Source organism: Scardinius erythrophthalmus, assembly GCF_964197995.2.
Source record: "Scardinius erythrophthalmus genome assembly, chromosome: 1".
NCBI classification, from domain to species: Eukaryota; Metazoa; Chordata; class Actinopteri; order Cypriniformes; family Leuciscidae; genus Scardinius; species Scardinius erythrophthalmus.
In genome coordinates, this window is record NC_138221.1 from 40,796,662 (window position 1) to 40,921,503 (window position 124,842).

Genomic DNA, 124,842 nt, shown 5'->3' on the forward strand with positions numbered 1-124,842 from the left:
TAAGCTGGATATGATCAGGGTTTAGACTTGTCAGTGTAAGAGCTAATTATTCCCTTTGAAGTGGACTGCGTATATCTCCTTTTTCTCTTAACTTTCCTAGCTGCAAATGGATACAAACATTTATGTACATTGGACACACATCTTTTCACCCAGACTCATTTCATTTATTCCTTTTTTTCTGCATGCTGTGCCTTTTGATCCACATTTAATTCAGTTTCTACTCTAGCCTTCTCTGAAAAGACTTTATCTTTCAAATGATTGCTGTCCCTGGCTGCTCATATAGATGAAAAGTGAATCAATACATCATTGCCTCGTCTTTATTGGTCTAATTCACCTGCTGTTTCTGACCTTGTCTTTATTAGACTAATTGTGAATTGTGAAAATTAAATATACACTAAAAGTTTAGGCTCAGTAAGATTTTTCAAAAAAGTCTGCATTTAGTTGATCAGCGCTATAGTATTATTGTTCTGTAATACATAAAAGTAATATTGTGTACAATGTATAACATCACCACTGTTTTCTTTTTTAATATATTTTAACATTTTTAGCAGCCATTATACTCTTCGGTATCTTATGATCCTTCATCTTATTATTGCCAATAGTGAAAACAGTTGGGCTGCTTAATATTTTTGTAGAAACTGTAATACATTACAGCAAAATAAAAGGAATTTTCTCAAATTTAGTAAAAAAATCCTTATGTTACACATATTTCTTGAAGGTTTTCTTTTATCTGTATTTTATTCAGATTGCTAATTTTAATCTCCAACCATAGTTGTGTTCTTTGGGGACTTTTTTAGAAGGCTGGGTGAAAAGGAAAAGAGTGAGAGAAATGAAAGAGAGGGAGAAGGTTAAAGGGAGATACAGGCGAGAAAGAGATGGAGAGTCTTTTTTCTGCTCTATCAGGGTGGAATAATTGGCACTTCATGTGGAAAGACCCAGGCTCTCTGGGCTCTCTCTTTACCCCCATCACTCTCCTCTTCACTCCTTTTATCCGTCCTGTCCATCCATCTCCCTCACAGCTGCTTAGAGTTTGAGCAGATCTCAGTCGAACACTTCCAGATTCCTGTCACACAGGAACCGAAAGAGTGTTTGTGAGTGACCGATGGAAATAGAGATGTGTATACGCTCATGTTCAATAAACCCACCAAGATTTTGTGAATGGTCAGTTTCTTCTAACATAGTGCACTGTGAGTGTTTTAAATGTATGTGGATTCGCCCTTATGTGGTGAAATCCACACGTTGAATTGTGTACCAGGCTAGAATCATGCATGAATGATCCTAACCTGAATAACGTTGTCCTGTGTTTGTCTTCCTCCCATCCTCCCCTTCTTCCTGCATTGTCCTCTGTCACCGCTACCTGCCTGCGTGTCACCTGCCATCGTTTCGTCGGCCCTCATGGCAACCATTCACGTTCAATCCCTCGACCCAGTGAGCAGAAGTTAGCGACCCAAACCAAACCAACCCGACCTGACCAAGGCTTGTCCACTTCCTCCTCTGCCGTCTTCACCACCACTTCTTCATCAGCATCTCCTGACTGAAGCCTACAATCCTTTACCCAGTTCCTCCTAGTCGATCCTATATAGGTTTAAATGGCCTAATACATCATGCAGTTGTCAATATTCTCCAGAGCCTCATTCATTCCTTAGTGAAACTGTCTTGTGGGAGAGATTAATGACACATTACAGCTAAACCAAACCTTAAACATCTCGCAAAATGTCTTTATTCTTAGTTTTTACGCTCTGTTTCTTCTCTACCCACTCTTTTGTCCTTTATTCCCTCACTTTGCCTTCACCATCCGTTCCCTCAGGCTCTAAGTCTGAACATCAGCAGAGCCAGAGCAACAGAGTCACTCCTCGCAAGCACCAGAGCCGCTAGCTTCTCTGGCCACCTGCCTTCCAGATTACGGAAGTACCCCCAGGAGGTGGCGCTGTCCTCCTTGACTGCCTCCTCCAACCAGGCCAAAGCACTTCTGGCTGGCCTTTCCGCGTCCAGCCTCTCTGCCGAGGCCCTCCTCCTCTCGTCCACCTTCAGACACCACCGATTACTGAGAGAGAAGAACTTCGACTCCTCAAGCCTTCCTCTTCCCATCTCCAATGGCCGCTCCCCTCCCTCTCCGACCTCACCCACGTCTTCTTCCTCGCCCTCATCACCCTCGGCTCTCACCTCTCTGAGTCTGTCCTCACTAACCCTAAAACCCTCCGTCATCCACAGCCTGGAGTTTGACAAGGAACGGAACAAGACTGACCCCAAGACGGTGACTCGGGATGACACGGAATAAGGAAGGGCAGTACTGGAATTGTTTCATATATAGGATGCAGACGGCACAAGTAGATGAAATGAAATGCAACTGACCTAATAGAAAGTTTTGTGGGGCTTAGATTCTGTAGCTTTTGTTTCTGACTCCCTGTTCCTTGGCTATTCTTACCAAGACAACTTGTGGATAACAGAGATGTGGTGCACTGAGACAGATAACTTACCGTTCTGCCTCGTGGGTTCCCTTTTCTTCAGTTTGTGAGCAGATCCAAACTGTAAGCCCTACCTACCATGCATTTCTGCCAGTTCCCCTGTAGACAACCAACAGATGGGCTTGGACACTCACCACCAGCCTGTTTCCAGCTCCACCGCGCAGCCAGCATCACACCACCCACGGGAGGCCTGGGGAAGGACTCTTTACCCAAACCCTCATTCATTTGCCAAATCTCACATGTTGGAGATCTAGCTGAGTTCGGTAGATGTCCATCAAGTGTAAAATCAAGACTGTAAGACTATGTAAAACCAAGTAGAGTTGCAATAATCGAAAGTGAGTACTGTAGTAGTTGGTGTTTGTTGAGACGTTTTATTGCTCATATCTATATCAACAAAAGGAATGTTAAAAAAAATACAGCAAAAACTTAATGTGAAGGCAACCTCACTCGTTCTAATTGTAGATTTTGGCTATCAGTCGTACTGCTAAAGGAAAATAACTAAAATTGGTGCTATGATTAACATTTTGCTGATTATACACTCCCTTAAAGGGATAGCTCACCCAATAATGAACATTCTGTCATGGTTTACTCTTACATTGTTCCGAACTTTCTTTCCGAATTTCTATTTTTATTTTTTGTCCTACAGTGGAAATCAGTGGGTGTTGTTTTGGACCCCATTGACTTTCATTGTGTGGTCAAAAAACATTCTTCAAAATATCTTCTTTTGTGTTCCACAGAAGAAAGACATACAGGTTTAGAAAGACATGGTGGTGAGTAAATGACAGAATTTTCATTTTTGTGTAAAATATCCTTTTAATACACATGCACTGCCTAAGAGTCAAATTTTATTCTCAAATAGGTCTGCATAAAGCAATTTTACATGTTTGCTTTAACAAGTTGTCATGGCAAAAGAGGAATTGTTGGAAAATGGAAGCCTGCTTACTTTCTATCGTATATTATGGGATGGTTTTGGTGCTGTATTTTCAAGTTCTTAACAGTCACAGTTTCCCTATGTAAGGATATATTTAGGATACATCCCTAGTTGTCATTAAAGAAGCACAACAGGTTTTAGTGGCTAAAGTACAATGATCTGACAATCATCAAACGTTCGGCACAAGCTGTCTTAACCTTTTGGCCTCCCAGATTGCGAAATTTAATTCCAATATAAAATGAACAAACAGATGGTTAGGTTCACCGTGTAGGGGTTGCACAAGCAAGAAGAGTGAACCATCGAGTGGAAGACATCTGTGTGCTAGAGCATTCCAACAGAGCAATCCTTTTTCCAACCCTTGATTTCTTTTCTATCAAAACCACAGACACAGACAAAGATCATTTTAGGAAGGTAATTGTGTGCCAGTTTATGATTAGCTATGGGGATACAAAAATTTCACATACGTTATGTATCTGGTTATGTTGCATACTGAGTGGTTGTTGGTTTTTTTTCCATTGAGGCTCTGGTTATGCCCACTCATCTTTTCTTATTATTCCAGTTCTCGTGACAGACACACACACACACACACACAATGTTAAAGCTTTTTTTCCTTCTCATAAGGGTATTCCTATGTTGTGAATTTGTCAGTGCCACAACCTGCAGGTTTCCTCATGAGCTCAGAGAATTTAAATGTGAAAAGGTGAGTGAGAGCGGAATAGAATGAGTTTGAATAGAGGAAAATGGGAGATTTTTCCAGCTTTCTGACAAAATGAATGTGTGAAATTGATTGCTCGTGGTTCAGGGTTTAAAATAATGGCTTAGTAAAGAGTAAATGGCCAGAGAGAGAGAGAGATTAGTGGTGTTACTCCGTGTCTCGCAGCCAAAAAGGCCAGTAATTCATGTCCGAAGTTCACAATGAATCACATGGGAGGTGCTGTGAGAGGCAAAAAGGTCAAGCGTAGACTGTTACATGCATGGAAACGTCTTCATTTAAGGCATGGCTTGTCCACAGTGTTGTTTGAATTCAACATCTGTGAATGAAAGAAAAAAGCAATGCTATATTTGTAATTCATGTCTGGATTTGCTAGTTACATTACAAGTTGAACAACCAGGTTTGCTAACTCCTTAAAATCACACTTTTCTTGATTTTTGCTCCAGATCTTTCAGACTCTAGATCTTTTTAAGTCCTGTCTGGAAAGTTCCTATATAAAGATATTCACAGCTCTTCTGCTAAGGGCCTATTTAAAGACCCAGACCAAACTACTAGTACAAAATAGCAAAAGAAACGAATTTAGCAATTCAAGCTGCAGAGAGCACACTCAAATGATCAAAACGTTACCCTTGTGGCTATGATTTCTCAGAAACGAGAAGTGGGTTTCATGCTTGAATGGAGAGGCTAAGAATCTATAGTACTTCCTCTTAGTATGTGAGCTAAGAAAATACTTTCTTGACCCCCTCAGAGACTGCGATGAACACATGTAGGAAGGTGGTGAAATCTCCCTTTTTTTAAATAGGATCTTTCTCTCTCAAAAGACATCAGCTCACACATGATATGTACATCTTAAAAGTTAGTCATTTATTTTTCACTCAACACAGTTAGTAAAAATGTATGATGCGAGATTTGCGTTTGTATATTTTTTGTTCATTGGTTTTATATTAACTGAGATTTATTTGTACATAATTTTGTTTTTGTAATCCTGAGGAAATATATAGCACACTAGAAAATTATTTATTCACAAGAGAAGTGTTTTGTATATTGAGTTGAAAATATGACTCTGTACAGCCCAGTTCATGTACAATGTATAGCTGCATTTTAACCACAGGTTTATAGTTTTGTTAATTATAATTTTACGAGTTGTTTTAAGTGTTGGGTGAATCTGAAAAAAAAAAAAATAATAATAATAATAATAATCCAGCCAGCCAGTCAAAATAATTAAAGTAATGTGATCTGGGTGGAATCTGATTTATTGCTGATACTTATATGATTCTGTATTGTGACCTGAGAATGTTATTTTCTAACCGTTGCTTTGGGTGATATTAACAATATAATAAATAATGGCACATGTAAATGAAATGGCACAGCACTCGTCTGCCCTCTAGTGGAAGGGAGTAAGTCTGCAAATTGCTTATAGTGTAATTCCTCAGTGAGACACTACTGACAAACAGAGGTTTAAATTGAGTCAATGTTCAAATCTCTTGGTCAGTGAAACTTCAGTGCTTAAGTGTTTCTGACACAATATGCAAATTTTGACGCGCAGGTTGGAGTTTTCCCCCTTTGGAAAGACAGCAGGAATTAGGAGATGGATGCTTCTTCTAGTTATAGTATGTATATCTGGTTTACTTGGCCAAAAACAACACAGAGTAATTTGGAGAAAGCACATTCTTTGTTAAATGCTCTATGATGGAACGACTTTATGTAGAATATTTTACCAGAGCTCTTTAGTCCCTTAAGTGAGATTTTTCTACATGGATGTGTGGATGTTACAAAATTCTGACATCAAGAATAATAATAAAACACTACAAAACAGTAAAAGAAAAAAAAAGAAAGATAATAAGACTATAACATGTAAATAAAATCGTAATTATTAGAGTCCTACAAAATTATGTCCAGAAAAAAAAGTTTTATTTAAAAGATGGAGTTATAAGCTATATATTAAAAGTTAAAAAATACTAAAAACAATAATTATAGCAATGCATGTACATACTAAAAGCAATCGCACGGTGCAGATGATTTTAAAAAACAAAGTTATTTACATGTTTTTTTTTTTTTTTTTTTTTTTTTTTAAGAGTCAACGGAGAGAATAGTGAGATTAAGTGCACTGATATGAGGTTCACAGCTCTAGAGTCGAAGTAGGAAAAAAATGACTTTTTATATGTCTGATATCTTTGTGGCTCAGGCATGTCCAGTCTTACTGTAACCTGTGGTGATGTGGTAACCAGACTTGATTGGCAAGCTCTGAGTGTGTTTTACTGAATGACTGAGCTCAGTGACCATCAACGCTCCAGTAATGGTGCGAGCCCTTTACCCACGCTGTGACCCTCCCATATAGACTAGAGTAATGTACCAACTGAGAATCGCTCTATATACAAATAAGATATATAAACACCTATAGATACAGAAGAAAATGAAATTAATTTGTCAGTGTGGATGCCATGATAACTTTGTGAGAAATGTGACTTTATTTTATTTTTTTTCCTGTGAGAAAATGTTGAGAGCTGAGACCTTTTGTACATACTTGCTGTGGTTGTGTGTCTAATAAAGTACAGCTCTCTTCTACAACAACATTTACACGGAGTCTTTTTTTCTTTAAGAGCACACAATATACTGTATATAAAACATGTTATACTACTGTACAATTTTTTAACCTTTGACTTTAAGAATTGTTTAAAAAAATTATTTGTATTTCACATATAGGCTGTATAAAAGTATTGTTGTCATCTTCGAGCACAATTTCATTAGGAAAATTTAAGCTTAAGTAATTGCTCACATTCACAAACAAATGTGATGGTACAAAATTATTTTTACGCCTTATGTACAATTATATTGTGATGGCTTTTAACAGATTCTCATTTTAAGAGCATGTAATGTGTTTGTTAGTGTGTTTGTTTGTGTTTGTGTGCATTTTCTGCGAATGTGTGTTTGTATGTATGTGTTAGCCAGATTTATTTTCTCACTGCACAGATTGAAAATATTTTAATATATAAAGAATAAGACCAGGTTTTTATGTACAGAAGTGTCCAGCGGGAAGGAGAGAATTATTTTAAGGTAACCCTCAGTTGTCTTGTCGTGGAGCTGCTCTCCGACCATCACCTCTTCTGTAGGGTGAATTTCTTAAATCTAATAACACACAGAAACATGGGGAAAAAATAGATTCTTACCATTCAGGTTATTACACATTAAATATTAGATATTCAATCTACCTGACCTAAAATATAGAATAGTTGAAGTAGGTGGCAAATCACCCTTGACAGTTTACACCATAAAAAAAGTATATCTAAAGGAAAGTGCTTATGGTTTGTAACACACAACTTTTGCTCCAACACTTTTTTACCTGTGATAATGCCCTCAATGGCTCCATCTGTGACTTGGGGCTTCACCTGTCTTTTCTTTAGCTCTGCAATCAGGTCCATCTGAGGCATTTTGGGCATCATGGGACCCTGATCAGAGTAGGAGAAAGTTTTTCAGGGGAATAACTTCAGTTGTGCAGTTCTAGTCATTGCTTTATTTAAATTAAATTAAATTAAATAAAATGCTATAGTTTATATATATCTAGGGCATTTCCGCAGAGGAGGCAGTGCCTCAGAAAATTGGATGAGAACCCATATTATACAAATAAAATAACGCAAATATTACAAATTGTCAAAGAAGTGTATAAATCAAGAGATTATATAAATTAGTTTTTCTAAAGTAGGGTAAAGTTACAGCGGGAGTCCACGCCTATCTTGCTATCTTGCTATATATATATAGCAAGATAGGCGTGGACTCCCGCTGTAACTATATATATATATACACACACACATACACAGTTGTAATCTACGCTATTCAACCCTTGTTGCAAATCAGGTTTATTTGCAAAATATACAGACTTTCAGCTGTTTGCAATTACATCAAACAAGAGTAATTGAAACAAATTTTTCAAGTGGTTTTCCCAAATTCAACTGAGAATGCAACTTTTAATGACACAGTCTCAAAATTATTCAACCCCCCTGAATAGAATCCCTCAAAACAGCACAGATCTGCAAAACAGGTGTTGTCTCAAGCACACCTGATGCAATAATCAAGGGCTTCATTAGTCGCACCAGGTGTGCTTGAGCTAAAGCACATGAAATACCTGAACTGGTTAGGTTTGTTGAGTTTCACGTTCGACTACATTCTAGAAATATGGGGCAGTCAAAAGAATGGTCCAAAAAGTTAAGAGAAGATATCGTCGCCCTTTACAAACAAGGAAGAGGATACAAAAATATAGCGAAGGCACTAAATACTCCTAGAGACCCTGTTAGAAGCACAGTTCACAAGTTCAAAGTTAAAGGAACAGTGGTTACGCTACCTGGACAGGGCAGAAAAAGAAAGCTATCAACGGCTGCAACCAGATTTCTGAGAAGCAGGTTCAGAAAAACCCTCGAGTGACTGCAAAAGACCTGCAGCAAGACTTGGTGGCAACAGGTTTCAGCTTGCACAGTAAGACACGTACTAAACGTATCCGGTTTCCATGACAGAACTCCAAGATGTACACCACTACTGACCCACAAGCACAAGAAAAGGGCTCAAAATCATCTAAATAAGCCACAGAAGTTTTGGGATTGTGTTCTGTGGAGCGATGAAACAAAACTGGAACTTTTCGGCCCTGTGGATCAGATGTATGTCTGGAGGAAGAAGAGTCTACAGTTCAGCATGGTGGTGCTCGGTGATGCTCTGGGGCTGCTCTGCATCTTCTGGCACTGGAAACTTGCAGCGTGTGGAAGGCAAAATGGATTAATTGAAATATCAGGAAATCCTAAGAGAAAACGTCACGCCGTCGGTGAGGAAGCTGAAGCTTGGGCGTCATTGGACCTTCCAACAGGATGATCCCAAGAATACCTTAAATTCCACTAAGGCTTGGTTGCAGAAGAAGTCCTGGAAGATTCTACAGTGGCAATCACAGTCACCTGACTTGAATCCCATAGAAAATCTCTGGTGGGATTTGAAGAAGGCGGTCTCAGCACGCAAACCAGAGAATATTACTAAACTGGAGGCCATTGCTCACGAGGAATGGGCTAAGATTCCTCAGAAACACTGCCAGAAGCTGGTGTCTGGTTATTCATCTAGTTTGCAGCAGGTCATAACTAGCCTGATGTCGTCATACTCAGATTCTAGTCAGAATGTGAGTCTGATACTGCTCCATTGGGCTGTGATTATGGGGCCTGTTTCAACCGAACCAGGAAAGAAAATGCCTCTGCACTCAATTGGATAGACCTACAACCAATCAGAGCAACGGAGTAAGCGACGTATGTTTTTCATACATGTTTCCGATCGACAAATGCCTTGATCGCGGTCGATATCTTCTATGACAGACGCGATGGCGGAATCTACACATGATGTTTTATAAACAAAGTTCGGGACTCAAAGTTCAACTCACCTAACATTCCTTGACAGTTTTCAGCATCCCTCCACTCACTCTCGGCTTGTTCTTCCACAGCCTGGAATACGGGGGGAGTACTTTGGGTTCGGGCCGAATACCGAGCCCGGAGCCTCTCCTCGGACAGCACGCCAAATATGCATTTATTCTATCTGACTTATTTGTAAGTGTGAACTCGTGAAATCTCAGTTCTCCAGCGGCAGTCATCTTTGTTGTAAACGAATTCAACCCAAGCGCTCTTTGGTGACGTGGATGATTACGTTACCGTTGCTCATCTGTCCATCATCGTATAAAGCCCGCCCTGACAATTTGATTGGTCCGAACAACTTTTGTTCGGGCATAATAGCTCTTCAACGGATCAAGTCCAGACCGAACTTCCCGACCTAAACTTTTTGTGGGCGGGGCTAAGTTCGGCTGGCATCCAGGCTAGGTCATAACAGCAAAAGGGTGTTCTACTAAGTACTAAATATGCTTGCCATGAAGGGGTTGAATAATTTTGAGACTGTGGAAGTCATTAAAAGTTGCATTTTTGAATTTGGGGAAACCATTTGAAACATTTGTTGTGTTGAGCTATTTCAATTGCTTTTGTTATACTTGTTTATTGCAAACAGCTGAAAGTCTGTAAATTTTGCCAATAAACCTGATTTGCAATGGGGGTTTAAAAAAATAATAATAATAATAAAAAAATACAAAAAAATTCTTTTGTAAATAAACCTTTTGAGGGGTGCCATCTTTTTTCTTTGGGGAAGGGGCTGCTGCCTGTTCTTCTGCTGCAATCTCCTGTTTTTTCTTCTGTTCATTGTCATGTTCTGCTTGCTGTTGTGTGAAACAATAATACACCATTATGGTAATTAATAATCAAATGGTGCAGATCTTTGTATAGTGCTCAGGTCATTTAACAAGTTTGTTTAACTTTTTATTCCTTTACGTACTTCAAAGAATTCTTCCAAGTATGTAAACGATCAAACGGCTTTAAATAAGGGTATGTTTTGACATGAACATGTTCAAAAGCTGTGGGTAAATGTTACTGTATCTCACCTTATAAGCTTTGATGAACCTGACAAAGAGTGGGAAGAACATGGAAGGCTGCGTCGTCTTTGGGTTCTCTCCGTAGTACTCCACTACAGACATGTATGCCTCCTTGTTGGCAGAAAAGAAAAAAAAGTCAGCAAGAATTACTTTATCAAATAATTTGTGTTCATGTGCATGTGTGCATGCATGGTCCTGTGGTCTCACCTGTGCGGTCTTGCCATCTTTAACAAGTGAGTCTAATTTGTCACTGTTGGCCTTGACAAACTCTTTCAGCGCTGGGATGTCATCCTGCACTAGGAACTCCTTCTTGGTCCCTTCCATCCCTCTCTCCAGAGATCTCACATCCTGTAGCACACTGTCCAAAGACACTGAGAGAGCAAAGTTGAAAAGAGACCGTATATTAATTATTGATAAGCAGTGATTGTACATTTTGTATGTAAAGTATATAATGCGATGTAACTATGTTGTACCATTCATTTCTCTATGTCTTACCCAGTGCAGCCTTGTCTACAAAGCGGAGTTCAGTGTGGAAGGAGGCGAGCTCAGGGTATTTCTCATGCACCATATTCGCAATGAAGTGTAACAAAGTCTGTGTGCGGTCTGTGGACTTAGTATCCAACAGCTGAAAGACACAAGAGAGAGACAGTGAGGACACTGTGAGTTTTACTGTCGCCACTAAAGACAGATGCAGAGATAGATTAAGTCTTTAGAATCCATTAGCCTCTTTGTTTCTGCTTCAGATGCCTCTACATCAAAGGTCTCTATGTGCAAGTTCAGCCATCTCTCATAACTAATACAAAAAGAGCTTCCCAAAACTCTCACCTAGGCCTTTAACTTTCTGTATACATAATACTGAAGCAAGCATACAAGCTCACTCACCAGGTCAAGGCTCTGCAGACGGAACCCACACGCTGCTCCTCTTTTACTGCTGTTCATGTAGTTCCCAAAGGCCAAGATGATCTGAAGCAGGAGATTGACAAGTGAGTCACACTGAAGGGGGCGCCCCATTAAATCATCTGAGCACAAATGAGGTCTACTCACCTCTAACATCTTTTTTAGCTTTGATGAAGACTTGAGGGACACCGAAGCTGCAATGATGGCATCCAATTGCTACAGAAACAAAAGGATGATTTTTTTAATAAAACATATGCATTATGTCAGGTACAATTAGCCAAATTGTGATGTGAACTGACCGGCTGCAGACGTTTCAAGCTCTCAGGGAAGTTGCCCATGAAGGTGAGGGTATTGATTCGCTGAGCAAGGCGTGGGATTTTACCAAAGCTGCTGATGAAACGGTCCTCAACGCTCAGGTCCTCTAGTGGCCGCCCTTCCTTCTCGTAGTTCTGGAGTAACTTCATCTCATACTCTGATGGGATGAAACGTTCCAGAAGCTCCAGAAAGTCTAGACTCAGAGATTGTTGATCATATCTGAGAAAAAGACAAAGAGAATTGAGTTTCCATGCTAGTCCAGCTTTTTTGGTGTAAAACCTGAGCTAATACATACCTTTCAATGGCTGTGCAGATGTCATTGGGGCTCATGCCTCCCTTGCGGAGGGTGATGGCAAGGTTCTTGGATTTGTTAGGCTCCAGCAGGGACACCTTACTGGGGGCCTTCTCAGCCACCTTAACCTTGAGCTTAGAAAGATCTGGTGCAGGACCTTGAGCCTTGGTCTTAAACTGCTCCGCAAACAGATCCATATTTATCTCCTTAGAAAGCGAAAGTGGAATAGATTAATTGATAGTCGTTCAAAAACCTGTATGACATTCTTTCTTCTGGGCAAAGATATTTTGAAATAATATTTTATCAAACAATGAAAGTGAATGGGATCCAGTGCCATTTTGTATCATTGACTTTCACAGCATGAACAAAAACTATAATTGTTACAAAATAATAATTGTCTGTCCCGCTGAAGAAAGTGATACAGGAATGACATGAGGGTGAATAAATGATGACAGAATGTTAATTTTTGTGCGCAGGATTTTTTTGCTGTTACCTCTAACACTTGCTCGTCATTTAGCTCGTTAAACACCGTTCCCGTCACTTGATTGGACTTCAAAGCCTGCCAGTTCAACAGAGGCATCCTGAACTTTGTTTGAATTGGTTTGCGTGCCTTGGTTCCTGTGTAAAACAATTGAAAAGATGGATATTGTATACGGTCACCCAGCTCAAGCTGCCTGCCTGTATGTTTATTTCTGTAATTGTAAAAAGTTTTGTCCCTTCACCTGTCTCAGCCCCAGGGGCAGGAGGAGCTCCTGGAGGGGGTGGCGGCCCACAGCCAGGTGGGGGCGGGGGTGGTGGGGGACCTCCGCCAGGAGGGGGAGGAGGAGGAGGAGGAGGAGGAATACCTCCACTTCCAGGAGGAGGTGGTGGTGGCGGAGGCGGAGGCGGAGGAGGAGGCGCTGCAGTGCCAGGTAGTGGAGGAGGTGGAGGTGGTGCTCCAGCTGGAGGGGGCGTGGCTTGAGAAGCAGGATCTGAAACAGTCACTGTGAACATTAAACAGATGTTATGTTATCATCAATGTAGCCAGCTAAAGGTAAACATTTTCGGTTCACTAGATGCCAACCACTAGGAGAACTTTTGCAGAAGTGCTCCTACCTGTTTGAGTGACAATTTTCTCTATGGTGACTGGAATGACTTCAATATCCAGGCTTCCAGAGGCTGTGCGCTCCAGTCGGACTAAGCCTTTCTCCTGCAGTTCCCTCAGCTTCACCTCCAGTTTGGACTCCTTTTCACTCACCTTCACTCTCTCAACTTGTGAGGGCTGCGACAGATGCTCCTTCTCTCTTTCTCTCTCCCTTTGAATCTCTCGTTCTCGTTCTCTCTGCTGCAAAGTGCTCACCTGGGTACAGGACTCTCGCAAGCTCTCCTGTTACACACACACACACAGGTAAAGGTTTAGAGTTAGTCAGTGACTGTATCCCAATTTTTATATTTTTTAAGTACATTACATGTATGTACTGCACTTGGCATGCTAAATATCTACACTACAAAGCATAGAAATGCAGTTTAATACCTTCAGCAGTGCTGATTCTTTAGTGGCCTGCATTAGTTGTTTCTCCAGTTCTGACATTTTTTCCAGAGCTCCATTCTCATATTCCTGCAATCTGGCATTCAGCTACAGCACAAGAATATACACACACTCATGAGTAAAAGTACAGCCTACCTACATTATGAGGCATGTGCTTCATGCGGTAGATGATTTTGTGCTAATGTGTTTGTGTGGATAGTGTATATTTAACCTGTGTATTGGTCTCCTGCAGTTCTGTTACATGCTCCATTATGTCCCCTTTACTTTCAGCATCCTCCAGAAGAGCTCCAACATCAAACACATTATCCAAGTACGCCTGAATCTGCACCTGCAACTTCTCACTTTCCATGTCCTTTAGGGACTGCTGACACACACCCATACAAACAAACAAACAGTTGTGCGTTACGTCAGACGGATCATGTACAGCTTCATGAATACACACTGCATAGAAAACATCTGAAAGTATGTGTAAGATTTATGTAACATTAGACTGACCTCTAAGTACTGGTCAAGACCCAGCTGGGTGAACTCATATTGAAGATGCACACGGAAGTTCATGTTCTCCACTGAGTGGACCACAATGTTTATGAACTGCATGCAAGCCACCTGTGAAGAAAAAGATCAAATAGATATATCATCAATTGTTGTCATCTTCTTAACTAAAAATGAATGTGATTCACGCCAAAGCTTACCATGAAGTCTATGTTGCTGTCGTCATTCATGAAGTATTCCATTAGCTTCTCAAAGCGGTTCTTCTCTCCACTCACCTGTGAGAAGGTGGGCCACACATAGAGGTAAGTGTTGAGCAAGACACCCACATTATCCTATGCTACAAAATGTATAGACTTGTTTGTGTGTGGGAGGCATTTGTGTAGTATTGATAGCATAATTTGTGATATTTATGTAACTGTGCAAAAGTTTTGGGGTTAGTAAGAGTTTTGTTTTTAAATCAATTTATACTTTTATTCAGCAAGGTCCGTTTAAAATGATCAAGTTACAGTAAATATATTAACCCCGGATTTCACAGACAAGGCTTAAGCTAGTCCCAGACTAAAATGCAGTCCTATCTTAAAATATGTCAGTGCCATTGTTTTGTCTCAAGATGCACAGCAGTAAAGTTTTTTTTCTAAGACATGTTTATAAAAACTACGGTAACACTTTATTTTACAGTGTCCTTGTTACATATGTTACATGTACTTACCATAGTAATAACATTTAATTATGCATAATTACATGCAACTAACCCTCGACCAAACCCTAACCCTATAGTAAATACATGTAGTTGCTTAATATTACTCAGTCCTTAAATATATAATTACACTGTAACAATGACACCTTAAAATAAAGTGTAACCAAACTACTTAAATGTCCTTATTGAACTAGGGCTTAATTATGGCTTAATCTAAGCCCTGTCTGTGAAACCAGGCCTCATAATGTTACAAAATATTTCTGTCAAATAAATGCTGTTCTTTTGAATTTTCCATTCATCAAAGAATGCATCACGGTTTTCACAAAATATCAAGCAGCATAACTTTTTTTATTGATAATAAAAAGAAATGCTTATTGTGAAATTAGCACAAAATATAGTGTTCACTGTATTTCTGATAAAAAAATGCAGCCTTTGTGAACATTACAAAATCTTATAGTCCAACCCAAACTTTTGAATGATAGTGTATTGATATTTTGCAGTCACGTGATATCTGGCGGGCAACAAACGCGGTTAGTGCATCCAATCGCACAACAACTATCTGGCATGTTGTGTACACCTCAAAACACCACCTTTTGTATATTAAAACTGGCAACGTCCTGGCAAGATCCTTGATTAGTTTACTGGTTTTCGTTGCTAGAGAATGACGTTCTTGCCCGCCAGCCAGTACAACTGACGTCACGTGCAAAGTATCAATAGCATATTAAGTAAATATATTAAGTAGAAGTAAAAGATTAGAGTTATTTCTTAAAATAACTTAAAATGTATCTTGAACAACTACAAAATCCCACTATAAAAAAAAATTGTGTATGTAAATGTGTGAAAGGATAGTCATCTTACTTCTTTAAAGTTGTCAAAGGCTGAGATAATGATGTCATGTCCTCCTCTAACCAGACACACTGCCGCCAACAGCTCTAGCACAAGAGCTTTAGTCCTATGGACAGTGTATTGAAGTTTATTACCAACTCAGACAACAAACACACACAAACCACATACACTATAAATACACCCTTACCTGGGGTTTTTGTTGTTGAGACTAAGTGTGATTTCATTGACACATCTGGGGTGCGTCATCACTAAATTGAACCCAGACTGTTAAAAAAAAACAGACGAGTCCCGTTAGGTTCTTCTAAAATGATCTTTTGAGTAGCTGTGTCTTGTGTTTCTGTGCTCCTCACTTCTACGTACCTGATAATTCATGATCGCACGCAGACACATAATACAGAGGTGAACATCGTCTCTTTGACTGGCCAATCGGGCATTTCGCATAGTTTTTCTGCTATGGGCCAAAGAAGATATTCTGACGTGGAAAAGCACAGAATGAATAAAAGATGAGCACATGAACAAATACACTTGATCTACATGAGAAGAACATGTAATTCCTGTAATTTAAGGTGTGTTCTGACTCACCGGACAGTGAGTGCACGTGCTGCTCTGGTCATCCCGTGTGTGGGAGAATGGCTGACATTTTTGGCTAGATCCTCCACGGATCTTTCTGACAACCTCCTGTTGTCTAATACAGAGCTGCCATTTTCCATAGATTCCACCTCAAACCTGAGAAACACGCCAGCACAGGATCTGAGGTCATTTTGAGGTCAGGACTATGCGATTAATGTGGCGAGTGAATTACATATTTTTTCAGAATCTAAGATTTAGTCATAAAATCTTCTTGGACAATTACTGCAAACTCATTAGATGACAATAATGGTGTTTATGGGAAATGTTAGTAATGACAGAATAAACATACGGTGCATCACTTTGAGCATATGCCAAAAAGTCCACCAGGACATCTAAGCCTTGGTTTTCCTCATTCAGAAATTCCTGAGCCCACCTATGAAGAATAAAAGGAATATCGTGAGAAAAGTGCTACAATACAACGTCTTTTTTGTTTTTAATAGAAAAACAGGCAACACTTTAGGGTCCAATTCTCACTATTAAGTTGCTTTTTAGCATGCATATTACTAGGATATTGGCTATTTATTAGTACTTATAAACCATATTAATGCCTTTTTCTGCATGACCATATTCTTCATCCCTTAATCCTACCCAATACCTACACTTAACAACTACCTCACTAACTATTAATAAGCAGTAATTAGGAGTTTACTGAGGAAAAAGACAGTTAATAGTTAGTTAATAGTGAGAATTGGACCCTCATCTAAAGTGTGACCGAAAAACATTAACATAATTTGGAATCATTCTAATTCTTAATAGGAATTTCACAGTTCTAGCTTTTAAGAGCAGGGATAGTTCACCAAACTTTGTCGTCGAAAATTATGTCGTCATTTATTCCCCCTCAAGTTGTTCTAAACCTGTATGAGATTCATTCTTCTGCTAAACACAAAAGAAGATATTTTGATGAATGTCGGTCATCGAACAGTTGATGGTCCCCATGGTTGATTTTTTTTTTTCAATACTATGAAAATCAATCACTACGTCAACTGTTTGGTTACCGACATTCTTCAAAATATCTTCTTTTTAGTTCTACAGAAGAAAGAAACTCATACAAGGTTTGGAACAACTTGAGGGTGAGTAAATGATGACAGAATTTTCATTTTTGGGTGAACTATCTCTAAGGTTTTACCAAATAATAAAACCAAAATAATCATGATTAATAATTTAACCATTATCATGATGTAGCACAATGTCGAAATGTCCCTATGCAAGTATTCAATTATTCAGGTTCAAAAGTATCTTTCATTTTTTTTTATTCAGGAGTAGCAGTGAAGTCTATCATTGCACTGTACTAGAAAATAAAGCTGCCACTAACCCAATGTGATTGGTTCTGAGAGAGATCTCCAGCTCTCTCAGGACTTGAGTTGACTCCTGCACACGCTTCTTAAACTGTGGAGAAGGAATCACAGAGAGACAGACAATCATTCACCTCAAAGCAAAACTCTGAACTGAGTTTTCATCTGGACTTTTTGACAGGTGGGTGTCAGCACTGACATGGGGTAAAGGAGAAATGAGAGTGTACGGAGGTGCTGAGGGAAAGAACAGTACTGACCCTGCGCACCACTCCACCTTGGTCCTGGTAGAAGCTCTTGATTTTAGTCAGGTAAGCTGATGGAGGGTTTTTCACCTGAAAACGCTCCTAATAGACATTGGGAGAAAGACAAATGTTGATGGGGACTAGAAGATATTTAAATGCTCTTTAGTACCATCAAATAATAGCAAGGTTTTATTTATTCCAGCTATATACACGACAATTTAAAATTTTGGGGTCTGTAAGATTTTTTTTTATTGTCCTCGAAAGAAGTCTCTTCTGCTCATCAAGGCTGCATTTATTTGATCAAAATACAGTAAAACAGTAATATTTTAATTAATTCCTGTGATGTCAAAGCTGAATTTTCAGCATCATTAAGCCAGTCTTCAGTGTCACATGATCCGTCATAAATCATTCATGTTGAAAACAGTTGTGCTGCTTAAATTTTTGTGAAAAACATGATCCATTTTTTGGGATTCTTAGATAAAATGAAAGTTCAAAAGCATATAATCAAACAGAATTTATTTGAGTTGGAAATCTTTTGTAAGATTATAACTGTCTTTACTGTCCCTTTTGATTAATCCATTCTTGCTAAATAAAAGTATTAATTTCTTTTAAAAAAAAAAAATCTTAGTGACCCCAGACTTGAACGGTAGTGTATATCAATCTAAGATACTGTCTAAGTATGACAGATGTATTTTTTTTTTTTTTCTGAAGGTGGAATATAGCCTACATAATGCCCACAGTAAGAAATACATTAGCTGTGTGCACCTGTTGCCATAACAACTCTGCACACATAGCTAAAGCTTGCATCCCACAGTTGTCATAGAGACACAAATATTAAGACAGGAAGTGCGTAGACATGGTTTCACCACCTTCAGAGTCTTACCTCATACCGCTGCTCGAATTTTTCCCTCTAATTCTTTCTCTCCTGTTGAGGTGTCTTGATCAGTATAAACCTTTACATCATCCGCTTTAACCACACACTAGCATCATGTTTTACCGTCATTGAAAGGTTAAACAAAAAATACACTGTCTGGGTCTTTAACATTTTCTCAGATATATGATTGGAGTAATAAATTAAGGGGACAGTTCACCCAAAAATGAAAATTCTGTCATCATTTACTCGCCCTCAACTTGTTCCAAAATTGTATGAGTTTCGTTCTTATGTTGAACACAAAAGATATTTTGAAGAATGTCGGTAACCAAACAGTTGGTGGACCCCATCGACTTCCTTTTTATTAAATTCTTTTCATACTATGAAAGTCAATGGGGCCCTGGGCCTTTTTACCCATATTCATCAAAATATCTTCTTTTGTGTTCAACTGAAGGAAGAAATTCATACAGGCTTGAAACAACTTGAGGGAGAGTAAATGATGACCGAAATTTCATTTTTGGGATGAACTATCCCTTTAAATGCTGTTTTACTCATTGCATTTCAGGCGCTTGTATAAACTGGTCATAGCTAAATATCATGCGATATACCCCCAAAAATAAAATATAAAAATGACAACAACAACAATTAAAAATTGTTTTAACGATCCCTAGTTACAGTCCTCATATACTGTAACTTGATATTTGTATCACAGTGTACAGCTCTCATATAGGCTTATGGTATGTATCTCAATATAGTCTACCAGACAACTTCCTCTAAAGGTCACATCTACACTGCAGACATGAGGTATTATAGAAATGCAGCGAGAATAACCGCTCAAAAATAAAGTGACTTACATTATTTCAATATGAGTCATTCATTACGTATTTCAGAATGAATAATGTCTCACTCCGTAAATGAGAAGTAAATGGGAGAAACGATCAAGATGTAGGCATCTCACTTCTACTTTTCAGTCATTATTAAAAATAAAATGAAAAACAAAGTTGATCGACAGATGACAATGGTATCTCACCTGATCACAAACCAGCTCCCATTTCTTTTCATTGTCATACTGACTCAGAAGCTTCATCTTATCAGGAGGCAGATTCATGGAGCTCTGAGAAGAGAAATGAGAGGTTCACCACAGTAACCTGAACACAAGGTCAAACTGTACAAACATGCCAGCAGACGCATTCAAATGACTGCAGTATGAATGTTTGAAGCTTACACGTAAAAAATAAAAAACACACACACATCACAAAACGGCAGATTGCAATAGACAGATTGCATCCATAATTTTGGATATCAAAATCGTTTAATAACTGCCGCCAGTGATACGTAATCCAGAATCAGGTTTAAGCTGTGCAAGAAAAAGAACAGAAGTTGTTGTCAATGTTATAATACTAATTGGTTTGTGATGTTGATGACAACTTCTGAATTCTGGAGTAATAGCATGGCAAAGTCTGAGGATGAGTTATGAAGGAGACTGACATTAACAAGTATATTGCAGCTGATGAACCCTTTACACAGTTTCAAATACCATCTGATTTGCCATTTACGTCATGAATATGTAACAGTGATGATTGCTGTTTATGTCTGATGCATGTGAAGGAAATGTGACCGTCTACATTACAACATGTGTTATGATGCAATTATTGTTCCTTCTTTAGTCTACTTCGGATATTAAAGGGATAGTTCGACCAAAAATGAAAATCCTGTCATCATTTAGGTTACTATTTACCCTCATTTTATTTCAAACCTGTATGACTTTTGTGGAAATTTGAAAAACTTCTCAATGTAAGTCAATAGTCTTCTGTGTTGTTTCACAGAAGAGATAAATAAATGTCAAACAGGTTTGGAACAACATGACGGTAAGTAAATAATACCATTTTTTTTATTTTAGTGAATTATCATGTTATGTACATGTATCTTTTTTAAATAATTTACCCTTAAGTTTATGTTTTTCTCTTTAGAATCATATGCTGTCAGTCTTCAGTCTGACGCAATGTGACTTCCTGAAAAGATGGCACAGTTGCTTCATGTCTTTCACTTAAACACATTAACAACAAACATCCATCATTAAATCTACGTTTTATTTTACAGGTTTTACACCTGATTTTTTTTGCACCTGAAAATTGCATCTGTCAACTAAATTAAGAGGGTGTGATTTGTCAGAAAAGAAAGGGTGTTTAATGTAGAAACACTGTTCTTGGGTGTTTCCTCCTAAAGCAGTAAGACGTTTCCGCTCTGAGTAGGGTTATTTTTTTTTAAAGTCGTGTGCACAAAGAGCGAATTACATTGAGCGGTTACTGGAGGAACAGAGAGAGAAGGGTGGGGTGGGGTAGGGTGGGGGACTAACTGTGGTCTACTGGTACTTAACAAGAGAGTGAATAAAGTGGAGACTAGATTAAGTTGATAATTATGTACCAAATGTAAAGTTCAGGGCTTATGGAAGCGTAGCCTGTGATGAGGAAATGACTGCAAAGTGTGATATCCATTGGCATGCAATGGTTTTACATTCTCATATTCTAACCAAAGCTGTCGCTTGAATTTAAAAGGTCCAGGACAAAACTGTAGGGTGTCCCTTACTCTCCCCATTCCTTCAGCAGTCTAATGCCAGGTTTAGTGTGAGCGTATCCCCCTCATCACCTGACCTGGATTGTGTCTTTTCAGAAGGATCGAATGGTCATTTATTAGCCCATTTCTATCTCAGGGAAACTTTGAGATGAAGTTCAAAACAAGAAATGTTGTGACATAGTTATATTTATGATAAGCCACTATTATTTACTCTGAGATGGAAACAGGCTTACATTTTTTGTAGTTGAAGTGAGTGGGACCACATGGACGATAACTGAGCTTCCATTCAGCATCAATTAATTGAGAAAACAAATTGCCCAACAAACGCGATGACATATCTAAGAGGATAGCCAACTGACACTGGTGTCTTAAACTGAAATGAAAGTCGAATAAAAGGTCAGTCATCACCAAGAATAAAGGGCCTCTTTTTGTCTTATGACTTCTCTTAAGAAGTTACCTAATTTGTCATCCCACCATTAGCAGTTCCTGTACCAAAATCCCACGTGGAACTAATGTGACTAATCGGATTGCATTATGTTTGAAGTGTTTAGCCAAATTTGACTTAATTGTGCATTTCAGGTGGAAGATAGGGCAACACTTTATTTTAGTGTCCTTGTTACACGTTACATGTAATTACTATAGTAATTACTATAAATTGTGCATAATTACATGCAACTAACCCTTACCCTAAGTTAATTATTTTTACACTTTAACAAAGACACCTTAAAGTGTAACCAAAGATTGCATTTGCTTTGAATTGCTCATATTATATCTGCATGATCTTTTTGATTGTCTGTTGTGTCCAATAGTCTTCACAACAAGAACACTCTTTTTTTTTTTTGCTACAGCTACGATATATGTTTACAAAATGCAAAGACAGAGAATTTAACACTGAAAAACAAAATGTTAACGTCCTAACATAGTGGCTGACAGGAAGTGACAAGATTAGCTGCTTTAGTTGTGTTGCTATATATTGTTTACATGTCTGTGTATAAAGAGCTCACCAAAACCACACTGAAGCGTTCTTCTAGCTCTTCCTCGGGGGGCATGGGTAGTTTAGGAGGGGCACATTTCTTTTTAGGCGTGGAGGGTATAGGGTTTGACCCTCCTGTTGAGCCTTTGGCCTCCTGCCCCTCCATCTGCTCCAACCCGCCAGCTGCGTTACCCATCACAACCTTCCTTAGAAATTCCAGGATACTGAACTGCTTCTGGATCAACCACGGACAATTCCAATAGGCCAAACTCTGGAGAAACCCAGACGAATCTCTCCGCAATCCACAGGTCAAAATCCACTGAAGTGTTTAAAGTTTTCTAGTCAGTTAGATCCAGTGTAGGTGGAAGCACATAGACTCCTTTAGGACATAGTGTCAGAAAATATAGACACCTTTTAAACAAAAACTGATCCCAGGATGATGCAAATGATTGTGAAGAAGCTTTCGAAAAAGCCGAAAACTGTGATATTCTCAGTCTTGTTTAGTCAAAAAAGGAACAAGAAAGGCCTCTGCTAATACTTTCACAATAAAGACAATCCAGTCCTTTCAAAGCTCAGCTCCTTTAGCCTCTCAGTACGGCTGAGTGTGTTGATTACCGGTGTAACAGGCCTTTTCTCCACGAGTCTGCCTCTCTATTAAATGCTTCAGATGTTGGAGCATCTTTCTCACAACTCCACTCCCTCGGATCAAGTCTACAGAAGTTTCTTTCAAAAGAAAATACAGATGTTGGTAAATTTACACGAAGGCACCTGTCCGAGCACACTGGTGTGTGTTACAGAAATGAGAGAGAAGCCGTCTGAGAGCAGGAGGAAACCACAGAAAAAAGCAGAAGCATCAAGCTTCCTGAACACCTCGCACTGAGAGAGAGAGACCAAGAGAGAGAGACAGAGCACTGCATGGGTGTGTCAGTTTCAGTCAGTGGCGCACTGTTGCGGGTGCTGCATTTCACACCTAGGCCTTCAGTGGTGTCATACCTTAATGAATCCACCTCTTAATATGCTTTTAATAGCGCACAGACTCTTTATAATTGTTGTGGATTTGCTGTTTTATTTTGCACCAGCAGTTATAGGGTTAATGCAGTGAGTTCGAAAAGGCCGGGTAGAGAGAAACGTGCAAGTTGTTTTGCGTTTCGATTAGAAAGTTCAGACACGGAGCCTCCCTTGTCTGTCGTTCTTCAGACGTTACAAAAGTATGAATGTTTGAAGAAAAAAGTTTGGATCATAAATTGACAAGAAAAATGAAGAAGAAAATCATATTCAGCAGCACAGAAAAAACAGGGACAAAAATAAGAATTATACTCATCAAAACTACTGATTATTTTTTACACAAAATCCATCCTTATTTCTTTCTTCAAGAAGACTTTGATTGTAGTACTCTGTTGTACAGGTTATCTGTGCGTTTCAGTTCCAACAATGAGTCTTTTCTATCAATGCTAATGCTGAATGCAGAAATGCTGAAAGTCGAGTCTGTACCGTCGTATTTCAGGTTTAAATTTAAATTTGATTTAGTTGGTCTGAGGGACAGTCACTGCAAAACATGACGATGTCTACAGCTGCCCCATGCTCTCACAGATTTTTGAAGGAAAGCAATGAGATCAGCAGGACTTTTGGCATACATTACAGTCAGTTAAATCTGTTTTTACCCGGACAGATCGAATAGAGTTCCGTGACTCAGCGATAAACTGGATAAGGCTGAATAAGGGATTTTTTCCATGTAGGTTTGAAACTGCTGGAGGTCGAGGAGGGAGAGAAACATTAATGTGTGGGTTGAAAAACTATTAAATCTACAGGGATATATTTTAGTTTATGCAGTAACCTACACAACAGATACGGTTAGCTAGCTCTGCCTTCTTGTAGTAGACTACGAGCTCTGACCATTCAATTTAAGCTACAGGCGCCCGCACTATCAATTCTGAAGGCCTCAAGGCACTTTATCCATTTTCTAAAATTCCAAGGGTCACAAAAGATATTTTTCACTGTTACATCACAGAAACATTTTTTTTTCTCCGTTTTTGAAGAAAGAGACAAAATCGTAGTTTACATGAAAATATATTTATTAACACCATTTGTGAATTATGATGACTCCAGTATGGCTTGCCACTCTTCTTTAAAGTCCCTGTAAAGTCAAAATTAAGTATGTGTTCTGAGTTTGTCACACCACAGAAAATGTGTTATTAGCCACCCAGCCAAATTTGAATGATAAAAAAGCCGGCAAGTACATAAAATAAGCTATCAAAATCTTGAAAAAATGAGCAGTGGTCTCTGCTCTCAAACGCTGGGGGCGTGTCCGCTGGCTGCGCTGAAACCACGCCCACTCGCGGGAAAGCTGCAGTCGCCACACTCAACTGTCACTCAAGATTTTTTTCTTCCTTTTATGCAAGTTAGCTATATCGTTAGCCTCATAGCATAATTGCCTAAGTTATATTTTAAAAAAAATGACTTAGGCAATTATGCTATGAGGCTAACGAAACTAGCATAACCTAACTTAGCCAAATAACGTTAGGCTAGCAATAAATAGCATAGAATAAAACATATTTTTACGCTTTATAGTTACAGATCAAACTAACAGCCATCATGTTTGTTATATTAAGTATGAAAATGATGTGCATAAATCCATGAGATAATGGACTGCTGAATATTATTATTGCAACACACAAGCTGAGAAACAGAATATGCTCTAAATTGTTTAGATAACTTTTGTTGATTGTTCATAACATAGAATTGACAACTCAAATGTATGACAATATCTTAAAGGCAAATATGTAACTTGTTTGCTTTAAAAATAGCAAAAATCACTATATTTATGTTATATATTTTTTTAGTTGTGTACTTACATTATCCTGACTGTTTCCAAAAACTTTCAAACCAGGAGAAATTTGTAATTTAATTCGAAGACACGGCGCGTTTCTTTATTACCATTTTGTCGCAGTCAATGGCGTCATATCCACGTTGTCTCTGGTTTCCGCTCGTGCTGCCATAGCAACCAGAGCTATGAACCAGAGCCGTCTGATAGTAACCAAAGCGACAGACGTGGACAAATGTGTAGTTCGCAATGTCTATTTGCACGCTGTTGTTGTTGTTTCGTTCGAACATTATGGACCATGCCAAGCAGACTTTGGATAAAAAGGAGAACTAAAACGAGAATCAATATCAGCGCAGTGTTTTCGAGATGCCGAGAGCTCCCATAGACAGTATATAAACGAGAGCTCCACGTCCGAGACTTTGACCGCTTCTACATGTACTTTATTAAACAGGTGAGCACATTTACATAAAACTAATCAATGTTATATAGTTCAACAATGATAAAATGTCAGAATATGATCTGTATGTTATTCTAATGTTGATCTAGTTTACTGCTAGTCTCAAACAGACAAACTAACACATACATTTCAACACATTCAAATGCAGTTTAGTGTGATAGTGTAATGTTAGACCAAGTGAAATAGCGCTGCATTACCTCACAAGTTTAATTTGTCTAATAAACTGACCTGTGAGGAGTAATTCTGCGTGTAGTTCGGTAGAATGAAATGTCCATATTCCTTTTATATCCGCGGGACTCGCGTCGCGTGTGGAGCTGATAGCTGTCTCTTAGCAATCCCGAACTGCTTCATATCACAGTCATGATAAAAGCATCGATGTATTCAGTCATCCATAAACATTATTAGATCGGTCGGCTTGATGTTGACGACAAGATCCATAATTCTTAGCAAATGTTGCGTCATCAATCTACGCCTTTGTTATTGTAAATAGGTTAGCGACCCCTAGTGGCGAAAAATGCCATACTGTCCGTTTAAGTCACACTGTGAATTAAACTATTGGAAGGGATTGCTTTGTGAACAGATAATAGTTGAAATTACTTGTCTAAGGAATCCTATTGATGCATATAAACAAAAAAATATATATCACGTTAGAGGGTTGCAGAATTTAGAGTAGAGTTAACTACTAACTACTGCGCGATGCGGCGCTGCGCTTCTCGTCCGGTGAGCAACCCCCTTTACACTCATTGGTGGGCACGCACTGCCGATGATGGCACCAGTTGTGGGCGCGACGGGAGGATAAAGGCCGAGGCGGGAGATAGGCGGTTCGGCCGCATTCACAATGGGTGGTTAACCAGTAGCGTGGTTATGACACAATCGTTAGCCTATTTTTACAAAAACTGCTTCTACGGGGCCATAACGTAAGATACAAGGTAATGGAGCCTTTTATACATGTTCATGTTTCTTTAGAAATAAATAATGGACAAATGGAGTCTTTAAACGCCTCAGATGTAAAGTTATTCGCTGTCAAAGTGACGCCAAAATGAATGGGAGTCAATGGAATGGTAACAGCAGGTGAGGGTCTGCTAATCAATAGCGGGCCCCGGGTAAGCTTCAGTTTCCGGCTGAAAGATTACCCCCTTGGGTCTAACTCCACAATTCAGTACTTCACAGTTCACAGTCTTTGTAATATGTTTTAGCAATACATTTCTAACATTTATAATGTTTAGATTTTTTTTTTAGAATTGCCTTTACAGGGACTTTAGCTGTTTTTCTATCCTCCTGTCAAAGTGCTCCTGCTCACTGATAAAAAAAACATTAAACATTAAAAAAATTAAGTGTGTGGGTGTGCTGCCCAGAATTGATGTCAGGTGAGTGTGGATTGCCTCAATATGCTCCTGATCTTCAAAGTACAACGGCACAGGCACTTGTTGGTGGAACACTTTTGGAAAAAGTGTCAAGCCACTTTGATTTCTTTTGGCCACTGATTATGGACTGTGTAGAGAAAATTGAAAATTACATTAAAAACATATCCATGTCTCTGTAAGTTGTTTATTTACTAGACAAGCTATTGGTTTGGAATGCAGTTAAAAAACAAGTTTATACAAGTTTAAACAGAGAGAGATTTCCATTTCCTTAAGTAGCTACAGCAAACACACACCTTTATGAGATGCAAGTTAAAGAGAACTTGGTAAAGACAGAGTATGATAAAACCCACACTGAGTGCACATACATTTTAGTCAAGATCAGTAAGCTATTTTAAGATAAATGTATATTAAGATATAAATTAGATAATTAGATCATCTCATTTATAAGAAACAACTCAAACCAGAATCTACATTCAAACCATATGGGGAAAGTTTTTAATGTGGGTTTTATCATGTATGACGTTGGAAATAATCAAAATATTTGAGTGAGTGTGCAGTTAAACTCTTTACTTAGAGAGAGAGAGATTTACATACATATATGCCCATTACTGCAAAAGAAAATTCATTTTGAAAGTGAGTAGAGAAGACTAGGGGCAGCTAATTCTACATGTGTTTAGCTAAGTTTGAGCCAGACAGAACATCAACTTGACCATCAAGAACTTTTTGTCTCATGAAAGAAATTATAGACCCATCCATTGATATATAGAAATGAATTGATACATCTACCTACCCTAGCTTTATCTAGCTAATCGTTTATAAATAATAAATGTTGCATCATTGCTAACAACAATAACTTTAGCAGATTATTTGACATACCTCAATTCGTGTCGCGTACAGCCTCCCCCTACTGGACGCATCAGGAACAACAGGGGCGTTGAACTACCTGGGACCCGGCTCCAGGTCTGCAGCCTCCATAGACAGTAAAAGGGCAGCCTCCCCCTGGCATATATATTTTTTAACACTGAGTTCGATCAATTCTCTTATAGCACCACCATGTGGAATGATTAAACACATACCTTGTGTTCATCTTTACTCGTGTAGGAGATGGATCAATGTAAGTCATGGGCAATAGCTACATAGACATACGATATGTAAAAAATAAATGACCGAATAGATTAATAATCATTTTCGTTGAAGTAACAATTAACTTATCAAGTTTATCAAAAGTCCCAAGGAAAAGTGTGTTTAAAGAGAGATGGACAGAGTGAAAGATGAGTCTTGACTGAGGATCAGGTAATGGCCACTAGGGGGCACAGTTCGTAATATCCCGTCATTGTTTATTCCAAAATGACGGAAAACAGCGCGTCGCCGGAGGATCCCTGGCTAAAAGTAAGAAAAACTATTCAGATAAAGACCGTCTGTTGATTTTAAACAGTCGTTTTCTTCAAAATCGACTTCGTAACGTGTGTTTCTGTTCATCTGTGTAACGTTAGGTCTGCAACGGTTGGTTTCACTTTCTAGCTCAGCTTGCTAGCCTTAAAGTTCAGCAAGTCAAAAGAAGAATTACAGCTTCCCACATGTCCGTGGTCTTTAAATGTAGTATATTTAGCGGTGATTTAGACTAAAAAGTCACAGCAGAAACGCGGCCAAAAAACGGTTCTGTGTTTAAAATATCCATTTATGTTGTAAATAATCGAGTGGAGGCTGTGTAACAGATGTTTAAGAGTTGAATCCGCTAAGCTAACTTGCTTATTGGATACATTGGCTGTTATTCTGACTATTTCAAAACGCATACACTAGACAGATCATTTTGGGGCATCGAACGACCGAATCGACTCTCCAGAGGGACACGGTTCGATTCAGTTCTCTTTTGTTCCTCACTATACAGACCCTTTCCAAAAAAATTAGAATATCATGGAAAAGTTTATTTATTTCCATAATTCCATTCAAAACGTTAAACTTCCATAGATACATAATTTGGGCTTCCAGCTCATAAAACCCACGAAAACAGGATTTAAAAATGAAATCACACAGTAATTACACAGTGATACCATGGTCATTGAACCAGATTTTGGTTCTTTTGGCAGTGTGGGTAGGTGCAAATCTGCTCAAATAAACAACTAAATACTTGAAATCGTTTAAGTTGTGGGCCCTGAATCTATAATCTATGGAAGTTTAACGTTTTGAATGGAATTATGGAAATAAAATAAACTTTTCCATGATATTCTAATTTTTCGGAAAGTGTCTGTATTTATTCTCTTGAGTTCCTGCCGCATATTCATAAGCAACGAATAAAATATGCCCTCTTTTCCACAAGCTGTAATGACAGCTTGACAATATGACAATGATTGCTCAATCAGAGAGTTTGGAGAGAGATTAAATATTACCTTTCAAAAGGGTTTATTTGGGACACCTCACAGTGGGGAGTTAGAGGTGTCCTAGTAAAAGGCGAAAGGGACAGCTCAGACTCAGTTTGCATATGTGATCATTAGTTGGCTGGTCTCTGAATGTTTAGTCTGGCTGGTTTTGACTGTTCTTCTGTTTGTCTTTCTGTCACCATGTCTCAGCAGACAGATGGCACCTTCAGCGACAACGGCTTCGATCACAGTGAGTACTCAACTACACAGTTACAGACTACATTGTGTTTTTCAAGATGAAGGTTAGACTTCAGGTTATAACACTAGGTTATATATCTACTCATATTTAAATTTCCATATCTTTAAGGTTTCTTTGCCGAAAATGCTTGCAAAGGAAGTTTGGTGTCAAGAGCCAACAGCATCGGATCCACAAGTGCCTCTTCAGTACCAAACACAGGTGATGATACTACAAATCTCAATCATCTAATGTCAAACATGGCCATTTTTGTTTACGTTGATAAATAACCTTTGCTCTAAAATTGCTCCCCTTTTCTGGATGGTTTTCCACTGTTACATTTGACAAGAAATCGAAATTCAACTTTTTCTAAATGCATGTCAATCGTTATTGTGAAGGATTCATCTATACATTTCATTCTTCTTGTTTTTGACCTTGTAATTTTTAATAAATGTTGTAACTGTATCTCCTCTCCGACATATGCGGGACTTCTCTAATCATTTAGCATTTGTTTGCCTCCGTTTTTTAATTCAACGCCGACATCTCAAAATCCAATCAGCCAAGTCTCCGTCCTATATATTATAATTTTTTTCGATAATCTGTTACACTTGGATGTACGTCATAATTAGAAAGAAAAAAAAGATGTGTTGATACTTTAAAGACAGATAATAAATCATGACCACTGGTTGCTAACAGATGGTTGTTCTCCCCTTTGGTTTAGATGATGAAGACAGTGACAACAGACATGAGACGCCCTATAAGGAGTCGTATAAAGACCGGAGGAGACAGGCACACACACAGGCAGAGCAGAAACGCAGGGATGCCATCAAGGTAAGACGACTGGGAAGAGCAGATTGTTTTCAGGCTAACAGACAAGACATGGGAGATAGTAGCACAGTCTTTTCTGATTTCATATTACGGACGCCACGGGAACCCAAGTACTTGGAAGTGATGGCAATGATCAACCATAAAAGCACAATAATTTCAAAACACTTCATTTTTAATATTGCGATGGTGGTCTTGTTTTGATTTGCTTGTCTGACAGCAGCTGTACACGGTGACTCTCAGTTCAGGGCAGCAACGGTGCTCATAAATCTGTTTAGAGAGGGCAAACATGGGACACGTTATGTTTAAATAATGGGAGAAAGCGAGCCTGATGCAATGAAAAGGAACAGTGCCTTGAGATGCAGTTTAAAAAGTTTATTTAAGAAATATTGTAAAATTACAATACTAATTTTTATGGTCTTCATTTTCTAACATTAAATAGCCAAGATAATATATATTGACGAAAAACCACAGGGAGCCCTTCTATTTTGTTTTCAACAGCCAGTTCATAAGCGCTTCTTGGTAGGCACACGTTGTTTTCCCAAATGCCCGTTATAAGCGACCCAAACTGCAGAGATACTGTGAACCGAGTGATCACTCAAAGGTGTCTGTATGGATCTCTGTCCCACAGAAAGGCTATGATGACCTGCAGTCTATTGTGCCTACGTGCCAGCAGCAGTCTGACTTCTCCATGGCCACACAGAAGATCAGCAAAGCTACAGTTCTGCAGAAGAGTGAGGGGACCTTCATTGTTGCCTATTAATATTTCCTTGTAACATGTCTTTTAGTCCGGAATGGAAAAGCTCAGCAACTCTGTGTATGTGTGTGTGTGTCTTCACAGCAATTGACTACATTCAGTTTCTCCACAAAGAAAAGAAGAAGCAGGAAGAGGATGTTTCCACACTTAGGAAGGAGGTGATGGCGCTGAAAATTATGAAAACGTGAGTGGTTGGTTATTCAGCCGGAAACATATTAAGCTGCTTAAGTTGACAAATATAGTTCCACTTATTCTCCTGCAGGGCTGTTTTTGGGTGACATAGGGCTTTAACTGACACTGTCACTCTTCTGCCAAAAAAGATAACACCCTTTAAGACCTTTGAGAGAGGGAGAAGTCTTCACATACTAATGTGGATGTTTTTTTTAACAACTAGCTTAAATCTTTTAAAAGTGATTCATTTCCGATATTTGCATTTACACTACACACTTGGCCAAGAAAAGCTTAGGTTGAAAAGGAAATTGAAATGGCGTGATTTGATGGATGCAGTCGAAATGATAATGCAAGCTTTTGCTTTCTGCACCATCTTTAAAAGTTGCTCCAAAGGCTCAAAAGACACAAACTTCAGCATGACTCCTCTGGGTTGAGCCTTCTTCGCCCATTGCGCTATTGAAAAGAGTCATGTGATCACAGTTGGTGTCCACCAAGGTTATTATAGTTTTGCATTTTTAAATTAGTTTTTATTTTAATGTAATTTTCGAATTTCCTATAAATTTCAGTTTTAGTTAGTTTCATTAATGGTTTTGTTAGTTTTAGTTTAGTTTTTATTTCGTGAGCACATTTCTGTTTAGTTTTTATATATTTAGTTTTAGTAATTTTAGTTTAGCAGAGTAAACAGAACACTTCCAGTTAAAGACATTTAATTTCAGCATAGTTTAATGTTTGCAGTTTACAGTTAACTCTTGTGGAAAACCTCTTATTAATAAAAATAAAATAATTGTTTTGAGGATGAACAAAGAACCAAACAAATGCAACTAAAAAGTAAAAATTATTCATTCATACTCATTCAAATTAAAAATGAAATATTGTTAAATGTGATGTATAAGAAAAAGATATGTGTATGATTATTCTTTAAGGTTATTTCTTTGATTAATCCTTTCAAACATTATTCTTGTATTGATCCACTTATGCTTTTTTGTCTATTGCATTGTTTAAAATCATATACTCATATTCAGATGTTCTATTCAGACCAGACATTTAGTAGGCCTATACTTCTACTCTGAAAAATGTATGTCTATTTCTGGGCTATAGACATGCAATTCGTTTTCTTCCGTTTTCTGCTCAGTGTGGTATCTTGTCTAATATGTGTGGTAGGCCTATCTTGTTTAGGCTAGTTTCACATGAGATGGTCATCTTACCTGGAATTAAGGTACAGCTGCATTTGCATAAGGTCTAGACATGATGGAAATACTTAGCCAATTTGGCCATTTCTGCTTCTTAGGGCTGGTTCACAAAGAAAGCGGTTTTGCTCTGAAAAATGGAAAAATGACACGGGCACAGTGGAGTGGGGAAAAAGCGCAAGGTCTCGATACGCGTCTTTTAAAAGTTGAACTTATTTTAACTTGAGTTCCACGTTTTTAGAGCGTCGTGTCATGCACATGATGCTGCAGAAGACGCGAGACTCAAGCGCAACGGTCATACATTGAAAAATAAAGTAGCGCAGTGGAATGGAAAAAAAGTGATTTTCCGGTAAGCTAAAGGATGAAAGCTTATTAATAAAAACTTATTATTATTTTGTTTCAGTTAGTTTTTCAGTAACTGTTGTTAGTTTCGTTTCATAAATGATTTTTGACCAATAGTTTTAGTCTTAGTTTCAGTTTTCGTTTACGAAAATAACCTTGGTGTCCACCTTGGTGAGTTGACGTCATTCGCCACCAACGCTTTTTCAATGACATATAACCCGCATTGACGGGAATATCTGATCAGATGTATTTCCACATATGAATGAGGCCTGAAATCGATCTGAGAATATCAGAATCCCATGTGCTTTTTTCCTGCTTACACGTTCGAATATCCGATCTGTGCCACATGCGAGGGAAAAAAATCAGAATTGGGTCACTTGAACCATGTAAAATGTGGCCTAATTGACGCTCTGTGGTGTTTGTTTCAGGAACTATGAGCACATTGTGAAGGCCCATCAGAATAACCCTCAGCAGGGCAGCGAGCAGGTTTCAGATCAGGTGAAGTTCAGCGTGTTTCAGAGCATCATGGACTCTCTATTCCAGTCCTTCAATGCTGCAGTGTCAGTCAGCAACTTTCAGGATCTCTCTGCCTGCGTCTTCAGCTGGATCGAGGAACACTGCAAGCCACAGGTAGCACACATTTAAGGCCTATTCACAGCTGAATTATGACATGCACAACACCATTTTGTCTTGAATGTGTCTTAGAGCAGGGGCTCTCGACATTTTTGGATCCAAGGCCCGCTGTTGTCCACAACAATATTCAAAGTCCCCGTGACTTTTCCAGTGATTTGATTTACTGATAAGGATTAAGAATAAAAAAAAAAAATAGTTTTTACAATTTCTACTTGATAAAATATTTTAGAGCTTGGTACAACTAGAAAAAAGTATATTCATAAAATATAATTTATACCATGATCTGTCTGAATACTCGATTCTGATTGGCTGGAAGGTGTGCAATAAGACAGTTTAATGCCAAGTCAGTTGAATCACCGTTCTATATTAATTTGCTGTTTTCATTGAAGCGCACACACACACAGAAACTGGTCAACGCTGCCCCGTGACTTTTAGTAATAAAAAAGCTTCGCTACTGAATTGCTACATTATATTCTCAGCAACATGTAGGTTACTTCGCCATTTTGAAGTAATTAAACTCACAGCTTCGTTGTTAATAGAGAGAGAGAGAGATGCTGTACAGATGCAGGTACGCATCTCTCTCTCTCTCAATAATTAATTCAAATAAATGCTATAATTCATTCAAATAAATGTGATCTTACACACTATTTATCTCTGTGTCGGATTCAATGCGGGAAGAATGCTAGATCTAAAGAGCCGTAATGTATGAAAATAATCATAGATTTTACCCTTCCGGTCAAATATTGCGCTGCAAACATCAATAACAGATTTATGTTGTCAATGATGGCAATTGTCCATGGTATGAGTGTTATTACATATTATATAATTTTGTTAATATGTAATGATATAGAATTTTATTATATTACATGACTTTTCCAGGTCTTGAAATCACACTTTTAAAATAAGGCTTCCTCATATATCCAGGTTTTTTTAGACAGTGGGAACCTTGATGAAGAAAAAAAAGTTGTTGATGTGCTAAATTAAATAAGAAATATCATGTTTGGGTGTTTTAGCTCGTTTTAAGTCTTGTTCGGTCTCATTTTAAATCAGTCATCTAGAGGTTCCCATAGAGGTTTGCTGAGGCCCCCTAATTGAAGAACCACTGTCTTAAAGGACATTTACACTTGCTATTTTTATGATCAGATAGCTTTGGTTTTTCTGTCATTCACTGGCACAGGCTTAGATAAACATCGAAAACTCCCTGACTGACCATGTTTTTCTGTATGGTTGACAGACGCTGAGAGAGTATGTGGTGACTGTGCTGCAGCAGGTGAATAGTCAGCTGTACTGAAGCTGGCAATTCGTGTGTCCCTCAGGCTATCCTCTCACTCAAGAACACGGTCTCTCTTTCACACACACACTACTGGACTGGGGTGTGTTCAAGAACTCTGAAGAGATGAAGTAGCGCTTGCTCAAGTATTGACTGATTTTGTGAAGTGTTTATAGCAGTGATTCCAATCAATAAGTGTGGAAATGCAATAATTTAATAAGAGGAGTAAGAGGCTTTCCTCTAATAAGAGGGGAAAACATGTTTGTTATTGCATACTGCATCTTCGGTTTCCTCATTCATCTACCATGCAAGTTCTGTTTAGTTGTTGACAAACACACCTCAGTCCTAAAGTTTAATCATATGTATTTGTTTAATCTAAAGTTTCATCAGTATTCATATTTTCACAAGTCTGCAGGTGTGATGCTGAGAACTAGCATTTTAACAACCACAAATATGAGGAATACCCAGCTGTCCGACATCATCACACCCCAAGTACCGAGGTGTGAGATACGTCTCAGTTTGCTGCATTGTAAACCATACAGCTGTCTTTGAATGATTATGGTTGGCGTGTTGCATTCAGTTATCATCTTTACCTCATGTTTAAGTCGTTTTCCAAAGCACAACTACATATTCACCACTGCGAATAGCTTAGTGCTGGAAATGGGAGCTGAGAGGTCTAGTTACATTGTGATGCATCACTGTCAGTTCATTTTTACATAAAAAAACAGCTGTCCCGCATGCTTTGATATATTTAAAGTTAGGCAAGGCTGAGCCAACTTTGTTCATCTTTTAAGCCACTGTCTTTAGGGATGCTGTGACCAAAGATTGCAGGGTCGAAGCACAAATAATGGAAGATAAACCTCTTATTATCATTTTATGTAAATTTCTATTCAGCTGTGTGTAGCGCAATAATGTCCAGTGTTTTATTCTACATTTATGTTAATGGTTTGAGCTCTTGTGATCAGTATGTTTTGTGCTGCATAAGCTATCATTGAAGACACAGTCACTTCCGTGCGAGGTAGCAACTTCACATGGTGTGACCGCCCAATTCTATTTGTGTTTTAATGAATGTTAATTTAGGCATGATAAAAATTTGAGTCTACTCAGGACACAGAATATTTTTATGTATCGAGATCTTTTTTAAATAACAGACGATTGTACAAATCAACTGTTGTGACCTGTGCTGGAATAAGGGACATCTTTACAAGTTAAGCCATACAGTGAAGCGAAATGCTAGCTCACAGAAATGAGGCGAAGTCATGCTAAACTAGACTCAGTGCTTCTGCATTTCTGAAAATCTGGTTGAAATATTTTTGTATCAGTATACTTTTAATTGAAAAATAAACAATATTCAAACTTATGTACCACTTTTGTTCTTTCTTTTTCAACATAACTTTAATAAATAGAATTGTTTCTTAACAAAACAGTTATCTTGGTGTCACAGAATTCTCTGCATTACTTTCCAACCTTTCCAAAAGTCTGGCGTCCCAGCAACGGCATCTGAATTTAAACAGTGAGTCCTCCTTCAGATGTTGGGCATTGTCACTTTATGGTCCTCGTCTGTTTCAACCCCAGCCTCCTCCTGATTTCAAACACATACACAAGATGAAAAGGGAAGACTCAGATAGGCAACATCAATAATAAAAAAAAATAACATGCTGAGAGAGGTCCAATGTTTTTCATTTGCCAGTAAAACAATACTCAAAGGGAATTACTCACCAGAAACTGTTTCTTGCTTTTTGGATACCCCTCCAAAATAGCTCCAACCATATCAGAAACCTGGTAGGTAAAAAGGAAAAAAAAAATACTTTTCTTTTCAGGGTACAAGAGCCTTTCAAGCTAAATGGCTGTTTAGTGTAGGAGGTTATATAGCACTATAGTATCAGGTATTGTTTGCTAGGACAGTTCAGTCGAAACCAGTGTGCAGTTTCCATTCGTACATTAATGAACTATGGTGTTGATTAAAATAAGATGGAAATTATTGCACTTTCATTAAGGCACAGTAGTAAAGATTTTCAGGCATTTTGTCTCCTGGGCAGAATTTGAAGTTGTAAATAGATGTTTTTATGGATCATTACCATTCTCTTTCTCTTCCTCCACTCTTTCACATAAATCTCTCTCTCCTTGGAAACCTGGGGGCCAAGAAATACATTTGTCAGCAACATAAGCATAATATATTGTTGACTGCCTCAAGACAGCAACATTATCTTCATAAACTTCAACTAATGAATCAAACATATTCCAGATATGCTAGAAGGCTCTAGTTTGCTCTTTTTGAATTACTATTTAATGGGCAATCCTCAATAATAAGGTTGGCTTGGGGCCGGTGTGGGAGAGATTCAGGTTGGTGGATGGAACAGTCATTTGCACTGATTGGGCACTACATTATGAGTTCATTAATCATGTATAAGGCTGCCAAATGTTAACACTTGGTTTTCTGTCATGTATTGAATATTGTTGTAGAATCAGCTAATTCAAATGTCACTAAGGTAATGACATGTAACTGCTTAAAGATGTCGAAACTGAGACTTTGGATGCGGTCAGACTGTCAGTCCAAATCCGATTTTTGTGCTTATCCGATTGAAATCCGATCAGATTTAGCAAATAAATAAAAAAAAAGCATGAAATGCGATTTTCACAAATCCGTTTCGAGTTACATTCACATGTGGTCTGAAATCCAATTTAGATAGCATTTATGGAAATCCGTTTCAGTCTGACGGCTCTGATCGGATTTCTCATGCTTTACGCTAATTTCTCACACCATGAAAAACATTGTTTTAGGAAACATGCTGAAAGTCGCTGAAACAAAGCTATGTTGTTGCAAAGTGCCGGACGAGCAGAAAATGACAAAATAATGGAGATGTTTTGAAACCGGCAGAGACGACAGCACAGAATAAAGTCATGCATACCATCATCCTACATTTCAAAATCCATTTCAGGGGATACACGTTGTCATGTTGTAAATAAGACGGCATCTGTATCACTTTTTTTTTGTGGTGTATACCCTACAGTACCAACGCGACTCCATTGTCATAGAAACCAATGCAGATATTCCGGGAACCGAAAGAGCGGCATGGGACAAACAAATCGGTTGCGATACAAAATGTGGACAGTCAATAATTTAGATCAGATTCCAATCGGATACAGATTTGGACTGACGCATTCGTGAACGTAGCATTTGAGAATGTTTTCCACCACAGTTTTTCCTGCAAAGGTGCATGTACGAATTTGTAGCCGTCATGGAGTTACACTAACGTTAGGGTTTTTTATTGTAAAGCAAAGTTAAGGTTAAAATATATACACTACCATTCAAAAGTTTGGGGATTGCATGATTTATGTTTTTGAAAGAATTATCTATTGCTTAACAAGGCTGCATTTATTTGATCAATAATGCAGTAAAACAGTAAAATTGTAAAATATTACAATTTAAAATTACTATTTTAATGCATTTTAAAATGCAATTTATTAATGTAATGGCAAAGCTAAAGAAACATTTATTATCAAGGTTAAAAACGTGTATATTTATCTACAGTACACATACATAAACTGATCAACTCCAACTCTTTCAGATTGTTTGATGAATAGGAAGTTTTCTTTGATTATTTTATTTTATTATTTGAAATATAAAGCTTTTGTCACATTATAAATGTCTTTACTGTCACTTTTGATCAATTTATTGAATCCTTGCTGAATAAAAACTTAATTCATTTTAAAAATACATTATATTTTGACCCCAAACTTATGAATGATAGTTATATATTTAAAAAAAAAGCATGTTGCTAAAAATAAAATGTATCCATTTTTGGTGGGTCTAAGAGCAAAAATGCTGGCAGGGTAAGTAAAAATATGAACTACTAGTCTGACTTGGCAAGCAGACAAAATCCTTACTGTTACGATTACGATTAATCGAAATGAAACCGCACACGATTTGGCAAAGCCTGCCGTTATTTTATGTGCAGCTTGTCAGTGAAGTACAGCTCTGTAATCAGTAGTAAATGCTGCTCCATCTGAACGCCAGAGGGCACTCTCACGCAGAAACTCCAAATGTGCCCAGCCGGAGAAGTAGACAACACACTTTATTCCAGGAAATCCCTATGGGCATCATACTATTGCTGTAGCTGCTTTTTTAAATGTTGTCTTTTGTTGGACAAAAGGTTCATAAATGCTTCTCATGTTTGGAAAGATGTTTGGCGTGTGTTGCTTTTTCAAATTCATATTATAAGCGGCTCAAACTCGCAGTGATTCCAGATGGAGCAGCATTTACTACTGATCACAGAGTTGTCCGTCACTGACAAGCTGCACATAACAAATAATCGCAATAAACCAATTCGGTTTGAGTGCGATTTCATGTTAATTGCGACCAGACTAGATCCTGCATCGTTCATTTGACAAGCCAAGGCCAAAAGATCAGCAGACATTGAAGAACACAGTGATTTCGAACCTTCTGCCTCTCCTCAGGGGTCACATGGTTTGTAGCGGACTTGATTTTATCCAGCCTCTCTCTGTACCCAGAACACTCTGCCTGCAGCTCCTGGATCTGTGCCTTCATCTCTACTGTGGTTAATGAGCTGTTCAACTCCTTCAGCTCTGTGGGCAAAAATATGAACGTTTTATCAAACACTGGCAGTCTGTGCACAAGTTCAAACCATTCATCTTTCCCAACAGCACAATTTAAGGGCACACCTGAATCAAGCTGCCTGCAGCTCTGTGAGATGGTCTGTACTTCAGTGCTGATCTCCGCAATACGGCTGTCCATCTTCTTAAGTTCAGCATCACTCACATCTGCAAACTGAGACTGAAGGGACAGAAGGGACATCTGTCAGGCTGATTCACAAACACTGGTTCTTTTATAACACGGTAAAACCTCCATCCAATTATATTATATGTGGAATCACACTGACCTGATCTGCAAAGTAGATCTTCTGCTTTCCATAGACTTTCTCTTTAATCTTTCCCTCCTGGGCAAGCTGATCCATCGCTTTGACCACAGCCTGTGTAAGTGCAAAAAAATAGTGACTAATAGTGATCACGCAGTACACTCAATCAAACAACTGCACTAATGACCACATTTAAGGCATACAGTGAATACCACAAAGAGCTCTTGAGAGATCACAGACTCTTAACTGCTGGACAGATGTCATCAAAACAAAAGAGTTTAATCCGAAATGTTGCTTTTTACCGTTTTACCCAGACCACACTGCTTCTGTAGGTTGGTAAAAACATCCTGAGCACTATAGGGTCTGTTTTTCTCATTGAGGTAAGCGAGGATCTGTGCGACACCTGTGTGTGTCAGAGAGAGAAAGATGCAAATCGGATGCATTATAGATGATTATTTTCTAGCTGCGTAACGTTAGTGCTATATCATTAATACAATTACAACCAAATAAAGACATAACACGTTCACTCGTGTAAGTTAAAGAAACATCGCGTACCTGAACTGTCTTTTTTGCTCATTGTTTATTCAGTTTAGATCTGTCGACGATCTGCTGCACTCTTGTGTTGTTTACTTCAGTCAGCTTTCGCGCGCCGAGTTGAATTGTGGGTCTACGTCATCTCGAAGACGCCATTTGTCCAGTAAAACAAATTGTGGGAGTGCTCCCTATGCCCTACTCCCTTCGATGGCAGAGCCCTTGAAGTGGGGGAAAATGAGTAGGGGGGGCTCTTGCGTCCAGTGTTACCAACTTAGCAATTTTGTTGCTAGATTTAGCAACTTTTCAGACTACCCTAGCAACTTTTTTTTTCAAAAAGCACCTAGCAACAAATTTAGCAATTTTTAAAGTTTATTTGGCAACTTTTAGCAACTTTTGGAAAGTGACTCTAATCCAAACAACACTCGCAAGGGCGTGGTGAGCTGGTAAGGGCACCACAACTTCCAATAGGAAATTTGAACTGCAATAGTCACCGTTCTACCTGAAGAGGTTGAACAGCCTTTTTACAGCATATATTGTAGAATTAAAACACTTTAAAAAAAAAGTATATATATATATATATATATATATATATATATATATATATATATATATATATATATATATATAAAATTTCTTTAACAAACAATAATATCTACGTATTTCATAATGGCGTAGTTTTGCTTTGCGATTACGTAATGACGTCATAACGCTATGACGTCACAACGTCATTTAGCAACTTTTAGCAACAAATCGATCTGCCTTTAGCAACTTCCCCTGAAAATTAGTTGGCAACACTGCTTGCGTCAGTTGTAGCCGTTTGGATTGGAACCTATGTTCTATGATGACTAATGTGTGTGTGTGTATTTCTCTGCTCTCAACTTTAAAACTTGCCGTCTCATCTTTGGACCCAGCCTGCATAACGTAATACATTTCTTACCTATTAAACTTATTTAAACAACATGACGAAAATGTGACAAAACAACTTTTGCTCGGGTTGTAAGTTAACTCGAACTCTCCCGCCATCTGGCTTTAAAAATGAATCACGAGCTGGGTCACGTGACCATAAATAATAGAATTACTTCCTTGAAGTGAGTGAGCATCGCATGTACACTCTACACTACCCATCAACAAACGCCGGCCTTGTGGAAGGGCCCTTCGTGAAGGGATCCAGTTGTTCCCCAAGTGCCCTTCCAAGGCGCAAAAATCCGTTTGGAATTTGCCCACACATGTAACGTGTTGGATTTTCTTTCTATAAATATGTGTAATAGGTGCATTTGTGAGCTTAAATATGATTTAAATAAAAAAAATACATCAAAATTTAGCTTATCTAAGAAATCACTTAAGAAAACAATGTCATTACTATGAAATATAACCTTCTAATGTGCATAGAGTGATCTTTGCCACTGTAACTCCTATACATCTTTAATTTTTGTTAGTTGATTTTTAGACAACATAATTCGCTCCGTGCACAAAATGGCGACCGTTGACGTTTCGAACTTGAGTGTGTGGGCCAGTACTTCCGGTGATCTGACAGCCAGAGCGGGAGACAGCAAGAGCGAGAGACAACAGCGACCGAGGTCCATTACCACAGCGATGTTTTTCACATTGAGTGTTTTTAGGATTCATGAGAGGTGACTTGCCTTTCAGAGGGTGACAGCCTCAGCACTTGATTGTTGTGTGCCGTTATGTACCATGTCGTCACGTTACTTATAACAGAGAAGTCAGCTTTCATGCATTCCCCGTTGACGCTGCAGAACGGGCATGAGTGGATACAGAAGATCCGGAGGGATGACTTCAACCCGACCAAATTTTTAAATGCATATCATTTTCAGTGCGTTTCTATGCTTTCTATTACTGCATTTATTTTGTGCAAGTGAGATGAGTAAAGACCATCTGTTTAATAAATCATTATCTGTCTGGTGTTTATATGCAGCACATACAGTATTTTACTATGAGTAAAATATACACAAACTTACCCATATTAAATTGTTTGTCGTACCATACAGTTAAAAATGTTAAATATGTGATAATAATATTGATCGAGCAATAGATGTAAGTAAAAACAGTAGTCAGATTAATGAATGAAATACAACTGTTCACGAACAGAAGATTGTATTTGACTCATGCTGCATACGCAATAACAATTATGCCTACTGTAAATGGGTCAATGACGTGACGGGTCTTTTTTTTTTGTCCAAAGGCCTTAATAATAATAAAAAACAAATATATAACATCCAAAGTATGTAAGGTAGTACAACTTGATCTCTTTTACTGAATCCAAAAGGTTTTAATTATATTATACTACATATAAAGGTATTTTAAAGATTTTGAAGTGTCAAAAAGTCATTCGGTAAAACCGATATAGTAAATATTTAAATGGAATAATATTGCTTTTAATAACTAAAGGAACTACAATAATACAAATACAAGGCTCTTTTTTTTTTTTACATTTCCCCTTTTCTCCTTTCCCTGTGCAATGTTTTACTTGAATATGTTGGAGTGTTTAGAGTAGTCCAATAAATGATTACATTTATGAGATCAGTGATAATTTGTTTTAATTTCTTCTGTGGTACACACTATATACTATCTCAACATCAATGTCAAATCCGTTTTTAACTTTCAAATCAGTGGTTAAACCAATGACTTTTTGGTGAGATTTTTTCCATCTTGTAAAAAATGACAAAAAACAGTGTTAATTGATTGTACAAACCACAAAATCTTAAACTAAAAAAAACTAAGTAAACTAAAAAATGGTTTCAAATATAGTTAAATCTCCATTCTATTTTTTTTTTACACTTTTAAAAACCTTATTCGTCAATGACCCAATAGAGTTATAACTACGATTAGAGTTGTTTGCATAAAATGCACCGTGAACATTCACATGTTTGCCCTGTGATAGGCTGCCTACAATTTATCTCCATAAATACTATTTTCTCAATTCTGCGCATATATTTTTACTTACATCAATCGCTCGATCAATATTATTATCACATATTTTGCATTTTTAACTGTAGGTACCACAAAAAAAATGTATGGGTAAGTTTGTGTATATTTTACACACGTAGAAAAATACTGTATGTGCTGCATATAAACACCAGACAGATAATGATTTATTAAACAGATGGTCTTTACTCATCTCACTTGCACAAAATAAATGCAGTAATAGAAAGCATAGAAACGCACAGGTGAAATACACTGAAAATTCTGCATTTAAAAATTTGGTCGGGTTGAAGTCACCCCTCCGGATCTTCTGTATCCACTCATGCCCGTTCCGCAGCGTCAACGGGGAATGCATGAAAGCTGACTTCTCTGTTATAACGTGACGACATGGTACATAACGGCACACAACAATCAAGTGCTGAGGCTGTCACCCTCTGAAAGGCAAGTCACCTCTCTTGAATCCTAAAAACACTCAATGTGAAAAATATCGCTGTGGTAATGGACCTCGGTCGCTGTTGTCTCCCGCTCTGGCTGTCAGATCACCGGAAGTTTTCACCGGAAGTACTGGCCCACACACTCAAGTTCGAAACGTCAACGGTCGCCATTTTGTGCACAGAGCGAATTGGATAGAAGAAAAATTATTAAACATTTTTTTTACTAATCAGGCTATAAGAATGCTTATAATATTACCATATTGGTAAAACATTGGATCACCAATATGTTTTACCAATATCATCTATTAATGCAAGTTTTTCAAATTAAGTCTGCTGTTTATATTTAGAAATGAATTATAACAAAACATTTGGTCAGAATGACATTAAAAAGTTGCAACAAATAGAAGTTATTTGATTATAATTTGTACAAAAAATAATTTACTACTTTATAATTTACTCCTTTATTTTAATTATTTATTTAATTGTATTGCCTTTCACTACAGATTGGTTGTATATTATCCTGTAATATTGTATAATGAAAATATATATATATTTTATCAAAAAAGTGTTCTATTACAATAATAGTCCTTATTATTATACCAGGACAAATTATAGACTAGAATCATAATTTTGATTAGCTCAGTAGGTCACAAAATATCTGTTATAAGTCATCAATAACTACACATTTTACTTATAATATATTCATTCGTTTATTGTCTTGCACATCAAAAGTTATCAAAATCAATTACAGAGAATGGAAGAGGGAAATACTACTGAAATAAAAGTCACTGACATTGCAGAATCCAGCTACAGAAAGACTCCTGTAAAAACGCTCACACAAAGAAAGAAAAGATGAGTGATTCTGTATTTTACATTTTCCTCAACATGGCAGACTGCTAACTGATGTATTTTTAAATCACTAACATCAATACAACATCAATAGATGACACTGGGCATAATTTTGTTTTTATGTATAAACCACCACTTCATTATCCCATTTGAATTGCTGGTGACGTTTGTTTAAATTGACCGAACAGATTTTTCCCACTAAATGGTGGTCATGCTGTCTGACACACTTACAAAAAAATAAAATAAAAATATTTTGATGCTTTTTCAAAAGAAATATGGAGAATTTATCAAATCAATAAAAAAATCAACAGAAAAGTGTGTCCATATAAATAGTAAATCATTAATTATAATGATAAATAAACATAAAAGTTACCATTCTCCAAAAATAAGTATCCCACAAATTACACATGAATTACCTAAAAAAAAAAAAAGTGGAAATCAAACCTTTCAGAATCAAACCTTTTAACACAGCAATCAAAAAATATCAGCAATTCAAAATCTTAGGGCTCACAACCAAGAAAAACCAAGACAGGAAAAAAAGAACAGTTGCAAAAGATGAAACATTCCAACAAACAGCACTAACTCCTCTAACCCAACTCAAGTTGGCTGGATTAAGACTTGTTTGAATGTAATAAACAAACTGGAATAGCAGAAAGTGACAGACCGTGAGAAAGATAAAAGCTTATTCATTATATTTCTTCAACGCTCCACTACTTTAAATTAAAATGAGAAAAGAAAAAAGAAATGGTACGCTTGGAAAATAGAAAACACTTCACTGATCCCTGGTAACTTTATGCCTTTTTATTGGTACAGCAGTTTCCCAGTGTGTTTCCTACTTTCCAGCGTACACAATGATCAAAGCCAGCAATGACGAGTCTTTATTAGGATTGGGTCAAAAACAGAAACTGAACTTGGGAAAAGGGTCAGCATCTACTAAACAAAACAGCAAATTCAACCCATTTATTTCCACCAGCTCCATCATAACACAAGAAAGGAAGTAAGAAAGGTGGTTTCTCAAATCCTTTTGTGCTTCAGTAATGTACTGAATGTTAAATCTCATGTCAGACCAGCCCAGATGAGAGGGTGCAGAGGAGATCTAGCTTTCCTGCTGCTACCTGTAGAAAAGTTCCTGTATAAAGTCAGAACTGTTAAAGGTGTTTTTGAAGAGAGGAGGCTGTGTACGAACAGGTGGCAGTGTCTTGTTTGAGGTAGAGTCATTACAAACAAAATCAATGTACTGCCGTACTATCCAGATGGACAGCAATGCTGGGCTGTTAGTTGTTTTTTCTTCTTTTTTGACAGATGAACAGACGAAAAACAGCAATTTGAAAGACAATGTACTGTAAATTTGCCATAGTTTTACAACAAAGATCTTCATGAGGAAAGAGTTACTGTCATTTATTAACCCCATTCCTTGGTTTTCAAGAAATGCTGAAAGAAAATCCAGCCCACATGAACTTAGACGTAAATGTCACTGTGGTGAGCCAAATGACAGAGAAAAATGTATGTTATGTAAAAAGCATGTTAAGGTTAAAATTACCAGGCAATGAATGACTATATAATTTTTTTTTTCTCATGCTATTCCTGCTTTAAGAAATATGCATTTTCATTGGCATCAGACTGACCTGATGAAAAGAATATGCAGTTAGTATGTAAAAAAAAAAATTAAATGAAGGGTGGAAAAAACCTCAGGAGCAAACACATGGCAAAGTGAGACGACCTGACTGCTGTTTATTACTCATGTCTCAGAGTCTTAAAGGGATAGTCCACCCAAAAATGAACAGTGTCATCATTTACTTTTTCTCATGCCATTCCAAACCTGTATGACTTACTTTTTTCTGTGAATAAAAAATAAATAAAAAAAATCTTCTTTTATGTCCGAACATGTTTAGAACAACATGAGGATGAGTAAATGGAAGTTCATTTTTGGGTGAACTATCCCCTATAATAACATCATGAGATCATACGTCACTGCTACTTCTTTAGACTCCTCTACTCAACGACGTCTTGACTGTAGATTTCACAATCTTCCTTACAGGCAACTTAATATTTTGTATACATTAATCGTCTTGACTCAGCATTGATGGTGGAATGTCTGATTTGGTCCCATGTGTTATTATTGAAGACAACAATAATACAGTCTGTGTGAAAAAGAAACATGTGAAAGATCTATAAGACTTGCAGTTTGCTGGTTTATAAGAACTTAAAGAAATTTCGGATCATTTTAAATGTTTCTGATTGTTGTCCTATTGCTTAGCCTACCAAGTAAATCAGAGTCTTTTACACACAAGTCTCGCACACACACTCACATAAATGAGAGGACAGGGAAAGAAGCTCACGGAGCATAAAAGGAGAAGATTCAGACTAGATTACTTCACAGTGATATCAACTGCAGCCAGTGGAGGAAACCTGGCAAGAGAATCTAATATTACATTAACAGTGCAAAACAAACACACACACTCTCTCTCTCTCTCTCTCTCTCTCTGTCTCACTCACTCAGAAAAACTGAAAGCATCTCAGTAGACATTCAAACCAACACTGCAAACAACTTCTACTTGGATCAAGGTGCAAGGACATGAGGAGCAGACAGACGGAGGTAGCATCTGTAAGACGGGCTCACTGTGGCTTCCCCAGCAAGTTGGACAGGAAACTCGACCCCTGGTTTCTGTTCTGACCTCCCTGCCCACCTCCTAAAGGATCCAACTGGTTCAGCTCGGACTGATCCAACATCTCAAAGTCCTCTCCATCAAAGTCCAGGTCTGTGTCCAGCTCCGAGCTCGACTGCTTCCTGAAACTCCTCGGGGGTGCTCCTGGCCGTGGGCCGCTCTCTCTCCGAGGACCTTGCGGTGGCCGGGGCTGCATGGCTCCTGCGATGGCTGCCTGGATCATGTTGCTGGCGATGACCCCTGCCAGGTTACTAGCGAGGTCAGAGGTAGTATTTAGGGAGCCTAGGGAGATCTCGGGGTCGAGGTCTTCCTGATCAGAGTCCATCTGGGTGTCCAGATCCAGCAGGGCGGAGGTAGTAGAGCCGCGAGGGCCGGAGAACGCGGCTGAGTTGAGACTGGGCAATCCGAAGCTGGCGTCATCATCGTCCTCCATCAGGGTGGCATCTGGGTTGATGGAGGGAAAGTCTGGAAGCCCACAAGCAAATGATTCCTCTGGATCACTGTGCCTGTCCAAATCTATTCAGTGAATAAATAAAGAGGATACACGTGTCAATGACGAGACACAAATTTGTATCCCCATTTACTAATTAACTCCAAAATATACACTACCATTTAAAAGTTTGGTGCTGGTAAGATATTTAAATGTTTTTGAAAGAAGTCTCTTCTGCTCTCACCAAGGAGACATTTAATTGATCAGAAATACAGTAAAACAGTAATATTGTGAAATATTATTACAATTCAAAATAACTGTTTTCTATTTGATTGTCAAATGTAATTTATTCATGATGCAAAACTGAATTTTTTCAAATTAATACTGAATATTATATTACAAATGGAATTCATACAATAACTTTAATATTAGATTAAAGATCTAGAAAGATTAAACGTACAAATATATTTACACTTCAAAAATAATGATTATGATTAGATGTGTAAACTCACGTGTTCTTTTTACTTGATGGTTGCACCACAAGAATCATTTAACTAAAACATTTCTTTAAAATGGTAAAAGGTTTTTCAAAACCATCATGAATACAAAGAATTTCTAAGAACTTTCTTTATTCTAGATACCCTTATATGTCATTGACCCATATAGAGAGAAGGACAAGAGAGTGTCTTACCCTCCGAGCCCTCTGTGAGGGGCGTTTGACCCCTGGAGAGGTTAAAGGTGCCGTTATCCATGTACGACATCTCTGCATCCGAGTGCTCAGAGTCAGTCATTGCCAGTTCCTTAGCAACCAATGCTTCATCAAACTACAGGTGCGGAATATTTCGAGAAATGTGAGCTTATTAAAAAAACAATGAGATCTTCCAACTTGCTGTTTACTATCATGATTTAAATCCCTATGATGTAATAAATAACCCCTGTATCTGGCCTCACCGTTGGGCAGAACGCAGCCAGTTCCTCTTCGCTGTCACTAGCGTCATCTGAGGTCCCCCTCCTGATGGGCTTACGAAGAACTGCAAACACAGAAGGGTTTATCAAAACTTCTGAAAGCTGTAATATGCGGTTAACGACGGATCACAAATTCTTCATGTCAACAAAAAAAATATCATTAAAAAAAGGAAAGTTTTTGCATTGATTTGTAGAAAAAGAGCATCAGCTAAACAGCATTTCGATTTGCTCTTGCATCCTACAGCAAGACATTTCCCAGGCGAAATCCAGTCATTTTAATAGGAATCCACACGATCTGGAAGATTTTCCTAGATTGTAAAAATGTTCATGCAAATTTGGCAAAATTCCAACATTTTTGGAAGGGCTTGTTTACACCTGGTCACTCAATGGTTTTTCTCTGACCGGATATCTATCGGATCGTATTTTTTTTTTTTTTATGGTGTAAATGCATCTGGTTGTTGAAGCCACATATGTAAATTTTACTCCCAAAATGTTAAAAAACTAAATGTGTGAGAGGGCATATAGGCTACTAGCTCCTGGTAGACAGATATGAGAGCGCTACTGCAACACGCATCACTGCAGATACGGCCAGCTGCAGATGTCTTCAGCAAGCCGACGCGCAAAACTGCAGCAAATTAAACTGGAAGTTTGGTATTGCATTCTGAAACTCAACACACATCTAGTTGTGTGTCTCCTGTTGCAGTCTTTGTCCTTGAAATCAGCTGATGACAAATAAATTGCAGCTCACATCTGTTGCTTTCATTGACGTGAACTTGAATTTGCATATAGCACGGGAATTGAAGATAGGATTTATATTGCATAGACACATTTATGTGGCCATGGAAGAGTTTGAACAAAACCGATAGCTATCCGATCAGTAAAAACGCATTAAAGGGTTAGTTCACCCAAAAATTAAAATTATGTCATTAATGACTCACCCTCATGTCGTTCCAAGCCCGTAAGACCTCCGTTCATCTTTGGAACACAGTTTAAGATATTTTTGATTTTGTTCGAGAGCTTTCTGTTCCTCCATTGAAAGTCAATGGACGGCATACTGTTCACGTCCAGAAAGGCAATACAGACATCATCAAAGTAGTCCATGTGACATCAGTGGCTCAATCTTAATTTTATCAAGCGACGAGAATACTTTTTGTAAACAAAAATAACGACTTTATTCCACTATTCATTTCCTTCTCTCTGGGCCTCGAGTGAGTTCACGTAGTGTTTTTGCGTAGCGCGTCTGTGTTGTACGTCACAAGCATCACACATGACCAGCGTCGGCCAATAGTGAGCCTACGTGTGACGTACAACACAGACACGCTACGCTGAAACACTACGCGAACTCACTTGAGGCACAGAGAGAAGGAAATGGATAGTGGCATAAAGTCGTTTTGCGCACAAAAAGTATTCTCGTCGCTTGATAAATTTAAGATTGAGCCACTGATGTCACATGGACTACTTTGATGATGTCTGTATTGCCTTTCTGGACGTGAACAGTATGCCGTCCATTGACTTTCAATGGAGGAACAGAAAGCTCTCGAACAAAATCTAAAATATCTTAAACTGTGTTCCGAAGATGAACGGAGGTCTTACGGGCTTGGAACGACATGAGGGTGAGTCATTAATGACATAATTTTCATTTTTGGGTGAACTAACCCTTTAAGTGACCAGGTGTAAACAGGCCCTATGACACAAGAACAATCCAGTCCTTAAAATACAACTCTAAAATGGCAGGAACTGTTCTCAGCATGACCATCAGTTCACACCTAGTTAGATCTGCCATGTACTTACACGGGTTTTCTATGGGCTTTAACATCATGTATCCTTTGGCGCTGAAGTCCAGCCACTGCAGGGCTGGCTCCAGCTTCACACATCCACGCTGCCATAGCCGATAATACAATGCCAGTGGGCACACCAACACACCCAGCACTGAGAGAGACAGAGAGAGAGAAAATATTAAAGTAAATATTTAAGTAAATATTTTGCAGTTGTTAAGGCACTGGAGAAGATCATTAGTAAGCCCTGAAGGATTTCTGCTACTCACAAGCCACATATGAGAGCACCAGTCCAGGGATGTAGCGCCCCACTGTGGCCACTAAGGTGAACAGGCCACAAAACATCATACAAAACTGCAAGAGAATGGAGTTTTAGGATTTGATAAACAAGTATATGAATACAATACAAGTCATAAAAGCAATAAAAATAATTATAGGCCTTAAATGGCATGTAAAAACAAAATCCATTGTGGTTGGTCACTTTACATGTTTACATGCTCAGAAAGTTTCTTCCTGTCTAAGCGGGCAATTCTTGTCCAGAGTAAGCTGCAAACTGGACCAAACGTCCAATGTCTGGCTACACAAGACTATAGACTTGATAATATGACTATACAATATTAGTAGTAGTAGTAGTAGTAGTAGTAGTAGTAGTAGATAACTTTATTGTCCCCATGGGGCAATTGGGTTTGCGGCGCAGTCGCAAGGCACTTCATGACAAAACATCAGACATATGACACAAACAAATACAATACAAAACAATACACTATACACCCCTGCATCTAACCAGGCCAACTGGACATCTAGCTTATTTTGACTGATTTAAGGCTTTTATGGCTTGTGGTACAAAAGAAAATTTGGATCTGTTCTTGGTCATAAGGGGTGGGCAGAAACGACGCCTAGATGGCAATAATTTAAAATGAAATGCCAACGGGTGTGTGTAATCACATACAATGTTATTGGCCTTTCTCACCATTCTATCTTTGTAAATGTGTTCAATGCTCGGTAATGTTATCCCCAGTAACTTGCTGGCAGTAGTAACTGTTTTTCTGATTATCTTTTTCTGAGATTCAGTGGCATTTCCGAACCAACAGATAATACAGCAAGTTAAAACACTATACAATATTAACACTGTTAATACAATATTAACAGTTGATCTTAACAGTAGGGGTGTAACAATTTATTGTGTCACAATATAACATGCATCAATAGATCATGGGTAGTGATAATCTGTATTGTGTATAGTATATTGTAATTTCTATGTGAGAAAAAAATTCAGTTTACTACTATATATAATGTTGAATATTATGTATAATAATGCAATGGGTCCTGATAATGCCAAATGTCTTATGTTACCAGTAAAAAGTGGCCTACATTATTCTAAATACCGTATATATCTAGCCAGTGACAGAGTTCAAGCATATTCGTCTAAAATAATTCTGTATTTTCAGCTTCAGAATCCTGAATATTCTAAATCTGGTGTCACCGTTGTCCTGTGCATTGGGTTACCTGCACTAAATCCAAACCCATTCATTTCCACCCCCAATGTAATACCTAATTTAGCAACAGTACACTTTTTGTTGACCTTTTACCATATGTCTTGGATTATTACAATAATATTGTATCGTTAATTCAGTATCGTGATATGCATCGAATCGTGACATTAGGGTATCGTTACACCCCTACTTAACAGTGTTGCTAGTTTGGGAGTAATCTCACCTTCCCTGGATTTTGCCGTTTGAACTGCACAATATCTGTTGCACAGGAAGACCCTGTAACCCAAATCTCAGCCAGGTGGTGGCATAATTCAGGCACACTTAAAGTCCCAGGCTGCACCAGACCCCAGCTGTGAGACATTCAGAAAAGAGCAAAGAGAATTAACAATTACACAATTATGTATCAAACACCACAGAAAAACCTCAAAGAGTAACCAAATACACCAGACATTACCTTTCATTCTCACTCTCATCTTGTCTTTTAACTGCAAGAGATCAAAAACAATTTCAGACACATTTGTGTGTAAGAAGACTCAGTTATTAGTTTTTAAACATTTGCTTAATTACATTTTCACTTCCTTTAAAAAGATGAGTGTATTAGCAAGTTCTCAGAGAATAACACTGACTTGTGATTTAGGATTTATTTTTAGTTCTATTAAAGTTGTCCCAGAGTGTAGATCAAATGCTAATAAGCCACTGGCTTCGGCTGCATGCAAAATATTGATTCAGGTCGATACTGTGCACCTCCTGGAAAATGCACTGCTAGGAAATGTCACAAGTTTCATAACTCTCTAGGAGCTGAGCGAATGGGAAGGGAGAAAATGAAACTTGAGTGGGTCACAGCACAGGGAATAGAGAGGTTTTAATTACAGCCAGTATTAATATTAAGATGAGACTACAAAGTCTTATATACGTGGGTAATAGTTGTACACAAGCAAGAGAGGAAGGTCAATTTTACCTCTGATCTTAGGCCAGATCTTATTCCTCCATGTGTCGACGCAAACTACCAGGGCCAGACCTGATGCCAGCAGAAAGAGCGACCTCAAAGAGCTCAGAGCAAAAAACCTAAGAAAGAAAACAATTACAAAAAGGTACACTTTACTCTGAAACACTGCCTCTGTTGTGGACTCTCTGACCAAAACCTTGTGATGACATCTGTCATGCATTTATCATACTGAATGTATGAGGAAACCTTTGTTCCACAGGTGTTTCCGGCCCCAGTGTCTTTCCTGTGCAAATCTCAGAGACGGCATGTGCTGCGTGATTTCTGACAGTTTCACAGCGGCATGGCTAATTACGGCTATGTATGTGCAACATTACTTGACCAAAAGGTGAGCCGGCGCTGAGACCAGGCTGAACCCTGCTGATCTCTCGGTGTGAAATAAGACAGCTAATGCTGTTTGATGACTCGATCAAACAACAAAACCACATGACCAGTCAAAAGCATTACAACCAAGGGTGGTTGAAATGTTCTGAGACAGTGACGATACTTTATTTCTGAATGGACTGAATTCTGGGTGTAATCTGATTTTTAAATGGCAAGATCTTACCAAGGCCTAATATTAAAAGAGAAATAAGGCATATATATAATATGTCTTTCATCATAAAAAAAAGCATAGAGTACACCATTTATCCCCAGATAATAATCAGTCAGTGCATTCAGTATCCATTCTCCAAGATAAATAAATGCCTCTACAGGCACAGAAATACCACAAGCAGCGTTCCTCTGCTGCTCACTGAGGCAAATAAAAGGAGATAATAAGATCGGGGGAATATTTCTCTGATGGAGAGGGTGACTGCACTAAGTGAATGAAGACTGCATGCCTGAACAGTGAAGAAAAAAGAGGGACATCCAACCTATAACAATTGTGTCTTCCCTGCACAGCTTTCCTTTTCCTTTCCTCACATATTTATTGGGCGTTCTTTATAGCATTTAGTCAACACGAAATCTTGTTCACAGCCACTGATCTATATAGAATGTCATTATATAGATCAGTGTTCACAGCCCATTTTACTTCTTTACTGTCACATATTTCCAAAAAAAGGAAATATAATCAAGACTTTATCCATCAAGAGACTGATCTGGATCTGTGAAAACTGGAGTTCAATATCAGAATGGAGACTGAATGCAAGTTTGCATAACAAATCCTATTTGGCTATTGATTAACATTATTATTAGGGTAGTAACGGTAAAGTAGTAAAGGGTAGTACTAATTTAAAGGGATATTTCACTGCTGGAAAGATGAATGTGTATTTAAATTTGGTCATTTATGTAGTAGAAATGTGAAATTATTTTTGAAGTTGGTGCCTTCTATACTGAGAAAAGACAGAAAATGTATTTTTGGCTCATGTGAATGAAAGACAACAACTCCCAGAATGCACTTGCTTCGCTGCCCTACAAGGCTACTCCCAAGCCACACCTACCGGTTACAGAGGGCAGTATCTGAAGAAATGATACAACTAGGCTACTAGTCGACTCGAAACTGAAAAGACGCCGTTTTATCGTGAGATCCCCCTATGGGCGGGTTGAAAACATGCGGAACGAGCTCCTACTACTGGCTGTAGTCTCTAGCCTCTGGACAAAAAAGCCTCAGATGACGCAAAATTAAGATTTTTTTCCAGACACACAATACAGAAATCTCTCATCTCAGGGGGACATGAGGGAGGGAAACACGGTCATTCGAAAATACTACCGTGTTTCTACTGATACAAAGCTTAATGCTAATCAGTGAAGTATCCCTTTAAGAGGAAAAGCATGTTTTTACATTTTGATTAAAGACTACAGTACAAAGACAAACTTTTCCCTGTAATAAAATGCACAGATGAATCACTCATAATAAGACCAGGATATGTATTAAGAAAGTAAATAGGATCCATTTTGAATTGTTATTGATTTTAGAAGCAGATGTCATAGTGTGTACACACAGCACATGGCTTCCTCTGTTAGGCTGGCCTATGAAAAGACTTAGGGCATGAACAGTGATTTCACAAAGTACAACATGTTCCTAGATCAACATCTTTGTTGATCCATCATCCTGGTGGAACAACATTACAATCAAACCAATCAGATTTGATGGACAAGTTTACAGTTTATGATAAGTTTAGGATTACAACCAGGGTTAGATGCTTCTATATCAGGGTTATTCACTTATCATTTCCTTCTGATTTTAGGGTAGAGTTAAGTTTAGGGGTAATGATAAGACCACATTTTTGGACAGGAATTTTGTTCCAGGATCAACAAAACATGTTGATCCAGGAACGACTTTCTTGGCAAAATCCCATGACCAACAAGATCACACCACTTTAAGACCAGGCCCAACCAATCGGTTTGCAAACATAGTGCTTTAATATATATAAATATATATATAAATATATGTAGTGTCTCTGTCATGGTGCTATGTAGTTATCTACTATCTACAATAATAACTGACAGTGGGAGGTGGAACACAAGCTATTCAACAGGTAACATTTATAAGACACACAGTACTACTTTTTAATATATATATATAAATATACATTTTAAACAGTGCAAACATATCTCTGCTCAACATGCATTAGTAAAAGCAGTCAAAAATGGTACCCAATACAACTCAGTAATTCACAAATGTACAAAGTGTTGCACACACAGCATTGTGTTTACAGTAACACCACTAACTTACAGCCACGGTCTAAATTTAGGCATCCAGAGAGAGAATGACACCCAGTCTGACCATCTGTTACTTATCTTAAATAAAGGGGAAAACGTCTGGAACAAGCAAGACACGTATGCATCCAGATAAAAAACAAGAAAGGCTTATACAAGATTCTCAAAATGTTCATGAATAATGTAAACGTTTCAACTGAAAGCACCGGGTTGTAAACAGAGCCCGAGTAGAGATAAAACCATGGAGATAAAGCTCATCCACTCACCAGAACATGACATTGGCGGCCGAGTACAATAGGACGCTGTGAAAGGGTCTCTCCCACAGCAATACAGACTGCAGATAGGTGAGCAGGCGCTCGTGCGGTCCCAGCCGCTCAAGCAGCGTTGATTTCACCGCGCGGATCTGCTCGAGCCTCTCGCCGGAGCACGAGCCGCCCCCGAGGCCGCCGCCGCCGCCGCCGCCGCTCCTGCTACTGGCGGAGCGCAGCTTCATCGAGCAGCCGCTGCCTTCAGCCGCGTCTTCCGCTGCTCCACCCGGATGAGCCATTCTCGCGTGTTTTAAACACGTGACGGCAAGAACAACAACAAAATCTACTTTAAGTTAATGCTAAGAAATAAACCCCGAGCTTTAGCAATGATTTGGAGATCGCGAGCTAGCTTAGCCTGAAGCCGCTCAGGACTGAGCAAGTGTAGGCAGACCTCGTGTTTCCAAGAGGCTGGCGCCGTTCATACGGAACAAACGTGAAATAAAACCCATTATTGGGTCTAATTTGCTATATTAATACTTGAATGGGTCAGCACGGGTCTTCTTTAATGCTGTCACCGTGCAGCTGTCATGTCCAGTCGTTGTTTTTGTCGCGGGAGCAACAGAGAGAGAGAGAGAGAGAGAGAGAGAGAGAGAGAGAGAGAGAGAGAGAGAGAGCTATGGAGGACGGGCTTGATCTGGCCAATGGCATTAGGATTATTACAGTCAGAGCTGGTGAATAACAAACAACACCTAGCATCAGCGAAATCTCTCTTCAAATGCCTTCACAGAGCATTCATAATGAATTACTTCCCAAATGTCCCAGCTCCATAGCTTATTATGTTATAAAAGGGTGTCATAAGGGCAGTTTGATGGCGCAATTTCTATTAATAAATCAAATAGTTGTTCATAGTGTATAGCTTGTAGGCAAAGTTTGTGGTCATACAAAGTAGGGTTTTTCAGAATGGGGAAGATTTGACAGTATAAATTATGAAACACTAACAGTAATAAAAAATAAAACCCAATATATATTTTATAATTATTTATTTATTTTGAAGATGTATACATCTTATATTAGAGAAAAGTTATCATCCCCCAAAAATAATAAATAATATTGAACAATTTGTATTGGTTTGAGAACAATGATAATATACAGCAAAAGCAAATTATTTAGTTTTTAGAAACAACACTTTATATTGTACATTATTTTATAGTATGGTTTAACACAGTAAGACACAAAACCCAAAATAACTTTTATAATTATTATTTGTTTGTTATTTAGATGTTTATTCAAATATAGTCTACTATAGATGGTCAAAAGTGTCATTCTCCGTTCTCCAGACAATATTTTAATAATTTATTTTGGTTTTAGTACAATGATCATATAAAAGCCAATTATTTAATATTGAAACAACATTTAAGAAAATTTCTCACACAGTATAAATGGGTCTCTTAATACCTATTTATTATAAATGTGTGTGTGTGTGTGTGTGTGAGTGTGTGTGTGTGTGTGTGTGTGTGTGTGTGTGTGTGTGTGTGTGTGTGTGCGTGCGTGCGTGCGTGCGTGCGTGCGTGTGTGTGTGTGTGTGTGTGTGTGTGTGTGTGTGTGTGTGTGTGTGTGTGTGTGTGTTTTAATAAATAAATAAATAATAGAAAGCGTTTCACTAGTGAGATCGTCATATTTAGGAGTCCTTGTCATCAAAAAGTATTGCACAATAATTTTGCAAGTAAATTAGAGAAATAAATTAATTAGTTTTTCTTTGTGAATATTTGTTACTAGGCAAGAGGAAAATTCAAATGTAAACCATAGATGTAAACCTGGCCTGGACAGGCACATTTCCATCTGTTTGCGCAACTGAGGCGCAGCCTTGATGTTGTTTAATGTAAACGCGTACTACGTCATGCGTTACGCTAGTTACGCTCTCTGCGTCTGTTCTTTCTGTTTCCTGTGTATATATCTCATATCTATTTTTCGCTCTTTTCGATAAAGAGTTCTTTTGGTACATTTTAACAAATATTGATCCGTTCACGTTTGCTGGCCTTCACAGAGTGAAAGTGTAGCGTGGCCGGAGTCTGCGCATGCGCACTGCTCCTTCGTTAGGCCGTTGCTGTTGGAGCGGGAACACGCACAGGGATTGTGATTGACTGACAGCAGCACATCTCTATCCTTTAGTGATTATACAGCTGAAATAGCAGGATAGCATGCCTCGAGAAATCATCACCCTGCAGCTCGGGCAGTGCGGGAATCAGAGTGAGACATTCGCTTTATTACGTTCTGTTTGCTAATAAGATTGCCATCTTCTCTACATAAACAGTTAGGCTAGCTAGCTAAGTTAGCTATCAGTCTGGGCAGCTTTAAAATGATACAATTAATAACATACATTTAATATGACCAGGGGCTTTATAGTATATATCCATTTGCAAGAAACCAAGAACTCTTTAATTAATGACCTCTCTTTGTTTTTGTTTGCTAATCAATAATGATAAATATTTCATGCTGTCAGTTGGAGATAACATACAATGTTAGTGTAACGTTAACTAACCTGGCCAGCTACTGTGTTTTCGTGTGCACATAATTCGAAACGTTGCTTTTTATTATTGATTACCGTCACGTTTGATAGTTTTAGCTAGAGATATTTACATTGTGTTTATCCTTTTACTCTGAGAAAGATGGGGTTCATGCAATCAGAGGAGTCAGACTTGGTCAGCAAATCATCATTGATTTTGATCATTTGATTTTGCAAGTTTTGCTGTAACTTCTAACAAAGATGTGATACAATAGCCATTACATTATTAATATTCAGTCAGCAATATATAATGGCATATGACGAAGCTTGCATCCTGTTTTACAAGTGCTCTTAAGCATCCTCTGCATTAATGGGCTGAATTGAATGGTGTGTTTATTGTCCCTGTGCAGTTGGCTTTGAGTTTTGGAAGCAGCTTTGTGCTGAGCATGGCATCAGCCCAGAGGGCATCGTAGAGGAGTTCGCCACTGAGGGCACTGACCGGAAAGATGTGTTTTTCTATCAGGTAAGTTACACAAATACAGACTGATGATGCATTCAGAGCATGCCAATCATCAGCCACAACCACATCGTATCAAGAATGCTGCTTTAAAGTCTACATTTAATTTATCATTATATATAAATCATGGAGTTGCTATTTAGACACTTGCAGTATCATCATGGCATCAACCAACATACTGATTGTGACCTTAACATTGGCTTCTGGCTGGGCCATTATTGCCAGTGTGGACGATTTTTATTTTTATTGGCATGATTGTGTTTTACATTGCAGAAGCATTGTACACAAAACAAGTAACATTTAAAAACAAATATACAATATTAAATAATAAATAAAAATAAAAGAGTGTTTAAATGACTAAAATAATATAAAAAATTATAAAATATATGAATGTAAATAACTTAAAGGTCCCATGACATGAAATTTTCACTTTCTGAGGTTTTTTAACATTAATATGAGTTCCCCTAGCCTGTATATGGTCCCCAAGTTTCTAGAAATTTCAATCGGTGTAAATCGAGCTTTTGCTATCTTTCTCTGCCTTTGAGAAAATGGAAGCTCAATCGCGCTGATCTTGAATCTCCTCCTTGTGACGTCATAAGGAGGAATGTTACCTCCCCTGTCTCTGCTTTGCCCGCCCAGAGAATATTTCTCGCCCATGAGAAAATGAGCTAGGAAGGAAGTAGGAACACGCGCGCGCGATTTTAGTTTGTCCACGAGAGATATCATGGCTTTTGAGCGAGCGAAGCATAACAATTGCTCAATAATTGGATGTACAAATGAACACGAAAGGGTCAATACAGAGCTGGGCTTGCTGAACGTCTGAAACTAAAGTCTGGATCACTCTCTTTGGCTCAGCTACACACCTCGGAACAGTAAGTCAACTAATGATATATAAGTGTGTTGCTTTACTGTTTATGGTTGCCTAGACTGTTACAAGTAGAATGTGGCTGTCACATTAGCTATGCAGCTATGCAGTTTATGTGTGTGAATACACACACTGTAACGCGAGTGTTGTACACTTCTTTGTTATTTGGATAACCGTTTTCCTGTTGGTTATACGGCGCGCGCGATATCCGCATTTCAAGATCGCAGAGGTTGATGATGTAATTGTAATAAGATAAATTACAGATGTTACAGATCTCTCATGAAAAGGCAACAGTAGGTTCGCGTTAGCTACATGATAATAACTGTAAACCATCCAAATAAAGTACCGTATCCAGACATAATATTTTAAACTAACCATTCGGAAATGTCCTGCTGGAACCGCTGAGTTGTTGCTTCTCCATCCGTTGCTTCTCCATCCGGATCAGATTCTGGGTCAAACTGAAATGCTTGAACGACTGCGTGTCTCCGTGCCATTGCAATATATCCAATGTAAACATGCATGGTCTACCGTTGCGCAAGATGGTCAAGGCCACACCCACCCTCCACCTTGCGCCGCCTTTCTCCTCCTTTCTCCTCCTTATTAGTATTTAAAGCTACAGACACCGAAACGGCCTGTCTGAAGGAAGCTCATTCTGGGACTGGCTTATAGTGGCTATAATTCTGCACTGAGGCTGAATTTTTGAAAAGAGATTTCAGATACAGTACTAGGGACCACTAAGGCCTATATTAAAGCCTACAAAAAATAGCATGTCATGGGACCTTTAAAGCCGGGATAGGCTATTTCACCCAAAAATGAAAATTCTGTCATTATTTACTCCCCCTCAAGTTGTTCCAAACCTGTATGAGTTTCTTTCTTCTGCTGAACACAAAAGAAGATATTTTGAAGAATGTCGGTAACCAGACGGTTGATGTGCCCCAATGACTTCAATAGAATTTTATAGCAACTGTTCGACTACCGGCAATCTTCAACATATCTTATTTTGTGTTCAGCAGGAAAAAAAAAAACTCATACAGGTTTGGAACAACTTGAGGGTGAGTAAATTATGACAGAATTTTCATTTTTGGGTGAAATATCCCTTCAACATTGTTCATATAATTTACCACCAGATGGAGCCATGTTTCTACGTTTTCAGTTGTCATAAGTCAACATTGTTTCTTTCCAGTCATTATGTGGAGGCCTTTTCACCATCTGATGGACAACGAATTTGAAATAAACCGCACAGCTCCTAGTTCCATTCGTCAGATTAAGAGATTATTCTAATTAAAGACCTAAATGAGGTATTTCAGTGAAACTGCGGTGAAATCTTAATAAAAGGCTTTTGATGTTACAGCTCTTCTGATGTGAATCGTCACTGATTCACAGATTGTGTGAGTCACAGTACTATAGGAATTTCCTCTGTATTATTGCCATTTTTATGGTGGATGCTGAAGATCTTTAGAAAGTAACACAAGCTGCAATTAAATTAATATTTATTTTTACATATTATTTATTCAATTAGAAACAAATAACTTGAAAATGAATCAATATGAAAAAAAATTGAACGTAATGTAAAAGTAACCTGTAAAATAAACAGATTTATACTTTAGAATAGATAGCATCTTGGTTTTGGAGTCCTATTATAGTGATAAAGAAACTGTAAAAAACATCAGCTGTAGTCTGGCCACACATTTTTATGCAGGGTAAAAAATGTACACTTTGAGCTGAATTCACTAAAGTTTGTGAGGCTGGTGGAATTAGATATTTATTACATATTCAAAGAGTTGTTTAAAAAATATAAATGTGAATTTGCTGAATGATGACATTATATGAGAAAGTATTATTGCATTTGCCTTTCTATTATTATTATTATTTATTTATTTTATTCAAGTAACATCCATTTTGTACAAATGCAAGTATTAAACATTATGCATACAACACAAAAAAGTAAAGAGAAAAGGAATTATATAAAGAAGAAAAGAATAGTGTGACAAAGGGAGATAATAACATAAATATCAGAATAAAGGTACATTCGGGTATAAAGATATCAAATAAATATTTTGTAAAGCTCACAGATTTTTTGACAGCTTTCTTATTCAAAGAGTCTCTAATACTGTGAGAGGTTCAACCAGGCGCTCAGGTAGAGTCAGAGGAGTTTAAGATAGGTGCTCTTGGGGTAGGGAAAAAAATCCAAAGGAAAACAAAAGCAGGTCCCAGGCACTCAGTCAAAATAACAGGAGAAGGATCAGGTTAAAAAGCCTTTAATGAATGTGGCTTAAGTCATATTATTCATCAGGGCAGTCTCTAATACTGTTTACATACATTACTGTAGTCATCAAAATAATAAAATTGGGTTTCTGATTAGTAAACTTATCTTTCCCCAAAAGTATAAAATAATTAAATAAAAGCATTTTTCTTCATCTTCAGGATAATCTGTGAAACCAAAGAGAAATTTTTCCTGTAAGAGAGAGACAGGTCTTGAACACTGAATATTTCTGTACCTTACACCACAATATAATAGAACAAGTATAATGCCAAAATAAACGTACAGTTTAAATTTATGTTTTTTTTTTATTATTTAAATTGTAAATAATGATAATCTGGATAAAATCGGTGAATGAGTTTAAAAGATTTGACCTTTACCTTATTTGTAATGTAAAACTCTGGAGTAACAACCACGCTTTCTGCCAGCAAATCACTTTACCATTTAATAAAGTGTTCCAATAAGAAAGAGTTCACCGTTCCTTTGAATAATAACCTCACTTTCTCGGCGCGGTCAAAATAAAAGTTCCTCTTCTGACATTTATCTGCTAGATAAATTATTGGTTGATGCTGATAATAAAAAGATGCCAATATGTCAGCATCAATATATCCACTCGTGTAAAGCAGCAGCAACAAGCATCTTGAGCAGACCTGAGCTGCTTCTCATTTCTTAAATTGTGCATCGTCTTTTCCTTGTAATGAGTATTGAGAAGCACTTATGGAAAATGCAATTTCCATTGATCCTTTTTCTATTGTTTCACCCCCTTCAGGCGGATGATGAGCACTACATTCCTCGTGCTGTGCTGTTGGACCTGGAGCCCCGTGTCATCCACACCATCCTGAACTCCCCCTACGCCAACCTGTACAACCCGGAGAACATCTACCTGTCGGAGCATGGCGGTGGAGCTGGTAACAACTGGGCCAGTGGCTTCTCACAGGTACAGTCATGTTAGGCATCCGATTATTTTTTTTTCTTTATCAAGATTTTAGATTAAACTTATGTTATATTTTAGGTTCTATAATCGGTTATCATTTCTTTTTCACTATGTTTAACCACTTTATTTGCTGTTCACATTGTGTAGGGGTGTCTAGTCCTGCTCCTGGTGGGCCACTGTCCTGCAAAGTTCAGCTCCAACCCCAATTAAACACGCCTGAACCAGCTAATCAAGGTCTCACTAGGCATACTACAAGACAAGTTGGAGCTAAACTCTGCAGGACAGAGGCCTTCCAGGACCGAGTTTGGGCACATTTTCAAACGGATACTAACTGTACAATAATGATAAAAAAATGTTTTTTGAAGAACATGATTGCACAGCTGTCACTGTTTGGCAAAATTATATCAACTACCCATAAATACTGGACAAGCTAAAACAGTAAAACTCGTGTCATGTTTGACAACTTTTTTTAGGTTTTGTCTTATAATTAAAATGTTGTCAACATATTTGTTCATTTCAGGGAGAAAAAATCCACGAGGACATCTTTGACATCATTGACAGAGAGGCAGATGGCAGTGACAGTCTCGAGGTATGACTCTCATTTACTGTACACTTCGCTATCTGGAGGTTTTTTTTTCAGTGATTGGGTGATTTAACATACAGTTTCAAATGTAGTTAATGTAGAAATAAATGCTGAAAAAGTAGCTTAAAGTAAATGTTGAAAGTAATGATGTATTATGAATGGGTTGGTTTTTACCCTTTTATTCTGTCATTCATTAATTCTGTTTTCTCTGACTTTGGGAATATTTGGGCTTTTAAACAGATTATATTTTTAAACAAAGTAAAACGCTTTCTAATGATCTCCAGATGGTAAAGTGACGTACCATTTGACGTACTTTTTTTTTATCTCTTTTTTCTCTCCTCTATCCTTTTTACAGTGCTCTGTCTACTCTTGTTTATATTGCTATATTACATAGAACTATGTATAAATAAATCTACATACATATATATATATATATGTATGTGAAAGTCATAGAGGGTTAAACAAAAGTGCTATTGTTATGCCTTATTTTGCACTCTTAATATACAAGATACAGATGTTCCTCCCATTAAAACAACAGACTCGGGCCTCCCTGCGTAATCTCTGTCGTTCACTTTATTACCCACAATTACTGGTGTGTGCGTGTGTGTAACTTGAATGTAAGTGGAGGTTAGGGAGTGGTTTGGAGAATGATGTTAAAAGTCAGTTAGTTGCATGCACGTGTGTGCAGCATAGCTCAATTAATTTAAATTAATTAAACGTTCTGTTAAATTATTTGACTTACTACTGTTCAAAAGTTTGTGGTCAGGTTTTTAATTTTCTTTTTTTTAAGAAGCTCACCATGTTCATCTTTTTAAATGCAATAATTTGAAAACAGTAATAGTGTGTAATATTATTGCAATTTAAAATATGTTTAAAAACTTTTTATATATATATATATAATTTATTCCAGAGATGTTAAAGCTGCATTTTCAGCATCATTACTCCAGTCTTCTGTGTCACATGATCCTTCAGAAGTCATTATAATACGATGATTTGCTGCTCAAGAAACATTTCTTGTTATTATCAATGTAAAAAAAAAAAGGTTATGCTGCTTAATATTTTGGTGGTAACCATGATTCTCTTTTAGGATTATTTAATGAATAGAAAGGTCAAATGAACAGTATTTATTGAAATCTTTTGTAACATTATAAAATGTCTTTACTTTCACCATTTATGAATTTAATGCTTCTTTAAAAAAAATGACTGGCCCAAACTTTTGAACAGTACTGTAAATGCTATGTTTTTTAATATGTTGTAAAAGAAAATGTCCTCGTAAAGGCTAAAATGCCCCTAGTATGGTTCTAATTCTAGTATGGTAAAAAGTTCTTGTAGGGTAAATATTCCTGCTTGATAAACTGACACTAGATAGTGGGCAGCACAACTTGAACTATTCTTTCTGGGTTTAGATGGCACCTAAAGCACCATAGTCATATACATGTATTTTGTGTATATTTTTAGCATTCTGTTTTTGTGTTATTTTAAAAAATATATATATTTTTAGGGGTTTGTGCTTTGCCACTCTATTGCCGGGGGAACAGGATCTGGTCTGGGATCTTACCTACTGGAGCGACTGAATGACAGGTGAGAAAACACAATTCATTGATATAGGTCTCAAGAGGACTTTGTGTCCCCCTGCTCTGACTGATTTTTGCAGTCTACACTCCCTCTCCTGAAGTGTAAATCCACACCCTTCGCATTGTTCGTCTAGACTTGCAGTCCTGAAGCGTTTGGGTGGCAGTCAGTGTAATTAGAGGGAGATGCAGGCAGCAGCCATCACCGGGTGTAATTACCTCTCTTTAGGGATGTGTTTAATACCATTGCGTGTGCAACCTCAAGGGCACGTGTTCTTGTGCCTTAAACTTTCAGCTATTTTCTGTTTTTTTAGGTATCCTAAAAAACTAGTTCAGACCTACTCGGTCTTTCCTAACCAGGATGAGATGAGTGATGTTGTCGTACAGCCGTATAATTCTCTTCTGACACTAAAGAGACTGACCCAGAATGCAGATTGTGTGGTGAGTGAACGAACGCATGCGCACACACACACACACACACACACACACACACACACACACACACACACACACACACACACACACTGTCTGCTAACCTTTTCAGCTGGCCTAGAATTTGTGAGGAGGTGTTTTACACACACACACACACACACACACACACACACACACACTCCTAGGTTGTAGATCTTAAATTAATCTTTCTGTTTGAAACAGAGCCCTTCTCATATACAGCCTGCTACTCTAACTGCACATTTCCTCACAGTTACACAATCCACCTCCCCAAACAGACCTTCTTTCTTTCTCTCCTGCTTTCATTCCCCTAACACCAGCAGGTGGAGAAAAGGAGGATAGTCTTATGTGACTATCCACATCTCTCCTTCCATTTCCTCCTTATTAACATGGACCAAGCTATGTCATATCTGTACATGTGGAATGGAAGTGTATAGATGTGTCAACAATTCCTGGTTTCTGACTGATAACCATCAGGACATGATTAAGCAGATATTTATTTGACAAACAACACATCCTGTTGACTCTCTGAGGGGCCAATATTTACGTATATCCTTATTTGATTTTTAAAGGAATTGATAGGTTTGATCACCCCATCAAAATACATCATTATTCATATCACCAGCAAATATTCATGTGTAAGGGCTGCGATTCAGAATAGATTGAGTTTTAGTGGAGCAAATGTCATTAGTACAGGGTAAGTTCTGCTTAATGCATATTGTATTTCTTGCAGCTGTCTGCTAGCTTCATGCTCTTCTCTGGCTTATATAATAATGTCAAATCAGAGAGTCAGCACAAAAGATGAGAAGGTTAATAGAGGTAGATGATTTTCTGTCTTTCTTTGATGAGAATACAGATCTAGACTTAACTCCAAGTCTGATATGTTAATAATGTCAGCTTCACTTTTAATTAAAAGGATAGTTCACCCCAAAATGAAATTATTTTGATGACAAAAATGTCATTTATTCACTGCTAAACCCATAAGACTTTTGGTCACCTTTAAAATGCAATTTAAGACATTTTTACTCACCTGGTGAGATTTCTGTCCCTTTTTTGGAAGTCCATTTCACTAAAACATTCAGGCCTCAAAAAGTTTGTAAAGGTCATAAAGGGAACCATCCCTTTTACTCCTAAGAGGAAAACATTCTCTAGTCGAACTACAAAATATGCAGTGATCCTTTCTGTTCAAAAAAGATTGCGTATGTATTGTGTAAATGGAATACAAACTAGGGACATTTTATTTTGAGAACCGATTTGCTCTGTTCATTAGCTGAAATTTGAACTACTGTAAGTTGAATTGCAGTAGTACTCAACAAGTTTTGCAAAAAAAAAACACTTAAAGCGTCAGTTCACCCAAAAATGTAAATATTAATCTCTGATCTGCATTCACGCCACAACGTCTGCTCTTGCGCCAACACAACACGCATGCGTCATGGTGCTCTACTGAACGTGTGTTGGAGATTTATATTTTGTACATAAAGTGGGATAATAAAAAAAAAACATTTGCACAAACAAAACACTCGCGTCGCTTCATAAAATTGAGGTTAAACCACTGGAGTCACATGGATTACTTTTTTTGATGTCTTGAAAGTGGTAGTTGTGTATTTGTCAAAGGAGAAAGCTCTCAAATTTTTTTTTTTTTTTTTTTAAGATTTGTTTTTATTAACATAATTACTTACAAGATGTAAATAGAGTGTACAAAGGATCTACAGTTTGATACATTACTTACATCCTAAGTACAAAGAATGAACATTTTCAAATTTTGATCATCAGAAAAATTAAAATAAATAGATAAATAAACAAAATCAATACTAAACAAAAACAAATATTACACAAACATTTCCCATCCCACCCCCCACCCTCTTCCCTTGTATGGTTGTCAGTTTCTTTTCATTTACATATCTAAGTAGTCTATACAGTTTATACATATATCCATCTGTATACTCACATACTTAAATCTACACATTATGCACAATAAATGCATCAATGAGGAAGTTATACAAGATAGATCTGCAGAGGGCTAATTTGAAGCCGATCCAGGAGGGCTCATACTAACATGGACAGTCAAGTCTAGAGAAGGCAAAATGTCCATGAAAGGGCCCCAGATTTCTCTAAAGGCTGCATGCTTCCCTCTCACATTATACAATATTTTTTCGGGTGTGCAGTAAGACACAAGCTCATTAATCCAATGTTTTACTAGCGGTGAATTTTCAGATTTCCAGTTGATCAGAATACATTTTTTTACTGCTGTGCTCGCAAGTAAGATAAAGTATTTTTTGTAGTAGTTGACATTAATAGAGCTTGTGTCCCCCAGGATCCGTAGTTTTGGGTCCTGTTCAATTTGACTTCCTATTACCCTTGATGTTAAGTCAATGACACGTTTCCATAATTCTTCTATCACTGGGCAACTCCATAGCATGTGTATAAGATCACCATCAATCATTTTACATCTCTGACATTTGGAAGAAATGTTGCTGTCAATTTTATGTAACCTGTAAGGAGTGTAGTATGTCCTATGGAATATATTAAATTGAATTTGCCTGTGTTTTGTGGAGGTTAGTACGGTCTGTGCTTGTTCCAATAGATGACACCAATCTGCCTCCTCATAAGTACAGTCTAGTTCTTTCTCCCATTTCCCTTTTGTAGATGTTTTATCATAAATCGGTAACTTTCCATTGATGATACCATATATAGAAGATATTATTCCTTTTGTTGATCTGTGTAAATTATTACATAGGTGGAATTCAAGAGGAGTTTCTTTCGGGATATATGGGAATGTTTCTTTGGATTTCTCCTTAACCCAGTCTCTAATTTGTAGGAATTTGAAGAAACTTTCTTTGGGAAGGTTGAATTTTTCATTTAGTTGTTGGAAGTTAGCAAGAGTATCATCAATGTATAAGTCAGCCACTGTGTGGATTTCTCTTTCCTTCCAACCCCGCAACATTGAGTCAGCTATGTGGTGTGAGAGGTTGGGATTAAAAGCTCTCAAATTTCATTAAAAAGATCAACATTTGTGTTCTGAAGATCAACGAAAGTCTTACAGGTTTTGATCATACAGCATAATATATTCACCACATTGTTTTCAGATGACTTTATATAAAAAATATTGATATTAAATACTATGGTAAAAATAATATTGACATTGTTCTACACTGACTGCAAGTGAACTGGCAATTTTAGATTAAACTCTTACAGCAGTTATATGAATTTCCTTAATTTAAAGAGACTTGCAGTGTTTTTAAGGTATACCTTATGTTTGTTTGTGTGTTTTCTGGCAATACACCATTGTTAGTGTCATGCTCTTCCAGTTGAGTGTTGAGTTGTCTCTCTTTTCTAGTTTGAATTACAATTTTGCATCCCGTTTGCTACTTCGATACAAATCCAGTAATAGCACAATAGTAGGTCCTCCCAGCTCCACTTGGTTCTCGGGTCATTTCAAATAAATGTTTTTACCCAAGAAGACCTGAATTGTTTTTAACAAATGCCAACTTAGTTTCCATTATTTGTTTTTAGCATTTAACAATATTTTATTGTTTAAAACGAATACATACTAAATAATTCCATAACAACGTTATAGACCCAAGAACACCTCTAACACACAGTCCTGACATAGTTATCTCTTTCCTTTTCATTCTCTCCATGTCTCTTTCAGGTAGTGCTGGACAACACGGCTTTGAACAGAATCGCCACAGACCGGCTGCACATTCAGAACCCCTCGTTCTCTCAGATCAACCAACTGGTGAGTTTTAAAAGAAATCCTGTATCTGATCTCTCTTTTAGGAGGACACAACCACCGATAAACTTGTACAGTAAATCTCGGAACAGGTTTGCTTTCTGAAGTTGGCAATTATGGATGTTTATCGCATGGACCTGAGAAGATGTGAATGTTTTAAACATGCCACTTTCCGTTATTCGTTTCGAGCATTCAACAATATTTTATTTAAAACAAATACATATTAAATCATTTCATGACAACACTATTATCCTCCTCCTCTGTTCTCTGTCAAACCCTCTTAGAATATAACGTTAGGGGAAAACTAGAGGATAACTTGTATCTTCCCAGATTGGATGAGCTTTGTAAATTTCCAGATCGTATGCATGCACAAACAGATACGTTACACACTAAGGGAAAAGGAAAACATTAAAAAGCACCCCTTTAAGCATCATTAATGAACTCACTCACTGACATCGATCCTAAACATTTTTAAACCTTCCCCAACATGAACCCATTCTGTCAATCAAATAAACCGTCCCCAACATGATGCCATTCTGTCAATTAAATATTAGTGTCCTTTTCATTTTAAAGCCCTTCCCTGCAGCATAGAGGGACTGGCCTGGTGTGGTTCAATTTGGGACAGTAGAGTCACTCCTCATATATTAATCACAGTTGGGCGCTGGCAGCTCTCCTACGATTCAAATTTCAGACAACAGAAACATCAGAACATCAGAAAAACAACCTAACTGTGAAACCACCAAGAGTTTATTAGGTAATGAGACAAATGTAAGCACGAGTTTGGGAAATATATATACGCAGCTGTCAAGAAAGTGAATAAGCTAAACCACAAAATTTGAAACGGCACAGTTTCAGGAGGAAGCTACATGGGGAGTTGCCGTTCTGAAAGTTGTAATCAGCAGCCTGACATGCTGTCATGTAACATTCTAATGAGGTAATAAATAACCAGTGACATCCCGTTCAGAGCTCATCTACGCTTTGCTCTTATACGCCCATTCTTACAGCACCCTGCTCCATGGTGAATAGTTCATTTTGTCGACTCATCCATCACTGTCTTTATCGCCTCTAATTGAAATGTGGCATATGGTGAACTTCAACTTTCACAGTACGTTGCATAGATTTCTGTAAAGGGTGCTATAAGAAAACCTGTTTCACCAGTCCAGGCTATTGTGTTCTTAAACACCGGCTGCGTTTACATACACTACAGGTTTCAAATGTACCATTAGCACACCCAAATAATTAAGACGACACAATATAAAATTAAAACGTGACTGATTTTTTTTCACATTCTTGTTGTCACCCATCCACCTAGACTGTCAAAAGACAAGTGTTCCTCTTCTTAACAGGTGTCCACCATTATGTCAGCAAGCACAACAACCCTCCGTTACCCTGGATATATGAACAATGATCTGATTGGTCTCATTGCGTCACTCATCCCCACTCCCCGCCTCCACTTCCTCATGACTGGATACACACCACTGACCACCGATCAATCCGTAAGTTGTTCAAACATGTGACTATGCATAATAATCCTTTTCAGAAAATGCAAATAAGCTTTGTAGCTAAAGTCTAGTCCTGTAGGCTTCTGTCTATATATGCAACTAGCTCCTTAGGCAACATCCAAACCAAAATGGAGCCTCATAAGTGACTGATAAGTGTCTGTCTGTCATTCTATACATCTATTGTTCTGTCTGTCGTTCTTTTCATCTATCTATCCATTTATCTATGTCCATCTGTCTGTCTGTCTATCTGTCGTTTGTCTATCTATATCTGTTGTTCTTTCTATTTGTCCATCTGTCCTTTTCATTATTAATAAAGGATGAAATATCTCATTCTTTTTACTTTGTGTCCAGTCCACTGTCTTGGTTTTAATATTTTTTCTTAAAAATGAATGCTCTTTAAATCATACTGTAATTTTTTCTCTCTTATTTTTAGGTGGCAAGTGTGAGGAAGACTACAGTTCTTGATGTGATGAGGAGACTCCTGCAGCCTAAGAATGTCATGGTGTCCACAGGCAGAGACCGCCAGACCACTCATTGCTACATTGCCATTCTCAACATCATCCAGGGAGAGGTGGACCCCACACAGGTGTGAGCTTGCTAAATAAACACAGCACATTCTGAGCCTTAGGTGTGCATGTCCTCATGTTTATGTGTCCTTGCAGGTCCATAAGAGTCTGCAGAGAATCAGGGAGAGGAAGTTAGCTAATTTCATCCCATGGGGTCCAGCTAGTATCCAGGTGGCACTGTCCCGCAGATCTCCCTACCTGCCCTCAGCTCACCGTGTCAGTGGACTTATGATGGCTAATCACACCAGCATCTCTTCGGTAAGCCCTGACCTTCATTTATGTACTGCTCAAAAAATAGTTTATCAGGATGAATCTGTATTAGATGTTTGAAGGTTTGGGATCAGTAAGATTTTTCAGTTTTTCATTTTGGTCGATCGGATCACAAGTGGACGACACTAAATAGAGGTGTAAATGGGGTCTAAATAGACCTATAGACCTATAGCTTGTCCACTTTCAACCACTTCCAGAGGTAGTTGAAAATGCTTTCGAACAGCCACAAACGACCGCCTGCTCTCCGCCTACTGTCCTAATGCGTAAACATAATGGGGAACGCGCTAGCCAGACGGGATTTAAACTTTTTGGCTGAAGACCCAAGTTTGGTTTGAAGACAAAAAAAAAATACCAAGCACAATGTTCTGATGTTCTTTCACTATTTCTGTTTTCTAAAACGCATTCACTTCGTTCACTGTGGTCTTGTGGCTATCAAAGCAGAAACAAAGCAGAAGGATCTGAAAAAGCCCATAAATTTACCCGCCCATAGACCCTTCCCTCAAAGAAATCAGGACAGAAGTGGTTGAAACTGGACAAAAGAGACGGATTAAAACACCAGGTGTAAACGGGAATGTGTTTGCCTCGTCTACTTGTGATCCGATCAACCAAAATGCATCTTAATACCAGGTGTAAACAGGGCCTTACTTTCACAGTTATCTAACACAGTTTAAAAACACTTAAATCTTTAGCAATTCTCAAAATATTACATTTTGTAAACTTTATATTTTGAGATTTGCTAAAGCTTTAATAATGTACATTATGTAAATTACATTTTGTGTTGCCTATATTCACTTGTAGCGATTTTATTTATAATGTATTCATATTTTATTATTATTTTATTATAATCAATCAACCCATAGTTCCTCTCTCAGAATCACAAAACACCACTGAACAGGGTTTCCATGTGTATGGAAAACTAGGAAATATCAGGGAATTTTTAAACTTATGATATCCAGGGCTGGAAAATTCTCTAGCAAATATAAGCATTTCTGATTATGCTCAACTCTCAAGTAATTCATCAGCTAGACTGTTCATGAGTGCTGTTGCTATAAAATGTTTGAAAATATCCATGTCCAGCAGAGCCAGCGCCAGCTAATCACCGAAGAGTCTGAAGTAGAGAAAGGGGGTGATGACATAACACAAACTATCCCCAGCTAGAAAAACATATGTGGCCCATTCACATATTGGTTGGACCATATACAAACCTGTCGCTCCTACGAGAATCTACAAGCTGCTGAGCAAATACAGATGGCAAAGCATAGTAAAATATTACTCCCAAAAACAAAAAGGAAAATTGCCAAGGCCAACATATAAAAAAAAAAAAAAAATTGACTCATCGATATCCATGAAACATGAAATGTTTTAGATTTTAGATACACAATTTCAGCTGTTTTACCTTGAATACAGACAAGTACCACCACCACCAAAAGTTATTGTCTGCTTTACTATAAAACGCACTCATCATTGGGTTTAACAGATGCAGAATTTTATAGTAATTTAGAACAGCCTGAACTTTTAGCCTACTCAGTAGAGCTGCGTCCTGCGTGACGCGGGAAGTTTGTTGGTTAATGTGGCTAAAGTACGGTGGCATCAAAATGCGATTTTGTGAAACAGACAGAACCTTAACCAAAATGTTGCTATAGTAGCCTAATATTAATGCGAGAAAGCCTATCCACTTGCCAATTGTGAATTACTATTTTTTTTTTTGTCTATTCTATTTCAACATTAAAATCCATTTTCACATGGGCTACAAAACTGGAAAAGTCATGGAAATTCATTGCTCAAAATGTGGGCAGACTTTCTAATCTCTGTTCTCCTCTCCCTCACTCCTAGTTGTTTGAGCGAACCTGTCGTCAATATGATAAGCTGAGGAAGAGGGAGGCCTTCCTCGAGCAGTTCAGAAAGGAGGACATATTCAAGGACAACTTTGACGAGCTGGATAACTCTCGCGAGGTGGTTCAACAGCTTGTGGATGAGTACAGCGCCGCCACGCGTCCCGACTACATCTCCTGGGGCACGCAAGAGCAGTGAAAACCCCTCCGCCCACTCCCTAAAGAGCAGAGAAAGAATCATCCTATAAAATACGCAATGACTCCAGGAGCAAATAACAGAATTTCAGTAGTGAATGCACTTCTTAAGACTCGTGTCAATAAATCTTTCATGGCTCGTCATACTGTTCCTCCAGAGCCCTACCATCATTTGGTGCCTCTATCCTGAGCTGTAACTTTTCTCTTTCTCCCCAATTTCCTTTCTTTGATCAGAGAATTTATGGCTCCGTCTTAATCTATTTTTGTACTGCACTCGGCACTCTTCTGCACACAATCTACATCAATCTATGTCAAGGTGGCCTGCACACAAACTTCCCTGACCACACACATGTTGGACGTCTACACCGATAAGACTGGGTGGTCTCAGATGAATGTAACCGTAGGAGGGAGTGTGAAAGATTAAGCCTCTTAGAAAAGATCAGACTAGAAGCAGCTTATGAATACACCATCTAACTCCCTCACGTTCACGCATGCATGCTTTTAGACAAAAGGCGCTTGCTTTCAGGGGATAGACTATGATTGTGTGATTGAATCAATTTTCCTCTCAGTCTTATTGTCATGGATTACTCTAGGCGATTATCTCAGAGTTTTGAGAGATGATCAGTAAGTCAAGTGTTGTGCTGTACCTCAATCCCATCCAATCAGTGAACCCTCATCGGGTTCTTTTTCTAGTCAATTCAATCAGTGATGTTACCTCAAAGTCTGGCAGACTCAATCATACACCAAAATCCCAACAAATATCACATTTCTTTTTTGAATAATTTATTCTTCTGCTCCCGTCTCTCTTTATTTTTTGTATTGTGTTGGGAAGTGATGGAAACTTCACATGAAACTCTCATGCCAGATTCATTTCTCAGTGCTTTCTTTTCCTCAGTTACCACATGTTCTTTTTATTAATATTATACTGTGTATATAGTTTGCTGTCAGACTTGATGCATTTACTTGAAGTTCGTGAGATTGAATAAATGTTTTTGTACAAGAACATTTCCATTTGTATTGATTACTCTCACAGACCATCTGCAATCAGGTCAGAATCACTCACAACAGATGGCATGGGTCATTTGGCCTTAAAACACATGAAATAGCTCAGAAATGGAAGCTATTACTTCTGATAACTGGTCTTCATCTCTTTACCAAACCAGCTGATGGATACTGAAACTGAATCAAGGACATACTGAATCCTTAAAGGGATATTTCACCCAAAAATAAAAATTGTCATTGTTTACTCACCCTCAGATTGTTCCAAACCTGTACGAATTTCTTTCTTCTGCTGAACACAAAAGAAGTTATTTTGAAGAACGCCGTTAACCAGTTGATGGGCCCCATGGACTTCCATTGTATGGAGAGAAGGAAAAAAAAAGTCAATGGAGCCCATTAACAGTTTGGTTTCTGACATTCTTCAAAATATCTTCTTTTGTGTTTAGCATAAGAAAGAAATTCTTACAGGTTTGGAACAATTTGAGTAAATTATAACATAATTTTCATTTTTAGGTGAACTATCCCTTAGTTTAAGTTTGGCTCCAACGTGCCCTGACACAATTAAAAGCTGCTAGTAATCCTGAAGAACTTGATTAGCCTGTTCAGGTGTGTTTAATTAGGACTGGAGCTAAACACGGCAGGACAGGTGTATATATGCTTTTTTTATTCCCACCAATATTATAACAGACACTCAAGTGATGTAATGGTGCTGCTTTTTATTACATACAGTATTCATCATTTTGCATTATTGCACATTTAAGTTAGCTGTACAAACAATAGTGCAATTGACAATTACACGTGTAACATAATAAAGGTACCATGCAGCATACAAACCAAAGCATCAGAGTTTGTCAAGTTTTGTTACATGTATGACATTGGGTCAGAGCTGCCTGCAGCTAAAGAGTGACATGAAAAGAAGACAAGCATATGTGACAACCACTACTGCCGTCAAATGGGCTGTAGGAGGAACATGGTTTGGGCAAAATAAACTTCTTTAAACAATATAAACAACATTGAAGACGTGATTGCCCTCCACCTCTGAACTTCGAGTAGCTGGCAACCTTTTTTTCAAATTTGTATTCAGGCAGACAAACCACTGTAGAGCAAAGATAGTGCAGAACCAAAATACTCTGAATACAGAAACACTGAGCCTGATTATGGAGTATGAGTGAATTAAAGATTGTACAGACTGTTTGACAGGCACTAGTGGCTCCTCCAAAGGCAACCTGAAGCCTCATACTGAAAATGGGCTCATGCTCAGGACAACTGGGCAGGTTTTATTGCTACAGTGATAGTTTGGCAGTCATTCGAAGGGGAAAAAAGACCCCGACCCCAAGAAATTTGGTCCATGTGACTTTAAAAGGGCGAATGACTCTTCATTTGTTGGTTATGACAAAATCTCAAAAATCCTTAGATCTAAAAAATAAACGGATTATTACCAAGTTATTTGTCATTCGTAGACCTCACGTGACAGGGGGAAAAATAAACAACAAACAAGTAAATAAAAATGATGACGTCATAACTTACCCATGACGTCATCAGCTCTTTTGTAATTATTTCAATGCAAGCACTAAAATACAAATACAGGTCTTTATGAAAGATATATAAAACAAAAGTAAAAAGGACAATAAAAAAACTCACTTTCACACAATGTATTCAACAGACAGCCATAAATAAAACTAGTAGAAACTAACACACATTAAAGGAGACAATGAGCCGTCATAAAGCCGGCATAAGGCTTCATAACATAGCACAACAGACAGAGGCTACAGGTTAGGCTTAAAGGGATAGTCCACCCAAAAATGACAAATTTGGTTATCATTTACTTACTTTTGTGACATTTCAAACCTGTCTTGTATGACTTTCTTCTGTGAAACACAAATGAAGATATTCTGAAAAATGTCTGTTTTTTGTGTCCATACAATGAAGTTCAATGGGGTCCAAACAATGTCGTTTGGGACCCCGTTGACTTTCATTAAATGAAAAAAACAAAAACAAAACTAATATCTTCTTTTGTGCTCAGCAAGATAAAAGGATGAACATTTTTGGATGAACTATCCCTTTTAATGGAAATGTAATTTCTTTAGAATATGGGGTGATAATGTTACATATCAATAGTGTTGATTTTTTGTCTATCTTCAGTGTTCGAGAGGTCTGGGAAGCTTGGTTTGAACCAAAATTGTCTTTTATTTAAAATGTCAAAATGTCATTTACCCTCACAGGTACGAGGGTGCAATGGGGTGTCTAAGGTAGTTGGTTTTAACCGGATCTAAAGATCTGAGGCTGTTGTGGCTACAGGACGAACAGTGCAGAGTTATCGTAAGCTAACAGCACAGTCAAGCAGCACCAGGTCGGGCTCAAAGCTTTTCACAAATACACTTGCATCATTCAGATGAGCTAAGGATCCTTTGGTTTCTACAGCTTAAATTATTCAAATCTGTCTATCACGCACACATGCACCACCATCAGTTCGGTAATGGACAGTTATAAAGGTCGGTGTGAAAGTGACTTCCACCTGATTTCATTTCAAGGTCATGTACGGTTTGATGAATGAGCTTAACAGCGAGCCAGGCAGGAGTCTCGAAAGGAACGTTTAAAGCGCAGCAAATGCGTATATGTGTGAGTGCAACGGCAGCATGTTTGTGTAGTCTTCCTGTAGTGCAATACAAAGACATTGCTGCAAAAAAATACAATAAAATAAAAATATTTTTTGTCTTGTTTCCAAAAAAAAAAAAATATATGACCATCCTTAAAAACAAGTTAAACTATCATGGGAAGCAAGATAAGAAATGGAACTTAATTCGAGGTAAATTCCTTGAAAAGATGGTCTAAAAATGAGTCTTAATATTTAATGAGTTGAAGTAAAACTAAATTGATTTAATTTTTCAAATTAAGTAAAAGTATATTCATGTTGTTTTAAGGATGTTTAAACATTCAAATACTCAAAAGCAAGACTAAATCTATCCGTAAGAAATTTTTTTTTTGCACAGTTGATCTCTAAAGTCACATTATTTTCCTCTCGGTGATATTTGGCGGGCTCCCAGGTGGCAGGGGCCGTTGAGGGTCCCGTGTCCTTTCTGGATTTGGCTGGCGGTGTAGCAAGTGAGTTACTGAACCTGCTCTCCTGTTTGTGGCTCCCTGGACACCTTCCACTCCTCTTCCATTTCCACAGCATCTGCTCCTTTCAGTCTCATCGGAGTTCGTCCTCTTTGCAAAGCTCCTCACAGGGAAGCAATCAGCCAGGACTGCATATGCACGTGTACATCAGTCAGAGTCAGTGTCAGTGTGTGCGTGTGTGTGCGCAAGCAAGCGAGTCGTTCTCTCTTCACACCGGGTGAGAGGGGAGCTCAAGTAGGGAGGGGTGGAGCTTAGGGTTTGTTTCTATGGAGATGCAGTCATCTTTGCCTAGCTGGCGACGGGTGGCACTGAAGTAAGCATTCATCAGTTGCATGATCTCAGTCAGCTGAGAGAGAGAGAGAGAGAGAGAGAGAGAGAGAGAGAGAGAGAAATGTCTTTAGTAAATTTCCACTGTAAAATCTGTTACAGACATTTTTGTCAGTGCTATGCACTTTACACTAGTATAATGACTCTGTTGTGCTCTAGAAGGCTTTGTACACTACACTTAACCCTTGGTTAACATGGTTTTTAGGTTAGTATGACTTTTTTGAAAAAAGTTTCTTATGCTCACAAAGCTGCATTTATTTTACTATTTATTAGTTTAAAAAAACGCACATATTATTGCACTTTAAGATAGATGTTTTCTGTTTTAATATATTTAAAAATATAATTTATTCCTATGATGCAAATTTGAATTTTCAGCATCATTATTCTAGTCTTCAGTGTCACATGACCCTTCAGAAATCAGTCTTATATGATGATTTGCTGCTCAAGAAACACTTCTGAGTATTGTCAGTGTTGAAATCAGTTGTGCTCCTTAATATTTTTGTGAAAACCACAATGCATCATTGATGAATAAAAGTATTCATTTCTAATTAAATTCGGCATTGTATTTAGTGTGAAACAATGCGGTAGAATGTTTTAGCTATTTTTTAGCAAGAGGCAACCAATCATAAACTAAATGCTTTACTCATTTAACATAATTATATATAAATATTAAGTTAAATTGCTACATTAAATAAAACAAAATAAAAATAAATCTTAAAAATTATATATATATATATATATATATATATATATATATATATATATATATATATATATATATATATATATATATATATATATATATATATACATATATATATATATATATATATATACATATATATGTATAATTAATAAAGTTTATAAGGGGCAATGTTTTTGGCTATAAAATTAATTTAAATGAAATCAAACAGCAACTGACAGATGTCCTCACTTTTAATTGGTCACATTGATTTCTATAAGAGTTATTCGGGTTCAGAACAACTCTGGGCGACGGTTGATGACTGTCAATGACTAGATGTTATTAATGGTTTATGTGTGAGCTAGCAGAGACATTCATGCATCACTCAGGAGTTTCTTCAGGTTAAACCGTATAGGACTGAGGACACAGGATGGGTGTGAGCCTGCAGCTGATATCAGGAGAAGATAAACTGGTTGTCTCAGTGTTTCCACATGTGTGTGCACTGAAAGTCACAGCTGGTCTGACCTGTATTGTGCGAGTACTGGGAAGTATACATGATAAAAACCCTTTGACATCAACGTCAATGTATTTTCGGTCTAAAAGCATCACGATTCATGTGAACACTGCCTCGGCTAGGGGTGTATGCCTTCCCTATAATATCTTGTATTTTTGGCCTAACAGTCTCATGCATGGTGATAACATGAAGGCCAAGCTGCATCTGCACATTATTGCTAGAGTAAACCTATGGCAGGAAGATCTGGCTTGTATGGCTCATAATTCCTGGCTCATAGATATGTTGTGTTTTAATTGCTTAACAGACTAATTGTAACTCCAGCCACTTCAAAAAAATGTATTTTCAACAAGTTGCATGGTTCGAAGAATATTTAATGTCCATAGCACAAACATTGCGATACCAGGTAGAGCCCGCTTACCTTTGTGGTCTCAAAGAGCAGGTCTCGATCTCCTGCAGTGATCCTGAATGTGTTGCTATCAGAGACGCCATAGGAGCAGATCTGACCTATCGGTAGAGACTCCAACGCTTCAGCTTCACCCTGACGATACAGAGACACGCAGGAAGCCGCCACACCCAGCCACAACTTCTGAGAGAAGCTTCCTGTCGAGCTCTACAAGGAACACAAGGATGTTAGGCACAGCTGTGATTCTCTGGAAAAATGATCCAGTGGTACACTACCAGTCAAAATGTCACATGATCCTTCAGAAATCATTCTATCATGCTGATTTGGTGCTCAAGAAACATTTCTGATTATTATCAGTGTTGAAAACAGATGTGCTGCTAAATATTTTTGTGGATTTTGAAAATATGAACTGTTTTTTATTGTATTTTTAATGCAGACCGGGTGAGCATAAGAGACTGCTTTTACAAAACATAAAATAACTCTTTCCCCGCCATTGACGGAAATTTCCGGCTTTCTGTGTTTTTACAGTAATACGGTAGGGGGCGCTATTACACATCTTCTGAAAGAGTACTGAATCTCCTGAATGATCAAAACAGGCGAAGAAGAAGCAGAAACAAGCAATATCATATGTAAGCATATGCATATGTAAAATCAAAACGTGTTGATGGACTCGATCTACTCCATACGTGTTTTGATCATCTTTCTGAATCCAACCCAGTCTTTGACAAAAATGTTATTTTCTCAGCTTTTTGCTCAAAATGTTGCTTTTTTATGTAACTTAATTCCCACATTCAAGTGTAGATAGAAAAAGAACGTATTAAACTAGAATAAAACATTTTGTTGTTGTTGTTGTTTAAAGCTACACTGTGTAAGATTTTCTCCCATCTAGCGTTGAAATCGTATATGACTACCAACAGAATATTACTTTCTAGCCCCTCCCATTCTGAGGGCGTTTTTACTCCTACGGTGGCTCCTACAGAGTAATCTCCCCCTCGCATTCGTCACGGTGCCACTGAGTGTAAAAGCGCGAAAAGGCTAAGCTTGAATTTCCAGGTATGTCCCTCTTTGGCTAATGTATTTTCAAGATGGAAGCGCAACATGGCTGCCGGCATTCGAGCGACTCGCGCATATGTATACTGAATAGCAGATTCTACGCTTACGAGAATACTTGATTAGTTGGTGGAAGTAATTACACATTAATGAGCACATATCATTTTGAAAGAACAAAGTGTTTTTTGCTAAGAATCAACTTAAAATGTTACACAGTGTAGCTTTAAAGAAGAGGGTCTGTTCTTTCTTTTGATATATTGCATTTTCAGATTTTCATACAACAAAATATTCTGGGGGCCATGCAAATTTTGTGAAATTATCAGAAATGCTGACGGTGGCTGAGAACTTTTTGTTGTTGTTGTTGAAACGATGGTGGGGAAAGAGTTAATGATTCCAAACTTTTCACCAATAACAATCATCCACTCACAATGTAGAAGTCCACTTCATAGAGCGTGCAGCCAAACCCGGACCACTGCCGGGCGATGGTGAGATAGGCGGCCATGCTGTCTCTGCGACTGTATCCCACCAGGGCTTTCCAGTGCTCTAAAATGGTCGACATCACCACGGCTCCCTCCTCTCTCAGCCTGGCTCGCAGTCTTTGGTCCTCTTCCTGACGCCGCTTGTGCCCCCACAATGTCCCAGCCAGCAGACCCCCGGGGAAGGAAGGGCAGCCAGGGGGATCGACGGGGGCCAGCAGGGCCCGGGCCTCCACCACTTCAACCGGAAAGAGCTGCTCCAACGGCGGGTACGGAGAGAGGGCGCTGAAATCTCCCAGCAGACACTGCAGTCTCAGTGCCGCCAGAGAAAGAAGGTCATCCTCACAGGCTGGCAGCTGCCCACGCACTACCATCTCATGACACTGATACAGAAAGAGAGAGGGAGGGAGGAAGTCAAGCATGGGAAAGTTTACCGAGTTCACTAGCGTGTTGTGTTGCATGTTTGCTTTTCATCCGACTGATAAAGACGAAATGCATACATCTGTCCACACAACTGTGAAACTAGTCCACATTAAACACAAACAGAGAGGAAGAACTGGGAAATCCCTCTTTCGCTCTATGCCCCTAAGCTGCTCTCTGCTGTTTCATGCACATATAAAATGTCTTAAATGGATGTTAGCAGACAGATCCAAACTAAGTTGGCAGCAGTCGTGTTACACTAACCCTGTTTATATTATTCAGCAGGAATTAATGGCTTGTAATATAAATGTTCTGAGGAAGACATCCATTATTAGTCTTTATAAAACACATTCCACAGAAGGCCACTTTTCTTTTAGTGTTCTATCAGACTATTTCGGCCTATAGCTTTACTTAATAATCTACATTTAACTTTCTCATTTTTGCTCGTCCTTGCTTGTCTCGTGTTGTTTTACCTGCTCATAGAAGAAGAGGTACTCAATGCTGTCGGTACTGATGTTATCGGTGTCCAACAGACAATAGAGTTTGAAGCAGAGTCGGCACTGGCAGTCAGAGTCTGGATCTTTAGCTGACAAACTGGAAGACAGAGAGACAGAGATTTGTTAATGGAACATGCATATTAATCAGATATACATGAGAAACATAAAGCAAATACACTTTGCACTATAGGTACAACTTTGTACGCTACAAAAAATGCACACCACACTATAGGGGTCCAACATACATCACAAAGAATGGCTTAATTTAACAAATAAGAAAAATGACCAAACAGTTGATGGAACCCACTGACTTCTACAGTATTTTTTTCCATACTATGTAAGTTCCATCAACTGTTTGGTTACTGACATTCTTCAAAATATGGAGTGAGTAAATGGGTGAACTAACCCTTCTCACGCACCCTAAAACTGTTTCAACTGTTGACATAAGTCCACAAGTCTTAGGAGACTTGTAAGGCATGGCATGACGATAACAAATGAAATCCGCCAATGCTCCCTAAACACACAACTAAAATCACCCAAACAGAGCAAAGTCATCATTCTGAATCACATGACACCCTGACTCACTCAGCTTTTCCTGCTGCATGTGCAGTTTTGCACGCGCGGGTTTGTGTTTGTGTCTGCACACATGTATGAGTGTGAGAGAAAGACTAGGCGTGTGTCCATGAACCCACTTCTGGGAAGAGTTGGCACGGAGACGTGCAAAAACACACACAGACAAATACAAACACACTTCCCAGAATAAAGCGGATGCCTTGAATTCTGGCTGGCTGAGCTTATCTCGCCTTCAGTTTGCTTTCCACATCAGTTAACGCGATGACATCAGTCTCACCTTGAGATCCCTACTGGCTTACTGAATACTAATAAAGACCTGCTTGTCCATTCTCACAGTGTGTGTGTGTGTGTGTGTGTGTGTGTGTGTGTGTGTGTGTGTGTGTGTGTGTGTGTGTGTATCAGGTGGGTTGGTTAAAGTGTGATAAAGTGTTGGGAAAGTGAATAAATCTATCTAACTTTAAAAGATAAATAAAAAACAGACCTGCACTGTACTGTACTGTGGCGCAATCGTGGATGGTAATATCATGGTACCTTGATGTATATTATGGTACTGAATGATTAACATATTCATGTAACATGGTCTTTACACAGTACTTAAAAAATACCATAGTATTACCATGGTACATGTTAAAAAAATGTCCAACAAACTATGGTATTGACGTGGTACTTTAGGTTTGGTACATTCAGCTATTTGTTGTATTCCACATAATACAACTGATTGAAGAAATTTAGACTGAGTTACTTTTCAAATCTGGTGATGACATCAGCAATTATGGTGCTGCCTCCGATAGCTTTCTCCCAGCATGTGTTCTGCTCAAAAAGAGCAAATGTGTTTCGGCTGTCCTGCAGTCCGAGGCGCTCCGCCATCTTCCTCACAACCTAGACAAAGGAAATGAGAGTTGTTTTAGTTTACATTAGAACATTTTTGACAAAAAAACAATTTAAGACCATAAAAAACAATTGAAGAAAAATTCTTGAATATTTTCTTAAATGAATATGCGCAACAAAAAATGCATTTACTTCTATTAATGAATAAATCAATACATTTTTGTGGAAGGATAACTGCTTAAAGAGAAATCAAAATTACAAAAAATGACTTCTTTGTGTGCCAATAGTGACACATGAACGGCACAAGGTTCCCAAGCCCTGCTGTAGAGGAAACGATGGATGCAATACCTCATTAGCTGTAGTGTGCGAGGTGATCGGTATCTGGCAGCAGCCCGGTCCAGGGTAGTGCACAGTACACAGTATCTCCTGCCTTCCCATCAGCCCCTGGATCTCCTCCCAAGAGGGCACACACTCACGACCGCGCGTCTTCTCTAGAGCCTGGGCTATGAAGGACGCGTAGCTCTCCACCTCCGAGTCCGCACTCAAACTTTGAACCCTGATACATGGGGGAAGATAATAAAAGAAAGAGATTTTAAACTTTATAGGGACCATTTACAGAATTTCACATACAAACCACACAATTTCCCTCCAAAAAAATCAGGGGGAAGTTGTGTGGCCTCTCTGTTTAGTTTGTCTATTTGCGATATGAAGTGTCAGCCACTTGGTAATCACATGCATGGCGTAGGCCCTAATTGTGTTAAGTAAACACATGCGGGAAGCGTCCGGAGGCCTCAGGAGAACAGAGACTCCTCCGTCTCCATTACACCAGCCGCCTCTGTAATCAAAGCACTGCACTGTGGTCAACGCACCATTTCCTCAAGGCACACTCGTTTATTTAGGCATTCTCTTATTTTCTGCCATTCTCCCCTGTCTATCCTCTGGCCTGGCAGTACTTTAAGAGTCAATTAGCCATGGGATGCAGAAAGCATTGTGCCGTTTCCCAACCCCTCGAGGAGAGGAAAAGAATGAGTGAACAGGAAGTGAACTTTCAAATCCAGTCAACCTCAGGCAGCCCATATTTCCTACACACTCAACCGCAGTTGTGCATCTTTATACTCAAGGCCTTCAAGGGAATGTTTATATGTGTATGTTGAGATCCAGCTGCATTGAAAAAAAAATTGGCGTAGAAGCAATTTTCATTCAGAAATTGCCAGAAAATGTCACGGCAAGAAACACATTGAATTAAAAGTGAAATTTTAAAGTAGAAAAACTTGTAAGAAATTGTATTTACTTATAAAACTTGAATTATCTTTTATGTATTCACAACTTCAAAAAGTCATTTTGACATTATGGTGGGTGTGTGAGCATACACATCCAGAGGAGTGTATATATTCATGATGTAACTCTTCAGAATAGCCCTGCTGTCTGAGAGATCTGTGTTATTCGTGTGTAACTGACCTCTTCAGGTGAAAGCGCAGGTATTTGAGAATGCTGCAGCTGGGCAGGAAGGTGCAGCTCATGCAGGTGAGCAGCTGCCAGTATCTGAGCTGCGGGTTTGGCTGCGTCTGCACACATGATTTGGTGACGCTGGTCTGTTTAATGAGCTGGCAGTAGAGTTCATCTCGGAGTGGCCGGAGGTCTAGGCAGGTCTGGAGGATTCCCTGTATGAGAGGAATGGGCTCGCGGGCCGACTCTAACTGCTGGAGGCAGTTAAACAGCCTCACCGCCTCCTCGCGGACGGATGTGTAGCCTTTACCAGCCATATCTAAGAAGAAGAGAGACAGAAGGTGTGTTAACTGGCACAATGGAAAGAAATCGAGTAGGACAATGTAAACCAGCTTTTTAAAAGAAGCTTTAAGGACTCCCTACGTCAAAAAAAAATGTTTGGTGTTTCAACTTTCAAAACTTTCTATAGATTTAAAATCAGATGCGATTCAATTTATTTAAAAAAGTTCTAAATAAAAAAATTATGGAAGAGAATGTAGAAAATGATACTACTTCCTCAAGACTGTCCTGGAATGTCAAACCTTAGTCTCTGTAAACAGGTCACAGTCAGATTCTTTTTTTACCCAATCAGAACGCCTTGATTTCTGCCAGCCAATCATTTTGCACATTCAGAGCGGCAGTCTATATATGTTAAGCCAGACGCTGAAAGCGTGATAGATAAACTTCATGAGTTTGAAGGATACAAAATGTGTCAAGAATAGCTTACACAGCCAAACGTCCTTAAACTTGCCATGAAACTGACATTGTGATTGTCTTCTCTATTGTGACATACACTGAAGAACCAAAATATTATGACCAGTCACAGGTGAAGCGAATATCGTTGATCATCTCCTAACAGGGCCACAGATTAAGGTCTGGGTAGATTAGATGATAAGCCGACAATCAGTTCTCAGAGTATTTCTGAAGCGGCAAGGCTTGTGGGTTGCTCCTGGTCAGCAGTGGTGAGAATTTACAGTGTTCTGAAGAGGGACAAACCACAAACTGGACTTTGGAGCGGTGGAAGAAGGTCGTCTGCTCCGACGAGTCCTGCTTTCTTTTACATCAGGATGGACAGCCATGTACATATGTTTACCTGGGGAAGTGATGCACCAGGATGCATTGTGGGACGACGACTAGCCAATGGAGTGTGATGCTCTAGGAAATGTCCTGCTGGGAACCCTGGGTCTGGCCATTCATGTGGACATCAATTTGACAGATACCTACATAAACATTGTTGTAGACCAGGTACACCCCTTCATGACAGGTTGTTGTTCCCTGGTGGAAGTGGCAAATGCACCTGCCATATGGCACTCATTGTTTAGGAATGTTTTGAGGAACATGATGAAGAGTTCAAGGTGTTGCCCCAGCCTCCAAATTTCCCAGATCTCAATCCAGTTGAGCATTTGTGGGATGTGCTGGACCGACAAGTTTGATCCACAGAGGCTCCACCTGGCAACCTACAGGATTTGAAGGATCTGACTGCTGCTAATGTCTTGTTGCCAGATGCAACAGGACATCTTCAGGGTCTTGTAGAGTTTATGCCTCGGCGGGTCGGCACTGTTTTGGCAGCACGAAGAGGACCAACAAATTAGCCAGGTGGTCATTAATGTTTTGGCTCATCAGTGTATAGCTGAGTGAAATGGCTTCTCTAAGAAGAAAAAATGCAGGGCTGGACTTGAGTTCTTCCATCAGGAAACTATTTGATCAGTAGATCTTTGTTGTTCGCTAATCGCAGCAATCTTATGTGATTGACAGGTTGCTGGAGATTCCCTTGCGAGGGGAAGAGGACGTTTATGTTTTTCCATAAAAAAACAAGAATTGTCCATTTTTAATTTATGATGAATTGAAAGAAATAGGAAGACAGAGTAAAATAAAGAGAGCCAACGTTTGACTCACGTGTGTGGTGGAGACTGCCGTAGGAAAAAGGCAGCAGTGGGGCGTAGAGGGGGCTCTGCGTGTACCTCAGGATGGGATTATGCTGATAGATGTGCTCCACAACCTCTGGATTGAATTTATTCTCCTACACAAAAACATTGCACATTAACACACATACAGTAAACCAAGGACAATTAAACACCTTGAAATAAATAAACTCAAGACAGATATATCTTCTGTGTACCATTATGTCCCCATAAACAGATGACCTCTTTGTTATGGGGTCGATCATGAAATGATGAAATGATGTTTCAAATGTAAATGCTGTGTTTGGGGAAACGGATGAGAGAAATGAAGGAAAGGGAAATTAATTTCAGCTTACAGACCCTGGCCAAGGTCTGCTCTGTGTATGTGTGTATAATGAAAGCTGCTGTGTACATTCCTAGGGTGAATAAGGCCTGTTTATGTTGGTTGTGGGATGTTTGCTTATAACAGACCTGAAAAACCAACCCAAGAGCAGTTAAACATGACAAGATATCCTGCCATTACCACTATGTACTTTGTGTTTGAGTTTGTGAGAGGTCAAATGAATAGTATACGTAAATGGTATCATGAAATAGTATAAATAGTATAGTAAACTTAAGTTTATTGTATCCATGTCAGGAACTATATCTTCATCAAAACAAAATGTTCTAATACATGGTAACAATTAAAAAATTAAAATGAGGCAAGAATATAGTGTCTTTTAGTCATAACTATAATGAGAATATAGCACAGCCTCCCGTGTCTTGTTGTTTCAATATTTAATATCCATTCATAACTTATCTTTAAGAGTAATATAGCAATCAGCAAGATCATTTTTGGGGTCTGGCCACTTAACATTTCAACCATTGCGGTTTTCACGCCTGTCTGTCTGCCCGCCTGTCTGTTTAAGTGCAACCTCAATGGGATTCCAGGGAGTTCTGTGGGCTAGCAACTAACATCCTATTAATACAGATCTCTCCGAGAGTGCCGGCATTACATCATAACAACAGGGTTATTCTGAAGAGCTACTCTCTGCCTTCAAAACTATTTCCAGGGACACGAGATACCGAGCAGCACATCTATAAGTGTAAAATCACTAGCCAACAAACTAATAATAATATACTGGGGCAGAGAGATGACAGTGGGTGTGGTCTAGACCGTTTACACACCGTGTCTGTGTATGTGTGCCATTCTGACAATGGACTGTTTAGGAGCTAAGCTGCCATTTTTATGCGTGTACATACAGGTGAAACTCGAAAAAATTTAATATCGTGCAAAAGTTAATTTATTTCAGTAATTCAACTTAAAAGGTGAAACTAACATATTATATAGACTCATTACATGCAAAGTGAGATATTTCAAGCCTTTATTTTTTATAATTTTGATGATTATGGCTTACAGCTATGAAAACCTTTTCACAATATTCTAATTTTGAATTTTGGGTTTTTATAAGCTGTAAGCCATAATCATCAAAATTATAACAAATAAAGGCTTGAAATATCTCACTTTGCATGTAATGAGACTATATAATATATTTCACCTTTTAAGTTGAATTACTGAAATAAATGAACTTTTGCACAATATTCAAATTTTGAGTTTCACCTGTATACATTGTTTATTTATATATATAAATATATATATACACACCAAGTTGACATTTATAATCCCTCCATTTATAATCGCTTCATGTAGGTGTGTTCTCTTACCTCGATGTCTTGTATGAGGAGCTGTGTTGGCGTCTCCACCGGCGCTTTGCTGTCGATGACTTTCTGCACGGCACATGCCCAGTGCACCGCCTCATTGTAGTGCTTTGTGAATAGTCTGTAGCAATGCTTACGGCCATACACTGTCAGACTCCAGTAACCTGTCACACACATTTCCAAAAAATTCAAAAAGAAAATTCACCAAAGCTGTGCAGTACAAAAATAGCATCTCCAAACAAATAACGAGAGTATGTACATCAAGAAAAGTCAAAAAATGCAATGTGCTTATACTATTTCAGATTAAAGACAAATGTACTAGAGCTCCAGTATTCTGACAACCTCATATTTCACGTGCCTGGCCTGCAGTAAATGTGTTCAGATGTTCCTAAAGCCGGATCTGGATCTTTTATGAGGATCTTACTAATATATAATTTCTCCCTTGTTGTTAACTTTGGCAGTCAAAAGAATGAAACTTTGGTTCAAAACTGAGACTTATAAAGACACACCAATTCTTTACAATCTCCATAAAGCCCACCAATCTCTCTCATTTTGGGTAAATTCCTTGGGTAAATTTCAAGGTTTTTCAGGACCAATGTGTCTATAAGATTTGCAGACTGTAAACAACTATTTCTTGGCCACAAAATTGTACCTAATAAACTTTTTCATTAAAAGATCTGTTTTACTCTGTGGACGAGCCATTAGACATGATATTATATGACGAATTGTTTGTTAAAAGAAGAAACTGTTTCCATCATGTCCGCTGTGCTGGATAATGAATGACTCCTGACCAACTGCTGCCCTTGGCTTGTACACACAATTTCAGATATATACACACACACTTTTATCTAGGAAAGTCCCTAAAGTTAATCTGGGAAAAGTTTAGAGTTTTGTGGACTGTGCTGGTTGAAAGTTTGTGTGTGTGTGTGTGTGTGTGTGTGTTTCAGAAATCCAGCTGAACATGTGCCAAGTGAATATGCACACACGCACGCACGCACATATACTGTACAGTATGACTAAGTCTTTGAGTCTGTCTGGTCATTGCCTACCAACTCCCCAGACAACAATGCATGCCATTTGTCTGCCTTCATTTTGCTTTTGGTCTCAAACAATCCTGCATTTAGTTTCTGCGATCAAAGTCTTCCCACAAGAACGATTTCACGTCAAAGTCTTCCCACAAGAACGATTTCACGTCAATGTCGAAAAGAGATCAGCAGTCTTACGGCTGCTCTGTGCCTGTGATCTGACCAAAAGATCTTCTCTCTCTGAAAAAAGAGATCATCGTGAGGGCAAATCCAAAAATAGTGAGTGAAATACTGTTTATCTTCCACTGGACTTTAAAAGGCAAGTTCACACCATTTACTAACCGTGATACAAAAAAGTGACAAGCGATTTTGCAAATATATTTCTGCAATGTCAAACATGGATGAGGAGAGATGGACAAATGTTGAATATTGTACAGTAAATCACAAGGGCAACCTTAAAGGGATTAAACGGAGAGATTACCCAAAAATTAAAATTCTGTCATTATTTTAGGCTTTGTTTACATATGAACATATGCTTTAATTCACATATGAACATGCATACATAGAGCACATCACATATGATAACCATGGAAACTCGTATGTGCGTCACATGCTCGAACAAACCTCATTGGTTCTCACACAACCAATGGGCTTCCATGTTTACCATACCATGCTCTATGTGTGCGTGTCATGATTGTTTAGATGTAAATAAAACGTAAATGTCATCATAAAGTGATTATATCTCTTCACAAGACTGAAAGGGAATGAAACCGCTCAATTCATATAGATTAGTTTTACTACGCTTTTGGATCTTCTATGAATCTGTTACCTTGACTTAAAATATTTTCATTTGTGTTTTGAAGATGAACAAAGGTATTTTGGGTTTCGAACAACATGATAAATGTTGTTCCAAATGATGACAGAATTTCAGAAGATGTGAATACAGGGAATGTATTTTTAGTTTTACACTCCTTCAGTGCAAACAGAAAGAACTGCTCTGATTGGTTGTTTTTAAACTTCTTTTAAAGACATACTCAAAGGTAAAAATTATGCATAAATTAAGAAAGAAAAAAAAAATCCGGTATATAAAACAGAAAACGCAAAATAGTTTAAATAGTTTTTCCATATGCTCTCAGAAAGGAAATATGCAAAAAGTACCATTTATCACTTATCACTAGGGCAAAACACTTAAAAAGACAATATTGTACCTTATCTATTCATCCAAAGACTCACCCTCAAGCCATCCTATGTGTATATGACTTTCTTCTTCCAGCCAAACACAATCGAAGTTATATTAAAAAATATCCTGGCTCTTCCAAACTTTTTAATGGGAGTGAATGGTACATCGGATTTTGAATACCAAAAAAGCACAACCATCCATCATAAAAGTAATCTCCGGCTCCAGTGTGTTAATAAAGGCCTTCTGAAGCAAAGTGGTGTGTTTTTGTAAGAAAAATATCCATATTTATAACTTCATAAACTATAATCACTGACTTCTGGTAATGGCCGTATGCGAGTCTAGTTCCGGCTGAAGAGTAACCCCTGACGCGATGTATGACGTAGGATGTAGGATCCTATGGAAGCTCAGGTGAGAGTAGACGCCTCTCGCGGTTTAAACAAATTGGGCTGTGCAACAAATTCAAGCTCGTCTTCGCTTATATCAAAATCTTCTGACATTTCTCTTTAAAAATTCACGTTTTAGACTTCTAATTCGTTATCTGTGTTTTGTTCTGCTCTATCCTCCATGCTTCCACACTCGTCAACGTCATGTGTCGCCAGGTCAGAGGTCTTTTTATGATGGATGGATGTGCTTTTTTGGGCTTCAAAATCTAAGGTAACATTCACTCTCATTATAAAGCTTGGAAGAGCCAGGATATTTTGTAATATTACTCCGATTGTGTTTGGCTGAAAGAAGAAAGTCGTATACACCTAGGATGGCTTGAGGGTGAGTAAATTAAGGGATAATTTTCATTTTTGGGTGAACCCTTTAAAAGTGCCTTTTAGTACCTTAGAAAAGTAATTTGTACCCTTAAGGTACGACTATGAATAATTTAGGGAAAGGCACACAGTTGTCCCTTCAAGGGCACTGCTCCAGTGACAAGTTATTATGCCACTCATTTTTAGAGAGTGTACACAATGAAAGGGAATGGTGACTGACTGTCCCAGTTTATTTGCAGGTGCGCTACCTGTCTGTTTGTAGGTGTGTTTATCGGGCCACAGCACTGAGCAGAGGGACGTGAGCACAAGCGTGCCGAGTCTGCGAGCATCTCTGTCCGAGCCGCTGTAGTAATCGAGAGAGTCGGTTGTTAACACGAACCAGAACCTCCTCTGCCGGAGCCAGCCTCCCTGCACCTCTCGCAGGAGCCAGCCTGAAAAGGAAAGAGAAAAATACCCATATTATACATGATAAATATTGCAACAGATCAATCAAACAGAATATGAAGGCTCCATTTCAAAACCTGAAATAAATTGTAAAACAATAAATTGTTTAATTTGAAATATCATTTTTTGAGATCCAGAGCATCACAGAGCTCATGCAGAGTCAGACTGAGTGCTCATGGAAAAAGGCGTGACAGCACAAACCAGCCCGTCCACATCCAGTCGAGAGCAGCGTACCAAACCATCGCTCACTCATCTTAATAGAGGGTTGTGTTAAGGTCACACTGAGGATAAAATCTCCCTCCAGACCTTCAAACCAAGTTTGTCGGCTATGCACAAATGTGTATCAGAGCCAATAATCAAGACACATTTCATGGGAAAACTAATTTTTTTTGGAGAAACCCTCATGACACCCGGACCATGTTACCTTTTTCCGCTGCTGCTTGCAGATGTACTGCACCTGCTACCTTTCCCATTGTGTGTGTGTGTGTGTGTGTGTGTGTGTGTGTGTGTGTGTGTGTGTGTGTGTGTGTGTGTGTGTGTGTGTGTGTGTGTGTGTGTGTGTGTGTGTGTGTGTGTGTGTGTGTGTGTGTGTGTGTGTGTGTGTGTGTGTGTGTGTGTGTGTGTGTGTGAGTCAGCCAGCCAGACAGACAGACAGACTGGGGGAAGACTGTCTTATTTAGCAGCTCCACGGGCCAGCATGAGACAGGCTGGCGGAGTATTTGGACCCCTCTACACTAATATTACTCTGCCCTGCTTATTATTACTCATTACATGTGATTGAGTATTATTACCACTCCAGTGCAGCAAATACTGCACAGTGCTCACATTTACACACCCTGAGATCACAGACAACTCTGAATAACACACACACACACACACACACACACACACACACACACACACACACACACACACTTAAACCTGTGGACAGCAACTTAGGTGTTGGTTAACAATGTCTAACTGTCTCAATTGGTGTGCAGTGTGTCTGCCAATCTGTGTGTCACTGATAATACTGCAAGCTATAACTGATGTATGTGTGTGTGGACTTACCTATAGATTGGGGACAAAACTGTACACAAAAGTGAGCTAAAGATGACAAAAACATCATTTGGGTACTCTTACTTTGAAAAATGATTTAAAAATATGCATTTTTTTAATGTAAATATCTTTTAATTGTTTTGATGGTAGGGTTTGTGTCAGATTGATCAATATTTTTTCCACAACAAAAAACAATAATGATTATTAGTGTTCAATAACCGATTATATTTCAAAATTGATGATAATAATAAGAAATGTTTCTTGAGCAGCAAATCATCATATCAGAATGATTTCTGAAGGATCATGTGACACTGAAAATTCAGATTACCATCACATGTATATATTATATTTACACAGAAAGCAGTTATTTTAAATTGTAATAATATTTCTTTAAAACAATGATATTTAATATAATGATATTTTTATAAAATTGCTGTTTTACTGTATTTTTGGTTAAATAAATGCAGCCTTAATGAGCATAAGAGACTTCTTTCAAAAACATTACAAAATCTTACCGACCCAGACTTTCGGATGGTAATATCTGTAAACCTGATAATTACCAATAATGATTATGTTTAAAATACTTAAAAATTTGTTCTTCTTTCAATTAAAATCTATGGTATGTCCCCAATTAGATTGATAAGTGTGTGTGTGTGTGTGTGTGTGTGTGTGTGTGTGTGTGTGTGTGTGTGTGTGTGTGTGTGTGTGTGTGTGTGTGTGTGTGTGTGTGTGTGTGTGTGTGTGTGTGTGTGTGTGTGTGTGTGTGTGTGTGTGTTTGTTTAGCCTGCTACACTCTGGTTTATAGGGAGATAGTTGTGAGACAGATATGAGATTAACTCACTGCAGATAAAGTTACCAGAATGTCATAAAGTTAAAACCAATTCAATCTTAGAAATTTTAATCTTCACGCTATCTTCAAATCTTCGATTTTCTCGCTATCTTCGAAATTGCAATCTTCACAATCTTATTGTTGTTAATAATGGATATTGTTAATACCCACGAACGCACCAATGCATGCAAAAAATACATTTGCTCTTATAGCCATAATGACAACTATGGTGCAAGAGAATTATTAATTAGCAGAATTTCTCTCACCCTTTACGAGCACCTCTGGGTCTTCGTCCATCGTCATCTTACCCTTCTGCATGATGAGACTTCTCTTCTCCTCGGGAACTCCTGACAGACTGAACAACATGGAACACAACATAGACGTCAGCAATGTGCCTACTGTAACCCAGTAAGTACTGTACGACCCCCTCCCCTGGCCCCCAAAACACACACACACACACACACACACACATACATATATATATATATATATATATATATATATAATGTATGCACACTATCCCTTGAGGGAAGTTGGGGTCAACATCATAATTCTGCTGCTAAAACAGACCCCAACATAGCATGAAACCACTTCGCATATGCAGACATTTCACATCTCACACACAAACACAACACACACGCACATCCCTCCACCCTCCACCACCATGGCCAGGCAAGCAGAGCTTTATCGGTCTGGCAGCCAGGGAAAAGACTGAAAATAAACGTGACTAAGAGACGCCAAGGACACTCGCACGCTAAGAGAAAACTAGGAAGAGACGAGGAGAACAAGAGAGGTCTAGGGGCAAGAAAATAGTTGTCATTAAAATTCACAGGGCTTAGGACAAAAAATATTATTGGTGGTGGTTCCAATATAAAGGACCTTAGTGGGACATTCCTCATCATTGGGCCATGGACAGTGTTTTTGGATTTATTTTTTTGGATGTGGTACCATGTTTAATGAATAATCTTTCAGTATCATGGTATGGTTTAAAGTACCATGGTACTGCCATGTAAAATGTTTTGTGGTGTAGTGGTTAAAGGATAGAAATCACTATGGATAAAAATCAAGGCCACAAGCGTCTACTGTACTTTTGGACTAAAAGACTCTTGTTAAGTGCAGAATAACAACTTGTAATGAGCAGGTAAAAGATTAGTCAGAGGACGTCAGTAGCTAACAACTGATAGATTATTTGAGGAATCCTGGGAGCACAAGCACCTTGAAGCAGACAGTGACGGATAGATAATCACTCTGATAACACTGGCACTCAAACAGACTAAAACACACACACACACACACACACACACACACACACACACACACATTGGGCTGTATTGGAGGAATTGAATGTGGCAGTGAGTCGGCTATTCAAACGAGACATTCCTGAAACTCCTGTTATCTGGAGAGAGAGCTTCACTTGACACTTATTATTTGGACTTGCTAGTTTCTCACCCAAATTAGCCATTTGTTAAGTCAATGAAATTGAGAGTCCTGAAAACTCATTTCCTCTTGCTGATGCCCTGGAAAAATATGGTTTGTAACCAGAGATCATATAATCACTGATCGGATGGACGGATACTGGCCCGGTGCACATATAGGATCTGATAGGAGAGCAAATGATCTGATCGATCTCACACACAATCATACTTTATGCACACACATCACCAAGTTAAACACTCTCATTCTGTCTTCTTTAATAACATACTGATATCAAAATATTGATTATATCAATAAGCCGATACTAACAAGCTGATGAAATTGTTTGATATGACAGATAATATCATGATATGACAGATAACAGACGATAGCTGTGCTTTGGAGTATTTTTGTGTTCTTTGAATATCTTGAACCATGTCGATGTTCTGTACATTTATTTACAGGTCTGTTTACAAGTGTATGTGTGTAATGGAGATGCAGTGGTAGATCCCTGCGGATTTGCATCACTCTCTAATTTAAGTTAAAGCTCAGACAGAGTCAAGAGTTTACAGACATCCATCCGAAAGAGGGAGAGAGTGAGTGAGAGAGAGAGAGAGAGAGAGGCAGGCAGCACAAAAAGAGGAAGCCTCCATTCGCAGGAGCTGTGAGGGCTGGAATCAGCCGGTCAGAACCTGCCAGAACCGGTTTATGGATCAGAGCAGAATCAAGATCAACAATCCGGTTTTAACAAAAAACATTCTCTGTCCCTCAGGCATGAGAATAACCCTCATCCTAATCTAGACAGCATTAATACACACATACACACACAGATAAAATGAGCCGAGCTCTGGAATGAGACTAGCACGCAGATACAGATAAACATGCTCTGCTATATAGAGACTTTAGAGGGCAGTAAGATATCTTATGGATATGAGGTGTAAAAGTGGAAATGAGCTTTATGACTCATGTCTCAGGGGCTAGATCTGTTTTACTATCTGTCTAGACTAACAGTAAAACTAAAAAAGTTTTTATGAATATGGGGTTCAGAGAAGTTTGTGATGGTGACCTAAAAGGATAGATATTTTGGTGCTAAACTGAAAAACCAGATCGGAGTCGGAGCACGCAGCATTTCACTTAAAAGTTATAGAGAGATATGAAACACTGACTCATCGGATTATCTCTTAGCTCTGTACAGGACATGACAGTACAGGAGACCGTAATACCCAACATACAGCGTGCATTACAAAATAGGAACTCATAATCTAAGGCCTGTTTCCAACAGCATGCACATGTGGCACAGTGGCGTATCTGATTATACTGAGTACTTTGTTCAATAATGATGGATGGATGGATGGATGGATGGATGGATGGATGGATGGATGGATGGATGGATGGATGGATGGATGGATGGATGGATGGATGGATGGATGGATGGATGGATGGATGGATGGATGGATGGATGGATGGATGGATGGATGGATGGATGGATGGATGGATGGATGGATGGATGGATGGATGGATGGATGGATGGATGGATGGATGGATGGATGGATGGATGGATGGATGGACGCACCTAGACACCTCTATAGTGAAGAATGGCTCTAGATAACAGAATGGTTTCTAAGTGGCTGAAGAACCGTTTTTGTTTAAAGTGCAGGCATGATTATTTGAACCATGTTAGCCTATCTGCCCTTTTCTCTGGGAAAATATAGTTAGCGAGTAAAGAAAGCAAGAAAGGCAGGAAGTAAGGGTTACGGTTGGGTTTTGGCTGTCTAAACAGTGATGCCCTTTTGAGTGAATGAGCCACTCTAGATCAATCTGAGCACCTTGGACCCTCGGAGCCAGATGACACAACACAATTACATGTCGTTGATTACCTAACAATACCAGCTCCCGATCGACACGAGGCGGGTCACGTCTCGTTCAAACCTCTCAAAGTATAGCTATATAGCAGTAGTGCGCGCGCACACACACACACACACACACACACACACGTCTCTCTGCAGTTACTGTGTCTAAACTTGAAATGCCACACCTACACGCGAAGGCACTGATAAAGCACAGGGTTTGGCGTGGTTTGACTGTGTGCATATCTTATCCTATATAATGGATCAAACAGTGACATCAGCATGGCACTAGACCAAACCCATGCGCTCTGACTCGGCCATCCTTTCAGCTGAATGAGGAAGAAGAAAGTAATATTTCCTCTATAGAAAAAGGAATGAGACGCTGCCATTCTGACTGAACAGATGTTTTTAAATGACGACGACGTGATCATTTTTAAACGATTAATATGTATCATGATGTATCTGTTGTGTGGATATGTTTGCCCAAATTAATATTTTATTGTTTAGACACTGATCTTTGATTGCTCAAGAGACTTATGGAGTTTCATATTAACTTTATCCCAGATATTTCTCCTTAAATTCATTTGGAGAAATAAAAATGTAATTTTACAGAAGTATAAAATTAACGTGAATTAGCACATGAATAAAATACATAATGCACAGGGGAGAAAAGGATATGCTCACTAGAGGTGGATACATTTTTAATTTTATATTCAGTCTCAAAGTCAAGTGACTGTCTCAAAGTCTTACATTTTCCTATCAAAATTATTGGCCCCTAGCTCCCTAACGTAAAGTATTTACCAATGATCACAGATAAAACTTGGCAAAGCGTAAAAGCACTTGTCGCACTGTAAATTGTAATTAATTTATTACACGTAATAAAAGAGCCACAGAGGCTTTTCCAGTGAATGCCACCACAATATTTTTTTTTACTGAGCCAATTTCCTCAGAACTTTATCACAATTTTTTATTAAATGTAACTCTCAACTTCAAAGATGAAAATATAGCTATTCCTGAGATCTATTATTTGGAGGAGGAAAAAAAATCTCTCTTTTCCATTTTCTCTCTATTTAATCTTGTTGCTGTGAAGAAAAATTCATTTGTCATTTTCTTTCCTATGGAAGACTGAAATTCATAGTCAGATTTGTGCTGTGATTGTGTGAGTGAGTATGTGTTAGATGTTGGAGGCGTTTGAAGTTTAAGTCTGGAAACTGTAAAGTAGAGGTTTATTCAATAGTCACAGCTGGAACGCAGGTTTGGACTGCTGTAGAGGATCTGTAGGGGGGTGAGGGGTGTGTGTGTGTGTGTGTGTGTGTGTGTGTGTGTGTGTGTGTGTGTGTGTGTGTGTGTGTGTGTGTGTGTGTGTGTGTGTGTGTGTGTGTGTGTGTGTGTGTGTGTGTGTGTGTGTGTGTGTGTGTGTGTGTGTGTGTGTGTGTGTGTGTGTGTGTGTTGGAGGGGCTGGGGGTCTCCAAGGTTTCCACAGCAGCTGTCCAATCAAACCCATCCCAAACCTACCCACCACAGCCCACTCTTTTCCCAGAGTCCACAACAGTGGCCCCCAAGAGGGGCCTACGAGTCGACTTCCTGTAAGAGGGAGAGCAGAACAGGAAACAATTTGTCACACGGGATTAAACGGCAGGAATAATAGAAGGAGGAGAGGAAAATGAATATGCCTTTCTCCAAATCTAGGCATGGAAGACTTGAGGGAGAAAAAGCAAGAGAGAAATACAAATAAATGAAAATATAAGATAAAGGGGCCTAGACAAAATATCAAACCGAACTGTCAATCAAGTGGGATGTTGACTTTACTAACACATGGATAAGGGTGTCATAGAGTCATAGACCTCAATTCAACTCATTATAAAATGGATTAAAGAAATTGAGAGAGAGCAAGAGAGAACAGGATGGATTATTTGGAAATGAAAGTGGAAAGTGCTGTTAAGAATGTAGCTGTTTTTTGCTGAAAGATTGACTGATTTGATGAGGGGAGAAAGGAAAATAAGCAAATACTGTAGTGCTCGTCTATGGAAGTGACAGCAAAATCACCCCAAAAAAACCTCTGCAGTCCAGCATGTTATAAAAAAAAAAACACTCTCGACTCATGCCACGAATACAAACTTGAACTCAAATGACCTGGGGGCCAGTTCTACTTTTATAAGCACAATTAAAATTATTATTTATTAATTATTTTAATAGTTTGGGGTCAGTAAGAAGTTTATAATGTTATTCAACAAGAATGCATTAAAAAATGATCAAAAGTGAAAGTAAAGACATTTGTAATGTTACAAAAGATTTCTATTTCAAATAAATGCTGTACTTTTGACCTTTCTATTCTTTAATCAATGTTCCAATTAACAACAAAAAGGGTTTTCAACATTGATAATAATGATAAATGTTTCTTGAGCAAATCAGCATATTAAAATGATTTCTGTAGGATCATGTGACACTGAAGACTGGTGTAATGATGCTGAAAATTCAGCTTTGATATGACAGGAATAAATGACATTTTAAAATATATTAAAACAGAAAACACTTATTTTAAAGCAAAATAATATTTCATAATATTACTGTTTTTACTGTATCCACTTTTACTTTTTTTTTTTATCAAATAAATGCAGCCTTGTGGGCAGAAGAGACAGAAGAGATAAAATAAATTAAATATTACCAACCCCAAACTGTACTGTCTAAAGACTAAAAATAAATGATTAATGCTGATTTAATATTTTTTTAAATAATTTTATGTCAGAAACATGCTTTGTGCTTCAGACAATCAGAGTTAAAGATTGAGTTTTTTTTTCCCATCCTGTTTCCCTCTCCTGTATGACCTCTGCTTCAACTGTCCGATCATAATAAAAAGGCAAAAAAAAAAAAAAAAGTTGTGGAGCATGTGAATAATCTAAAAAAAAAAGAAAAAAGAAAAAAAGAAATAATATTGAAAGACAAAATATAAAAGAGGAAAATGTGATTTGCGGATTTAAGGATAACATGTTTTTTTTTTATGCGTGAGGGGGGCCGTATGAAAATATCTTATGGTTTAAGACTTGTACTCAAATGTTTTGTACGTTTTCAGTGGAATAGCGTCATGGAACTGGAAACTCTGGGGTTGGTAATACTGCCAGGCAAAACGGTTAATATGAAGGCAATGTAGCACTGTGTGTGTATCCCTCCCTCTCTGAAGCTCTCTGTGGCCTAGGCTTACTAACCTAAACCATCTGTGTGGCCCACACTGACAGGAAACTGATAAAAGAAATGGAGGGATGGAGGAAAGGTAGAAAAGAAGGGAAACATATTTTATGCTCCCCTCCATAAACGTCCACTGAATCAAGGGGATTTTTTTGAGTGTGTGTGTGTGTGTGTGTGTGTGTGTGTGTGTGTGTGTGTGTGTGTGTGTGTGTGTGTGTGTGTGTGTAAAACTTATACTGCCAACTCCAAATGACTTACAGTAACAGACATCAATAGCTTGATTAATCAATGGTTAACACAATAATGATAAAAGCTAATATAACCCAGTTACCCATTGTACTCACACGTACACACTAAGTTTAAATAAATCATTGGTTTGTCACTGTTATAACTGCTATCTCCCCACTGTCACAAAGAACTCAGTAGGTTCTTCACTCCTTGTTTACAATTTTATTTAATTAAAGTTTGTTTAGTGTGTAACAATCTCTATAACACACTATTCTCTATAGTGCATTTATGTGGCGTGTTGAACTGTGGTCAATAGGTGATTGATTTTAATCCAATTAAAATGCAGTGTTGCTTAGTTAGTAACTAAATAAGCTATGCCCTTGCTGGAAGGCTTGCACACACATTGACCACATTTATATACTGTACGGGTGTATACTGCCATTTTTGAAGGCAAAATTATCCCTAAAAGTAAAGAAAATGGAGGACATTCAGGAATGTCCTCATTTGGAAAAATAATTCATAAAAAACTAAAAAATATATTTTTTTGTTCATTCTAAAAAGCATTCTTTCAGAGTTCCTACTAATTGCATATTTATATATTTGGGTTAGTTTCATTATAATTAGCTTTACAAAAACAATAAAAGTCTATGATATGCTACCATTTAGACAGCAAATTAAGTGTGTGTGTGTGTGTGTGTGTGTGTGTGTGTGTGTGTGTGTGTGTGTGTGTGTGTGTGTGTGTGTGTGTGTGTGTGTGTGTGTGTGTGTGTGTGTGTGTAATGTTTTTCTATACCGGTGGGGACTTCAACCTGAATGCACACTGACTCATGGGGACTTGTGTCACTGTAGGGACCTAAATTGAGGTCCCCATGAGGAAACATCAATCATACATAATTACATTTTTTTTTAAAATTTTAATGTAAAAATGCAGACAGTTTTCTGTGATGGGTAGGTTTATGGGTAGGGTTAGTGTAAGGGGATAGAATATAAGTTTGTACAGTATGAAAACCATTACGTCTATGGAGAGTCCCCCAAAAAAATAGCGAACCAGAGTGCGTGCGTGCCTGTTTGTGTGTGTGTGTGTGTGTGTGTGTGTGTGTGTGTGTGTGTGTGTGTGTGTGTGTGTGTGTGTGTGTGTGTGTGTGTGTGTGTGTGTGTGTGTGTGTGTGTGTGTGTGAGAGAGAGTGTGAGAGAGAGAGAGAATAGTCAAAAACAACAACAAAAACAACACAGATTTCAATATAGAAACCATGAAAGTCCAGGCACTCAGCTTTTGAAGCGTGGGAAACACATTAACACCAAGCTGTGACCTGTCAGGTTGACCCCTTAAATGGACTGACAGTACAGAACAGCTGGCCAAGAGGAGAAAGACCTGAAACCTACAACCAAACATGAACAAAATGTTCTTTAGTTGAGATTTAAAAAAGGCAGGGAGAGGAAATAAACCAAGAGAGAGATACAAAGACAATACATTCTTTCAGATCTGGTGATTGAGGACAGTATGATGGAGTAAGTCTTTCTGACCTCTGCTAAAAATAATACGGTTTTCTCAAGAATACTGCCAAGACATCCAGACACCCAAGACATTCCACATCCAGCCAACTGAGCGAGACTGAAAGCACTCAGGATGACAGGACGTATGTGTCTAATCTGTGATGGGACTGAGCGACCTCTCCACGCGATAAAAAAGACTGAGTCACCGTCTGGCTGAAGGTTTCATGCAAATCTCAACCTGCTAACACACACACACGCACACAATCTTGGCAATACAATAAAATAACTGCTCATTTGTAGTGATTAAATGCACAGTAAAAACATTTTCTGTGTGTTTGATTCTTTGTGCTGACACACCCAAAATGACACAGTCAGGCTGGCCCACATACCATTACCTTACAAGTGGCTGTATAACCTGCTGTGTATATATATAAAAAAAAATGCTCTTCTTTTCAACCTTCTCTTCATCAAAAAAAAAAAAAAACTACACAACACTGATAATAATAAGAAATGTTTCTTGAGCAGCAAATCATCACATCAGACTGATTTCTGAAGGATCATGTGACACTGAAGACTGGAGTAATGATGCTGAAAATTCAGCTTTGACATGACAGAAATAAATTACACTTTAAAATATATTCAAAAATATTTCTTTGAAATTCTAATATTATTTCACAATATACTGTTTTGCTTTATTTTTGATCAAATAAATGTAGCCATGGTGAGCATAAGAGACACTTTCTATACGCTTTTATATCAAAATACCATGGTATTACAATCTGATTCCACTGTCACTGCAACGTCACAATAGGTTTTTGTAAGGGTATGTGCTGTACGGACTGACAAATCTATGTGTATTCAAACCTCTCTCAGTCCAGATTCGTGAAGGAGATGTAAGACAGACACACATGTGCGCACGCACACGCACGCACACACACACACACACACACACTCACACTCCTATTAAACATCATTAATGTCTGAACTCACCAGGGTGTGCCGTTGGCTGTGCGAGTGGGCTGAGACAGAGTGACCTCTAGTTGCCCCTGTAAAGGAGAAAGGACAGAACACATGGGCATCTGGCAGGTATTGATCTCATGCTTTCTTTCCAGTAAACTCTGCTACATATTCTCGAAGAATGTGCAGTACGTAGAGAACATTGTGTCTCTTTCACTTCCTCTGTTTCGATATGTTCAACAAACATCATATGGTTTAATTTGCTACTTAAGTTTTGAGTTGCCATGGTACCAAAATTTCAGAGTGTTTAGTATTATACCAAAATATTCATTGTTATCCACTGGTTGCACAAACCATTCACAATGTGCTAAAAAATGCAGTGGACTCAAAATCTGTTGACACCTGCGCAGATGATTGATAGGCTAGGGTTCGACGGGACGTCCGGATTCTTTTGTGCATTCCTCAGGTCTGGCTTCCCCTTCTCAGTCTCAAGGCTCATATTAAAGAGGGGAAGACGGAACCAGAAAAGAGCTCTGGACTGCGGCAGGGGTCCAGGAAAGGTCAACCTGAATGACCTGGAAACCCTCTGATGTGGCTCAACGCAGCTAACCAAAAGAAAATGTATCAATTGGTCATACTGGAAGACGGCTGGCTGTATAGTGTTTCATCAGTCTGAAACTAAATGATGAATTAATGATATATTTAGTCATGCAATTAGTTGGTAATTGTCAAACAACTGTATAAATGCCTAATCTAGTGCTGTGAGTCATAAGGTCATTTCCTGGACTCAAAATCTCCCTTGGTTGGAGAAAATCTCCAGGGATCTGTTGATCTAAAGCTGAGTGGTGCAAAACTGACCACACTTCCTCTTTGCTACATGATATACTGTAGTGTAACGTTCTGAAACTACCACACATACACACACAATTATCTAGCAGTCTAAATTTGGACTTCCCATTGACCTCTATTGTTCTTGAATTAAGCTAGACAAGGCAAGCATCCCTATTACTGCTCACGCTTAAGGTTAGGTATTTGAACAAACCCTTAGGTACACAAGCATATGATATGTCAAATTATGCAGCTTTTCGAGGAGACGTATGCTATTTCCATTCCAAGTAGACTTACAACTTTCACCTGGTAAAATTGCCATTAGAAGAGTCAGAGCACCCTAGCAACTGCAAAGACACATACTGAAACTACCCAAAACACTCTAGTGACTGCACAACAATGCACTAAAAACACACTCATAACACCCTAGCAACTGCATACGAAACATGCTACGAAAAAACACACCCAGAACTGTAACTGCACACAATTTTGCTACAAACACACTCTAGCAACTGTATTGCAATGTGCCATAATTGCCTAGAACTCCTTAAAATGTAGAGTTAAAATCTAGTTACTTTCTCTAACCAGTTCCTGAACCCTGACATAAAACTTTTAAATAAAAGGCAAAGTCGCCATGAAATGAAAACCCGCGACCACACTGAGGATAAGCGGTTTGCAGAATGGATGAATGGATGAAATTAAACTTCACTTTAACTATTTTCTAAATGTATGTTATTGATCTTATTGTGAACAATTCATCTAAGCATGTTTCATTTTTTTATTTACTTTTGAGCTCTTCAACAAAAGTTTATAACTGGATCTTCCGGTAAAATGAATGAATGATGTGCAGATGTTCATTCATTCCGGTAAAATGTAACATTGTTAGTTTCTTTACAAACCTTTTTGCGTTTGAGCTTTTCCAATTTATTTGGCTAACATTCTTTAGTAATTTAGTCACTAGGTCATGAGCGTGCACACACACGCACACACATACATACCTCTTTGAACAAGTGCATTAGAAACAGCACCTCTTCTGTAGTAATTGGCAGTGGATTCAAACACACACACACACACACAACTGTTGCAGGCAGATCATAACATTCAAAACGAGGGCCGTTCTCAGAACTGACAAAGACACAGAGTGCTTTTGTGCACAATTCGTCTACACGAAATACCAACCCAGTTCTGCTCCACCCAGCCCCTCTGGACCAACTCTGTCCCGCAGCCAGCCCTCAGACCCTTCACACCCAGCGGACAGTAAATACACACTGTCCTTCCATGCAAACGGATCTGATGTCAGCTTTAGTTTCCTCTCTGTGCTACTTGACAAGCTTGTAAACCTGAATAAAGGGAGAGTTCACCCTAAAATGAAAACTTTGTTGTTCCAAAACTGTTGACTTTCTTTCTTCTGTGGAACACAGAGAAGATATTTTAAAGAAAGACTGAATTTCCACTGATTTTTAATTGTATATTGACAAAAATCTTTTTTCAAAATATATTTTGTGTTCCACAGACGAAAAAATGTCATACAGGTTTGGGAGCGACGTGAGGATGAATAAATAATGACAGAATTTACATTTTTGAGTGAACTATCCCTTTAATGGCATACGAGAGGAAGGGACGAATAGAAAAATACATAGAGGGAAACATTTCCTACTTTGAACTATGTTGCCTCTGTCAATACTATTAACCTAAAACACACACAGAGCGAAGCCTCCGATACCTTCTGGGAGGTGATGGCTACAAATAAATGTACAAAAGTGTCCTGAAGGATTAGTTTGCTCCTACCATTTTGCCAGCAATTTTCTTGTGAATGGTGCTGTAGTCAATAACTGCAGTGTTTCGACATACAGGCAGCGAGCAGCCCGCAATTTGCAATAAATACTGTTTATGAGCGGATTCTAGTTAAAGTTGATTTCCAGGAAAATTACAAGGAGACTCATTTATACAACCATGTATTTCTACCCACTGAGATGACCATCTGACCCCTGTCAACCACCCACCGGCAGCCCCGGGCTGCGGTGCCACGCTCGGCTAGGCTGCGGGTTCCCGTTAACGACTGGTATGCTTTGGCTCTGATTCTGCCCTTTGGTCCAGTGACTCAGTGAGGTTTATCAAAATCGATCCTAGCTGTAAACTGACTCAGTCTGACACTTCACATCAGCTGTAACTCTAGCTCCCCCTCACCTTGACCTATTTCACAGAAACGCACCTCTGTCTGTGTGTGTGTGTGTGTGTGTGTGTGTGTGTGTGTGTGAGAGAGAGAGAGAGAGAGAGCGTGTGTCGTGCCGCACTGTGGTATCATGTTTCTGGGCTTTGGCACAGCCTCGGAGGAACGTTCAGTGCCGAACCAGGGGCTCTGAGGGTCATGAAGCTAAACAGGGAAAACATCAACAATCTTTTCTTACACAAATACTTTCAAAGAAACGCCAAACATTTCAATGAAAAGCAAATACAATTTTTTAGGGTTTTTTTCTATTTCAGGTTTAAATTAGATTTCACATTGTTTCTTATACTCACCAAGGCTGCATTTATTGGAACAAAACTTAAGTTAATATTATGAAATGTTATTGCAATTTAAAATAACTGTTTTCTATTTGAATATATTTAAAAATGTAATTTATTCCTGTAATGGCAAAGCTGAATTTTCAGCAGCAAGAATAGGGTAAACTGAAAAATGGTTAAAAGATCACCAAATGCAGCCAAATCTATCACTGAAAACTATCTGAATGTAACAATCACTGCTGCAAGAAAAACATTTGAAATATTATCACATTCTGACAGGTTTGGAGCTAAATCTATGAAACGTCACCCAGGTCAGCGGCAAGATGCTTCACAATTAGCATGCCACAATTTACAACTAGAGCTGCTAAGTTTAGTACACACATGCATTCACAGTGATGGCCAAATAAGATGGACGGCTGAGGTCTCTGCCAGAGGAAGAGTGGAAATAAAAGAGCAGGAGGATAGAGGTGAGAAAGAAGGGTGAAAAACGTGTGTTACAGACCAAAAGGGGTGTGTATAATGAGATTTGCTTAATGTTTAATCAGGGTGGAGAGGCACCATAAATGTTGGACAGGCTCAGCATGCAAGATAGAGAGCTGTCATTAAACCTCTCTTTCTCTCTCACACACTTTCTCTTCCTCTGAGTGCTGCATGCTTCTTCTTTTAACCCGTGGGGCTTTAGGCACAAAAGCACAGACCAGAATTCAAATTCAGATGAATTTCAGAAAATGACACATCTAAATTCTTCTTTGGTGGCATGCCATTCACAGCAAGCCACTTCACAAGACATATGTTAAGAGTTTACAATGCTTAAAGTTAGTTATTTTTCACACAATGGGGTGATGCCATAATTTTGTTGGCCAAACCGGCTCCCTGGTTCACACGACAAAAACCCTAATCGAATTACTTACATTGGCTTTTGGATTATTATTTGGATTTTGGATCTCTGTGACCATTTGGTTCAATCTTCACAAATGAACACAACATTGATGAATTTTGAAGCCTAATTATAATCACCAGATGTATATAGCTATACATAGGCTACAAAAAGACCATACTTCAGTGTCACAATCACTAAGCTCTTTCAGTCTTTTTTTAAAAACATTTTCCCTGCAAGTTTGAAAGAGAGCAATTATAAACACGAGTGAGATTAGGTTTCCTGTTCGGTGACGACATTTAATGTCCCTGATAACCTCTGTAGTCCCATTTAGCCACTTGTTAGCAACCCCCTTTTTCAAGACAAGAAAAAGCATTTTAAAAAAATCACTAGAAATATATTGTGTTAAAAACCACAGACTCCATTTCAGGCATTTAACCAATTACCCATTCAAAAAACCATTGACTTCAGGACGATAGAACCGGAAGTGCTAAAAATACAAACTGGTTACTGGGTTTTGGCCAACAAAAATATGTCATCCCTGCAGCACTCTATATCCAAGTGGGGCTTGATCAGGGTTTAAGTCATATAGGAAAGCTGAGAAAGGTATGGCGTGTGAGCGGGACCTCTGGCAAGAGCATTCTGGGATGAGGAGCGGGATGAATCATCCAGGCAGGAGATGCCGTGATGGGTTTGTTCCGTGGCTCACTTCCGTTCCTGTGTCCCAAGAGACAGGGTTGAGTAAGAGGGCGGAAATGCCACTGCTCTGCCAACCATAGGCTTCTGGAGCAGATGTTCGCCTGTGTGCGTTTTTGTTTTTTTCTTTGGTTCTACCCTATATGGACTTTTAGGGACAGGCAGGACTACCCAAACAAAACAAAATATTAATTTACCTTTTTTTTCCTCTCTCTCTCTCGAGTGGTTTGTTATGTGAAACACTTCCACTTCAACTATTTATATTGAATTTCAAGGTATCAGTCGAACCCGTTTTTATGTTTATACAGTTTGTCTGTAAGTTATTATGTGTTGCTGGCAAACTTTAAGACTAAAAAGTGAAAACATAAGGGGAAAACAAATTTAGCATTATGTAAAATCAGTTTATTTTGCCCATATCTCTCCAACAAAAACAACAACAAAACATTAAACCTCAATTTTAACCTGCATAGCGCAAGATTTTGGCTCGTTGTAGAGGGTGTGGGGGAAATAACATCTCAAAGCTCTGTGGTTCTACAGTTATACATTAACAGCACCAGGTCTGTGCCAGAAACTCCTGCCAGTTTGTGTTTCTTTCCCAGGATGCCCTGCTCCTCAACTCAACAGCTGCAGTGGGCGGGTGTCCTCGTGTCATAACATCTTCAAGGCACAGCGTGAATGTCAAAAACAAAAAGAAAGAAAGTTTTGCGTCTCCAAAGAGAAACACAGAAGAGTGAAGCGAGGGTAGTTCGTCACTCTAAAATAGGAAAGAGGGGGGAGCACAGAGCATGCAGGACAAACAGAGGCGCTCTTTCAGTTAGCCCGCTGTCTGTTTGGCCAGCTTGATTAGGGGACGGCTGCTGACGTCAGAGTCTCACACATGGAGGAGCAGATCCCTGAACCAGCACTACACCTCCAACAGACTATAATGGCCTTAAAGAGAAAGATTGTCACCTTAATGTCATCCCAAACCTGCATTCTTCTGTGGAAGAAATATATTTTGAAGAATGTTTCAACTGTTTCTTGCACACCAGAGACTTTCATTGTATGGACAAAAAAACGTTGAAAGTTTAAATTGGTTCTTTTATGTTCCACAGAAGAAAGAAAGTAATTTGACGATTTTGTTGTCATTTTTGGTTAAACTATTACCCTTTAATGTAGCATTATAAGTTATGAGCCAAAGTATTAACTTTACATTGTAGGATGAAATGTAGGGTTTGTTTCAGGATAAATATAGTACAGAAGTACATTTGAGTTAAAGGTGGATCTGTCGAGATGATACATTCAGCTGCGGTCTCCTGTGGCACAAAAAAAGGACCGTTAACAGTCACTGCAGAGAGGAAGTATCCAAACACACACGTCTGTGGGGTCTGACCACCTGCTTGAGTGTGTGGCCTACAGAGGGTTGGGTGCAGTGGAGGAGGTCTTTGTGTAAACACGTCAATGGATGTTTCCGGAGCGGGCTTTCCTAGACCAAACCAGTCCTCTCCGTACCATCCATGTCTTCCAAGCATGCATTTCCTCTTTGGCAATAAAGTTTAGTGGGCAAAAAGGTCCATTGTGTATTGTCAGTAGTATAGCGATGTATGAAACACAGCTTACACAAAGGTCACTTTCAAACCAAGCAGCTTTCTGTTGGTCAACATGGTGAATTCGCATGACCAACTTGAACTCTATGCGAAATCTGCATCGGGAAATTCCCATTTGTGTGGATTCTTATTGAAATGACTGGAATTCTCACACAGAAATTTGCCCAACAACAGTAAAAGCCAGTCATTAGCTGGTCCAAACTGATCATGGGCTGGTAGGTCACGATTTTAAGATGTCAACCTGTTTTTTTTGGTAGCACATGGTGGCTGGTCAAGCCGTGAATGTCTAGCTTGAACAAGTTTAGTAATCAGATTAGTCCAGTTATAAACCAGCTACCATGTGGCAAAACACAGTTAGTTTAGCTTGATTTTCCAACATCTTACAAAGTCCTTAAAGAATCAGTTGTGTTAGTCCAAACCCCCAAAGGGCAGAGTGCTAATTATAAACATCAGAGAAATAGATGTCATCCACCAAGACCTGAGCAGCATCCATACCAGTTTCTCCTAGGAAGGACAACTGAAGGTTGTTGCTCAGTCTATTGATCCTGCCTGGCATGAAGAGGAAGCCAGGCCTTGCAGATGCACTCTAGATATCAATATCTTTTAGCAATAATCAATAATGGCACTGTGGCAACAATGAAAATAGCAAGAGTATTGTGAATTGTGGTGGTGCAACAGCCAGAAAAGGCTGATAAATCATAATAAAAGTTCAGGCTCTGTGCACCCTTAAACAATGACTCAGCAAATGGTCACTCGTATTACAATAGCCATTCAAACAGTTAGAGCTGATTATCAAGTCTTTAAAGCTGATTCATTACTGTATATTTGATACCCAAAGATGTGGCAGCCACTCAGTTGACTATGTAACATTATCGACTGTTTTACATCACACACCAGAGTCTGGATGTGTTCAATGGATCAAATTCATCAAATTTAATCATGCAATCAAATTCAAAATGAGTTGAGTCAAAAAATCCAGAAATCACCCAATCAGATGTCTAAATTTGGTCTTTATCTTATTTCCCATCACACTTTCTAAAGTTTTTTGTTTCCTTTGGCCATGCCTTTTCTCTTTTTTCCCTTTGGCCATATCTTTTCTATAGACCCCAAGGACTGCCAATGGTGCCTCCTTAGAAAAAATAAAATAAAATAGGTGCATGAAGACCCTGGGGAAAAGGGAGGATGCACTGACCTATTAACCTCCTATATTCTACCCCCATTACCCTGACACATGCACACACACGCAGAAATCTTTCACAGAGCCATAAATGGGTTAATGGCATAAGACTTCACCAAGGAAATATGGAGATTATTGATTTTAGGGGGATTAGTCCATAGAGGATGGAAGGAGTGGGGATAAAGGGAGTAGGGAGAGATAAGAGGTCAGTCCATAAGAGATTGGTGCAAAAGGTCCCTTAGGCTGTTTCTAATTGATTGGCCCAGAGTATTGTGCGTAACATGGTTTCACAATATGTATGTCCAGACATGTCAAGAGATCTCTTTATACTAGCCTAGCAGAGGACTGATATTAACTATAGACAGTATACTTGAGGTAAGTCGGCATTACATGTGGGTGTTGGGTCATAATGCAGTGTGGAATACTTTCGGTTGTAAGCAATTATCCATCCCAAGAAGTACATAGTGTTTACTGGAAAAAAATTCGGCTTTAATTCAGAATAGCTCAAAACAGCCTTTGTGTGAGTGTAAAAAAAAGGCTCCCTGGATGTTGAAAAACTCATTTAGTGTACAAGCGGGGATCAATACCAGAGATTTTACTGACAGAGGAGTCATTATTAAATATTTGATCATGCGGATGTGTTCAGTTGCACAGAGGCGTAAAATAGATGGGGAACCGGAGTGCTGGCTCAGCTGAATGCCCTTCACTGTTCATTACATTTCACAGGAAGCCTTCATCTCTGTTCTTCACAATGATTTGTACCTTTTTAACGCACATGGGCTAATCATGAAACACCTCAACAATAAGCTCTTGTGTGTGAGAACAGTGAAAATAATACATCGGAAGTACAGTTGTCTTACACAAAGTATCAACTACATATTTTGTGTCATTCATTTTCTCAATGTAATCAAGTTGCTAGGATTAAAAAGCCCTCAAAACCACATACATAGTAAACATATGTATGAAAGTCACACAAATTATATATGGGAAGCATTGGTATCTAGCAAGTAAAGCTTGAGCGCTTTACTTTAATTCTCAAAATATAACCAGTAAAACTAGTTTTGCAAGAATATAGCGTAGGTGTTTTCATCACACTCCATTTCCAGCACTTAAAACTGAGAAATCAATACATTTGTCCTGTCAGTGCTGCTTCAAAAATATTTCAACATTTTGTCTATATAATAAATAATTCTCACATCAATTAATTCATTTAAAAAAAAAATCCATGATCTTTCCAGCATCATACTCATGTAGGCCTATAGAATGTTTGAGAATGCCTGATTATGGCAATAAATCATGATAATAATAATTTTAATGTTAATAGTACTTTTTTTCTAACATCCTTTCCAATAGTAACTATTCATTAAGTTTTAGCATCCTTATACAAATAGTGACTAGTAGCCATTCCATTAACCGTTGGCACTTATTCTTTACATAAGCACTCATTTATTTTACTACTAGTCATTAGTTTTACTAGTACTTATTAAAAATACACTAATACTTAATCATTACATATGTAACAAATGAAAAAAAAAATTGTGACTAGCGAGACAAGAAATATAACTAATGACATTTAGATACTACTAGGGTCTCAGAAATAGGTAGGCTACAAGTGTCTAGTAGTAAATAAGTAGCCTACTAGTAATGAAGGACTAAATACAAGTAACTAATGTTAGAGTTTCTATACCTAACAAAGTAGGCCTACTAGTACCAAATAAAAAGTTATTAGTAAACTGGAAAGGATACCAACAGCAACTAGCAATATAGACTACTAGTTGAAAGTTGTGAATTGAGATCTGAACTACACATCCACATAGAATTCAATGGCAAAAAACAGCAATAACTTAATTTATTTTGAAAAAAAAATCAAAGTTACTTGTTACTTTTGTGGTAATGACCAGTGGAATAGTATTAGATTAGCTACTAGACAATTTGAAAAGGATAAATCCACTTTTTGAAAAAAAAAGTAAGAGTAACATCAATACAGATATTAGTTACCTTAAACTAAAGGAATGAACCATGATGGATGTCATACTGTGATGGCTAAAATTGCTGTCTAGGTAGTCAGCTTACTAGGTTTTGTGACACAGCTTTAGTTTTGTCTACATACCCGTCCCGTGTGTGTGTGTTCGTCCTGATTGCGTAACTCGAAAGACTCTTCCTCCTCTTTCTCTCCATGATCCCGAGCCAGCAAACTGAAGCCTTGTCTGCAGCACACAAGCCACCAAAGTCCCTGCAAAGGCATTCAAATCACGGCGTGTCGTCCAGTCTCTATCCGTAAATGTCCAGTGATGTCCACCGTCCCTGTGCTGTCGTGCAGATGGGACAGATGGAGGACGTCTAGTCACATGAAACGGGCTGATACAAGAGAATAAACTCCTCTATTTCGGCTGGGACAACTCAGAAATGCTGCGTTTTATCAAACGGGATGTATCCAAATACGTGTCCAACTTCAGAAAAAGACTGATAAAAGACTTTGATCCCACGGGTACTTTCAAAAAGAGAGTAGATAAAACATCGTGTTTCATCGGTTTCTATCGCGTCTCTGATTCTGCGGGACATGAGCTTGCATGCACTCTTTCAGCAGCGTGAGTGAAGGGGCGGGGCGAGTCACCCCATGCGTTCGCAATCGCAAGATGATTGGCTCACCATCCACACGCCCAGAAAACGCCCCGCCCCCTGTCTGGCTCGCTGGCAGGCATTTCAGGAAATGGAAGCATTTCAGTGATGGGATCAGAAATATTGAACTCTCATTGTAAAGCAACACATGTCAAATCTACCCTCAAATGTAGACAATACACAAGGAAATTTTACCTTTTTACTAACTTCACTCTGTGCTCGGTTTACCTAGTAATTATTAAAGGGTTATTTTCAAGGTTTACCCCCAGTCTGTCCTTGTCTAAACTATGATGTAATCACAGAAGGGTTATCTACTTTGAATGGCAAAGTGAAATTCGACATTACCAAGTAAGTGTGAAGTTCTGGGTAAAGGGGTGAATGAGCACTCTGTGTTTTGTGTGTGTGTGTGTGTGTGTGTGTGTGTGTGTGTGTGTGTGTGTGTGTGTGTGTGTGTGTGTGTTGGGGGGGATGTAGTCTCCTGAAACGCATTATGTGCCTGAATGAAAAGCAGATGGACTCCTTTATTCCAGGAAACTCCTGTCACGAGAGGCTCTGAAGAGAGGGAGACAGACAGAGAAAGAAGGGAGAGGGTAAGAGCACCAGAAAGACTTTTTTTTGTGAGACTTCCAAAAGGTCTGATGATCCCCCTTCCCCTTTATTGTCTGTTTTCTACATTTTTCCTGTCAGTCATTACATTTTTATGGCTTGCAAAGTAAACGACTCCATGCGGCCAGCAAACAAACATCACTAATTTAAATTTGTACCCATCTTCCAGGAAATACCTGGTCAGATAGCATTACTCAAATGAATCAATCTGAAAACTGAGTTGTGTATTGGTTCATAAAAAGGTTCCTTATCCTGCTAAACTACACTGATTTGCTGGTCTTAGCTGATTTAAGGTGGTCTCCCAGTGGGCAGTCTCCAAGCCTACCCACTTAAAAGTGGGCAAAACCACTCTAAAACCAGCAAACCCTATCAGCCATTGGTCAGACAAATAGATAGTCCTGTCCCAAATTCATAATGGTTGTACCATTGTTGCTGTGTGTCGATTGGGAATTAAGGATGCACGATATATATCAGCCACCATATCAGTGTCGGCCTATATATGTCCATTTTTAATCTTATCGTTATCGGCCCGATAAGAAAATTTGGCTGATATATTAAAGCCGATAAATAATGGATTATTTCCTTCAGCTGAGATGCTTCAGATGTGCACTGTTCGCCATGATGCTTTTGAATTGCTTGAATATGATTGGAATCCCTTCAAAAAAGGAAAGTACGGTTAACTGCAACAAGTGCAGTCATATAGGCTGTCATAGGCTACATAAAATTGTAATGAGAACATTATAATTGTGTGCTTGGGACATGGCTTTTAATGGTGAGACTTTTCTTTTTGTAATCAGACTCTCAAAAATGATATAAAAATTTGGATTTAGATTTATCGGCCAATATATCGGTTATCGGTATTGGCCAAAATGTTCATATCGGTGCAACCCTAATTGGAAATGCTCAAAAAACGTTTTGGGGGAAATCAACCTAAACTACTTTTCAAATGTTTGGGGTCTCTTCTGTTCACCAAGGCTGCATTTATTTATTCAAAAATACAGTAAAAACAGTAATGCTATGAAATATTATTACAATTGAAAATGTCTGTTTTCTATTTTAATGTATTTTAAAATGAAGTTTATTCCTGTGATGCAAAGCTGAATTTTCAGCATCATTAGTCCAGTCTTCAGTGTCACATGATCCTTCAGAAATCATTATAATATGCTGATTTGCAGCTCAAGAAATATTTATTATTATTATCAGTGTTGAAAATAGTTGTGCTAATTAATATTTTTCATTATTCTTTGATGAATTAAAAAGTACAAAATAACAGCATTTATTTGAAATAGATTTTTCTTGTGACAACATATCTTCACTTTAGATCAATTTAATGTATCTTTGCTGTATGAAATTAATTTATATCCCTTAAAAATCCTTAAAATGGTAGAGTATGAATGGCTTGCATAGTTGTCTAACTGTATTAACATTGAAAAATTGCTTAATTTATCCATAAAAATCCAGTTGGCAAACTTTTTGATCATTTCCTCGATGTGCTCATAATTTTTACCAATTGTGTCTCAAAGCTTAATTTTTCCATCATACACATTGTCCGTCTTTCCACTCTAATTTTTCTTTGCCTGAAGTCTCATGCAGAACCCGGCTCACTCACTCACTCACTCACTCATCTACACCCATAAATCACACTTTCAAAAAGCACACCAAACAAACTTTTGCTCAAGCACGCCGATGACACATGATATTTTTCAGGGCCCCTGTGCTCCCTTCGCTCTCACTCTCTCTCTCTATGCCTTCATTTCCTCTCGTTTGCTCTGCTCTGCTCTCTGCTGACTCTCTCCACACATTCATCATTCCACAAGCTGGCCCTGGTGTTTGTCTTTAAGTCTGCCTGTGGCTTTACCAAACACACCCGCACACACTCGCGCAGGGGTATAGTGAGCTGTCCAGTGAAAACCCCCTTCTTGGCATCGCTCTCTTTCAGTCTCTCCCTCGTCCTTTCTCTCTCTAACAGATCACCGTATCATTTTCCTCACGGCTTATAATTCTGCTTTTCTCTCTTCTCATCTTCCTTGTCATGCCGCGTCAGACCTGCCTCCCACCTGACCTGCTCCTGGAACAGATGGTTTATTTTTAGAGCGCTCTCTCTCTTTCTCCTTCTTTTTCACTCCTTCTGCCCACGCTAAGCAGAAAAAGGGAGTCTTGTGTCTATATATGGCTTGTGAGAGAGTGAGTTTTTTTTTTAAAGAAAAAACAGACTGTCATTATCACACCCATCTTTTGTCTCTGAAGACAAGGGTGTGAGCGGAATTTGACCACACTGATGTTTTCAGTTTTCTGTCTCATTTTCACAAAACAAACCCTAAATCTTCATTTTGGGGCACTTCTTTCGGCTTTTGGTCTTGATGCCACAGTCCGTTGTGCCTCCACATCCTCTCATCTATGTTTTTTTTTTTTTTTGTGCTATATTGAGTTGGTCTCACTCTGTAGTAACATAGTAATACTGACATTACTGCATACTATTTAACACTCCTAAACTTTTCTAGAAAAATTGTCACACCTTGGTAATTTCCCTGAAGTAGTAACAATAAAATGTTAATTTCACCATCATTTGTATAGGCAAACAGACTTTTTTGCCTGACCACTTAGATTCAAATCAAATCAAGGTTTGTTAAGATTTATGTCTATAATAAAAAGTCACCATGGTTTTTAATCATCAAATAAAGAAAACCATTTGTATATTTTGAATTACTGATAAGCTTGTAAGAGTTCAATAATATCTAAAAATGTACTATATGATTTTTTTCGTAGATCCTTTACAATGTACAGAAGAGTAAAGAAACATGTTCAGAAAAAAACTGTAATAATATTGATAATAATAACAGGCGTGGCTTTATGTAATACTTCATTGTCATTGGTCATAAGCAGAATTCTGTGGCCAAATGACAGCATTATTTATGTTTAATCTGCATGATTTAACATAAAAGCGTGTTTGATTTTGTGTTATAGTTTATGGGAATGTGAGTCATGGTCTTTTGCCTGTGCTTCACTTTTTCCCTCTCCACTTCATGCCTTGCATTCAGGTCCCAACTTGGTGTGATTGACATTTCCTGTCTGCAAGGTCATTTAAGGCCTTAAGGTGTTGATGCTTCTTGAGAAATGGGATGGAGTCGAGCCCTGAGTCAGCCGACATTAGACAGACACCAAACTCAAAATATTCATCCTATAAAGCTCTTCCACCTTGAACTGCTTGTTCATGAATACACTTTTTCTCTTGTTTTGTTAGCACACAGTCTTATTCTCCAGACTTGTTTCTATCTTTGTTTATTCGTCCTAATGGCTTGTCAGAAATGTGTCTGAATAGCTCAGAAGCTGTAGATGTCAGGGGTCATCTCAGGCCTTGTAAATCTAAGTCTAAGACATTGCAAATGACCACCACACAAACATTTACTATACTGTGTCATGGTAGATGTGCTTGGAAGATATAGTAACGCCTTTACTATTTAGTTCTTTTTTGGCACAGGGGCCACATTGGGCTTTAAATACAATATCTGTGTTTGGTTTCTTAAAGGTTATCACTGAGAAGGTTTGCTCTCATAAATGGCACCAAACAGAGCAAGCTGCCTCAGCAATGAACACATGAACTTTATTAAACTTTTCTGTGCAGAATATTGTGCTTAGCCGTGCCTTTTTGCAATAAAGAGTTTGGAAACCTGTTTAAAAAGTAATAAAAGGTAATTGTTAGATATATAGTTGCATTATGAGATATAAAGTCACATCGTGAGATATACAGTTACACTGCCTGATAAAAAGTTACATTATAAAATAAAAAGTCAGTCTCTCAGATATAAAGTTTGCAATTAGGAGAAATGAGTCACATTGCAAGATAAAAATTCACATTGTGAGATAGAGTAACATACAGTGAGATACAGATATGAAGTCACATTATGAGATATAAAGTCACATTGTAATATATACAGTCATGTTGTGAGATATAAAGTCAAAGTCTCATAATGTTGCAACTTAGAGAACACTCCTACAATTGCAAGATAAAAAGTCACATTGTGAGATATAAAGTCAGAATTCTGTGATACAAGTCACAATAACCTATTATTTTACTCTGAGGTGGAAGGAGAGAGCACATGTTCATGGTTGCTAGATTGGGTGGTTTGGATTTCGAAATCTGGCAACACTGAGCTTGTTAAAATGCGCATGAAGGCTTGTTAGGTCCTACAGTAAGATAATGGAGCTATTTAAATGAAAAATGATTTCATTATAAATGACCTGTAGGCTTGATTAAGCCGCGCGGAAGGCTGGATCCGGGCCGTGGGGTGTAGTTTGCACATGTCTGCTTTAGAAGAATCAGTGTATTTGTAAACGGCTATCTCTTCTTTGTTTTTCTTTGTGTGTGTGTGTACTTGTACAACTATCTTTGTGAGGACCAGTTTGAGTTTTAGACCATTGGAGTGAGGACAAAGAGAGTAAAGTGAGGACATTTTGGCCGGTCCTCAGTTTCTGAGACCCCTTTAAAGGCCTGTTTGAGGGTCAAGACGTGGTTTTAGGGATAAGGTTATAATTAGATTAAGGGTAGGTTTAGGGTAAGGGTTTGGGTTAGGCACTTAGTTGAGATGGGTAAGGTTAGGGTAAGCAGCTAGAGATTGCATTGTGTCAATGAATGGCCTCATAAAGATAGATGTACAAGAATGTGTGTGTGTGTGTGTGTGTGTGTGTGTGTGTGTGTCTGTATGTGTGTGTGTGTGTGTGTCTTTTCTCCTCTCCAAATCTCTCTGTAAGGAGGGGTGTCAGGGAGAGGGCACATAGGAGAAAATAATATTCTCTCCATAAACTTATGACCTCTTCCCAACCCCCTCTCACCTCCCTTCATGGTCTCCATTACTCTATCTTTAACCCTGGTTCCCTCACCTCTTTTCTCCCTCTCCTCTTGCACAAAAACCTGCTCACAGCCCATTTAATTTCCGTGCACTATATGTGTCCCTCATAACCGTCTCCCTTGTGGACACATTCTGCTCCTTTACAGAAACTTTTTGTTTTACTCTGCAGATATGAAGCGAGTGCCACTCTTTGGCTTCATGTTAACGCCATTCAGAATGAACGTCCTGGTATTTCCTTCTGCAAAATATTTCTCTCATGGCGGGAGAACAGGATCTGAGACACTTCTCTGTTATCTGATAGTAGCTGATTTCTGTCCATTGTGAAATGGCCTAGAAAATTAAAGGAGAAAGGAGGACATAAACAAAAGCAGACCATATCATATCTTGCATCTGAGTCGTACTAACAATACCCAGGAAGAAACACGCAGATCGGTGAATGCATACGCAAACACAGACACATATATTCATATAGGGTTGGTTGGAGGACAGGAGGAGTAAGACAAAACAGTAGCTAAGCAAAACAAGCAGCGAGAGAGAACCAGCATCCAGACGCCCTCATATTGCACGGTATGTGCACACTAAAGAGGGAGGAAGATAAGACCAACTGGTACTCTCTTACTACTCTTCTCTTCCTAATTATTTACACTTCTCTGTTTTAATTTGTCTGGATCTATCTTTTTTTATTAACTCTCTTTTTAACTACAGACCCTTCTGCACTTAGCTGCACTTCAGTGCTGATTTTGGGAAGAATCTGTTGAATTCTGCAGAATGGATTTAAACATGGTAAAATAGGTTAAATTAAGCTGATAGTACTACACTCTTAGTAGCTAAAAGTAAGCGCTGATTTTAAAATTCTAGCCAATATAACGATAATTATTTTCATGTTATGGGTGATAAGTGATATTAAAATGCTATCTCTGTTATTTTGTTGTGTAAATATCTTATCTGTAATTATCTATATAATATAAATAATAATTATCTGCTGAATATAAATTAGCATTTTTACATACAGAGTTAAATTATTAATGTTTTTAAAGGTTAATTTTAACTGAGCGTTATATGTAAAAATTGGGCATGCACAATCCACAATCTTCTTTACAGTATATGTATATCCAAGACTAATCTAATACATTTTTTAAAATCTCTAATACCGGCCAATAATCAATATTTTACCATTTTAAAATAAAAAACCTTTTTCAATATTTTACCATATTTTTATATTGTGCATTCCCTGCTAAAAACATTATCAAATTAGCCACAATATGTAATAGCCAAGTCAAGTCACCTTTACTTGGGTCTGGGATGCCTCTGATATAATGACATTGTATTTCATAACTTTAATAAGTCTGTGTGAGAGAGCCTGTTTTGAATAGAGCATAAACTTTTTTTGTGAACTAGAGTGAAAATGCAGGCTTATTTTCTTTTTCACCCAAGCTTCACAAAACAATGAATTACCCATCTAATGTTTCTAAAAGCACCCAAAATCCAGGATATTTATGAGCATGTGTTTATGTTCATGCTCGTGGCATATACCCTCTTAAAAGAGGCTTTCTTACAGGTTTGCGTGTGAGCAGAAGTGCACGGCCCGTAACTGTAGGGTAGAACCAATGGTTATTAAGAGTTAAGGAAGGGTGGGCAGTCATCCAGAGGCCTTGCTCTATTTATAGCCTCCAGACTGTGTGAAAGTACTCAGAACTCATACAGAGCTGCCAAAATCCCTGAACCTCTCTCTCTCTCTCTGTGTGTGTGTGTGTGTGTGTGTGTGTGTGTGTGTGTGTGTGTGTGTGTGTGTGTGTGTGTGTGTGTGTGTGTGTGTGTGTGTGTGTGTGTGTGTGTGTGTGTGTGTGTGTGTGTGTGTGTGTGTGTGTTTTGCATGCATCTTTATACATGTGACAGAGTATTACACCATGTTTATCTTAAAGAAAAATTTCAACTTCAATCTGTGTGCTGTAGGGGTAAAGAAAATAAAAGGGAACATTTTTTTGGAACATCTAGGTAGGGTAAATAACCAAAGGTCTGTTAAACTGAGTGGAAATCTGTACATGTTCCCAGATCTCATAGAGCTGTGCTGTGATTTCTTATGCATAACCCCTTAGAAGAACCATGGCTTACTTTGCTTAAGGGTAGGGTGGAAGTTGCCGTGAACAATCATAGAAACCTGCAATTTCACCCCGAATACTTGCATTAAAAAATATGGGTGAAGGAAACCTATTTTGGTATTGAGGTTGGACCGAACTGTTAACCATCGGACCAGTGTGTCGAATTTACAAGCTATTGTGGTCAAAAGCCTGAGCTATTATGACTGTTAATGAAAGACATTAGCTTGCTGCTTAGCCTGCAGACACGCACACAAGGGGACGTACACGGACATATAATCAGCATACTGTAAACGCAAGTTCACATGTGTAGCTGTCTAGCAGTCTTTCGCAAAGATACGGACAGAACGGCCAAGAATAAGAGAATGTGGGTCAGAGGGTTGGCAGGGCATCCACATGCTTGCTGGATCAGTTTGTGCTTAGAGAGTTCAGTAAAGCTTCCAGAACACACAGACAATCACACTGCACACACAATATACAGTCCATTTATCATATTGACACTTTTACAAAGCCTTAAGCAGCTGGAATGAATTCTGGCACTGGTGGCTGGATTGTGGATTAAAGCTCAGACCCCTTATATTTCAAATATTTACTCAGCATGTCACACCACATACATCATATACACACATTCACTCATTCATATTTAATTTGCATGCACTGAAAAAATGAAGAGAACTTCAGAGAAACTTCAGAACAAAGGGCAACAGTTTGCTTTTTTTTCTTCTTTTTTTAAGTTGAATTCACTCATGTAATTAAGTAAATGTTTTTGACTGTACATTGAGTGTCAAGTTGTCATGACTTAAAATCAACTATTACAGCTGTTAGAATTACCCATTTAGAAGTGGGTCCAAGAAGATTTCAGAAGTTGCAATATGCAAATTGCTCCTTTTGTTTAAATAGTTTTAAATTGTTATAAATATTAGTGCTTCATCTCAAGTTTTTTATGTGTACATACTGTGCATAGCAATGTGAGAACACAGATTAAAAAAGAACTTTTGTCATCTGTATATTTTACAGTTTATTACAGTTTATTTCATTAGGCAATATAATTAATATCAACCTATCTGAACAACTAAAATCTGCTTTAGAGTGCAAAGTGCTAGTTATATGTCATATGACCACATTTATCAGACAAAAAACACCCAAGAACCACTGCTCTATAAAAATGTTAACGCCCTTTAGGTTTCAAAGTGGAGTATATGGAGAATGTCAGCATAAATCCTTAACATTTCTTGGCTCACAAGTACTTGCAGCTTTGAAGATTATTAGGTGAACTCTAAAGCGTAGAGTACTTGCAATTAAAGTGATTTCAGTACAGTTAGTAGAAAACAGACCGGTTAGAACATAAGATGCTTAATAAAGAGTGATATAATCTTTAATGTACTGCATTAATTAATGTTATTTAATCTTTCTTAGGGTGTGCCTTTAGCCCCGTTGTACCCTATTTTAAAGGAACACTATGCAAGAATTGTACCTTAACTAAAAACTACATAGTAAATCTTTGGCATTTTGGTATTCTTTTTAAACATGTACAAAGGACATTGATCTCTACTCTTACACACATACAGTATAGCAGCAACAGCCACATATAGACCACACACACACGTATGACAGGCCTTGCATGTTTGGTCTGCCCGTTTGTTTGCACGCCAAAGTGTTTGTTTGATATTGACAGCACTATGCTGACTATTGGCAGCAGCTACCAGGATTGTGTTTCAGAGTCCAACGTGTGCTTGTGTCTCTGAGTCTGCAAGTGTGCAGATAGCATTTTGCATTCTTCCATATGGAATTGCAAATGTTTGCATTTTTTCCCCACATAATTTACTAATACCTCTCTACAGGCTTGTGCAGTGACTTCTGTAAAATCATAGAGAGAATGGACGGGTGCTAATTTCATTTCAAAGGTGTTGGTTGATGGCCATTGACACCCTGATAAGGCAAACACTATTCTAGCCTGTGAGCTGAGCTGCAGTCATGGTTATTTAAAACTGTAAAGTGGAACTTGATGACAGGACTAGTCTGGGCTCTGTAAAATACAATACTTGCTTACACCGCTTGCACACTAATGCGTCTGCTATTGAAACTCTTGCTGACAGAGCTAGCACGCTAACCTCTGCAGTGTCCGCATGCAGTGACCAAAACTGTCTAACAAATTATTACTTAAAGCTGCAGTCCGTAACTTTTTTGGGTTAAAAATTATCCAAAAGAAATTTCTGAGCAAGTACATAACCAGCCAGTGTTCAAAACTATCCTTAGCTCGATTCAAAACGATAAGCTTGTAATAATGTTTTTTAATTGGTAGCCTACTGGTGAATTTCAAGCATGTCTTTGCATCATAACGTCACATCTGTACACAAAAAGAAGGAGTCTCGGCTTGTAGGCTATATTGCGTGTGAGGATGTTGGTGGTGGAGATTTATAGCCTTTTCTCACTGCACTTGATATAATTAAACTTATCAATTGGATGGCGGATCCAGAAAGGTTCAGACGACAATCACCAGTGACAACTGGAGATTCACCTGTTGTAAAATGCAAAAGACTTCGGACTTCGGAGTGGCTACAGAAAAAAAGAGACTGCAACCGGGCCCATGCAAAACAAGGATAAATAACGGAAGGGCTTTTGAAAGGTGGCGTGAACTCCGTGTTTTGAAGGGGTTCAAATCAGACGCAGAGATGGCATTTTTTCTGCTGGACACTTCTGAGGAACATTAATTTGTTGGTATGACAATTAGAAATTAGACTGCAAAGAAATGGAAACTGAACTACAACATTATACACATTAAATGTATTCACGCAATGCTGATTTGAGAACAACGTATAATCTGCACGGTTTGACGTGATATAATAAGCGATCGTTAGATTTAATCAGCATGATTTACTGCAATGCTTTTTTCCCCTTAGTTGGTCAGAACAAAACTGGATGTTACTTGTTCAGACGACATTTTCCAGTGAAAATTCTTATGTTGGTCATACTTCCAAAAAGTAGAATCTGTGATTGCGAATGGCAGTATCCACACCGGCGCGGTGACTGACAGCCGAAACATTGGATTCATCCGCGCTGTGCCGTGCCGAGGCACAACCCACGTAAAGTTGATAATTCCATGAATAACTGCAATTGCAGATTTCGAACAGAGATAGCGATAAAGAGGAAAAACTACGGACTGCAGCTTTAAAGGAAAAATAAAGGGAATTCAAAGATTTAGGAGGTTATAATTTATAATTTTCTTTTTAGATTTCTCTTTATTGTCTTTGGTGGATGGTGTCAGGCAGCTGGCCAGTGCTTGCGGTCAGGGTATTTATTTGTTTATTTGCCTAATAAACTCCACCACAGCCATCTTGTTGTAGCAGCTGTCCTGTCAGGGGATGATGAGCCATGGAGAGGCTGCAGGTGCCCCCACCAACACCCTAAGACTCTGTTTGTCCCTGCAGAGTGGCAAAGCAGCTGAAGGGTTCGAGGATCTGACAAAAACTAGTGGATGAAATGCTGCTTTGAAACAATTTCTTTTAGAGCGCTTTAAATGCGTTATGAAAATAAAGGTGACTTGACATTAAAAATGTAATTCATACATATAATGACTTGAATACACCTCTTCTATGGAAGTGGTTCTCAACCTTTTTGACTCCAAGGCCCACATTTTTTACAAGAATATTAATCACTATGACTTTTCTACTTATTTGCGATTTATTTGTTTACTCACACCACATTTTAGAGCTTGACATAACTAGTTAGTCATTATAAAAAATTGCCATTCTAATATTTTATTGATTTACTTGACTTACCCAGGTCTAGAAATCACACTTAAAAAAAAAAAAAAATGTTTTAAACGTATTCTTTCATAGAAAACAATGTTTTAACAAAACATTGGGGGGGGGGGGGATTGTCCGCCATATCAAAACAATAAAACATAACAAACAGGAGATTATGTCATAGAGAGGATGCCTGAAGGCCCATGCGTCAAGGTCAAGTCTCTTAAAATATCAGATCTGACCTTCTTAAGACAAGGCAAAGATAGTTCAGGTTGACATGTGGCGTGACTTTCCAAAAACATATTTATGAATTAGGAATTTAAGAATGTTACATTTACATAAAAGTTACATCTACATAAAAGCACAGAATTTGTATTATCGGCATAAATTCCTGTTATTTGTGTTTTTGGCCTAAAGACCTTAAGCAAGTCTGTTCTGGATCTCTCTAAACGTTTTTGACAAGTACATGCCAACTAGCATGCTAAACTGTATGTTTTAATGAACAAAATTAGCTTTAGAAGTCAAATAATGCAAGTTGTTGCTGATTTATCTTAACTCTGACAGACAAGATCACATCAACTATCTTGAAAATGTTTAGAGAATAACCAACAGATAAAAATGCAAATACCCATGTGGAAAATTCACATG

General features: G+C 38.3%; 7 protein-coding genes across 11 annotated transcripts in view; 3 read left to right on the forward strand and 4 right to left on the reverse strand.

The window, feature by feature from the left end:
- Positions 1-2,674, forward strand: part of srcin1a (SRC kinase signaling inhibitor 1a) — a gene marked incomplete at its 5' end in the record, with an annotated part of 124,686 nt that extends 122,012 nt beyond the window's left edge. The window contains one exon of the mRNA XM_081376710.1: positions 1,808-2,674. Coding sequence (XP_081232836.1) covers positions 1,808-2,278 — 471 coding nt within the window. The 3' untranslated portion in view covers positions 2,279-2,674. The remainder of the gene's footprint in view (positions 1-1,807) is intronic.
- A 3,329-nt stretch (positions 2,675-6,003) lies between these two features.
- On the reverse strand, positions 6,004-23,068 carry fmnl1a (formin-like 1a). Of its 3 annotated transcripts, none has more exons than XM_081348553.1 (26): positions 22,222-23,068; positions 19,674-19,757; positions 17,788-17,874; positions 17,551-17,624; positions 16,528-16,611; positions 16,191-16,334; positions 15,969-16,080; positions 15,796-15,872; positions 15,621-15,714; positions 14,266-14,340; positions 14,069-14,179; positions 13,785-13,934; positions 13,559-13,660; positions 13,141-13,411; positions 12,768-13,028; positions 12,539-12,663; positions 12,049-12,251; positions 11,738-11,972; positions 11,586-11,654; positions 11,424-11,504; positions 11,037-11,166; positions 10,749-10,912; positions 10,551-10,652; positions 10,227-10,328; positions 7,449-7,554; positions 6,004-7,234 (listed from the first exon to the last, which is right to left on the reverse strand). In XM_081348553.1, the coding sequence occupies exons 1-26, from the start codon at positions 22,384-22,386 to the stop codon at positions 7,170-7,172; spliced, it is 3,273 nt and encodes a 1,090-aa protein (XP_081204679.1). In that variant the 5' UTR covers positions 22,387-23,068; the 3' UTR covers positions 6,004-7,169. The 3 variants fall into 3 exon arrangements, with proteins under 3 accessions (XP_081204679.1, XP_081204680.1, XP_081204678.1); XM_081348554.1 differs by having other exon boundaries at positions 12,768-13,016; positions 13,785-13,937; XM_081348552.1 differs by having other exon boundaries at positions 13,785-13,937.
- Positions 23,069-28,105: 5,037 nt separating this feature from the next.
- On the forward strand, positions 28,106-35,969 carry mlx (MAX dimerization protein MLX). 2 transcript variants are annotated; one of them, XM_081377324.1, is made up of 8 exons: positions 28,106-28,221; positions 29,400-29,439; positions 29,557-29,646; positions 30,146-30,255; positions 30,881-30,983; positions 31,091-31,190; positions 33,135-33,336; positions 34,574-35,969. In XM_081377324.1, exons 1-8 carry the CDS (start codon positions 28,180-28,182, stop codon positions 34,628-34,630), a joined length of 744 nt encoding a protein of 247 aa, XP_081233450.1. In that variant the 5' UTR covers positions 28,106-28,179; the 3' UTR covers positions 34,631-35,969. The 2 variants fall into 2 exon arrangements, with proteins under 2 accessions (XP_081233450.1, XP_081233451.1); XM_081377325.1 differs by having other exon boundaries at positions 28,163-28,221; positions 29,403-29,439.
- Positions 34,965-40,230, reverse strand: psmc3ip (PSMC3 interacting protein). Its single transcript, XM_081377350.1, has 8 exons — positions 40,042-40,230; positions 39,789-39,889; positions 39,511-39,600; positions 39,293-39,404; positions 39,051-39,196; positions 36,688-36,741; positions 36,329-36,388; positions 34,965-36,191 (listed from the first exon to the last, which is right to left on the reverse strand). Exons 1-8 carry the CDS (start codon positions 40,061-40,063, stop codon positions 36,135-36,137), a joined length of 642 nt encoding a protein of 213 aa, XP_081233476.1. The 5' UTR covers positions 40,064-40,230; the 3' UTR covers positions 34,965-36,134.
- Positions 40,231-44,086: 3,856 nt separating this feature from the next.
- On the reverse strand, positions 44,087-56,094 carry retreg3 (reticulophagy regulator family member 3). Its single transcript, XM_081377361.1, has 9 exons — positions 55,483-56,094; positions 52,532-52,638; positions 52,028-52,058; positions 51,797-51,923; positions 50,350-50,434; positions 50,097-50,234; positions 48,291-48,370; positions 48,031-48,163; positions 44,087-47,425 (listed from the first exon to the last, which is right to left on the reverse strand). Exons 1-9 carry the CDS (start codon positions 55,761-55,763, stop codon positions 46,860-46,862), a joined length of 1,548 nt encoding a protein of 515 aa, XP_081233487.1. The 5' UTR covers positions 55,764-56,094; the 3' UTR covers positions 44,087-46,859.
- A 1,230-nt stretch (positions 56,095-57,324) lies between these two features.
- Positions 57,325-74,252, forward strand: tubg1 (tubulin, gamma 1). Its single transcript, XM_081377371.1, has 11 exons — positions 57,325-57,711; positions 58,378-58,490; positions 62,379-62,546; positions 63,064-63,132; positions 64,628-64,707; positions 65,012-65,138; positions 68,800-68,886; positions 70,227-70,376; positions 70,816-70,968; positions 71,045-71,206; positions 73,052-74,252. Exons 1-11 carry the CDS (start codon positions 57,663-57,665, stop codon positions 73,247-73,249), a joined length of 1,356 nt encoding a protein of 451 aa, XP_081233497.1. The 5' UTR covers positions 57,325-57,662; the 3' UTR covers positions 73,250-74,252.
- A 636-nt stretch (positions 74,253-74,888) lies between these two features.
- On the reverse strand, positions 74,889-112,865 carry plekhh3 (pleckstrin homology, MyTH4 and FERM domain containing H3). Of its 2 annotated transcripts, none has more exons than XM_081370117.1 (13): positions 112,391-112,865; positions 102,645-102,700; positions 93,756-93,844; positions 91,427-91,609; positions 88,222-88,379; positions 86,513-86,636; positions 84,590-84,896; positions 83,480-83,687; positions 83,046-83,182; positions 81,707-81,827; positions 80,765-81,196; positions 79,303-79,494; positions 74,889-77,707 (listed from the first exon to the last, which is right to left on the reverse strand). In XM_081370117.1, exons 1-13 carry the CDS (start codon positions 112,523-112,525, stop codon positions 77,570-77,572), a joined length of 2,280 nt encoding a protein of 759 aa, XP_081226243.1. In that variant the 5' UTR covers positions 112,526-112,865; the 3' UTR covers positions 74,889-77,569. The 2 variants fall into 2 exon arrangements, with proteins under 2 accessions (XP_081226243.1, XP_081226244.1); XM_081370118.1 differs by lacking the exon at positions 112,391-112,865 and adding an exon at positions 102,966-102,984.
- Positions 112,866-124,842: the final 11,977 nt, after the last annotated feature.

Coding starts and splice junctions, on each gene's coding strand:
- psmc3ip (XM_081377350.1), bottom strand. CDS start 40,063: ATGAGCAAAAAAGACAGTTCAG. Junction 39,890..40,041: donor GAGCAAAAAAGACAGTTCAG/GTACGCGATGTT, acceptor TGACACACACAG/GTGTCGCACAGATCCTCGCT. Junction 36,192..36,328: donor AAAGCAAGAAACAGTTTCTG/GTGAGTAATTCC, acceptor GTTTGAAATCAG/GAGGAGGCTGGGGTTGAAAC.
- tubg1 (XM_081377371.1), top strand. CDS start 57,663: ATGCCTCGAGAAATCATCACCCTGCAGCTCGGGCAGTGCGGGAATCAG. Junction 68,887..70,226: donor TCTCTCAGATCAACCAACTG/GTGAGTTTTAAA, acceptor TCTTCTTAACAG/GTGTCCACCATTATGTCAGC. Junction 70,377..70,815: donor CACTGACCACCGATCAATCC/GTAAGTTGTTCA, acceptor TCTTATTTTTAG/GTGGCAAGTGTGAGGAAGAC.
- mlx (XM_081377324.1), top strand. CDS start 28,180: ATGACGGAAAACAGCGCGTCGCCGGAGGATCCCTGGCTAAAA. Junction 30,984..31,090: donor AGCTACAGTTCTGCAGAAGA/GTGAGGGGACCT, acceptor GTGTCTTCACAG/CAATTGACTACATTCAGTTT. Junction 33,337..34,573: donor AGGAACACTGCAAGCCACAG/GTAGCACACATT, acceptor TATGGTTGACAG/ACGCTGAGAGAGTATGTGGT.
- plekhh3 (XM_081370117.1), bottom strand. CDS start 112,525: ATGCCTTTGCAGGGACTTTGGTGGCTTGTGTGCTGCAGACAAGGCTTC. Junction 93,845..102,644: donor ACAGCCAACGGCACACCCTG/GTGAGTTCAGAC, acceptor CATGTTGTTCAG/TCTGTCAGGAGTTCCCGAGG. Junction 81,828..83,045: donor GTCATCACCAGATTTGAAAA/GTAACTCAGTCT, acceptor TCTGTCTTCCAG/TTTGTCAGCTAAAGATCCAG.
- retreg3 (XM_081377361.1), bottom strand. CDS start 55,763: ATGGCTCATCCGGGTGGAGCAGCGGAAGACGCGGCTGAAGGCAGCGGC. Junction 52,059..52,531: donor GATCTGGCCTAAGATCAGAG/GTAAAATTGACC, acceptor GATCTCTTGCAG/TTAAAAGACAAGATGAGAGT. Junction 47,426..48,030: donor CCTCACAGAGGGCTCGGAGG/GTAAGACACTCT, acceptor TTCACTGAATAG/ATTTGGACAGGCACAGTGAT.
- fmnl1a (XM_081348552.1), bottom strand. CDS start 22,386: ATGGGTAACGCAGCTGGCGGGTTGGAGCAGATGGAGGGGCAGGAGGCC. Junction 19,758..22,221: donor AACGCTTCAGTGTGGTTTTG/GTGAGCTCTTTA, acceptor TTCTCTTCTCAG/AGCTCCATGAATCTGCCTCC. Junction 11,973..12,048: donor ATCTGCACAGCCATTGAAAG/GTATGTATTAGC, acceptor TCTTTTTCTCAG/ATATGATCAACAATCTCTGA.